Source organism: Loxodonta africana, chromosome 14 (assembly GCF_030014295.1).
Source record: "Loxodonta africana isolate mLoxAfr1 chromosome 14, mLoxAfr1.hap2, whole genome shotgun sequence".
In the NCBI taxonomy this organism is placed as follows: domain Eukaryota; kingdom Metazoa; phylum Chordata; class Mammalia; order Proboscidea; family Elephantidae; genus Loxodonta; species Loxodonta africana.
This window is the reverse complement of record NC_087355.1, coordinates 54,844,748-54,962,006: the sequence shown is the minus strand read 5'-3', so window position 1 is coordinate 54,962,006 and position 117,259 is coordinate 54,844,748. Positions and strand designations below refer to the sequence as shown.

At 40.8% G+C, this 117,259-nt stretch overlaps 1 protein-coding gene across 1 annotated transcript; it reads left to right on the top strand.

Annotated features, from left to right (window-relative positions):
• Positions 1-11,972: 11,972 nt before the first annotated feature.
• On the top strand, positions 11,973-117,037 carry DPYS (dihydropyrimidinase). Its single transcript, XM_003408268.2, has 9 exons — positions 11,973-12,236; positions 32,240-32,398; positions 40,537-40,716; positions 42,621-42,810; positions 58,176-58,332; positions 59,386-59,527; positions 62,760-62,902; positions 105,539-105,746; positions 116,432-117,037. The coding sequence occupies exons 1-9, from the start codon at positions 11,973-11,975 to the stop codon at positions 116,546-116,548; spliced, it is 1,560 nt and encodes a 519-aa protein (XP_003408316.1). The 3' UTR covers positions 116,549-117,037.
• The last annotated feature ends 222 nt before the right edge of the window (positions 117,038-117,259 follow it).

Below are 117,259 nucleotides of genomic sequence, written 5' to 3'. Positions count from 1 at the left end.
AGGCTTTTTTGATATATAAAAGAGACTAAACAAGAAGCAGATGATGGTGGAAGAGAGATGCCAAACCGCATGAAGATCACCCAGGAGCAGAATCTCAAGGAGAGAGAAAGACTTCTTCTAGGGCAACACCCTGAATTTGGATTTCTAGCCTCCTAAAGCTATGAGTCGGAATCGACTTGACAGCACTGGGTTGTTTTTTTTTTTAAACTGTAAGAAAATAAACTTCTGTATGTTAAAGCCACCGATTTATGGTATTTCTTTTATAGCAGCACTAGGTAACTAAAACAATGGTTGATATTACCGATTCGTTTTCAAAATGAAAAGAACCTCTTTGGAGAGCTTCCCTCTTTACCTTGTAGTATGCCTTTTGTATATTAGTAGAGCTTTCTGAAAGAACACATTTTTTTTGTAGGTACTGTCCTGTTTTCTTTTTAATTTTACTGTGTTTTAAGTGGAAGTTTACAGTACAAATTAGTTTTTCATTCAAAAATATATATACACAAACTGTTTTGTGACATTGATCCCCTCAATGTGTCAACACTCTCCACCTTCTTCTTCCCACCCTGGGTTCTCCGTGTCCATTTGTCCAGTTTTCCTGTCCCTTCCTGCCTATTTGTCTCTACTTTTGAGAAAGTGTTGCCCATTTGGACTCGTATACTTGATTGATCTAAGAAGCATATTACTCACGTGTGTTATTGTTTGTTTTACAGGCCTGTCTGATCTTTGGCTGAAAGCTGGTCTTTGGAAGTGGCTGCAGTTCTGAGCATGTAGGAGTCATAGTCTCGGGGGTTACTCCAGTCTCTACCAGATAAGTAAGCCTGGTCTTTTTTTGTGAATTTGAATTTTGTTCTACATTTTTCTCCTACTCTATCCAGGATCCTGTACTATGATCCCTGTCAGAGCAGTTGGTGGTAGCTGGGCATTGTCTAGATCTTCTGGGCTCAGGCTGGTGGAGGCTGTGGTTCATGTGGTCCATTTGTCCTTTGGACTAATATTTTCCTTGTGTCTTTGGGTTTTTATTATTATTATTATTATTATCCTTTGCTCTGGATGAAGTGGGACCAATAGATTTATTTTAAATGGCGACTCACAAGCTTTTGAGATGCCAAATGCTACTAACCGAAGTAGGATGTAGAACATTTTCTTTATGAACTATGTTATACCGATTGACATAGATGTCCCCTGAGACCATGATCCCTAGCCCTCAGCCCCAGTAACTAAGTCTCTCAAGGTGTTTGGATGTGTCTAGGAAGCTTCTATGACTTTGGCTTGGTCAAGTTGTGCTGACTTCCACTATAGTGTGTGTTGTCTTTCCCTTCACCAGTGCTAACACTTGTCTACTATCTAGTTAGTGATTTGTCCTCCCCTCCCTTGTAAACATCAAAGATTGTTTTTTTTTTTCTATGTGTAAGCCTTTTCTTGAGTTTTTATAATAGTGGTCTCACACAATATTTGTCCTTTTGTGATTGACTTATGTCATTCAGCATAATGCTTCCTGATTCATCCATGTTGCAAGATGTTTTGTGGACTCATCATTGCATTGTTGCATAGTACTCCATTGTGCGTATGTAGCACAGTTTACCAGTTCATCTGTTGAGGGGCACTTAGTTTGTTTCCATCTTTTTGCTATTGTGAATAAAGCTGCAGTGAACATGGGACTGCATATGTCTATTTGCATGTCAGCTCTTATTCTCTAGGACATATTCATAGGAGTGGGGTAGCTGAATCATATGGTATTTCTATTTCTCTAGCTTTTTAAGGAGGTGAAAATTATCGATATCATTTATATCATGTGAAAGTAAAAATTTGCTGAAAATGATTCAAAAGTGATTGCACCAGTACAGCGATAGGGAACTGCCAGAAATTCAAGCTGAATTCAGAAGAGGACATGGAATGAGGGATATCATTGCTGATGTCAGATAGGTCCTAGCTGAAAGTACAAAATATCAGAAAAATGTTTACCTGTTTTATTGACTATGCAAAGGTATTTGTGTGTATGGGTCATAACAAATTATGGATTAACGTTGGTAAGAATGGGAATTCCAAAGCACTTAATTGTGCTCATGAGGAACCTGTAAATAGATCAAGAAGCAGTTGTTCAAACAGAACAAGGGGATACTGCGTGGATTAAAGTCAGGAAAAGTGTGTGTCAAGGTTGTATTCTTTCACCATACTTATTCAGCCTGTATGCTGAGCAAATAATCTGAGAAGCTGGGCTATATAAAGAGGAACGTGGCATCAGGATTGGAGGAAGACTCATTAACAACCTGAGATATGCATGTAACACAACTTTGCTTGCTGAAACTGAAGAGGACTTGAAGCACTTAATGACGAAGATCAAAGAACACAGCCTTCACTATGGATTACACCTCAATATAAAAAAAAAAAATCCTCAACACTGGACCAAAAAACAGAGAAAATATTGAAGTTAAGGATTTCATTTTACATGGATCCACAATCAACACCCATGAAAGCGGCAGTCAAGAAATCAAAGGACAGATTGCATTGGACAAACCTGTTGCAAAAGTATTAAAAAGTATTAAAGTATTAAAAAGCAAAGATGCCCCTTTGAGGACAAAGGTGTGTCTGACCCAAGCCATGATATTTTCAATTACCTCATACGCACATGAAAGCTGTACAATGAATAAGGAAGATCAAACAATTGATGCCTTTGAATTACAGTGTTGGTTAAAAAAAATTGAATATACCACAGACTGTCCAAAGAATGAACACATCTATCTTGGAAAAAAGTACAGCCAGAATGCTCCTTAGAGATGAGGATGATGAGACTTTATCCCGCTTACTTTGGACATGTTATCAGGAGGAACCAGTCCCTGCAGAAGGACATCATGCTTGGTAAAGTAGAGGGTCAGTGAAAAAGGGGAAGACCTTCAACAAGAAGAATTGATACACTGGCTGCAACAATGAGTTCAAACATAGTAATGGTTGTAGCGACGGTGCAGGATCAGACATTTCATTCTGTTGTACATACGGTCACTATGAGTCAGAGCCAACTTGATGGCACCTAACAACAGGGCTAAGGAAGGAGTAGGGAATGGCTGTGACTGCTGACAGGTAGGTACAGATTTCTTTTGGGGATGATGAAAAAGTTCTAAAATTAGATTCTGTGAAAATTGTACAACTGTCAGTAGACCGAAAACCATTGAACTGCACAGTTTAAATGGGTGAACTTTGTCATACATAAATCTCGAGAAAATCTGTTTAAAAAGATTAGAGAACAAAAACACAAATAATATCCTCTCCCCCCCGCCCCATTTGTTTGCTTTTGGATTTGAATCTAAGTTATTCCTCTATAAATAACTTGGCTATTCTGCAGGAAAAGATGTTTTATCACTTTAAATACAAAATACTGCACATCTTCGTTTACTTATTACAGTGTGGTGCTTGTGGATACCGTTGGCCTTGAAATCTGATCAAGTAAGCATGTTACTCAGGCAATTTACTTAACCTCTCTGACCATAGTTCTTACATCTGTTGAATGGAGTTATTGTATAGATGAGACAGTGTATGTAATGGCCTTAGCCCAATGCCTAGCATATTCAAAACTAATTATTCCACAGATATTTATGACAGGACTACTAAGTGCAGGTAGTGTTCTAGCTAATGCCCATTCGTGACCTGAACTACCTGAGCTTCCTGCTTTAGAAAGCCTCCGTCCAGCCTCCCTGTGGGGCAAGGAATTCACAGTCCCAAAGACGTGCCTGCCTCCCCCGTCACTGCTAGATCACACTGCTGGTACCAAGAGCCCTAGAATGCCCTGTCCAGATGGCCTGAACCCTCATCCAGGATCTGTCTGTTTTCTTTCCTGGATCTCTTTTCCTAGGATTGGACTAAGCCACCAGCGTGCACACACCAAGGGTGGACCTGCAGCCTGGGGTACCCACACACACAAGCACACAAGGCCTCTCACAGTGCAGGACAGCACCTCAGGTGGGAAGTTCTCAGGTGTGGGTTCTCCATGTATCCTTCTTCCCTGGGCATTGCAAATGCTAGCACTGGGGATAAAACAGTATGCAAAATAAAGATGAATCAAAAGGAACGCTGGGTGGCTCAACGTTTAAGTGCTCTGCTGCTAACTAAAAGGCAGGCAGTCAGAACCCACCCAGTGGCTCCCTGGGAGAAAGCCTGGTGACCTGCTTCTGTTAAATTATAACCACAAAAACCCAAGGGGACAGTTCTCTGTCACGTGGGGTTGCTGTGAGTTGAAAATCCACTGGACTGTACCTGACAATGACACCCTTCCACCCTAGGCCTGAACCACAGATGATGCATTAGAGATGAATCAGATTAAAAACACTGAACTCTTTCTGCTAACTGGAAAAACACTTATGGTCCATTTCACTTTTTTCTTTGCCCTTGAATGAGAAGCCAAAATCCATTTCGCTTTTAACTACACAACTGTGTTTCCAATAGTTCGTCTTTCCACTTGAAAGCTGTTTGGTTTTAACTATAATAAATGAGGAATTACTGACTTGAGTAATGGTGTATTCTGTGTCCTAGAACTATATAAGTGTTTTCTCGTGACTGTTTCATTTACATTTCTAATTAACATTTTTTCTTGTTCTTCTGAAAGTCCCATTGCAAAGGGAATCCAAGTTTTTATATTGTGACAATAAAAAAAAATGCCTTACTTTAAAAAAAAGTCATTTATATCAATTTTCTATGTACCAGATAGTATTTTCCCAGATAAAAAATATAAAAAGGAATAAATATATCTCAAGGACATGAGGGAAAATACTAGAAATCAGAAAAGAATTTTAATGGTATTTCAAAATTCGATACTGTTGGAATAACTTTAATATCATATTCTTTTTCTCCATCGCTCTCTCTTAAAAAAAAAAAGTGGTTACTTATTTCCTTATTGAATGTGTGACTAGGGTTTTGGTATTTCTGTGAGTGTTCTAGTATACATGAACGATTCGAGTGTAGTTGATGAGAGGCTACATACCTGAAAAGGACTGTGTAAATCTGATGTATGTGAACTACATGATCTTGGAAATGCAAGGTGGAAGCTCAGGATTTAAAGAACTCTCGTTATTTTTTAAAAAGTGAATAATCATGATCAAACTATATACTCTTTAAATCACAATGTGAAAACTTTGCTTAATGTAAAAAGGACATTTTATAAATCTAGTAAGCTGTCATTTTATAACATGAAACCGGACTTGTACCTTATAGATGTTCACAAAAGGATGCATTAATCATATTTAAGGGAACAAATAAACAAGGTATTTCCCTTCCCAATTTTGAATAAAGGATAACAACTATGTCAACATAGACATAAGGTCACCAGGAGTGATTTACCATTTTTTGATGACAAATTGCTGGGCAAACCAAAAGAATCATTCTTCCAAGAAGCCATCTAGTGGCTCATTTCAGCATTGCAATTAACATATTTTGCAACAATACTTGCTTTTCCTAACGCTCAAATGAACTTCCTTGAAGACAAAAGTGTGAATTAAGAAGTAAATGAGGCTGAAACTGAGTTTGAAGCTCCAAAGAAATCTAAGGGAGACTCCAACTGTGTTTTTGTTAATATGACCCAAACACTAAAGTCCCTCTCAGAGCACAACACCGTAACGTTCACAAGGTGAAAATGAAAACAGCGAGCCCTTGCCGTGTACTGCTGTGCTCTGTGATGGGCCTTTGAATACAAAGGTCAATATGATCCAGTTTTTGTTTTCCAGAAGTTCACAGATTAGTGTCCTTAAGCACACGATTATATAACAGATGGGTAGTTAGGCATCATCCTTGACCTACAAACAATATTTTCACTCTGTTTACCATGTCTGGTACTAAATAAATACCTCTTACAATGAAATAGTAGTTCTCTCCCAAGAAGTAATTGTTTAAGGTGAACAGCATTTTTAAGGAAGAAGGAAGGTATACAACTCCACCACCTCCCGTTTCCGTTAGAGGGATAAAGGCAAAGGAAAACTGGATGACGTAAACAGTGCAGAGGTAGCCAGTAACCAGCTGCCATCCAGGCAATTCCGACTCATGGTGATTCCATGTGTGTCAGAATAGAACTGTGCTGCATGGGGTTTTCAGTGACTGATTTTTTGGAAGTAGATTGCCAGGCCTTTCTTTTGGGGCACTTCTGGGTAGACTTGAACCTCCAACATTTTGTTTAGCAGCTGAGCGTATTAACCGTTTGCACCACCCAGGCACTGCAAGTGCAGAGGTAGCAAGGTTCGAAGTTTCTAACTTCAGAGGGAATGGGCCTTGGTGAGGCAAACCAAAAAAGAACAAAACCCGTTGCTGTCGAGTCAATTCCAACTCATAGTGACCCTATAGAACAGACTAGGACTGCCCCATAGGGTTTCTAAACAACAACTGGTGGATTCAAACTGCCTACCTTTTGGATAGCAGGCAAGCTCTTAACCACTGTGCCACCAGGGAACAAGCACCTATAAAAGGGAATACATGTTGAGTGTCCTCAATCTGTACTTTGTAGTCTTGCTTTTTCCCTCTAACATCTGGCTCATGAGAGTCTTAAGACCGTTACGTCTACATAACTTTAAAAAAGTGTTGTGAAGGCTCCAAGGAGCACCTGCTCCCCTGCTCTGGACCTGGCTGTGGTTCTGGCCTAGGCCCTCCCTGAATTCCCAAAAAGCTTGGAGTGAATCCCAGTAGGGTCTGCCACTGAGTCCCTTTTTCTTTAGACAGCATCAAGGGTTTTAGTTTTATTTCCTGGATGTAGGGGACTAGAACAGTACTGCAAGGTTGCAGGTGACTTTTAGAAAGGAAGTCGGTAAATTTTTCTGGTTTGAAGACACCCTGCAGTTTACTTTGTATTCAAGCTTAAAGCCAAATGTGCTTCTTTTAAAAAACAAAATAAAACACGCATGATAGAGAAGAGATCAGTGATTGCCAGGGATGATGAAAACGTTCTCTCTCTTCATTGTGGTGGTGGTTACATGACTGTGTTTGTCAAAATTCATAGAACTGTACACTGAAAAAGGTGAATTTTACTCTATTTCTTATTTTTAAAAGTATAGAATACAATATTAAATCCTATTTGGTCTATGTAGCAAAACTACAAACAGTTTTTTTTTTTTTCAAAGATTTGCTCTTCTTAAAAAACTTTATTTTCAAAACTGGTGGAAGCATTTCATGAGCTTGTGAATCTGACATTAAAAAATTAACACAAAGAAGAAAGTTGTTGGCATGTAGAATAAAACAGTTGATTTTTCTATTAATTTCTAGCAAACGCTGTGCTTTAATGAATTCTTTTAAGTTTGCAGTCACGATATTAATTGGTACCACTGTTAGTGAGAAACAGTGCTTTAGAACAGTTACTAAGCTTAGAAAAGAATTCATAGATGTTGTTGTTGTTAGGTGCCATCGAATCAGTTCTGACTCATAGCAACCCTACATACAACAGAACAAAACACTGCCCGGTCCTGTGCCATCCTCATAATCATTGCTGTGTTTGAGCCCGTTGTTGCAGCCACTGTGTCAATCCGCCTTCTTGAGGGTCTCGCTCTTTTTCCCTGACTCTCTACCAACAGGTGCTAAAATCAGAACTCAAATCCAGGTCAATTTGGCTTCCAAGTGCAAGCTTACAATCAATTTACTATACTCTTTCTAATCAAGTGAACAGTTTATTTTCCTAAGCATTATTACATTGCTGGAATTTATACTGTTAAGAATTCTCAAAATCATTTGGAAATAATAAGACACAGTATAAGTGAGTCAAAGGAGAATGATAGTTTCTAGAATCACAAGTTAGTGCTGCTGGCAGGATGGGCAGAACAGACTTTCAATGTGAGCCTGGTGTTCTATCCCAGCATTTAAGAAGGCAGGGTCTTGGGTCAGCCACCTAAGTGGCACTATGACAGGCTGAATTATGGTTCTCAAAGACACCCAGGTCCTAATCGCTAGAGCCTGTGAATGCATCTTATATGACAAAAGGGACTTTGCAGATGTGAATAAGTTAGGGATCTTGAGATGGGGAGGTTTTCATGGGTTATCTGGGTGTGCCCTAAATGCAACCACAATTGTCCACATAACAGGGAGGCAGAGGGAGATTTGATACAGAAGAGGAGAAAGTGATGAGCTCAATGAAGCAGAGATTGGAGTGATGTGGCCACAAGCCAAGGAATGCTGACAGTCACCAGAATCTGGAAGAGGCAAGAAAACAGATTTTTCCCTCCAGACTCTGGAAGGAATCAGCCCTGCCAACACCTTGACTTTTAACCAGTGAAACTGATTTCAGGCTTCTGGACTCCATAACCGTAAGAGTATAAATTTATGTTTTTTTAAGCCACCAAGTTTGTGTAATTTGTTTCAGCAGCCATAGCACACTGCTATAGTCAAATTTTCCAGGATGTGCTTAAAACTGCCAGTGTAGGTATTCCTTCCCAGTTGCACCTGGGTGGTGCATACAGTTAAGTGTTCAACTACTAGCCAAAAAGTTGGCAATTCAAACCCACCCGCCTTGGAAGACAGGCTAAGTGATCTGCTCCCAAAAGGTCACAGCCTTGAAAACCCTACGGAGCAATTCTATTCTGCACACATGCGGTAGTCATGAGTCGGAACCGACTCCATGGCAAATGATGACAATAACAACCCACTTGAAGCAGATGTGTTCCTGTGGATTATGCATCAACAATCTTTGCAACCTTCCCTTCACATGAAAATACTCCTCTGAGGAGCAATGCTTCTAAACTGATTCCTTCCCCAGCAGGAAGCATGTAAACCAGCAGGAATCCTCCTCCCACCTCCTCAGCAGTGCCTACCTTGAGTCTCAGTAATCCTTGTTTACTGCTAATGGGGGCACTGAGTGTCCGGGGAATGAAGTGGCTGAATGGGGCAAAGAAAAGGGAGCTGAGGGTGTACTGAAGACAGTGTTCCACCTCTAAGCATACTTGCTTGCCCTGGCTCAGCTTCAACCTGCACAGTGGTGTGAGGAATACCCCTTTAGCAAGCCAGCATTTCATGCTTAAACATATCCTCCTCTGTCTTCTGCTGCTGTCCTGTGACTTTCAATGAGCCATTTTTCCTGCTTCAGTGACATTCTACAATCTCCTTTCCTGATAAAAGTTTGTAGTAATTAGATGTGAGGAGAGTGTTTTGTGTTGTATTGCAGGGCATTTCATAATATAAAGTGTCTAAGATAAAGAAACCTTTGAAATCCTTAATCTCTGGAGTTCTAGAAAAGATGTCACAACCATGCTGACATCCAATCTTAATTTCCTAGTATGGTGCTTACTTGTACAGCTTGTAGGGGTATTATTATATTTCACCTTTACATAATGGTCTTTTGACAATAATTACACAATTTTCTTGGGTTTCTTTTTCCTGGCTTGACAGCCAAATCTGTGGAACTTTAAATTGTTGATGCTTTCTAATTTTTCACCATTTGAGGTTTGTGTAATTTGAGGCTTGAAGAAATTTGGCAAAAATAATACCTTGCATCACACTACCGAAACCGTCTTTAAGGTCACGCATGGCCACCAAACCCACAGGTATCTTCCTAGTTTCTGCCAATTGACTGTTGAAAGTAACAGAAGACCCAAAGTAAACCACTTTAAATGAAAAATCTAGACAAGGAGAGCTTCAGGCATGGTTGGCTTCAGGAGCTCAATGTCATGAGAACCCAGTCTCTCTTCATTTTTACCCCCTGTTCTCTGTGTTGGCTTAGTTCACAGAAAGACTATTTTCCTGTGTTGTCTAGATGGTTCCCAGAAGCCTCTTGTTTACATCACCCCGGATTCAAGACAAGGAGTCCTGAGGCAGTGGTTAAGAGCTCTGCTGCCAGTCTGAAGGTTGGCACTTTGAACCCGCCAGCTGCTCCACAGGAGAAAGATGAGGTAGTCTGCTTCTGCGAAGATTGCAGCCTTGGAAACCATAAGGGGCAGTTCTACTCTGTCCTGTAGGGTTGCTATGAGTCAGAATCAACTTGATGGCAATGTTTTTTGTTTTTCATAATTGGGGGTGGCGGGAGCAGTTCAAGGCGGGCAAGAAAGACAAATCTCTTGTCTGTTCAACCCAACAAAAGTTGGGGATCAGTTGTCATTGGGTGCATGTCTAGTGTGCCTGGAACATGTGCCCATCACTGAGCCCACCGCAGTGGCCGGGAGGATGCCCTACCATGACTTGCAGAGCCAAGGCAAGCAGCTCAGTCTCAGAGCTGCAGGTACCATTGGTTTCACCACAGCAAGTTCATTGAGAATGTGGGTAGGCAGTTCCCCTTCAAAGAAATTTACCAGAATAAGGAAGAGAATGTATGCTGGAACAATTGTTCACCACACTCTCCCACCCTTCCGCAGCATCTGATCCTGTGGCCCTTCTTAAAATTCTGCATTCTTGCCTTCTCTCACAGTGCCCTCTTCTATCTGTTCGTTCTTTGACCTCTCTTCCTCTTCCGACCTGTGAGTAAATGTGTGGCCATGGTTCAGTCTGACTAGCTTAATCAAATAGAGCTCAGACTCCTAGACTTCCCATCTCCTCCTCTGTGCCTCTACCCACCCTGTTTCCACTATCCAGAATGCCATCTCCTCTTCCCAGCCCTCATGTCTACACATTCCTATCTTCTGTATCCTGGTTCAAATATCTCTTTGTGAATATTTACATCTAGTTTCCTTCAAGCCATAAATAAGCCTTCCCTTTCATCTAAACTCTTTACCCTCTCTCAAAGATAGAATTTTCTTTTCTATACATTGAAATACGTAGGTGGTCGCGGTTGGCTCTTAGCGCCTTGAGGGTAGAAATGTTTGTCTTCACCACTTAGCTGTCTTTCCAATACCCCACCATGATCTGTCCTTAAATCTGGTAGCTGTTGAGTGAATTTGTATAGCATTTTCTGTGCCATTCACAGCCATCATCATATTTGCTTCTCAAAGCAAATCTGGAGGGAAGGTCCGAACCAGTATTATCTCAGCTTTTTATGAGAAAACTAAGGAACCAAGAGGATAAAAGATTTAACTGAGGACCTCTATGCTAGTTTTGTGGAAAAGCTGGGACTAGAAACCTAGATCTTTAGAGTTACAGTGTGTTATTTTCCAAGAAAAACTTACTCATATGCTGCATCATTAAAACCTGGAGAACAGTTGATCAGATAACAACAACAACAAAAGACCCATTGCCATCAAGTGGATTCTGACTCAGAGTGACCCTATAGGACAGAGAGGAACTGCCCCACAGGATTTCCAAGGCTGTAAATCTTTATGGAAGCAGACTGCCATATCTTTCTCCCCCATGGTGGGTTTCAACCGCCAACCTTTAGGTTAGCAGCCAAGTGCTTAACAGGTGCTCCACCAGGGCTCCTTGAACAGCTGATACCAAGTTGTTTTGGTTTAAATACATTTTACTCAGAGCTTTCACACTCGGCCTACAAATTAGTGAAATTGAAGATTTATTCCTCATATAGTCAAAGAATATTTAAAAGGAAGTCCAGATCAAGTGGTTCCGTTCTGGTTAGGGTCGGTGCGGGTGTTTCTGTTGTTGTGGCAGGTGGTGGTCGGCCTCCTCCCCTTCCCTGCCCCGCCCCACGTCCGTTCTGTCTTTTGGTACACACTCACCAACAGAAGGGATCAAGTGGATTTCTTTCCCCCAAAGCGTCTTTTCTCATGATGGAAAACACATGTCCCTCACTTAAAACTCCAAGATCTTTTCCTTCCAGTGACTTAGGGTCCTGGGTACCTAACACCTAGACTCAGAGCAAGAGAAACTCTGTGGCCCGAGCTTGTCTGGAAGAACTGACTGCGCAGATCTCCTGTTCGGCCCGGCCTTTCGTCCCCAGCCCAGCCCACCCAGGGGTGGAGCCCCACCAGCCGCAGGTTCATAAACCCCGGCCTGGGCTCCCGACTCGGGTCGTGCGTGACGTTTGCAGTGCAGCGCGGAATTGGGGATTCCCCAAGGACACTTAAGGAGTGCGGCCCCGCTGGCTCAGGCCAGCTCCCGCTGCAGCGCGCAGTCGGGAAGGACCCCGCGCGCCCCTCGCCATGGCGGCGCTGTCGCGGCTTCTGATCCGCGGGGGTCGCGTGGTCAACGACGACTTCTCGCAGGTGGCCGACGTGCTGGTGGAGGATGGCGTGGTGCGGGCGCTCGGCCCAGACCTGTTGCCGCCCGGGGATGCGCCCGCAGGGCTGCGGGTCCTCGACGCCCGCGGCAGGCTGGTCCTGCCCGGCGGCATCGACACGCACACGCACATGCAGTTCCCCTTCATGGGCTCGCGGTCCATCGACGACTTCCACCAGGGCACCAAGGTACCCACCCGCGCCGCGCGCTCCACCCCCGGTGATCTCTAGCTGCCCAAGGCGTCACGAGTAAGGCCACCTCGCGCCTCGGCAGCGCGAGAAGAATGCATGGGCAGAAGCGAGCCGTAGAGTCCCAAGCGGTTGTAGAGCTGGGATTTAGATTCTCCTTGCCGAGGCCCCTTCTTCCAGGCGCCCCTCTTTGGTGACTTCAGCCCGGTCTTGGCTAAGCTAGATGTCCTCTACACTGATTAGGGAATTTGACAAGTTTAAGGCAACCCACACCCTTACTCTCATCTCTATGCTGTGTACCTCAAGAATCTCCTATTTTCTCTGGTGTTCTGAGAAACCCGGCAATTTCACAATTCTTCCATGAGATCTATGGAGTCTTTTTTCTTAGGTCTGTACTCCCAGCCATTTCTCCCCCATCTTCCACTCCCAGACAGAATCAAATGAAAAATCCATCCACCCAGCACTTAACCACTGCACCACCAGGGCCCCACTGGGTGGTCTGGAAAGCCCAAAACGGCCCTAACCTTTGCCCCCACACCTCCAGGCCTGACTGGGGTTTAGAAGGGAAAGTGTTCCAGAAATGACCTCTCACTCAGTACCTAAAATCTTAGCCTTCACGGCCACACCAGGGTCACCTCGGCACATCTCTCCTCCTACATCTTCCTCCAGGGACTTCAGATAGGAACTTTGATGGTGTGGGAGGATCGCTGAGTCCCCAGATGAGGGAGATGCTTCCAAAAACCCAAACCCACCCTGTAGGACAGAGTAGAACTGCCCCATAGGGTTTCCAAGGCTGTAAATCTTTACAGAAGCAGACTGCCACATCTTTGTCCTCAGGGGAGCCTGGTGGGTTCCAACTCCAAGCTTTCGGTTAGCGCCCAGCCCTTAACCATGGCTCCACCAGGACCTCTTTCCCTTGGCACAAAGGCCTAGAAATTGTGGTCAATGAAAGGAACCTTTAACGTTCCTCCCACCCAAAAACGTTCCTCCAAAGCTCCTAAAAACAGTATCAGGAGATAGACAGGACAGCTTCACAGGAAAATCACAAAATTAAAACACCGCTCTCAGCACCGTGGCCAAAGCCAAAGCCACATGCTCCTTGAGTCTTGCATTTTGTGCTGCATTGAGAGAAATGGGCAAAGGTGTGTTGATGTTACTGAAGTCAAGGCTCTTGGCTCAGGGGTGTCTCGGAGGTTTGCCCAAGGGTCAGGCCTTGATGTACGGAACCTGTGAGACTATGAGTTCATGTATAGCCTCTGCAGTCTTTGAAAGCAGCTTTGGCAATAGTTACTTCATCTACTATCCTGGTTTCTAACAGTTTTACTCTCTTTACACTCCCCACCACCCCCGGTCCCCAATCCTTTATGACTGACCAGCATGTTTACAGGAAAAAAGAAAAGCAAGCAGATTTGACCCAGAGAGAAGGGTCTTGGTAAGGCTGCTGACATCAGTATTTGGAAGGCTTCTTCTTAGTTACTAATTATCGACCTTTACGCCACCCAGGTCAATGATCAAAGTCCGTCGTAGCATAGGCCATTATCTATTTGAAATTTGGCAAACTTTGTTTTGAATATTCATTTTTCCCTTTGCTAAAAAATGGAATATACTAAATTTTAACTAATGTATTTTTATATTTTAAATATTAATTAAAATGTTTGATAACATGATTATTATAGAAAATTGGAAAAAATACTAGAAAAACAAAAGAAGGAAAATATTATCCATGACCTCTCAGTCAATGACAAGCAATGATTGGTGTGTTGTATTTATATTTTGAATATGCTTTATTGTGCACAGTTGAAATCATACTAGGCTTATGTGTATGAGTGTGTGGGTGTATATATATATATAATTTTGTAACCTGTTTTTGGTTACAGTACAAGCACTTTCTGTTATCACAGACTCGTTAACGAAGTGCTTTGATGATGGCAGGGCATTCCACTGACACCCCCATGTGCCAGGTGTGGACCTGGGATTTCTAACCTTCAGTTGCCTGGCTCACTAGCATCATTTGCTCTCTTGCAGCTGTGCAGTAGCTTTCATTTCTCTCACTCCCCTTAGGGTTCTGGATGGAGCTGGAAGAGCAGGAGGATGGAAAGCTGTGGGTGGGACATGCCCCAGGGCCCTGGGAGATGCTTCTTTCTCTCTTCCTTGAGCGTTCTGGAATTCAGAGAGTGAAGAGATTTATACCTCTATATTGAGAAGTCAGGTCCTTATAGCATGTTGTAGTCTGTTGTCAATATCTGAAAGGATGTATCTACCATCTGATTCTCCAGCTGTTATTGTGCTTAAAAGCTGTCAAAACATTAAATAAAAACAGCCTGTTCTTCATGATTTTAAGATTTAAAGCAGACAATGTTATGGTCAGAGATGCCAAAGTCAAAGACTTAGCAAATACCAAATTCATGCTGAATACTAAACAGTACCCACAAAGGAGCTGAGTTCAAAAAATCAACTTCAAACTTGGTTGGTCAGATCCCAGGGGATAACCGCCCCACCCCCAGAAACAAATGAGGTGCCATAAAATAGACTCAGATGTATAAATATAGATAAATATGAACATTTAAGTATTGGCCTAAGTTCTGGAAGGAGGACATTATGGCGTTATTTTGCCCCTTCCCTAGAGTCTTCACAGTAATTTTCAAGACAATGTGAGTGGGGCCTGGAGCTAAGAAGCCTTTTGCAAATGCTAGTTGTATTATATATTAATCGTGAAAAATGCCTTCTTATTAATAATGATAAGTGTTATGGATTGAGTTGTGTCCTTCCCAAAAATATGTGTTATAAATCCTAACCCCTATACCTGTGGTTATAATCCCATTCAGAAGTGGGTTTTCTTTGTTATGACAGGCAGTATTAGTGTAGGGTGTGTTTTAAGTCAATCTCCTTTGAAGTATAAAAGAGCAGATTAGGCATAGAAGAACAGGCAGAGATGGAGGAAGATAGATGCCAAGCCACATGAAGATTGCCAGGGAACAAGGACCTTCCTCCAGAGCTGACAGAGAAACTTCCCCTAGAGTGGGCACCCTGAATTCAGACTTCTAGCCTCCACTAACTGTGAGGAAATAAATTTCCATTTGTTAAAGCCACCCACTTGTGGTATTTCTGTTATAGCAGCACTAGATAATGACTAAGACAATAAGTAACATTTATTTTACTTATTATTAATAATGACAAGTAACATTTATTTTTGGTCCCTGGGTAGTGCAAATGGGTGAGCGCTTGACTACTAGCTGAAAGGTTGGCTATTCGAACCCCTGCAGAGGTGCCTTGCAAGATAGGCCTAAGTGATCTGTTTCCACATGGTCACAGTCTTGAAAACCCTATGGAGCAGTTCTACTCCTTGCACACGGGCTGTCCATGAGTCTAAATTAACTCAACAGCAACTAACAGCAACAGTATTTATTTTATCAGGCATTTGCTATGTAGCAGGCACTGCGCTGAACTGTGCATTATCTTCCCACAGTCCCAGGTACCATCATCTACTTTTCACAGTTGAGGAAATTGACATTTAAGTTTGTGCAGCTAGGAGGTGGCAGAGTTACTCTTCAAACTCAGAACCTTCTGCCACCATTGCTAGAGCTCTTACCTTCTAGGTTCTATCCCTTTCTGAAGTAATGATTGAAAAAACATCTAGTGTTTAGGTTTGTCAGGGTGGCCAGTGACGGATGAGAAAGTTGTTTAAGACGCACGTTAATGTGAGATGGAGTTTCTCGAAAAATAGAAGAGCAGCGTCCTTAAGAAATGCAGTGACCTTTCACCATCCCCAAACTGGAGGCAGTTAAGGTTATCAAAGTAAACAGGCATCAGAAAGATTAGGTTTGTGAAACGTTCGTATGGGCATTTATAGCCACATCAGCTCTAAGGGCATGGAAATGGATACCTAAAGTACGGAAGCCACAAAGTAGAAATGCTACATCACGCTTTCAGGAGATGGACCGCGAAAGGTTAGAACAATAGCTGTGGGCTTTCTGCATTCACCAGGCTGATCATTTATAATATCTGGCAAATAAAGGGGATACTGTTTGTGGTATTCTATTTACTGATCACTAGATTGTGATCAATGAAATGTAGGTCATCCAAAGGGTACATATTTTGTAAATCTAATTCATGTCAGAGGTTGGTTTAAAACCTATAATTGATTTACTTAATTACAGGTAAAAGCTTTTCTCTCTGATGTAACTAATGGCAATAACGTTCTGCTTTAAAGAAATCCTATTTCATCCTGTTGATCTATACTAGGTGTACAGTAGGCTTCCAATAACTCAATATCCATGAGGAAGGACAATAGGATTTTTTATTTCAATGAATTTTGCAAATTAGATAAACTTGAAGGAATTATGACTTTGCCTTTACTACTTCCTATGATAAAAGAGAGTGAATTACAAGAGCCTGGCCAGTTTTCAAATACATATGGTTATAGTCAGACATTCAGGAAGAAGGACCTGGCAGTCTACTTCTGAAAAGCATTAGCCAGTGAAAACCTTATGAATAGCAGCAGAGCATTGTCTGATATAGTGCTGGAAGATGAGCCCCCCAGGTTGGAAGGCACTCAAAAGATGACTGGGGAAGAGCTGCCTCCTCAAAGTAGAGTCGACCTTAATGACGTGGATGGAGTAAAGTTTTCGGGACCTTCATTTGCTGATGTGGCATGACTTGAAATGAGAAGAAACAGCTGCAGACATCCATTAATAATCAGAACCTGGAATGTACGAAGTATGAATCTAGGAAAATTAGAAATCGTCAAAAATGAAATGGAATGCATAAACATTGATATCCTAGGCATTAGTGAACTGAAATGGGCTGGTATTGGCCATTTTGAATCAGATAGTCTACTATGCTGGGAATGACAACTTGAAGAGGAATGGTGTTGCATTCACCATCAAAAAGAACATTTCAAGATCTATCCTGAAGTACAACGCTGTCAGTGATAGGATAATATCCATATGCCTACAAGGAAGACCAGGTAATATGACTATTATTCAAATATACACACCAACCACTAGGGCCAAAATGAAGAAATAGAAGATTTTTATCAGCTGCTGCAGTCTGAAATTGACCAAACATGCAATCAAGATGCATTGATAATTACTGGTGATTTTAATGCGAAAGTTGGAAACGAAAAAGGATCGGTAGTTGGAAAATATGGCCTTGGTGATAGAAACAATGCTGGGGATCAAATGATAGAATTTTGCAAGACCAACAACTTCTTCATTGCAAATACCTTCTTTCACCAACATAAACGGCGACTATACACATGGACCTTGCCAGATGGAACACACAGAAATCAAATTGACTACATCTGTGGAAAGAGACAATGGAAAAGCTCAATATGATCAGTCAGAACAAGGCCAGGGGCCGACTGTGGAACAAACCATCAATTGCTCATATGCAAGTTCAAGCTGAAACTGAAGGAAATCAGAGCAAGTCCACGAGAGCCAAAATATGACCTTGAGTATATCCCACCTGAATTTAGAGACCATCTGAAGAATACATTTCATGCATTGAACACTGGTGACCGAAGACCGGACAAGTTGTGGAATGACATCAAGGACATCATACATGAAGAAAGCAAGAGGTCATTGAAAAGACAGGAAAGAAAGAAAAGACCAAGATGGATGTCAGAGGAGACTCTGAAACTTGCTCTCGAACATCAAGCAGCTAAAGTAAAAGGAAGAATAGATAAAGTAAAAGAACTGAACAGAAGATTTCACAGGGCGGCTCAAGAAGACAAAGTAAAGTATTATAATGACATGTGCAAAGAGCTGGAAGTGGAAAACCAAAGGGGAAGAACTCGCTCGGTGTTTTCTCAAGCTGAAAGAACTGAAGAAAAAATTCAAGCTTCGAGTTGCAATAGCGAAGGATTCTATGGGGAAAATATTAAATGACGCAGGAAGCATCAAAAGAAGATGGAAGGAATACACAGTCATTTTATCAAAAAGAATTAGGCAATGTTCAACCATTTCAAGAGGTGGCATATGATCAGGATCCGATGGTACTGAAGGAAGAAGTCCAAGCTGCTCTGAAAAAGAGCTTGGCAAAAAATAAGGCTCCAGGAATTGATGGAATATCAATTGAGATGTTTCAACAAACAGATGCAGTGCTGGAGGTGCTCGCTCGTCTATGCCAAGAAATATGGAAGACAGCTTCCTGGCCAGCTGACTGGAAGAGATCCATATTTATGCCTATTCCCAAGAAAGGCAATCCAACCAAATGTGGAAATTATAGAACATTATCATTAGTATCACACACAAGCAAAATCTTGCTGAAGATCATTCAAAAATGGCTGCAGCAGTATATTGACAGGGAACTGCCAGAAATTCAGGCTGGTTTCAGAAGAGGACATGGAACCAGGGATATCATTGCTGATGTCAGATGGATCCTGGCTGAAAGCAGAGAATACCAGAAGGATGTTTACCTGTGCTTTATTGACTATGCAAAGGCATTCGACTGTGTGGCTCATAACAAATTATGGATAACACTGTGAAGAATGGGAATTCCAGAACACTTAATTGTGCTCATGAGGAACCTGTACCTAGATCAAGAGGCAGTTGTTCAGGCAGAACAAGGGGATACTGATTGGTTTAAAGTCAGGAAAGGTGTGCGCCAGGGTTGTATTCTTTGACTATACCTATTCAACCTGTATGCTGAGCAAATAATCCGAGAAGCTGGACTATATGAAGAACAGGGCATCAGGATTGGTAGAAGACTCGTTAACAACCTGTGTTATGCAGATGACACAACCTTGCTTGCTGAAAGTGAAGAGGACTTGAAGTACTTGTTAATGAAGATCAAAGACCACAGCCTTCAGTATGGATTGCACCTCAACATAAAGAAAACAAAAAGCCTCACAACTGGACCAGTGAGCAACATCATGATAAATGGAGAAAAGATTGAAGTTGTCAAGGATTTCGTTTTACTTGGATCCACAATCAACAGCCATGGAAACAGCAGTCAAGAATCAAAAAGACGCATTGCATTAGGTAAATCTGCTGCAAAGGACCTCTTTAAAGTCTTGAAGAGCAAAGATGTCACCTTGAAGACTAAGGTGTGCCTGACCCAAGCCATGGTATTTTCAATTGCATCATATGCATGTGAAAGCTGGACAATGAATAAATAAGATCAAAGAAGAATTGACGCCTTTGAACTGTGGTGTTGGCAAAGGATATTGAATATACCATGGACTGCCAGAAGAAAGAATAAATCTGTCTTGGACGAAGTACAACCAGAATGCTCCTTAGAGGCAAGGATGGCGAGACTGCATCTTACATACTTTGGACATGTTGTCAGGAGGGATCAGTCCCTGGAGAAGGACATCATGCTTGGCATAGTATAGGGTCAACGGAAAAGGGGAAGACCCTCAATGAGGTGGATTGACACAGTGGCTGCAACAATGGGCTCAAGCGTAACAATGATTGTAAGGATGGCGCAGGACCAGGCAGTGTTTCATTCTGTTGTGCATAGGGTCACTGTAAGTTGGAGCTGACTGGGAAGCACCTAACAACAACAACATTCAGACATAATATGGAGTGGGTGGACTTGTATTAAAAGCCCAGCAGCATCAGTAGCTGGCAGAGGGAACAATTTAAAAAAAAAAAATTGGGAAAATACGCCACACTTTTTTTTTTTTTTTTGTAAACGACAAAAAGTCCTCAAAATTATTGAGAAAGGAAATTATGCTGTCTTTTGGAACTTTTTGGTAAGATGCCATGAATGTGATTACTTACAGTAAGGCCATGCAAGACTTGTGATTGAGTGTATATTTATGGTTGTATTTATAGAGCTTCCTCACCTTGGGGAAGAGCCGCTTCAGGGAACTTGGTTGTAAACCAGATTCCATTTTCAGTTGCTTACTGGAGCTATGGGCTGGGCTTCAGTTGTCATTCTAGCTCTATGGTTGACCGTGTCACCTTGGGCAAGTCACATACTCTTTCAGGATTGTCACCATTTCCTTACCTGTAAAATGAGGGGCTGATTAGAAAAACAACTATAATTAAAAATATATTTTTAACAGTTATAAAATAACATCTACTCATCATCCAACCCTTAGCAAAATGCTGGAGCATTAAAGCCACTCCTTTTTTTAAAAAATGTCTTTAAAAAAGGAAAATATAGAAGAGTATTTTTAAAAAATACTTAAATAACCTTTGTTAGCTTTTGTTAACTTTGTTAACATTTCGGGGCCTATATTTTCAGGAGCTGTTTTCTGTTTTTGGCATATACACATTTTTTTCTTTTACCAAATCATGCATACTGTTTACAGTCAGCCTTTTTTGTTAAATGTTTCCCGTGTTCTTAAATGTTGTTGGAGAATGTGATTTTTTTAAATTGTACTTTAGATGAAGGGTTACCGAGGAAATTACTTTCTCATTAAATAATTAATACACATATTGTTTTGTGACATTAGTTGCCAACCCCACGACATGTCAACACTCTTCCCTTCTCAACCTTGGGTTTCCCATGATGAGCTTTTCTGTCCCCTCCTGACTTCTCCTTGCCCCTGGGCTGGTGTGCCCATTTAGTCTCTTTTTGTTTTATGGTCCTGTCTAATCTTTGGCTGAAGGGTGAACCTCAGGAGTGACTTAATATAATGTCCTTCTTTTCTTTCATGGTAGATTTTGTTTTAAATTCTATTTTATATGAGATTAGTATTGCCACCCCTGCTCTTTTTTGTTTGCTGTTTGCTTGATACATTTTTTCCATCCTTTGATTTTTAATATATTTATGTCTTTGTTTCTGAGGTGTGTCTTAGACAGCATATTGGTGGATCTTGTTTTTTTAAAATCCATTCTGTTACTTTCTGTCTCTTTATGGGTGCATTTAAGCCATTTACATTCAATGTGATTATTGATAGGTATGAGTTTATTGCTGTCATTTTGTAGTGCTTTTTTTTTGTGTGGTGCTGATGTTTTCTTTGTTCCTCTTACTCTTCCATGCTGAATTCCTTTGTTTATGGATTTTTTTCCATTTCTTTCATTTTGTAGATTTTGTATATACTCAGACTTTATGTTTTTCTTCTTTATTTTGATGAGTAGGTTTGCTGACTTTCTTTGTGGTTACCTTGAAATTTATCCCTATCTTTGTAAATTTAAATCAGTCTTTTATTACTTGATATCACCTTGACTTCCTCTCCATTTGAAAGTTCTATACCTACACTGTTTATTCACTCCTTTATTGCTCTGATGTTGTTGTCATTTACAGATTGAACTCTCTGGTTACCTGTTGTAAGTTTTTTAGCTTTGTTTTATACTTGAGAGTTCATTATCTAGGTTGGTACCTGGCTGATGTTGTCTTATGTTCCAGATTCAGGTTGTTGTCTGATACTGGGCTCCCTTTAATAATTCTTATAAGTTTAGTTTGGTTTTTACACATTCCCTTAATTTCTGTTTATCTGGAAATGTCCTAATTTTGCCATCATAGTTGAATGAGAGTTTTGCAGGATATATTATTCTTGGTTGGCAGTTTTTTGTTTCAAGATTTTATGTGTCATCCCACTTCCTTTTTGCCTGCATGGTTTCTGCCAAGCAATCAGAGCTTAGTCTTATTGTTTCCCTTTGTATGTGACTGTTTTTCTCAGGCTGCTCTCAGGATTCTTTCCTTGTCTTTGGTTTTAGCAAGTGTGATTATGATATGTTTTGGTAATTTTATTTTGGGGTCTATCCTAGATGGGGTTCGTTGAGCTTCTCAGATGGTTAGCTTTTTGTCTTTCATGATATTAGGGAAGCTTTCTATCACAAAATCTTCAACGATCCTCTCTGTGTTTTCCATTTTCTTCCCCTGTTCTGGAACTCCAATCACACATAATTTTTTACTTTTGATTGTATCCCACATCATTCTCAGGGTTTTTTCATTTTTCTTCATTCTTTTCTCTGATTTTTCCTCAAAGTGTTATCCAAGGATTTGTCTTCAATTTCACTGATCCCGTTTTCCATTGTCTCAAATTTGCTCCTAGAACCTTTCATTGCACTGTCCATTTCTGAAATCTTGATTTTATCTTTTGGATTTCTAATTGCTGTTTTTATATGATTTCTAGTTGTTTATTTTGACATTCTGTTCCTGTATTATTTTCCTGAAATATTCCATTGCTTTGTCTGTGTTTTCCCTGATTTTATCTGTATTTCCCATGATTTTGCCTAGTTTTTCCTGCATTTTCCTTCATCTGTTGGAGGACCCTGAATATTGGAGTTTTGAATTCCTTATCAGGTAGTTCTAGTAACTTTTCTTCTACCAGAAGGTGTTTTATTTTGGTCACCTTCTGGAGCCATCATCTCCTGTTTTTTTTTGTTTGTACTGTACTAGGTGGGAGAAGATGAAGGTGGGACTGGTCAGTAAAGGTGAAGATGCAGGAAGTAGGTTATATAGGAGGTAGCCAGGCGAGCAAACCAGGGGGTTTGCTGATAAATTGAATTTGGGAATACAAGGAAGTGGAGGTAACTCAAGTCTCTGGTTTGCACAGTTGGATGGATGATGGCACAATTAGTAGTTTGAATTGGGGAGTGGTGGGCAAGAAGACGAGCGTGGAGAGGTCAATGTGGAGAGCATCTTTACAATGTGGAATGTGTTTCTGGAGTTGAAACATAAATTGGGATCACAAAGCTTGGTTTTTGTACATCTTAATGATGATAAGGAAACCCTGGTGGCATAGTGGTTAAGAGCTACAGCTACTAACCAAAAGGTTGGCAGCTCGAATCCACCAGGCGCTCCTTGGAAACCCTATGGGGCTGTTCTTCTCTGTCCAATAGAGTCACTGAGCCAGAATTGACTCAACAGCAACAGATTTGGTTTTGGTTTGTGTGAGGATGAGGAGGTTGAAAATTCAGCCAAGTGTTTTTTCCCATAAAGCTCAAAGGCCCTATCGGGTTTCTTTTTGTTTTACTTGGGTTGAGCAGATCCTGTGATGGATTTTAGTGAAGCAAAGTCACTTGTTCCAAGATCAGCTTAAAAATGAAAATTTGGTGACACTGTGCTTGAGATGCTTTCAATAATGACTTACAGCCTAATACATTCTTAAATAAAATCATATGTTATGTAAGATTCTGGCTCCCTGTTGGCTAGTTTATCTTGATTTCTGTTTTCATCACATTTGCACCTGAGATAGCACATGCTCTCCCCACCCCCAAGAATGTTTTAGATAAATTGGAAGATTTTCAAGGAGAACAGCCAAAATAATTAGGAGCTGAAGGAATTGATTTATGAGCCAAGATTAGGAAAGGTAAATGCATTTTGTTTGGCTAACTGACAAAAGTGTAGAGAAGTTAATCAGGACTAAAAAACAAAGGAAATAATTAAGTTTATAGGAATATGAAAGAAATTTTCACTCTGTACCAGTTCTTCCCCTAACCCCTCCCCACTCTTCAAATGTTAGGTAATACCTGGTGAATATTTGTGAAGTGAATCTAAAAGCATCTAATGCTAAGAGCAATTAAATGAATACTGGAAATGTCTAAACTAGGCTAGGGATGGGATGTTCTGACTAGTTGGTTTTCTGGAGAAAGGACACTATCCCATAAATAATAGATTTGTGAAAACAAAGAAGCATTGGCATAGGAACCTTCCTTGTAACTCTCTTTAAAAACAAAAACAAATGAACAAAAACCCAGTTGCCAGTTCCAATTCATGGTGACCCCATGTGGGCAGAGTAGAACTGCTCCATAGAGTTTTCAAGGCTCTGACCTTTTGGAAGCAGATCACCAGGCCTTTCTTCTGAGGTGCCTCTGGGTGAGTTTAAACCACCAACCTTTCGGTTAGTAGGTCAGTAGTCAAGCAATGAATCATTTGTGCCACCCAGAGACTCAACTGTTTTATTTATTTTTTATGTTTTTGAACATTGTATTGTTGTTTAGGTGAAAGTTTACAGACCAAATTAGTTTCCCATTCAATTTATACATGTGACATTGTCTGCAAACCCCTGAATGTGTCAGCACTCTCCGTGCTTTTTCCCCGGGTTCCCTGTGTCCATTTGCCCACCTTTCCTGCCCCTACTGTCCTTCTGAACTTTGCTTTTGGGCAAATGCTGCCCTTTAGATTATGTATAGCTGATTGTTCTAAGGTGTACATTCCTCACTGGTGTTATGTTCATTTTAAATAGTCCTCTCTATTATTGTATAGCTATGGAGCCATGGTGGCCCAAAGTTTTGTTTTTTTTTTTTTATGGAGCCATGGTGGCCCAGTAGTTAAGAGCTACCGCTGCTAACCAAAAGGTTGGCTGTTCAAATTATAATGTGATGCCCTGGAGTGATTTCAGTTCCAAGATTGAAGGATGTCTAAGAGCCATAGTCTTGGGAGTTCAACCAGTCCCTATCAGACCAGTAAGTCTGGTCTTATTTATGAGTTCGAATTTTGTCCTCCATTTCTCTCCAACTCGGCCCATGACCTAATATTGTGGTCCCGGTCAGAGCAATCAGTAGTGGTAGCTGGGCACCATCTAGTTCTTTCGGCTTCAGGGTAGTGGTCCATTAGTTTTTTGGACTAATTGTTTCCTTGAGTCTTTGGTTTTCTTCACTCTTCTTGGCTTTGGATGCAAAGAGACCAATTGTTGTGTCTTAGATGGCTGCTTGCAAGCTTTTAAGACCCTAGTCGCTACTCACCAAGGCAGGGTATAGAACATTTCCAACTCTCTTTCAGGGTTGCATAATTTCAATAGCGATTGTCACAATGGTGTACATCATATGAGCATAATAAAAATCATATTTTATTTGTGGATTTAGAATTCATAATTTTATGAGGTTTTTCTGTTTGCTTGTTTTGTATGGATTTTAGTTTCCTAAATGCTTGGATCATTTTAAGAACCTGTGCATTTCTCAAAGTAATTATTTACTGATTAGCCAAGAGCTATATGACGACTGACTGGAAATCAGATCGTGGTAATAGAGGATCAGATAACCCCCTTCATGGAGTTGAGGCCCAGAGTAGGACGAATGTGAGACCTACTGTTCAAAGTTGTATCGTCTTACATGTTACCAATAGAATTTACTGGCTCTGTGACCTTGGAAAGTCATTTATTAATCTCTGACCCCAGTGTCCTTAACTGTAAAATAAGAAAAACAAATCCTTCCTCACAAGACTGTTGTTGTTAGCTGCCTTTGAATGGTGACCCCCATGCACAACTGATCACCAGGCCTTTCTTCCTAGTCTGTCTTTGTCTGGAAGCTCTGCTGAAACCTGTTTAGCATCAGAGCAACACACAAGTCTCAACCGACAGATAGGTATTGGCTTGCATGAGGTACGTTGGCTGGAAATTGAACCTGGGTCTCCACATGAAAGGTGAGACTTCTACCACTGAACCAACAAGGCTGTAGCAAAGATTAATGAGCTGATGTGTATAAGCTTCATCTAGGACTGGGGACACTTTAACAAGTTCCTCTTTCTAAAGGCAAATACTTCCCAGGAGAAGCAGGTCTTACTCACATCTTGGGGGGTCCTATTCTAATCCAAATCACAGGTCTGCAGCTCTGGGGTAGGGCTCCCTTGATCCCGTGGAAGGAAGAAGGGCACATCTCAGAGCTTGAAATAATGTCTGGGGACTTGAGACAACTTTAGGCAGCCAGCGGACCCTGGGTGACCAGAGAGTCCAGAAGAGGCAGGAGGAAGAAAGCTGTCCAAAGAGAGAGTGGGGCACAGATGGTGACTGGTAGCTGTTCACCAGGTTGCAGAGTAGCAGCCAGTACCCCTGTGACAAGTGGCTTATGCCTCAGCGGTTTGGAAAAGATGGGTTTCTGTTTTTCATCCATTTTGCCCACGCTAACCCAGGCTGTCCTCTCCCATTCTCTATCCAGTAAACCAGTTGCCATGGAGTTCACTCTGACTCTTGTTGTGTCAGAGTAGAACTGTGCTTAGTAGGGGTTTTAGTGGTTAATTTTTCAGAAGTAGATCACGAGGCCTTTCTTCCAAGGCACCTCTGGGGAGACTTGAACCTCCAATCTTTGCATCAGCAGCTAGCACGGTAAGTTTCTCTAAATTTATTTTTGAGAGCGGTGGCAAGGGTTGGGGGTGGGGGGAGGAGAAACAGAACTCGAAAAAATAAAATAAGCATGTGTTCTTCTCCCCCTTTCCTGCTCCTAGTTACTTAGGAGGGTGAAACATTTGTGATAAATCCTTATTAGGGAGCCTTCAAATTATAGCTCCAGGAATCTTGATCTGCTGTATTTTTAGAAAAGTACCCCTTTGAGAATCACATCTTCAGTTTAGTAAGACAGCTACCAGCCTGTCTACTTAATCAATATGTACATGTATTTATATCACCAATATATAAAATCTTTTTTTTATTTTTATAAAAGCTATGCTTTCGTTATATAAAACTTATCAAACTGGAAAAATAAATTGAACCAAAGGAATATTAAAAACAACCTGTGAGCATGCCAGAAATAACCACTGTAAACATTTTTTCTTGGCTCGGTATTATTTTCTTGCTAAGTGTTGGCATTTTCTGGGGCATGTTATTGTGATTCACATTATCATGTCTTGCTTCTCTCTCCTGAGTCACTTCAGCCACCTCAGAACCCCTCTGGCATCCTTTACAAGGTAACTGCCACACCTTTCTCCTATCCTTGATTGCTCTTGAGCATCCAGTCTGCATTTCTTCCTGTCTGCAAATACAGGTAGTCCTCAACTTATGACGTATTCTAGTTACGACAAACCATACTTAAGACTGTCTGTTTTTTTGGTACATTTTATTGTTAGTAATGTGCACCACATACAATGTTGCACCGCGTGATTTGCTGATGTTATCATTTGCAGATATTCAAAGGCAAATAAAGGTCAGATTTATAAAGATACTGATGATAAAAGGCAATAATTATTAAAACTGAAAAAAAAAGAGAGATTTGGCTTATGTTAGAACCGACTTACAAGGGAGTCATCGGAATGGAACCCTGTGGTAAGTCGGGGACTACCTGTGCCACAAAGGGGATACATGCGCTGAGCACCCATCTCAATGTCAGACCCGCTCTCCTGCACTACCCCCTCATTTGTCATCCTCTCAATCACTCAAGACAAAACCTTGACTCATTTCTTACTTTCTTCGCTCCTGCAGACAACCCTGGCCCTGTCTGTGTCATCCTCTCAATCAGTCAAGACAAAACCCCAAATCACTTCTTACTTTCTTCGCTCCTGGAGACAACCCTGGCCCTGTCTTCCTCCTCTGGGAACCATCGTTTTATATCATCCCCAATCATCATAATCCTGCCCTTACCAGTTTCTGCGGAGCTGCTGACTCTTCTTCACACTCCCCATCGCCTTCCTCCACACACACACACTCTGCCTCGTCTGAGCTTCCCCCATGTCCCTTTTCCTGGAAGCACAGGGTCTGGTGCCTGACCACCCTGGTTCCAATCCTACCTTTTTTATTTGCTGGCTCTGTGACTTTGCGCAAGTTATTTAATGGTTCTGTTCTCGGTTTCTTCAACTATAAAGTTGGGCTAACAATAGCACCTACCACAGAGCTGCTGTGATAATTAAAACAGTTAAAACATGTGGGACATCAGAGTAGCTCCTAACACCTATCAAGTGCTCACTAACAGATATTATTATAATCACTAGCAACTTCTACATGTATGTCCTAATCCTAATTTAAATCCAGGCTTTCTCCGATCTCTGAATTCATCTTTCCCTCCTTTGAGTTCTTAATAGTCCTTTTTCTGTACTCCTTCGTTTTTTGTTTTTTTTTTTTTTTCTAGAGGGTTTAACAATTTTTACCTCTCTTTATCAATTTGGTGGCACAGTGATTAGGAAATTGACTGCTAACCAAAAGGTCAGCAGTTCGAATCTACCAGCTGCTCCTTGGAAACCCTGTGGGGCAGTTCTTCTCTGTCCTATAGGGTCGCAATGAGTCAGAATTGACTCCATGTAAACGGGTTTGGTTTTTTGGTATGCCACCTTTTATTATAGAAGTATGCTTTCTATACTTTACTTTAATTGTTCATCTGTCTTTTTTCTCTATCTCTAGACTGTAAGCACCTTGTGGGCAGAACCTTTGTCTGATTTATTTTTGTGTCCCAATCAGTCCCCTTGCTCCGTGTAATGGCTTGCATGTGGTTGACTTTTTTAGTAACAGCTATATTGAGATAGAAATCATGTACAACAAAATTTACCCGTTTTAAAAAAAAAAAATTTTTTTTAAGGGTAAAGTTTAATGGATTTTAGTGTAATCACAGAGTTGTGCAACTATCACCACAATCAAATTTGGAACATTTTCATCATCATACTCTAGCTGGCACCTCCCATCAACCCTATGCCCTTCAGCCCTAGGCAACCAGTAATCTACTTGCCATCTTTATGTATTTGCCTATTCTGGGTATTTCATATAAATGGGATGTGGTCTTTTGTGACTGGCATCTTTCACTTAGCCTAATGTTTTGAAGGTTCATTCACGTTGTAGCATGTATCAGTATTTCATTCCTTTTTATGGCTGAATAATATTCCCTTACATGGTGTCTTAGTCATCTAGTGCTGCTATAACAGAAATGCCGTGAGTGAATGGCTTTAACAAAGAACGTCTTATTCTCTCACAGCCTAGTAGGCTAGAAGTCTGAATTCAGGGTGCCAGCTCCAGGGAAAGGTTTTCTCTCTCTGTCGACTCTGGAGGAAGGTCCTTGTCATCAGTCTTCCTCTGGAGATTGTAATTCAATAGACACTAGAAAAATTCTTCTTAACATTTTGTAGTGAGTTTGAGGAACTCAACGGAGCCCTGGTCGTATAGTGGTTAAGTGCTGGGCTGCTAAAACCGAAACGTAGGCGGTTTGAACCTACCAGTCGCTGTGCGGGAGAAAGATGTGGCAGTCTGCTTCGGTAAAGATTTAGTCTTGGAAGCCCCATCGGACAGTTCTACTCTGTCCTCAATGGTTGCTATGAGTTGGAATCAACTCAGTGGCAATGAGTTTGATTTTTTTTTTTTTTTTTTTGGTTTTTGAGGAATTTGAGACCAATCAGGAAAAGTGATATGACCCGGAGTTAGTAGTGTTGCACGACAAGGTTTTATTAGGGCCAACACGTTGGTGGTCCCACACAGCAGAAGGTCTTCCAGAGGCAAGGGTGCTAGGAGCCACCAGAAGGGGAAGAAAGCGTGAAAGCCCCAGGGAAGGGGAGGAGGGAGCTTACTTGCACGTTATGTGATGCCTGCCTGCAGCAATGCGGGGAGTCTCTGAGTCAGAGAGCTGCAAAGGGAGTAGTAGCACCTTGTTGTTGGGGGCCGTCAAGTTGATTTTTAACTCATAGTGACCCCACGTGACAGAGTAGAACTGCCCATGGGGTTTTCTTGGCTGTGATTTTTCTGGAAGCAGATCACCAGGTCTTTCTCCCAGCAGCTAGTGGGTTCTAACTACCAGCCTTTCAAGTTAACAGCTGAGTGCTTAACCCTTGCACTACCAGGGCTCCTTAGTAACACTGTAGGTTCCTTACTAGCTACAGGGTTTTAGCTTATCTAGGGCTAGCAGATGTTGGACACAGTTTTGCAGGGTATGTAAAACAGGCAGGCCCTAAGTAGCTAAAAATTAGCTTATTTGGGTTATTTTCAAATCAACTGGATATGTACAAGGAGCTTTGGTGGCACAGTGGTTTAGCACTTGGCTGCTAACCAAAGGTCAGTGGTTCAAACCCACCAGCTGCTCAGTGAAAGAAAGATGTGATAGTCTGTTTCTGTAAAGATTACAGTGTAAGAAATCCTATGGGGCAGCTCTGCTCTGTCCTGTATTGACCCGATGGCAATGGATTTTCTTTTTTTAATAGGTAGAAAATTTGAATTTGGTGCCGGCAGGTTTTTTTGAACCAACCAGCCTCAGCTTGCTATGAAGAAATGAAACAACTTGGGGGCAATACACAGAGACCTTTTTGATTCATTTGTATAACACATTTTAATGACCAGTACTTCCTATTGGAAAAATGCCTTTCATCCTCAAGGTATGCCTCTGCAGTATTGGAAAGACATTTTAAGAAGGAAAAAGATGGGAAGATTAATTTGTATTCAAGTAAAAATTCAGAGCCTGAGGAATTTTTTTTTCTAGTATTGTCATTACAGGAGTCCCTAGGTGGTGCAAACGATTAAGCGCGGGACAACTAACCAAAGGGTTGGCTGTTCGAACCCATCCGGAGGTGCCTCAGAAGACAGTCTTGGCAGTCTGCTTCCGAAAGGTCGCAGCCTTGGAAACCCTATGCAACAATTCTACTCTGCACACATGGGGTCGCCATGAGTTGAAGTCAACTAACAATGATAACACTCATTATATCAGTAGGTAATAACAGCTGGAGCTCATAAAGCAATTGCTGTGAATCAAACGTTGTTCTAAGTAGTTTATAGACCTCGCCTCAGTTTAACCCTCCTAACTACCCTATGGTTTAGGTACAGCTGTTTTTCTCACTTTACAGATGAGGAAGCATGTTAAGGAACAGCCCAGGGTACCACAGCTAATAAGCTTTGGGTCCAAGCTTTGTACCCTGGAACTCACAACTGAGCCTCCAAGGTTCATGCTCTTAATCCCTGTGCAATTACAGCTCTTTGCCTGCGTTTGCTTCCTTCACCTACGTCGTTTGAATACAGCAGTTAAAAGCACGTTAACCACCTTGTGATTTTAGTTTACATGGAATCAACTTAAATAATTAGTCTAAGACACTTGATTTAGTAACTTAGCTTTTAAATTAGTCATAATGTAATACAATGTGCCGTGGGGGGTATTAAGAGTTGAGATCATGCAGGGCCTTGTAGACCATATGAAGAAGATGAGTTTTTGTGTGTCTGTGTGGTAGATGTACAATATATGTAACAAACCATTTGCTGTTTCAACACATTTCTTATGTACAGTTCAGTGACATTAATCACATTCATCTTGTTGTTCACCAGTCACCACTATCCCTTTCCAGATTTTTCCATCACCCTAACAGAAGCTTGGAAACACTGATGGCGTAGTAGTTAAGTGCTACGGCTGCTAACCAAAGGGTCGGCAGTTCGAATCCGCCAGGCGCTCGTTGGAAACTCTCCGGGGCAGTTCTGCTCTGTCCTATAGGGTCGTTATGAGTCGGATTCAATTCAATGGCACTGAGTTTTTTGTTTTTGAGCAGAAGCTCAGTGTCCCCTAAGAAATGAGTCTCCCTTTCCCCCAGAATATTAGATTTTATTCTGGAGGCAGTGAGAAGCATTCAGTTTTAAACTTTGGAGTCAAGTGGTTACTTATGTGCTTTGGAACTGTTCCTCTTGTTGCAGTGAGGCGTTTGGATTGGAGGGTCGTTGTTGTTGTTAGTTGTCATCGAGTCAGTTCCGTGATGTGCACAGTACAACTGCTGCCTAGGGTTTTCAAGGCCGTGATTTCACAGAAGCAGATCACCAGACCTTTCTTCAGAGGTGCTTCTGGGTGGGTTCGAACTGCCAGCCTTTCAGTTAACAGTCAATTGCTTAACCGTTCACACTACCCAGGAACGCCTTTGGATGGGGGGGAGGGCAGGGAACTGGACACATAAAGACCAGTCAAGACTTAGAATAGTCAAGGTGAAAGATGAGAAAAGCCTGAACTAAGACCCCAGCAGTGGGGATGGATTAGAGGAAACATGTAAATGAAGGAGAGATTAAGTTGGTCATGGGGGGTGAGGAAGAGGCAGGAATCATATAAATCTCCCAGGGTTCTGCACTGATCACAGGGCCATTGGAGATACAATCCTAGTTAACTGGAGCTTTACAATAATGAATATTGTTTCTTGAGAAGAAAATTTTTTGAATCTTGTCCACTTTGGTTTTTCTTCACAGTCGTCACTCTGTTTTCTTTGGGTAAAAGGCTTTTTCATTTCCTGAGACATGTCATTCTTTTTGTAGAAGCATTGGCAGCAGTTTTATATTTCAAACCTTTATATGGAAAGTGTACGCCTGTCCCTTTGGATCCTTTAAACAGGCAGCAGTTGTCTTGGTGCAGTATCCTGGACCGTCAAGCTTGCCGAAGTGCTTGCATATGTACATTGTTCAAGGTGATAAATGACTTGACGAGAAAATTGACAACTAACTTGTTGAAACCCTCTTGTGATTTCAGGCTGCTCTGGCAGGAGGCACCACGATGATCATTGATTTTGCCATTCCTCAGAAAGGTGGCTCCCTTGTTGAGGCCTTCGAGACCTGGAGAGGCTGGGCTGACCCCAAAGTCTGCTGCGACTACAGCCTTCATGTGGCAGTGACGTGGTGGAGTGACCAGGTGAACTACCTGGGGTGGGAATTAGTTTCCTTCGGCCCCATAGTCAGTGCTCTAGACACACCAAGGATTAGGTCTGACATACTTTACAATTTATATTGAGTTGTTGAGCATGGAAGTATAACAGAAGTTCTTCTGAATTCACTAATTTCTCCTTGCAGTTGGGATTTAAGTGCTAAGGTCAGACAACAAAATGAGAAAATATATTTGCACTTCGTATCACAAAGGATTATTGTTGTTGTTAGGTGCCATCAAGTTGATTTCAACTCACAGTGACCCCATATGACAGAATAGAACTGCTCCCATGTTGTTTTCTAGGGGTAATCTTTATGATCCCACCAGCAGCCCTAAGGAAGAAAAGACTTGGCAATCTACTTCCCTAAAGATTACAGCCTAGGAAACTTTATGGGGCTGTTCTACCCTGCCCTATAGGGTCTCTGTGAGTCGAAATCAACTGGACAACACACAGCAACGACAACAATAATCTTTACAGGAAGAGATCGCCAGGTCTTTCTCCCGTGGAGCTACTCGTTGGGTTCAAACCACAACGTTTTGGTTAGCAGGCAAGTGTTTAACTGTTGTGCCACCAGGGCTTCTTCCACAAAGGATTGATTTTCTCAATACATGAAAAGATCATGTGCTAAGTATAGCTTAACTAGTAAAGAATGTCCGCCTTGAGCATTGTGCTCTTTTAACATCTGGCTATGTGGAATCAAACTGACAAATCAATAAGAGAAAGGCAAACAATCCAAAAGAAAAATGAGCAAAGGGCACAAACATTCCATTCAAAGACCTAGAAATAAAAATACCCCTGAAAGTCTGAATTCCATGAGAATTTGAAATTCTATTCTGCATTTCCCCCTTTTGATCAGGATTCTTCTGCAGAATCTCTGATCAAAATGTTCGGTAATGGTAGCTGGGCACCATCTAGTTCTCCTGGTCTCACGGCAGAGGAGGCAGTTGATCATGGAGGCAATTAGCCACGCATTCCATTTCTTCCTCCTCTTCTTATACTTTCCTTCTTCCTCTGTTGCTGGATGAATCCCCAAAACTATTGCTCTGAGATAACCTTTAAACCTTAAACCAAAAATATCCCCTGAAGTCTTATTAACGCCAAACAATAGCTTAGCTTAACTAGGAGAGAATGTCTGCCTTGAGCATTGTGCTCTTTTAAGATCCGGCTATGTGGAATCAAACTGAGAACAGCAACTCCAAAGGTTAGATAAGAACCTGAGGGGCAGGGAGTTTATGTTAATGGGGAGGAACGACTCAGAAAAGGAGGGTGAGAATGGTTGCACAACTTGAAGAATGTAATCAATGTCACTGAACTGTACATGTAGAAACTGTTGAATTGGTGTGTGTTCTGCTGTGCATATCTTCAATAACAGCAAAAACTCAGATAAATTCTAAAGACAGTGGCTCTGAAACAAGTGCAATCTCACTCGTAAACAAAAAAATTAAAAGTACATTGAAAGAATGTTTTTCTCTTGTCAGATTGGCAAGAAGCGAAAAGTTTGATAACACATTATGACTAGGTCTGGAAATGTGAAGAATGTTATCTTAGCAACATGAAGAGTAATTGACAGTAGCCATCACAGTTACAGTATAGATACGTTTGACACAGAATTTCACTTCTAGGAATGTATCCTTGAAATACACTCACACGAGTGTGAAAGGTGTTAAATTGCAACATTATTTGTTAGAGTATAATACTGGACATAACCTAAATGTCCGTTAAAAATCGACCAACAAAATTACAGAAGACTTACTGTGGAATATTGTGTCTGGAGCTCTTTCGCACTGAGGTGGAATACTATCAAGATACACAAATCAGAAAAAGCAAAATGCAGAAGAAGCCATGGTATGGTACAAAGTTCTAGGCAGGGAAAATGCATTCTTTGCTTGTAGATACATAGAGTATCTTTGGAAGGAAACACAAGAATTTGGTAATGTCAAAATGCAAGAAACTGGTAATGTTGGTTGCTTCCTGGGAGCCTGGAGGACAAGTAGTTCAGGGAGACGTGTCATAGCATAGTCTCCTGTACCTTTTGAATTTTGAATCCTGTGAAAGAATTATCAATTTTATAAAACTAAAATTAAAAATACAAAGAGGCCAGAATAAATCCTTTATGCTCATTCCCAATAGCCTTTTCTAATATTCAATTCGTGAATTTTGGAAATATAATTTTAGCATTGTATGACAATGTATAAATACAATTTTAAAGATTTCTGAATAAAGTCCAGTGCAGAGGGGGGAAAATCGTCTTTTTCTCTACTTTATCATCTCCAGAATCTTTTAAATATTATTTTTCCACAGATTAGAACTTCAATTAGAGATGTTTAATTTCTGAAGGAAAAAAAATCGAGAAAGTTTGCCTTGAAAACTACATGTTTCCATTCCCACTCCTGACTCTTACTCTTCTGGAATGGAGAGAGGAAGGAACAGACCAGGCACGTTTCCAAGGCCATTTCCCATCATTTGCTGACGCAGATGCCCTTGCTGTACCGCTCTGCTAATACTACCACCTGCTCTAACCATTTCATAACAAAGCTCCAACTGTCTGCAAATTACTTAGGCCATGCCAGAAATAATAACATTATTCAAATAGAAAAGACAGCTTTGAGAGATGTTAAAATATGTTAGTTTCTCCCCCACATAAATTTATAAGTGTACTTAGGAATAAACTTTTACTTGTAATGTAAATCAACATCATGATTTTTTTCCCCCTCCATATTGGAGTTAATTCAGAAATCTTTTGACCAGAAAAAGTTCACAAGGGTGGTTTGATTTGATGATTACCGGCTAGCCTCTGCCCCACTCCCCACACCCCCCACCAAAAAAGTTGGACTTTAGACACCAAGTTAATGTAAAATAAGTAATCTTTAACAGACAGTTTAGCAAACATAATAGCAAGGTTCGTAGTTCATGACTAACGTTCATTATTCTCAAAAAAAACACCTTTCTAAGTGATGCGTCTCATCTTTTAGGCCTTTAGTCAGTCCTTCCTCCCTTCGTCTTTTCCTTTCTTCCTTCTTTCCTCCCTGCTTTTCAAACATCCTCGCTTCAGAACTACTTGGAAACTCGTTGCCGTCAAATCAGTTCTGACTCACGGCAACCACATAGAACAGAGTAGAACTGCCCCATAGGGTTTCCAAAGCTGTAAATCTTTAGGAAGCAGAATGCCAAATCTTTCTCCCATGTGGAGCCCCTGGTGGGTTCGAACCACTGACCTTTCAGGTAGCAGCTGAGCACTTAGCCACTATGCCAACATAGCTCCTAACTACTTGGAAGCGTATTTAGAGTCTAGATTAAAGAACCACCTCCAAAGATTCTGAAAAGTACGGATCAATACCATATCAATTCCGTTTTTGTTTTTTGTCTTTTTTACTTTTCCATGGATTTTAATAGCTTGAGAGCTGGTTTCCATAATTTAATTTTTCCCCAAATTTCAACCTATTGTTGCCTGCTTGTTTTTTCCTAAATGAGTTTTGACAAGTTTCAAACATTTTTTAAAAATTTTAATTGAAATGACATCAAACCCATGAATTAATCTAGGGGAAATAAACAATCCTGACTTAGTTTATTGTAACCTTTTGGTCAAGTCTCATCATTCACTCCTTCAATGCTGCCATGTGTCCTCATTCTGAGCGGGGATCTGCCTTCTTCCTCCATGATGGAAATAGAAACCACAGTATTACTGTGATCAGTTGTCAGTCACCAATGGGACACCCTGTGCCCATTCTTCCCTCCTTCCCTCCTGCTTCATGGAAGAGCTGTCTCTTCTTCGTCCAAGGCTAATCTGTTTGCACTTCTCCTCAGGGACCTTGTCCCCTCACCTCCCCCAAGACCACCCTCTCTCAATTCCCCGCTTTCTCTCCTGCAGCCTCATTTCTCCCTCTTTACTGGCTCCTTCCATCAGATGTTTAAAAAGCTCAAGTCTCTTTCATCTTAAGCATAAATCATTTCTTCAGCCTTATGTCTCACACCACAGTTAAATCTCAAGAAGGTTTCTATATTCTCGGTGTCTCTTGCAACTCATTTATCAACCCACTGAGATTAGCCCTCTGCCACCACTTCACTGAAACTCCTCTTGCAAATGTCACCCAAGCCCTTCTTCTGGGTAAATCCAGTGGTCTTTTTTAGCTTAATCTTGGTGTAGTGTTAATCACGAATATTCCCTTCACCTTAGAACGCTCTTTGCTTCTGTGACTTGATACTCTCAGCATCTCCTCCTTCGTCTTTGACCATGCCTCTGAAGTCTCTTTTGCATGCTGTTTTTTCCTTAATAATTATGTAGCATTCCTCAGGGGCTCTATCCTCTTCCCTTCTCTACACACTACCCCTGAGTGATCCCATGTACACTCGTATTTACACCATCTCTGTGCTCCTGATTTCAAATTTACACTCAGAGCCCAGAGCCTTCTCCTGAGCTTCAGATGCAGGTGCTCAGCTGCCTGCTGAAACTCCTATCCAGCACTGAATTCATTAGCCTTTTCTCAAAACCTGCTGTTCTTCCTCTTACTTTCACATTCTTCAGCTGAAAGTTCATCACTGCACCCCTAATGTCTAACAAAGTGGCGCATAATAGGTGCTGGGTAATGATTTGTTAAACAGAAGGTTTTCATTGGCTGTTTTTCAGAAGTAGATCACCAGGCCTTTCTTCCTAGTCTGTCTTGGTCTAGAAGCTTCACTGAAATGTGTCCACTGTGGGCAGTCCTGCTGGTATGTGAAATACCAGGGGCATAGCTTCCAACTCACAGCGACATGCAAGCAGGCACAGTACAACTAACTGACAGGTGGGTGGTGGCATTATTGCACTGCATTGGGCAAATCTGCTGCAAAAGACCTCTTTAAAGTTTTAAAAAGCAAAAATGTCACTTCAGTGACTAAGGTGTGCCTGACCCAAGCCATGGTCTTTTTTTTTTTTTTTAAATTAGTTTTCATTTTGTGGTCTTTGTTGAGAATATACACAGCAGAACATACACAAATTCAGAAATTTCTACGTGTAAAATTCATTGACACTGATTACATTCTTTGAGTTATGCAATCATTCTCACCCTACTTTTCTGAGTTGTTCCTCCCTCATATGTTAATGGCCCCTAAATTTCCTATCTAATCTTCTGTCTTAGTCATCTAGTGCTGCTACAACAGAAATACCACAATTGGATGGCTTCAACAAAGAGAAATTTATTCTCTCACGGTCTAGTAGGTTGTAAGTCCAAATTCAGGGTGTCAGCTCCAGGGGATGCCTTTCTCTTTCTGTCAGCTCTGGAGGAAGGTCCTTGTCATCAGTCTTCCCTTGGTCTGGGAGCTTCTCAGGAGCAGGGATCCTGGGTCCAAATGTCGTGCTCTGCTCCCGGTGTTGCTTCCTTGGTGGTATTAGGTCCCCAGGTCTCTGCTTGCTTCCCTTTCCTTTTTATCTCTTGAGAGATAAAAGGTGGTGCAAGCCACACCCCAGGGAAACTCCCTTTGCGTTGGATCAGGGTTATGACCTGGGTAAGGGTGGTGTTACAATCCCACCCTAATCCTTTTAACATAAAATTACAATTACAAAATGGAGGACAACCACACAATGCTGGAAATCATGGCCCAGCCAAATTGATACATTTTGGGGGGGACAGTTCAATCCATAACATCTTCCTAGTTGCTGTCATTAGTTTGATCCCATATAGCTAGATCTTAGAAGAGCACAGTGCTCAAGGCAGACATTCTTTACTAGTTAAGCTAGACTATTGTTTGATTTTAGGAAAGACTTTAGGGGGTATTTTTGGTTTAAGGTTCAAGGTTTAAAGATTCACATCTCTCTGATGGCTAATGCTGCTGAGCATCTTTTCATGTGTTTGGTGGCCATTTGAATGTCCTCTTTGGTGAAATGTCTATTCAAGTCTATTCAAGATAAGAAAACATCCCAGCTCTATGTAGTTCCCTAAGCAGTCCTTTGTCCATTTTATGATTGAGTTATTTGTCTTTTTGTTGTTAAGTTGTTGAAGTTTTATGTATATTTTGGCTATTAGATTCTTGTCCGATATTTGATTTCCAAAGACGTTCTCCCAGCCAATAGCTTGTCTTTTCACCTTTTTGGTGAAGTTTTTGATGAACATAAGTTTTGACTTTTTATGAGGTCCCATTAATTTATTTGTGTTTTGCTGTTTGTACTTTTTTAAATTAGATGATCCACTGTTGAAAACTAGGCCTGACAGCATTGCCCGTGCTTGTTCTTCTAAGAATTCTATGCTTTTAGTTTGCAAATTTAGGTCCTTAGTCCATATTGAATTTGTTTTTGTGTGTGGTATGAGGCATGGATCCTGTTTCATTTTTCTGCATGTGGAAATCCAGTTTTCCCAGGACCATTTATTGACGAGATTTTTCTTTTACCATTAAATGGACTCAGCACCCTTGTCGAAAATCAGTTGACCGTAGATCTGGGGGCTTAATTTCAGTACCTTCTGAAGGAATTCTGCAGATAAGAAAACATCCCAGCTCTATGTAGTTCCCTAAGCAGTCCTTGTTAGTTGCCATTGAGTTGATTCCAACTCATGGTGACCCGATGTGTGGAGAATAGAACTGCTCTGTAGGGTTTTCAAGGCTGTGACCTTTTGGAAGCAGATCACCAGGCCTGATTTCTGAGGCACCTCTGGATGGGCTCAAACTGCCAATCTTTTGGCTAGTAGTTGAGCACTTAAGTGTTTCTTAGATCAGACAAATATTTACCGAGTGCTTGCGTATTTCAGTCTGGTGGGCAGTTAGAGACATAGGCTCTTGGCTATTAGAATTGATTGCTTGCCTGCTCTATGGGTGATTTCAGTAAACACATCATGAAACTTTTCTTGTGCCTCAGAATTCAGTAATATATTCAGAAGTCACAGTAGATAGAGGAGATTATAATATCGTTGCTAACAATGGCAAAATTCCAAGGGATAGAAAATAGTTCTGTTGTTATTCCTTTCATGCCTGCAACTGTGTGGAGAAAATACATGTTATGGCATCTTGATTGTTTTCTCTATTAAGAATACTAAATAAAATAGATTGGGTGATAGATAGATTTGTTATTTTGATTATGGTGATGGCTTCATTGGTGTGTAGATTTGTCAAAACTTATCAAACTGTTCACTTTAAATATGTGCAGTTTATTCATGTCAATTATACCTTAATTAAGCTGTTAAAATTAAATAATACTAATAAGATAGATTGATGATCGTTTTTATATAAACAGCTATATCCTTCAATGCTTTAATTTCTGTAAAGATGAAAGAATAGCTTAATCTACAGAATAATCTTAGATCCTCAGGATATAAATTAAATTCTTGTTGCAATAATTTCAACACTGAAATTTTAGTCCTTACTGAGACCGGAATAGAACCTGCGAAGGCAGTTACTGAGCTGGCCTTGATCTCCACCTGGCTTCTAACCCACTGGTGACCTAGGCTCATGAGGCCTCAGACCTGGTCCACAGCCTTGTGAGTGGACAGCTCTCCTCCTAGAGTTGCTGGTGGGCCATAGGCCTGCCGCGGTTCCTCAGCTAAACACTGAGCATGTGGTTTGTCAGGCAAGCCTGGCTTCGTCTCGGTCTGCTACTTCTGCCTTCTGCGAATTCAACCTGTGGGTTCAGATTTGAGCCCAGGCCCTTACCTCACATTAGTTTTTATTCCTTCCAGAACCATGATTGTATCTGTTACTGCCAAATGGCTTCGTCTTCATTTTTCTAGAATGATTTCCTTTAATCTGGAGGTAGGTGCTGAGAATTTTATGCCCAATTATAGGAATAAAATACTTTGGGGAAAAGTGTGAACTCTCATGATTTAAAAGTATTATAGCAACAGCAGTATATCAGGTGAAATGGGGTATAACCTTGGGGGAAAGAAAGACCAAGGCCCAAATTGCATTTTTCTAGAATTAAACTCTTGTCCTTATCTTACTTAGTTTTGAGAAAGACCTGGCGATTTTCTGCCATGAAGACTACAGCCTATAAAACACCATTGGGCAGTTTTACTCTGTCACATGGTGTCGCTGTGAGTCGGAAATCAACTCAGTGGCACCGAAAAACAACAACAACAGCAACTTCGTAACGCAACATTTTGGAGGATGTTGAAATTATCGTTTAAATTAAAGTGACGTTTTGTTGTTGTTTTTCTTTTTTTAGGTTAAAAAAGAAATGAAAATTCTTACCCAAGATAAAGGTGTTAACTCTTTCAAGATGTTTATGGCCTATAAGGATCTGTATATGGTGAGAGACATCGAGCTCTATGCAGCCTTCTCTTGGTGCAAGGAAATTGGAGCGATTGCTCAGGTCCATGCAGAAAATGGGGACTTGATTGCAGAGGTGAGCATATGCGTCCCAAACCCTCTATAGAAAAAAAAACAGCAATAACTTTAGGTGAAGGTGATTGTCCTTAAGTAAAAAAACAAAAACAACCCAAACCCATTGCCATGGAGTCAGTTCCAGTTTATGGCAACCCCATGTGTTACAGAGTAGAACTCTATAGGGTTTTCTTGAGTGTAATCCCTGGAGAAGGACATCATGCTTGGCAGAGTACAGAGTCGGCAGAAAAGAGGAAGACCCTCAACCAGGTGGAATGACACAGTGGCTGCAACAATAAGCTCAAGCATAACAACGATTGTAAGGATGGCGCAGGATCGGGCAATGTTTCGTTCTGTTGTGCATAGGGTCACTATGAGTCAGAACTGACTCGGAGGCACCTAACAACAACAACCTTTACAGAAGTGGATCATCAGGCCATTCTTTGATGGTGCCACAGGGTGGGTTCGAGCTGCCAACCTTTAGGTTAGTAGCAGAGAGCAAAGCATTTGCGCCACCCAGGCCTTTAAGTAGATAAATTCATTTAATGCAATGATAAAACAGAAATCCAAAAACTGATGTTCTGTGGCTCAGAAACAATCTCCTTTTCTTGGGACATGCTCTACTTCTATTCAGGCGGCATATGAATTGGAATGAGGATTTCCTCTTTTCAAACTGGCTATTAGACCTCAAACATGTTTTATTACAGAAGAAACACGAATACTTTTCTTTCTGTCCCATAGCACCTGCTTTTTGTTTTTAGTAGCTCAGGTTGCTGGTTCAGAATACCAACCGTGGACAACATCAGCATAATCTGAGGATTTAAGCAGTGTACGTGTTAGGTAGCTGTAGAAAGCCCTACTCTCTTCAGAAGCTAAGTATTAAAATGCACTCTGGAGGAATCTAGAGGATGTTTATTTCCCATGTTAGTTCCATTATTAATGCCTGGAGGGGACACCATCCGCTAGATTCAAAGAGCTGTCTCTTACCTTTATATTAGCTGATTTTTTTTCCCCCTCTCCCTAAGCTCAATCCCCATTAAAGTCGGTGAGATTGAGGCTCTGTGGCCAACAGGCAGCGTGGAATAATAAGAGACCAGGGAGCTATAAAATCACACAGACCCCAGTTTAAATTTGACTCTTCACTTTCTAGCTGAGTGGCAGGGTGGGTGGATTCGAGCAGTCAGGTGACCACCCTGGGCTTGACTGCCTGCCTTTTTTGTGAGGAAGAAGTAACATTTTGGAGAGGTGAAGCAACTGGTTTGATACCATTTAGTCGGTTGGGGGGAGGGTGAAGACTATGATTTAGTGAAAAGTAGAACTATCTAACATAGTATCATGGGTCGCTTCATCTAGGATCTAATATTGGGAACTAGATTACTTGGCTTCATTTGGTTCTGAACCAATAATAAGTCTTAATATGCACACTGCTTTTCAGAGAATGTGGTTAGAACTACTTATCTTTTTCAGCTGTGCAATCAAAATAATTAATTGTGAAATATGCATATGGAAATTAACATATACCATCTGTTGTTTTTAGGTGCTGTGGAGTCAATTTTGACCCATAGCGACCCCAGGCGATGGAGTAGAACTTCACCCATAGGTTTTCTAGGCTATAATCTTTACAGGAGCAGATTGCCCGGCCTTTCTTCCATAGAGCCATTAGCTGGGTGGGTTTGACCTACCAACCTTCTGCTTAGCAACTGAGCCCTTAACCATTGCACTACCAGGGCTCCTCAACATATATCATTAGAGTATTAAAGTAATTTTTATTGGATACCGATGCTGTATTTGCATACACACAGACACATTCACATACTTACACACATACCTATACCTAACAGATCTAAAAACCTGGACAGTGTATTTAATACAAAATAAAATAATGGTTTTGTCTTTAGTAAACTTACCTTGCACGTGTCTTTGTAGGGGGCAAAGAAGATGTTGGCATTGGGGATAACTGGGCCTGAGGGCCATGAGCTGTGCCGCCCAGAAGCAGTGGAGGCAGAGGCCACGCTGAGAGCCATCACCATTGCCAGCGCAGTCAACTGCCCACTCTACATCGTGCATGTGATGAGCAAGTCCGCAGCAAAGGTGATAGCGGATGCAAGGAGAGATGGTAACTTCCTGAATATAACCTCACTTAGAACTCAGTGTTAGCTAAAAAGTAAGGGAAAATAGGTGTAACTTCTGCTTTTGCTTCTGAGAAGGTTGTAAATGAGTTCCCACTTTTCTTCCTTGCTTTTTATTAGTATCAGTTTTATTTTCTTTTATCTTTGTACCTGTCTATTTTTTCTTTTCCTTTTTGTTCATCCACTTGGCTGCTTCTAACTTCCTTGAGGTTATTTTTTCTCCATCCTCGGAACCTTACGCCACTTCCTTCAGCTGTATGTTCCCAACCCTTAACACTACTGTTGTGTGGTTGTTGTTAGGTGCCTTTGAGTCAATTCCGACTCATAGTGACCCTTTGTGACAGAGTAGAACTGCCCACATGATAAGACTAGAACTACTCCATAGGCTTTTCTAAGCTGTAGTCTTTAATGCCCCCGTGCTTCTGTCTGTTTGTCGTATTGTGGGGGCTTTTGTGTTGCTGTGATATTGGGAGCTATTCGAATACCAGCAGGATCATCCATGGGGGACAGGTTTCAGCTGAGTTTCCAGATTATGCCAGACTATTTTTTTTTTTTTAGGAAGAAGGACCCGGCAGTCTACTTCTGAAAAGAATTAGCCAGAGAAAACCATTAATAATCAGAAACATCCATCAATAATCAGAACCTAGAATGTATGAAGTGTGACTTTAGGAAAATTAGAAATTGTCAAAAATGAAATGGAATGCATAAACATTGATATCCTAGGCATTAGTGAACTGAAATGGACCAGTATTGGTCATTTTAAATTGGACAATCGTATGTCTTCTATGCCGGAAATGACAGCTTGAAGAGGAATGGTGTTGCGTTCATCATCAAAAAGAACATTTCAAGATCTATCCTGAAATACAATGCTGTCAGTGATAGGATAATATCCACACGCCTACAAGGAAGACCAATTAACAGGACTATTATTCAAATTTATGCACCAACCACTAGGCCAAAGATGAAGAAACTGAAGATTTTTACCAACTTCTGCAGTCTGAAACTGATCAAACATGCAATGAGGATGCGCTGATAATTACTGGTGATTGGAATACAAAAGTTGGAAACAAAGAAGAAGGATCAGTAGTTGGAAAATATGGCCTAGGTGATAGAAACAATGCTGGAGATCACATGATAGAATTTTGCAAGACTAACAACTTCTTTGGAGTCGACTCGACAGCACTGGGTTTTTAAGACTTCTTATTTTTTTCTTATTGCAAATACCTTTTTTTACCAACTTAAATAGCCACTATGCACATGGACCTCATCAGATGGAATACACAGGAATCAAATCAACTACATCTCTGGAAAGAGACAATGAAAAAGCTCAATATCATCAAGGCAGGGAGCCGACTGCAGATCAGACCATCAATTATTCATGCAAGTTCAAATTGAAACTGAAGAAGGTTGAACAAGTCCACGAGAGACAAAGTACGATCTTGAGTATATCCCACGTGAATTTAGAAACCATCTCAAGAGTAGATTTGATGCTTTGAACACTAATGACCGAAGATCAGAGGAGTTGTGGAATGATATCAAGGACGTCATACATGAAGAAAGCAAGAGATCATTAAATAGACAGGAGAGAAAGAAAAGACCTAGTTGTCAGAAGAGACTCCGCAACTTTCTCTTGAACATCGAGTAGCTAAAGCAAAAGGAAAAATGATGAAGTAAAAGAGTTGAACAGAAGATTTCAAAGGGCTGCTCGAGAAGACAAAGTAAAGTATTATAATGACATGTACAAAGACCTGGCAATGGAAAACCAAAAGGGAAGAACACACTCTGCATTTCTTAAGCTGAAAGAACTGAAGAAAAAATTCAAGCCTTGTGTTGCAACACTGAAGAATTCTACAGGGAAGATATTAAATGACATAAAAAAAAGTGACATAGGAACCATCAAAAGAAGATGGAAGGAATACAGAGTCACTATACCAAAAAGAATTGATCGACGTTCAAGCATTTCAAGAAATAACATATAATCAGGAATCGATGGTTCTGAAGAAGGAAGTCCAGGCTGCACTGAGGGCACTGGCAAAGAACAAGGTTCCAGGAATTGACAGAATACCAACTGAGATGTTTCAACAAATGGATGCAGTGCTGGAAGTGCTCACTCATCTGTCCCAAGAAATTTGGAAGACAGCTACCTGGCCAACCGACTGGAAGAGATCCATATTCCTAAGAAAGGTGATCCAACCAAATGGGGAAATTTTTGAATAATATCATTAATATCACATGCAAGCAAAATTTGCTGAAGATCTTTCAAAAGTGGTTGCAGCGGGGAACTGCCAGAAATTCAAGCTGGATTTAGAAGACGATGTGGAACCAGGGATATCATTGCTGATGTCAGATGGATCCTGGCTGAAATGTTTACCTGTGTTTTATTGGCTATTCTAAGGCATTTGACTGTGTGGATCATACCAAATTATGAATACGATTGTGGAGAATGGGAATTCCAGAACACTTAATTGTGCTCATGAGGAATCTGTACATGGATCAAGAGGCAGTTGTTCTAACAGAACAAGGGGATAGTGCATGGTTTAAAGTCAGAAAACCTGTACATCAGGGTTGTATCCTTCCACCATACCTATTCAATCTGTATGCTGAGCAAATAATATGATAAACTGGACTATATGAAAAAGAACGGGGCATCAGGATTGCAGGAAGACTCATTAACAACCTGCGTTATGCAGATGCACAACCTTGCTTGCTGAAAGTGAAGAGGACTTGAAGCACTTACTGATGATCAAAGACCACAACCTTCAGTATGGATTACACCTCAACATAAATAAAACAAAAATCCTCACAACTGGACCAATACAAAACATCGTGATAAACGGAGAGAAGATTGAGGCTGTCAAGGATTTTATTTTACTTGGATCCACAGTCAACACCCATGGAAGCAGTAGTCAAGAAATCAAAAGACACATTGCACTGGGCACATCTGCTGCAAAAGACCTCTTTAAAGTGTTGAAAAGCAAAGATGTTACCCTGAGGACTAAGATGTGCCTAACCCAAGCCGTGGTGTTTTAAATTGCCTCATACGTGTACAAAAGCTGAACAGTGAATAAGGAATACTGAAGAAGAATTGAAGTCTTTGAATTGTGGTATTGGAGAAGAATATTGAATATACCATGGACTGCGAAAAGAACAAACAAATCTGTCTTGGGAGAAGTACAACCAGAATGCTCCTTAGAAGCAAGGATGGCGAGACTACAACTCACATAATTTGGGCATGTTATCAGTAAGGATCAGTCCCTGGACAAGTACATCATGCTAGATAAAGTAGAGGGTCAGCAAAAAAGAAGAAGACCCTCAAAAAGATGGATTGACACAGTGGCTGCAACAATGGGTCCAAGCATAGCAACAATTGTGAGGATGGAGCAGGACCAGGCAGTGTTTTGTTGTGTACAGGGTCGCTATGAGTCCGAACCGACTCGATGGGACCTAAAAACAACAATCTTTATGGGAGCAGATCACCAGGTTTTTCTCCCACTGAGTGGCTGAATAGATTTGAGCAGTCAGCCTTTCAGTTAGCAGCCAAGCACTTAACTGTAGCACTACCAGGGCTCCTTTTAACACTTAGTCATCTGCTTTTTTAATTGGATAGATAAATACAAAGCTTTCCATTTAACCTTAAAGAAGCTTCCCTATCTCTTAGGCATCTTCATAATCCCTTCTAGTACCTGGATCATGCACGCAGTAGGGGGTTGTCATGAATTGAATTGTGTCCCCCAAAAATACGTGTCAACTTGGTTATGTCATGAGTCCCAGTATTGTATGACTGTCTACCATTTTGTCATCTGATGTGATTTCCCTGTGTGTTGTAAATCCAATCACTGTGGTGTAAGGAGATGGATTAGTGGCAGTTATATTGATGCGATCTTCAAGATAGACAGCGTCTTAAGCCAGTCTCTTTTGAGATAAATAAGAGAGAAGTAAGCAGAGACACTTGGGGACCCCAGACCACCAAGAAAGCGGTGCCAGGAGCAGAGCGTGTCCTCTGGATCTGAGGTTCCTGCACTGATACACTTCCAGACCAAGGAAACACTGATGACAAGGGCCCTCCTGCAGAACCAACAGAGAGAGAAAGCTTACCCCTGGAGCCAGCGCCCTGAATTCAGACTTCTGCTCTACTGGGCTGTGAGAGAATAAACTTCTCTATGTTAAAGCCATCCACTTGTGGTATTTGTTACAGCAGCACTAGATGACTAAGACAGGGGTCAACAAATTTCTTTTGAATTGATTTGTCTGACAGCAACTTGGGTGTAGGAACAATTGAAGCAACTCTTCAAGTAGTATTTTTATGATGATTATCTTAAAACTTTAAACCAAAGTTAATTTTACCCCAAATTGCCTGAGTAACTAATTGCCTGAGTTCTGTAGTTCAATTTAGTACGTAAATAGGCATTATCTTAAAAGAAAGAGAAAAATCTATTTTTGATAAAAAGTGGGCACAGAAATAGTTTTATTCTTTTGCCATTACTGGTAAACAAGGAGTGAATTTTATTCAGTGACGTTAGTTAGACCCTGTCACATTGTGCTAGTACTTTCTATCACCTCACCTTTAGGAACCCTGATCATCAAAACAGTCTATCGGTCATCTCAACATCCTGTTTTGTTTTGTTTTTTTTTAAACTGAAACTGGCTGTATTGTTTATAATATGAGTTATAAAAACCATGAAAATAAATTTGACGTGTCTATAATTGACACTAAAATAAATGTCAAAATTGCTTCTTGTATAAGGTTCAGTAAGGATTTTATGCAAGCTGGATACACTTTTAGATATTTAGTCCATCAATGTCTTGTGTTAAGAGTAGTTTTACTTCCACACAGAGTTTAATAAGGTCTTTCTACCAAACATTTATGAGGGTTTTCCCTCCACATGTAAGAGATTTTCAGTATAAAAGAGAAAGGTAATTTAAAAATTATAGTATTAGATTTTTCCCACCAGATGGTGCTGCTGCCAACTTTATGGAATTGGTGGTTCTTTAATTATTTGCTGTGGGACTCCTGCACTGTGTTCCTGTAGCCTGTCAGTCAGGTCCATAATGTCAGAATATGATTTAAAAAACAGTAAAATCAGCAGAAATGGTCAATCTTAACCTACCAGCAAGCTAAGATTTTGACAGTCCTGTCAGGAAGCAGTTTCTTCATCATTGAGTATTTTGCACTAGAGCAGAGTGAGAACCTGGGAAAGATTGTAGAATATAGGGCATAGGCAGAAAACTATTAAACTTAACTATGGACATTTTTATTTTGTTTTAAATTACTTTTAAATTTAATTTTATTTTTTATATATTTAAGACATGAAATGGTTCAAATGTCAAAATAGTATATAAAAAATGTCTTCTCAGAGAAGTCGTACCTCCTTCTCTACCTCCTGCATCCCACACCTCATACGTAACCATTTTTATTCATTTATTTTTGGCCTATCCTCACACAGTTTTTCTTTACAAAATAAAAATACAAAGGTCGCATATTATATGTAACGATGGCTTTTTCTTTTTTTTTTTTTCCACTTGAAAATATACCCTACAGGTCAGCCCATACTAGATTATAGAGGTTTTCCTCTTTCTTTTTTTACAGGGGCAAAGTTCCTTATTGATGGACATTTGGGTTGTTTCCAGCCTTAAACCAAAACCAAACTCACTGCCGTCGAGTCGATTCCAACTCATAGCGACCCTATAGGACAGAGTAGAACTGCCGCATAGAATTTCCAAGGAGCGCCTGGTGGATGTGAACTGCCAGCCTCTTGGTTAGCAGCTGTAGCACTTAACCACTACAGCACCAGGGTTTCCTTCCAGTCTTTAGCTACTTTAAGTAAAACTGCAGTGGTCGCCTTTTACATATGCTATTTCATATTTGTGGCTCCTGCTTCTGTAACAAATTACCACAAACTTAGTGCCTTAAAACAACACACGTTTATTTTCTTATACTTCTATGGGTTAGAAATCTGACAGGGTCTCAGTGGACTAAAATCAAGGTTTAGTCAGGACTGAGTTCCTTTTTGGAGGCTCTCGGGGAGAGGCCCTGGGTGCTCAGTGGTTAAGAGCTGGTCTGGTAACCAAAAGATCAGGCAGCTCGAATCCACTAGCCACTCCTTGGAAATTTTATGGGCCAGTTCTACTCTGTCCTATAGAGTCGCTATGAGCGACTTGATGGCAGTGGGTTTTTTTTTCTTTTTTCTTTTTTTTGTTTTAGGGGAGAATTTGTTTTCCTTGCCTTTTCTAGCTTCTAGAGGCTGCCCACATTCTTTGGCTTATGACCCTATTCTTCCATTTTCAGAGGCAGCAACAGACGGTCAAGCCTTCTTATATGGCGTCACTCTGACCTCTTTTGCCTCTCTCTTCCATTTTTAAGTACCCATATAGTTACATTGGACCCACCCAAATAATCCAGAACAATCTCCCCATCTTAAGGTCCTTAACTTAAACACACCCATAAAGCCCTTTCGCCATGTAAGGTAACATAATCACAGCTGGGAACACCTTTATTCTGCCTACCATAGAAAAAGGTCTTCAGGGTAGAGTCCTAGAAATGGGATTGCTGATTCCAAGGGTAAATACATACTTTTTTTTTTTCCTGGGTATGGATAAATTCCTTTCCAAAGGGATTGTAAATATGGAATATTTAAAATAGCCCAGGGATCCTAGTTGAGTCAGATTTACTGTAGTAATACCTGTGAAAATACACTCATATGCAATTGTAAAAGAGGCAGCAGAGCTCCAGAAGAAATGAGCCTGAGAGATAACCAGCCCTGCCTTTGTGACCAAGCAGGAGCCCAAAGGGACAAGGCAGAGTGGACATGTCATGTTGTTAGGTGGTACTGTCAAGACAATTTCGACTCGTAACAATCCCACGTAACAGAGTAGAGCGGCCCCACAGGGATTTCTAGCCTGCAGTCTTTACAGGAGCAGATCACCAGGTCTCTCTCCTGCAGAGCCACTGAGTGGGTTTGAACTGCCAAATTTAGGTTAGCAGCCAAGTGCATAACTGTTGCACCACCAGGGATACTTGGAGTGGACATAGACAGTGCCAAACTGTTGCCATTGTGATTGCATCAGCCAATCCACAGACAGATTACTGGGGAAGTAGAATGACCAGGGCTGGTGGCCACACTGAGCTTCCAGGGAGAATTCATTTGCCCCTTCTGTACTCACATATTATCGACCATAACTCCCGAATATAGAATACAGACTTATTCTGGGGCTGGGTGTTTAAATAAGAAACTATTTAGCCTTACAGATTTAGACTATGAACATTTCTCATCGGTAAATTCTTTGGGCAGCTCAGTCTATCTTCTAGAGCCTTGCCACTCAAAGTGTGGCCCCTAGAATGCAGCATCAACATCAGCTGGGAGCCTATTAAAAAGTCAGAACCTTGGACCTCATCGCAGAACCATGGAAGAAGGATCTGCACTGATAACTAGAACTCATATGCATATGAAAGGTACCACTCCAGAAGGCACAAAGGATATGCAATTATTGATTGCCTCTTAAAAAAAAAAAATTGCAATACAATGGTATTAAATTTGATTTTACTGTTGAATTGCTAACCATACACCCAGAAGAGAGCAATGTGAGGGATAGTGATTACAGCCACCAACAGTACTTACTGAGGCCTTACTATGTGCCCAGCACATAGTAGTATTCTAATGTATCTTATTTCAGGTTTTGCTATATATTATCTCATCAATTTATTCTAATAAACATTATTCCTTTTAGTTGCTATACCCTTGCTTTAAGCTAAATTTTATCTCTGTTTTGTGATTGATGAAACTGAGACTTGGGAAGCAATTGGTAAATTAAGTACAAGAATGCTAAACCCCTTGTAGAGTTGATTCTGACTCATAGTGACCCTATAGGACAGAGTAGAACTGCCCCACAGGGTTTCCAAGGCTGTAAATCTTTATAGAAGCAGACTCCCACATCTTTCTCCCACAGAGTGTCTGGTGGGTTCAAGCTACCGACCTTTTGGTTAGCCCCCTCATGCTTAACCACTGCGCCACCAGGGCTCCTTGCAAGATCACTAGCTTTTTTTTTAAACGTAAGGCCAAGAGACAAAGCTGTTTAAATATAAACTTGACACCCAGGTTCCCTCAACTCTGTTAACCAATTTCTCCTTTAACAAAGTGCAGAGTAATGGGAAAACTTGGGGCTTTGGCATCAGATAGACTTGAGTTTGAACTCCAGGTTACACGGACAGGGTTTACAGCATTGCATTTGTCTCTGTAACTATAATTAGGTCTTCCACGCTTTGTCTATAGGTTAGTCTAAAATTTAGAATAGTTACAATATTTTTGTTGTTAAAAAAAAAAAACCTACCTGTTCCTATCAAGTCGATTCTGACTCATAGCGATCCTGTAGGACAGAGCAGAAAACCCCATAGAGTTTCCAAGGAGTGCCTGGTGGATTTGAACTACAGACCTTTTGGTTAGCAGCTGTAGCACCTAAGCGCTACGCCAACAGTTTCCTCAAATTGACCCCCGACTGATGGAGGTCACCATACACAATGGGATTGGAGCTTTGTGATCTCTAGGGTTTTCACTGTCTGGTTTTGGAAGTGTATTGTCAGGCCTTTATTCCTGATTTGTCGTAGTCTAGAAGCTCCCCTGAATCTGTTGAGCATCATGGCAACGTGCCAGCCTCCACTGACAGACAGGTGGTGGTTGTATGTGAAGTGCCTCGGCCAGGAATCAAACCTGCGTTTCCTGCATGGAAGGCAACAACTCTCCCACTGAATCACCACTACCTCACAGCTACAGTATTAAGACTGTGTAACTGTTATTCTGTGTAGAAGCAATTACCGAGAAGAGAGCCTCAAAGAAAGCTGTATCACTAACTTGGAGTGAAAGTGTTGTTCAAATTAACTCTATGAGAAGCAATTTCCAAGCGTCAGGGTCAAGTGGGTTTTCTTTTCTTACTCTCCAGTAACACTCAAAATCATACCTTGTTTTAGTTTGCTACGTACTTGGGTCATTATTGTCTGGTACTGCTTTTTGTTTTTCCAATTAGCTCTTTTTAAAATTGCTTGAGAAAAGAAACATATTCCAATCTGCAGCCATAGAACTTTTTTATTCCTTGCAGTCTAGTCTTCGTCCAAAGAGCATAGATGTCAATATATGTAATTGGCTTCAGTGACACTTTTCAGGTTTGAGGAGCTTTGGTTATACGTGTTTCTTTTCCACTGCAGTATTGGCATATGAAATTATTAATGATAATTAAGAAGTATTGTTCACTTTTTCCCCACCCCCCAATAAAATTTGGATTCACTGTTTTTCTGGTGCCTTCCTTAGAAAGGTGATGATTTCTCTTAGCTATTTACTTGATGCTGCTGAGTGCCGCTGAGTTGGTTCTGACTCACAATGACCCTACGTACAACAGAACGAAGCCGTCCTGTACCATCCTCACAGTCGTTGCTATGTCTGAGCCCATTGTTGCAGCCACTGTGTCAGTCCATCTCATTGAAGGTCTTCCTCTTTTTCACTGGCCCTCTACTTTACCAAGCATGATTTCCTCTCCAGGAACTGGTCCCTCCTGATAACATGTCCAAAGTACATAAGACGAAATCTCACCATTCTCCCTTCTAAAGAGCCTTCTGGCTGTACTTCTTCCAAGACAGATTTGTTTGTTCCTCTGGCAGTCCATGGTATATTCAGTATTTACCACCAATACCATAATTCAAAGACATTAGTTCTTCTTTGGTCTTCCTTATTCATTGTCCAGTTTTCACATGCATATGAGGTGATTGAAAATACCATGGCTTGGGTCAGGTACACTTTAGTCCTCAAAGTGACGTCTTTGCTTTTTAACACTTTCAAGAGGTCTTTTGCAGCAGATGTGCCCAATGCAATACATCATTTGATTTCTTGACTGCTGCTTCCATGGGCGTTGATTGTGGATCCAAGTAAAATGAAATCTTTGACAACTTTAATCTTTTCTCCATTTATCATGATGTTGTGTATTGGCCCAGTTGTGAGGATTTTTATTTTCTTCATGTTAAGGTATAATCCATACTGAAGTCTGTAGTCTGTGATCTTCATCAGTAAGTGCTTCAAGTTCTCTTTGCTTTCTGCATGCAAGGTTGTGTCATTTGCATATTGCAGGTTGTTAATAAGTCTTCCTCCAATCCTGATGCTTCATTTTTTTCTTCATCTACTTTCTGTATATCTATTATACCAATACAACAATTGGCATATAAATACATATATATATACACACAGATATATATATATATATATATATATATATATATATATATATATATACACCAAACCAAGCCTGTTGCTGTTGAGTCAATTCCAACTCATAGCGACCCTATAGGACAGAGTAGAACTGCTCCATAGGGTTTCCCAGGACCAGCTGGTGGATTTGAGCTGCCGACCTTTTGGTTAACAGCTGAGCTTTCAGTCACTCTGCCACCCTATGTATGTGTGTGTGTGTGTTAACATATTTTGGTATATATTTATACATACACACACACACACATACCAATTACCAAAATACCAGTGCAGTATATACCAACAATAATTATGACTGAAATTTTCAATGCATTTTTGCTTTTTTAGCTTCCAATTTAACTTGTGTTTATAAAGTTCAACTCTTAATTTTATAGCCATGTTCCTGTCTTTAGGGTATAAATGTGACTCTCATTTGAACTTAGTAATAAAGTCTTTTTCTTATACTTTATACTTTTCACAAAAAAAATCAAGTTGTTGAACACCAAGTACATGCTAGGCACTGTGGTCTGGGCATTGAATTTGCAAAGGTTATTAAGATAATTTTAGTTTTCTAGGAGCTCACAGTGAACTGGGCTCCATTGTGGTCTGTGTTTTGTTTGCTTGGTTTGGTTTTAGTTTTTCCTTTTAGTAGAAAGCCTTACTTTCCAGGCTTATTATTGTAAAATGTAACTTCTCTCATGGAGGATTTGGATTTCCTATTTTCTGTTTTATTCAAACCCTCTTCCCCATATCTCCCTCTTGTGTTTCAAAAGATGGGAGAAAGGACCATACAGTGGCCACTGTCTTCCCATGTGATCTTGCTGCCCATCGCTTGTGGGTGCTGGAGAAGAATAAATCATGTCTCGTTTACACAAGTGCCATTAACTGGTGTTAGTAACCAGTGCTGTAGAAGGGTGAACGCATGGGCTGCCAGGGTGGGTTTGAATCTCAGTCTTTCTTTTTCCTTTCTTGCACGTGAACACCCATCGCCCTTTAAATTTAGAGCAAAGTGATTTACCTACCACGTGCTCAATTGCAAAGAAGTTGAAAACTGGCTATTTTAAAAGATTTTTAAAACTAGAATTGTGTATTATTAGGAAACCAACATTTGTTCAATGACCCAGGGTTCTAGGAAGATGCTAGGTACTTACATATACATTAATGTATTTGACTATTGCCACAGTAGAGTGACACTGAGATCCCATTTCACAGATGAGAAAACAGACTGAGCGTGAGAGTCATCTTTTCAAGCATAAAAAAAAAAAAAAACATACCTACTCTAAATTAGCAAATCAGGACTTGAATCCTAATCTTTGTGATCCACTTTACCATGCTGCCTCTAGGTATTTTTCTTCCTAAATATTGTCTTCCTTTATAAATGTAATATTCTGATTCCAAACATAGTTCAGAAAGGTTCCACTGAATATACTTTTAAGTAGGAAAAAAGTTATTTTTATTAAGCGTGTTTGGCTTTCTGTTTTGTAGCCGATGCTTCCACCCCGGATGCGTACGCCAGCTTCTCTGCGTCTTCCAGCCTTCTCTGACAAATCTTGTGACTCGATTAAGTGCTGCTCCCAAATTCAGATGAGGCGTTAACATCCACTATATCACCTTCATCTGATAAACAGCTTGTCTGGTTAAGGGGGAGGTGGGATCGGTCTGACATGCTTCTTCATTGTTTGGAAATCGTTAGAATCTCCCAGAGGGCAGAGCGCCTTTAAGTGGGAGATTGCATCTTAAGCGCGGAGTCTTTTCTTCATTGGTTGTGAGCCAGAGGATAGAGAAGGGAGAGAAAGTATATGGGTGGAGAGGATACAACATAATGTGAAGCTTGCTGAGGCAGCGAGGGAGATTAATGATGATGTATCCATCTCCCCAGAGTTGTTGAAACCATCTGGTCGCCAGTGTAATCAGGAGAGTCCCAGATGAAGAACAGATAAAGCACTTCTCATAAAGTGTGGTAAATGAAACCAGTAAGTGAGATTGGAAAATTGCTCAGCCACCCACACAGAGCTGGTGGTTGCTTTAAACACTTAAAAATGCATGCTCTTTACCAAGGAAGTGAAAAGTGACAATTTTCCTAGCAACATAGTATATATGATATGATATCGGAATACTAGGGTTCTAATTCTGACTACCACATACGACTGTGTGTTTTGGGCAGATGAGTTAGTCTCATTGAGCATCAGTTTCTTCATCTGTCAAGCCAGCCTAAGAGTTGCCGTGCAGGTCCAATTAGATTCCATGTGAGAGCTTTGCAGATTATACCAGTACCAGTTGTCACTGAGTTGATTCTAACTCGTGGCCACCCCATGTGTGCCAGAGTAGAACTTGCTCCATAGGTTTTCAACGGCTGATTTTTCAGAAGTAGATCGCCAGGCCTTTCTTCTAAGGTATCTCTGGGCGAACTTGGGCTTCCAACCTTTCAGTTATAGCAGCTAAGTGCATTATCCATTTGCAAAGTATAGAGTTGTCTGTTTTTATTATTGCTTCATTTTTAGCTCCCTGTAGAAGAACTCACAATTATGCCGAGTGGTCCAGTTTGATTACCCAGTTTATGAATTATTTAGTGCCCCCGTTTCCCTTTCACTTTGGACTTCTATCATTTTTTTTTTTTTTTTTTGTCCTTTGAAAGTGTCCTGGAATCATCATGAAACAGAGGGAAAGAGCAGTTAGGAATTTTTTACTTTATTTTTAAATTTCTTGATGTTTACAGAAGCTTATCAAGGAGAAAGTTGAAAATAGCACAGTTAATGAAAACCTCATTGTATGTACCAAAAAAGTGGCCTGTCACATTTTAAAGGCATTGAGCCTTTCTGAGGAAATTACCTATCATCTGGTTTCAGAACTGTCTTGGCCGACTCCTGGTAGATGCTGACACTTTTAATTTTTCCTGAGAGCTATTAAAATTGTAGAACTTAGGGAACAGTATTGCCGAATCACCTTGATGGCCGACGTGATTGAATAGAACATGTGATAAGGATCTTTCGTCTACGATGAAGTGCCAGGGAAAATCCTGAGTTGGCAACTCGTGAAGTGATTGTAGATCAAGCCTCTGAGTCTCTCGTCGTCTGAGCATCTGTAAAGAGCTCTCTTGGAAGGGAAAGATGTCTTTGTACCAGCAGATAAAACATTGTGTTCATCCAGCTGCCTTCCCGGTAGGTAGTACATTACCTCTTACCAGTACCTGTTGCCGTAGAGTCGATTCCGACTCATGGCGACCCCATGTGTTGCAGAGTAGAACTGTGCTCCATAGGGTTTTCAAGGAAACGTCACCAGGCCTTTTTTTCAAGGCACCTCTGGGTGGGTTTGAACCTCCAGTCTTTGGGTTAGCACTTAAGCGCTTAACCATTTGCACCCCCCAGGGCCTCCTACAGTGCCGTTAGGTCACATTAAAAATGATTGCTGCTTATTCTGTACTCCAGAGAGGTGCCAATGGTTTCCTCTTTTCTGGGAAAAAGACAATAAGAAACAGGAGGGAAATGGAATTCACCTCGTGTGTGTGTGTGTGTGTGTGCGCGCGCGCGCACGCACGCACATCATGACAATGAAGGATCTTAGCAATTGCAGCCTTGAGTCCCTGGGGGATAGCTTGGTTACTTCAGAAGTCACGTGTCCTAGGCTTCAATGAACCTTAGTTCATGGGCTTTCAAATTCCTAGTTTAGCTACAGGAAAATGGCTAGTTTGGGGGAAAAATTGTCCGTGAGATAACAGGGTGCTACATTCCATTTTAATGTGACTCAGGCAGCTGGTGGCCATACACTTTCAGTACTCTCTGAGGAAATCGGTTAATTTCAGTTACAGATTGGGATTTTAACTGAAATTTGGCGTTTGATTAACCAAAGTGAACTAATTTGGTATGCTGGCCTCTGTTTACTGCGCACCCTCCTTCATGACTGCTGGATCTGATCAGGTTGATGCCAGTGAATCTATTATTCTGACAAATGCTAATTAGAGATAGGATTCTGATTTTAAATTCAAATGCACTATTAACTTTTCTGACATTGTGTGCTTTTAATGGCCTCATTTACATGATTTTTTAAATATGCACTTCTAGCTACAATTCTGTTATCTGAATGTTCTTTTATTTAATGTAAGTTTTTCAAGGAGGGCTTTTTTTTAAAGGATATGGAAAGATCATCAGTCTATTTGCAGCAGAGAGGTGCAGTGGTTGAACTCCATATGACCTTTATTAATAGTTATCTTTCATCAGGGTAGTATAGGATGGAGTTAGGACCACTAGTGTCAAAATGCCTGGGTTCAAATCCTGTCTCCTCCACTCTACTTATGTGGAGTGTATATAATGTAACTGTAGGGATACACGAAGGACACGTGTATCAGCCAGTTTTGCTAGGTTATGCTGCAATAACAAATGCATATAAAATGTGAGATGCATTTTATAAAGATTCGTTTTGTTTTATTTCATAAAGATTTCTTTATTTTATAAAGATTCATTTTTCATTCATGTTCATGTCCAATTGGGTTGACTCTGACTCTGCTCTATATCCTCTTCATTCGGGGACACAACTGCAGAAGCAGCCCCTCTCTGGGGCACCAGGTCTCATAACACAGGGAAAATGGTGATGGCAGAATCCCATGATGGCTTTTACAGCTTCTGATTGGAAGCTGCAATGTCACTTCCATTCATATTTAATTGGACAAAGTAAGTCAAGTGGCTAAGCCTAGCATCAATGGGTTGGGTAGTATAATCTTCTATAACATGCAGTTCACATTGACTGGAACATAGTAAATGCTCAGTAAACCCTGTTGTTGTTGTCGGGTGCCTTTGAGTCAATTCCAACCCCAATGTGACAGAATAGAACTACCCCATAGGGTTTTTTTTTTGGCTGTAAAGAGATTTTTTGTGTAAAGACAGAAGCAGATCACCAGGTCTGTCCCCCACAGAGCTGCTGGGTGGGTTTGAACCACCAGCCTTTCAGTGAGCAGTTGAACACTAAACCGTTGTGCCACCAGGGCTCATTCAACAAACACTAGGTCACAAGACTACGTTATGGTTTGGGATTCATATCATCCTCTGGTACGACAGAAAAAACTAATGTTTAGGTCTTCTTTATCAGATGGTTCTCTTAAGTGCAAATTAAGGTGCCGAGTGCTTCCTTTGAATTTCCAGGGAAGGTGGTCTATGGAGAACCCATAGCAGCAAGTCTCGGCACAGATGGCACTCACTACTGGAATAAAGAATGGCACCATGCAGCCCACCATGTCATGGGTCCACCCCTGCGGCCAGACCCCTCAACGCCTGATTTCCTCATGAAACTATTGGCTAAGTAATTATTTTCCAGATGATTGTGAAGTATTTTGTCAAAGTCAGGTCCTTTATGAGTCTCAGGTCTGAGTGAGGAGATCTTGTCCTATCATCTGGAGCTTTCATTGGCCTCCCAGAATTCCCTTCTACTTGGAGAGTCATTCATCTGGAGACCAAAATGGATTGGCTTAATATGCTATGTTGTCAAAACCTCCACTGGACACATGTACTCTCTTCTGTTTTTTTTCTTTCTCTTTTTCTAATTGTTCTTGCCCAGAACCTGGGCTCTTCATTATGCCTATTTTTATCAAAATACTCTTAATTTTTTTTTTCTATGCTAATGTAACCTGGACCCAGATGTGCCTATTGTATAGGAAACTGTGTTATTATCTGGGAGACTGTGACAGTTTTTCTTGAGAATTCTACCATTCATGGGTATCCTGACACTCTTTTACAGGTACTCAGATTCAGGTTTACAAAGGGCTTTTCACTACAGACTGTACAAGCGTTAACTTGCCCCTCCTTTCAGCCTCCTTCCTCCTTCACACTTCTGCCTCTCCAAGACTATTCACAAGGATTACTATCCCTGGAGACATCAACACTGTCTGCCAATCACACATCTCTGGTCGTCACAGCATTGCCATTTGGCCAGAGGGTTGCCCTGGTGAACTGGTCTCTCTTCACCTGGATCACCATGGTGCTACCTTTGTACAGTACTCCACTCACACGAAACTTTCATGTATATTATTGCTAGTGATCCTGATAAGGGTCATCAAGTAAGTATAATCGTCAATTAATAGATGAGAAACTGAACATGAATACAGAACTGGTAAGTGATGGAATTGGGCCTAGAACCCAGGTTCTTCTAATTATGTCTAACAGTACTTCTTAAGCAGAGAAAGAAAACAAATCCCACAATAAAAATGAGAATGGGGTGAAATATGTATTTCAAAAAGCTACTTGCTCTACATCGTCTTTTTCTGACTTTCAACTGAGAAGGGCAGTCAGGAGATTGGGGAAGTGTATTGAAGTTCCCGCCCATCCCCATCACACTCGTGTGTCCTCCTCTTTACAGCGATGACCTAACCACCACCGGGACTGACCACTGTACCTTCAACACCTGCCAGAAAGCTCTTGGGAAGGATGATTTTACTAAGATCCCCAATGGGGTGAATGGTGTTGAGGACCGGATGTCAGTAATATGGGAAAAAGGCGTGGTAAGTTTCATAGAATCCAGCCCATCTTGCCTAATTTTTCAGCCAGGATCTGACCTATTTTGTCACCAGAGTGACATAAACCTTTATACAAAACAAAACAAAGAAAACTCATTGCTATCTAGTTGATTCCAACTCACAGTGACTCCATGTGTTACAGAGTAGAACTCCTCCATAGGTTTTCTTGACTGTAATCTTTACGGAAGCAGATTGCCAGGTCTTTTTTTCTGCAGCTCCACTGCGTGGATTTAAACCACCAACCATTAGGTTAGTAGTTGAAGGTAAATCATTTGGACCGCCAAGGGACCCTCAATCCTTTATAGAGAAGCTTCTTGATAGTTTTTACTAGGGTGGAGGCTGGGAATTGAACACTGTCTTCCCTTCTCCCCCAGGATAATATCAGCAAAGAAATAATTTTCTTCTTCGTTTAGTTTAGATGATGCTTTGCAACATTTTGCAGAGACATTAGGGGACGAATTTAGATTGGACCCAAAAAGGGTTCTTCTTCAAGGCTTAAATTTTATAGTGCTTCTGCTTGATTTGTCGTGTCCTTGAATCCCAAAGTCTCATGTGTCACTGGGGCAAATAGTTGAAATCATAGGAAATACTTGAAGAATTTTTATTATGTTCAGACCCCTTTTCATGGACTCTTTATAGGTGTCCCTTTTAAGAACCTTGGATATCATATTTTAAAAAACTGCTGTATGAGGTCACATAAATAATAATTTAACATCTAGAAAGAGAAATTTTTTAAATTCCTATGATTTAAACTTTTCTCCCTGAGGATGGAGAAAAATCCAATGGCTAAATGTCCATATGTTCTCCTGTCCAGCCAGTTGACAGGCCTTTCTCACTGATTTCCCCAAATTCGCTCTTGGATGGCACATAATCGTGTCTCAGACCTCGGAATCCTCTTTGATTACTTTTCCTCTGCACATACCACCTGCCCTAAATTTAGTTAATTTCATTTCCAGAATGCCTCCTTATTTCCATCTTCATGGCAACCACTCTAGTTGAGGCCCATATTTTGTTTAACTGTTGCAGTAGTCTCATAACTGGTCCCTGCCTCCAGTCCCTCATTGCTGCAATCTACTCTATCCTCCAGTACCAGAGTGGCCTTTTATGTACGATGTTCTGTTCATGCAACTTTCTTCTCTAAAACCTTTTAATTTTCTTCATTACTTACAGGATAATATTTGAATAATTCATTTACATATAAGAATTTTCAAAACATCTTTCTAGCCCTGTCTTCTGCTAACATCCTCTTCACCCCTCCTCCTCCTCCATCCTAACTCTAACTGTCCCAGACCACTTCTCTTCTCTTTGCTTAGATTTCTTGGTAACAGTTCAGCCTTTCTCTTTGAACTTGGGTTGTTACAGTGAGTATCTTCATTACTGTAGATCATAATCTATTACAGTTCCCCGGTATATAAACTGCTTCAAAGTGATTGAATATTTCTTAATAGCATACAGGGAACTGTGTTACTTTCTGAAACATTCAGACAATTTACTTATGGGAGTATTCCTTTCAGGCCATGGTTTGTAATCATTTTTGAGACAGGAGACCTTTGAAAATTGAATAAACCTTAAGGATGCTCTTACCAGATAGATTTACATAGGTGTAAACTTTCAACCTTTTATCATTTTAGAGGGGTCACATGCTCTCAAAGTCTATCCATATTAGAACCTCTTGCAATAGACCGTCCATGATTGTTGATTCATGTAAATTTCAGGTGCACAAAATCAAACTTCTCGAGTTGTTTTTTCGTCTTTCTAAAAGTGTTGTCACCTGACTTAAAGGTCAATCTAATTTTAACTCTAATATTCTGTTTAATGTCTATGTAATTATTTCATAAATCTTAGGTCTGCAATTAATAAGCCAGGTCATACATGTAGTAGGTGGTAGTGGTAAAATTTAAATAAGAATTGAAAACACAGTTGCCATCATTCAGCTGTCACCCATTGCAATCTCCCGTGATTCTGGGAAGGATGGCAGAAATTAGTGGGAGTGCCTTTTCAAGCTGATAGGATTTTGAAGTCATCATCAGGCTTCCGTGTGTTACCACATCATCAACGTCATTGTCATCGTTACGATCGTTTAAGACTTCTCAGCATCCACAGATCCGTTTGCCTCAGTGGTATAAGGGTAGGTGTAGATCTGTTTGGTTCTAAGAGATGCGAGTCTTATACTTTTATTAATAGGAGATTTTTTTTTAAGTGTTTGATCATTAGAACAAATGCATTTTCTTCCTTGAATTGTGTTATGGATTGAATTGTGCCCCCCCCCCCCCCCCCCGCCAAATACATGTTGTAAGTTCTAACCTCTGTAGGGTGGCTATGAGTTAGAGTCTACTCTATGGTTTGGATGCCTGTGGTTGTAATTCCATTTGGAAATGGGTTGTTTCTTAAGTTAATGAGCAGGATTAGCGTAGGATGTATCTTGAGTCTTTCTCTTTTGAGATATAAAGAGATTAAACAAGCAAGCTAGAAGCAGAGATGTGAGAAGATAGATGCCGTACCACATGAGGATCACCAAAGAGTCAGGGAATAAGGACTTTCCCCAGAGCCAACAGAGAGAAAGCTTTCCTCTAGAGCCAGTGCCCTGAATTTGGACTTCTAGCCTCTTAAACTGTGAGAGAATATACTTCTGTTTGTTAAAGCCATCCATTTGTAGACCAGTGAGGGTGGGTCCTGCCTGGTGCAACCCCTCGAGTCAATTGAGAGACACCAGGCCTTTGAAAAAGAGAAAGTAGACTTTATTGCAAGCTGGTCAAGCAAGGAGCTTGGAGACTAAGTCTCAGATCAAGCTCCCTGAGGTTGGGGATGCTTCGGTAGTTATAGGGTTCGGGATAGGGAACTTATGCATAATTTATGAGGCTTCTGGGAATAGGTGGGCAATTCCAGGAACTAATTAACATGTATGGGGGTGCAGTAGGGGTGTAATATGGCAGCTAGGGGGCGTGTGTGTTTTGGGAGGTATGACGCATGGAATTTATCTAAGGACAGCTTTGTAGCTTATTGCTCATGTCTAAATGGGGGAAGGGAGGCAGTTAGTGAAGTGGCCTTGCGCAGAGAAGCAGTAAGACGGCCTTGAGCTGTTATACAGAATGCCTGTCAGGAACTCACAGAACCTGGTTGTGATGGGAGGAGGGGGACCAGTTGAACCCTGTCAGTTACACACTTGTGGTATTTCTGTTATAGCAGCACTAGATAACTAAAACAAATTGTCTTACAGCACAGCGGTAAAATGGATGAAAACCGATTTGTGGCAGTTACCAGCACAAATGCAGCTAAAATCTTTAATCTCTATCCAAGAAAAGGAAGAATAGCTGTAGGATCAGATGCTGACATTGTGATTTGGGATCCAAAAGCCACAAGGTAAGTCTGAGGTCTTGTATTCCTTGGCTTCAACGTGGAGAAAAAGCACTACCTTGCAAAGGGTTTATGCGTTAGTCTTAATCAGCCATTCCTTCTTAGAGGATTTACTTAGCACTGCTCAGGCATTTTGAGCCTGTGCACAAGAAAAAGGTTTGGATGTACAAATATTTCTTTGTTTTTCTTGGCACAGAGGATGCAAAAGTTGTGTTGTTTACCATTCCCTGGAAATTGATAGGTGTATAAAACCAATATGAATTTATCACTTCAGTGCTTGGCCGATGCCCGGATTCACGTGGAAGAAAGGTACAGAGCAATGAAGAAGATAAAGGGCTTAGCTTGAAAAAGGCTGAATTGAAAACCTGAAATAATGACAGCCTTTTTTTTTAAAGCTTTCAGAGAGAAAAATTCCAGCACCAAGGATGTCACTTTAAGTTAGCCAAATTTTCCAGCTGAGTTCATCTTGAGCCTCTCATTCCCGGTAGACTCCAGCTTTTTGTTTCCAATTTCCATAATTCTGTTAATATTGCAGGTCTGGCAAATTCCACCAACTCAGGAAGGCATTCAGTAGAGGTTGAAGCTGTGCTAATTTCTCCTCATAGGATGTTAGCATAGGCAAGACCTGTATCCTGATGTGTGTTTTCTATAAACTGCAATTGTGATGGATAAAATTCCATTTACTTTAACATTTATGTGTGTGTGTAAACAGGAATACTATGTGACCTTCTGCCTTTATTGTAAGACATTTATTAAGTCTCTTAGGCATTTCACTGTAGTATACCTTGGGGGTGATATTGTTACAAAGACCCCATTTCTATTGTAGTACTTCTGGGCTCCCCGCAAGGAAAAGAAGACCACTCAAGAAGCACTAGACTACCATCAGTGTGATCCTAACAACAAGCCCCAGATACTCTCACAGAACACAGCTGTCTTTTTGTGGTTGACACTCTCCTCTGGGCGCTCATTGTTGCAACCTAGGAATCAGTTCCCACAGCAGATGGGCTGCGATCATGACAGCCTTTAGCAGACACTTCAGCGTATCACTTCATTGCCAGTTTACAATCCGTGCAATGCAGTAAATCATGGTCTGACCATCCGATTCATATAAACATCCTAAGATACCAACTAGACACAATTCAGGGTCTCTGTTAATGCGTTAACAAGTAACTGTTGCCCACTGAGGGACTAAATACCTGCTTGTCAGGTGGTCTATGTTGCTTCTCCTCTTCCTTGTTTACCCCTCTCTGCGTGAGAGATGAAGCCGAGTGAAACTAAATGTGGGCAACTTGTCTGCTTGGTTAGAAAAAAGGGTGCTTGGGAAGACAGTGGAAAAAATTGCTCGGGCTTGGGTGTGTCAGTGGATGAATTGAACAGGCCATATTTGCAGAGCTCCTGATATTTTCAATAGCACTCTGCAGAAGGCCGTTGTATGGCCAGCAGAGGCCCGCCCAGGGTCATCTCTGCTGATACTCAAACAGCTTAGGCTGCTTTAAGTAATAGGACCAGACTGGCTTTTGAAATGACTTGTAATTTATATGGAGATAATGAGATTGTCTTAGAAAACCTAAAAATGTTTAAAAGGCAGAAAACTATCATATGGAAAAATATTTGTGAAAAATGACTTCTTTGAAGCATGTAATCTGGGAAGATCATAATAATGATAATAATTGCATTTTGCACAGCTCTCAAACCAAAAGCCAAACCCATTACCAATGAGTTGATGCCAACTCATAGCGACCCTACAGGACAGAGTAGAACTGCCCCACAGGGTTTCCACGGAGCCACTGGTAGATTGAAACTGCTGGCCCTTTGGTTAGCAGCCTAGCTCTTAACCACTGCGCCACCAGGGCTGCACACTGTCAGGGGTATTTAAAAATGCTTTGGCATCTAAAATGTGATTTACAGGGTAAGACAAATATCTTCATTTTAAGACAATGAGGAAGCTAAAACACAACAGTTTGAGTAACAGATCTGGTACAGATATCCCCACTGTAATCTTGTATGGCTTTCATCAGATTCAGTACCAGGATATCTCCTGATAATCAAAGCAAAAACCAAACCAAACCCCTTGCCGTCAAGTCGATTCTGACACGTAGCGACCCTATAGGGCAGAGTAGAATTGCCCCCTAGGGTTCCCAAGGAGTACCTGGTGGATTTGAACTGCCGACCTTTTGGTTAGCAGCTGAACTCTTAACCACTATGCCTCCTGGGTTATAATAATCAAAGCAGAACACCTTTATTTATACTTGATCGTTCACGGTCCACTTCAGCATTTGTTTGTTCTTGCCATCAGGTAGGCCAGTAACTAAACTTTATTTTTTATTTTTTGGCTTTGAGGCTGCTCTCTATTATTCCTTATCAGAGATGAAGGAGAAATGAAAATACTGTGTGGGTGATGTGACTGTGCAGTCAGATTCCAAATGACATGCAGAGTCCAAGGAGACCATTCCCTGTGGTTCTTCTGTACTCTTCAGCTTGAAGAGTAACCTTGGCTGTTTTAATTTCTGAGCATGGTATCCGCGTAGGTCTGTAGCATTGTTTTGCTTGGACAACTGGACAAAGAGAAATGACCTGAACCTGAGGTTGTGAATAATTCACTTACTTTATTTGCCACGTGTTGCTGCTTGGAGGATATTTTTAGGCTGTGATTATGTCTCTTTGAGTCACGTTTTAGGTGATACAAATTTAGACTACCCCGTTCTCACAAGTTTCAGCTCCCGATTTCTGTAACATTGTTTTGTACTTCCTTTGCTCTTTAGCTATTTCAGAACAGAAGAGAATGATCCAGATGTGTAGTTTGGGTTTGTTTTTTTTTTAAAGATCTATATATTGCCTGCTTAACTTCCCTCATTTCTAGTCTAAGAATTACTAACTTAAGGTCAAACTAAAAAGCTCATATACTTTTAAGTTTCTTTCTCTCTCTTTCTCTCATGAATACTTTAGTATTTCTAACATAGTAACCATCCTTCACTTTATACAGTGGTGATAACAGAAAATTGAATAGGTAAATTTTCATATATATGCCTTCTGGGATAGAGATAAATATTTGGCATTTAATCATTAGCACTAAGTTGTCTTTATCTACGTCTGCTGACCGCTTACATTAGACACTGTGCATACTGAAAACAAGTGCAGGTCCAAGAGCTTGAAAGTGCAGGTTCTGGTCCCAGCTCCACTGCTGCTGAGCTGGAGACCCCGGCAGGCCGTTTGAGGTCTCTGATAGCCACTATCTCATATATAAAATGAGATTATTAATAATTGTTCTGCCTACCTCACAGGGTTTTTGTTAGAATTGTATGAAATAACACATGGGAAAATAAATGCCTTGTAAATTAAGAAAGTACTACCTAAGATATGTATTATTATTTTGTGTTCATCCAGTTTGCCTGGTGCCACTATTTGCAGTATATTCTAATTTTTAAGGAGTCCCTGGCTGGTGTAAATGGTTAAGCACTCAACTGCTAATCGAAAGGCTGATGGTCCACCCAGAGGTGCCTTGGAAGAAAGTCCTGCTTATCACCTTCCAAAAGTTCACAGCCACTGAAAACCCCGTGGGCCACAGTTCTGCTTGGAAACACACGGAGTTGCCATGAGTCAGAATTGACTGGACAGCAAATGGGTTTTTGTTTTTTTTTTTTCCCTTTCTTTCTCACTTTTAGGTATTCTCAGCTATTTTGCCTGTGATGACAACAGAGGCAGATGAACCCTAGGTTTCTATTCCTCTGACCCCCACGTCCTTATAAAAACTGGAAACATTTTCTTAAATGTCTTCTTGAAAAATGGAGAAATGTTATCTTTACATGGCAGGATATACTGAAATAACCTACCACTTTTGGATTTCTTTGACTTATTTATATCTTGCTTCTCCAGTCCTTTTATTTAAGAATTTTCCCTCAGTGCTGGCATAACTGGATATCCATTTGCAAAAAAATGAAACAGAACCCATACCTCACACCATGCACAAAAACTAACTCCAAGTGGATCAAAGACCTAAACATAAAGACTAAAACGATAAAGATCATGGAAGAAAAAATAGGGACAACGTTAAGAGCCCTAATACAAGGCATAAACAGAATACAAAACATTACCAAAAATGACGAAGAGAAACCAGATAACTGGGAGCTCCTAAAAATCAAACACCTATGCTCATCTAAAGACTTCACCAAAAGAGTAAAAAGACCACCTACAGACTGGGAAAGAATTTTCAGCTATGACATCTCCAACCGGTGCCTGATCTCTAAAATCTATATGATCCTGTTAAAACTCAACCACAAAAAGACAAACAACCCAATCAAAAAGTGGGCGAAGGATATGAACACACATTTCACTAAAGAAGATATTCAGGCAGCTAACAGATACATGAGAAAATGCTCTCGATCATTAGCCATTAAAAAAAAAAAAAGCCATTAGAGAAACGCAAATTAAAACTACGATGAGATTCCATCTCACTCCAACAAGGCTGGCATTAATCCAAAAAACACAAAATAATAAATGTTGGAGAGGCCGCGGAGAGATTGGAACTCTTATACACTGCTGGTGGGAATGTAAAATGGTACAACCACTTCGGAAATCTATCTGGCGTTTTCTTAAAAAGTTAGAACTACCATACAACCCAGAAATCCCACTCCTCGGAATATACCCTAGAGAATAAAAGCCTTTACACAAACAGATATATGCACACCCATGTTTATTGCAGCTCTGTTTATAATAGCAAAAAGCTGGAAGCAACCAAGGTGTCCATCAACGGATGAATGGTTAAATAAATTATGGTATATTCACACAATGGAATACTACGCATCAATAAAGAACAGTGACGAATCTGTGAAACATTTCATAACATGGAGGAACCTGGAAGGCATTACGCTGAGTGAAATTAGTCAGTTGCAAAAGGACAAATATTCTATAAGACCACTATTATAAGATCTTGAGAAATAGTATATAAGCTGAGAAGAACACATACTTTTGCGGTTACGAGGAGGGGAGGGAGGGAGGGTGGGAGAGGGTTATTTACTGATTAGTTAGTAGATAAGAACTAGTTTAGGTGAAGGGAAGAACAATACTCAGTACACGGAAGGTCAGCTCAACTGGACTGGACCAAAAGCAGAGAAGTTTCCGGGATAAACTGAATGCTTCGAAGGCCAGCGGAGCAAGGGCGGGGGTTTGGGGACTATGGCTTAAGGGGACTTCTAAGTCAATTGGCAAAATAATTCTATTATGAAAACATTCTGCATCCCACTTTGAAGTGTGGCGTCTGGGGTCTTAAATGCTGACAAGCAGCCATCTAAGATGCATCAATTGGTCTCAACCCACCTGGATCAAAGGAGAATGAAGAACACCAAGGTCACACGATAACTATGAGCCCAAGAGACAGAAAGGGCCACATGAACCAGAGATTTACATCATCCTGAGACCAGAAGAACTAGATGGTGCCCAGCCACAACCGATGACTGCCCTGACAGGGAACACAACAGAGAACACCTGAGGGAGCAGGAGAACAGTGGGATGCAGACCCCAAATTCTCATAAAAAGACCAGACTTAATGGTCTGACTGAGACTAGAGGAATCCCGGCGGTCATGGTCCCCAAACCTTCTGTTGGCCCAGGACAGGAACCATTCCCGAAGATAACTCATCAGACATGGAGGGGACTGGGCAATGGGTTGCAGAGAGATGCTGACGAAGAGTGAGCTACTTGTATCAGGTGGACACTTGAGACTGTGTTGGCATCTCCTGTCTGGAGGGGAGATGGGAGGGTAGAGAGGGTTAGAAACTGGCAAAATCGTCATGAAAGGAGAGACTGGAAGGAGGGAGCGGGCTAACTCATTAGGGGGAGAGTAAGTGGGAGTATGGAGTAAGGTGTATATAAGCTTATATGTGACAGACTGACTTGATTTGTAAACTTTCACTTAAAGCACAATAAAAATTATTAAAAAAAAAAAAGAATTTTCCCTCAGCCGAACATCAGGATTTTATGAATTTCATTATTAATCTTTTTCAAAGTGAAAATTGCAGAATGTGGGAACCAGGAGACAAGAGGAGGGTTCATAGACTACTGAGTCTTGAGAATTATTTGAACAAAGAGAAAGTGCATTTATCATGGTTTATATTAAAATAGAGAGATTGTTCCAGAAACTGTGTGTTGATTCCTTATCTGGGTCAATCATGGCACCAGCTTTCTCTATTCTTGGCCTGGTTGCTATGAGAAAGTTGCTCATCCAGCGTGGCTGTTCCTGGTCAAAATTTATGCTGATGACCTCAGCTAGGACCTTTCTGATGTGCGGCAATGTTTTTAGCCTTCTCTAACTGTCCACACATTGTCCACAACTTTCCACTATTCTTAGGCACCACCCCTACCAGTGTGATGCCTGCCTCTTCTCAGCCTGTAGTCTGACTCCTATTGAATCCTGTGCACCCAACTTATAGTAAGTACCACCATCTTTAGTCACTTGTCTTTCTCCCTCATTGACATCCTTGAAGCCTAGTTCCAGTTTTCTTATAGAAACCTTTTATTATAGAACAGTTCTGGATTTACAGAAAACTTGTGAAGATAGTACAGAGAGTCCTTTGGACTAATCTTTTCTTCGCGTCTTTGGTTTTCTTCATTCTCCTTTGCTGCAGCCAAAATGAAACCAGTAGATACATCTTAGGTGGCTGCTTGCAGGCTTTTAAGACCCCCAGACTCTACTCACCACAGTTGGATATAGACCATTTTCTTCATAGCCCATGCCATTTGAGCTAGATGTCCCCTGACACCGTGGCCCCCAGCCCTCAGCCCAGTGGCTTGGTCCTTCGGGGCGTTTGGATGTGTCTGTGCAGCTTCTGTGACTTTGCCCTCGTCAAGTTGTGCTGACTTCCCCAGTACTGCCTACTGCCCCTCACCAAAGTTACCACCTATCTACTATCTAGTTGTTTTTCCCTCCCTACCCCTCCCCTCCGTCGTAACCATCAAAAATTGTTTCTTTCTGTGGAAATAGTGTGTATAAGAGTGGTCTCATTTTGCTTAGCTTTTACTTAATTTTACCTAGTGTCTTTTTTTCTGTTCCAGGACCCCATCTAGAATAAATATCACATTATATGTAGAAGTCATATCTCCTTAGGCTTCCTTTGGGTGTGACGATTTCTTACATATTCCTTGTTTTTGATGACCTTGATGATTTAATGAGTACTGGTCAGATATTTTGTAGAATCAGACAGTTTGGGTTTGTCTGATGTCCTTCTCATGATTAGCCTGGGATAATGGATTTTTGAAGCATTGGTGATTCAGTGGTAGAATTTTTTGCGTTCCACGCGGGATACCTAGGTTCAATTCCCGGCCAGTGCACCTCACGTGTAGCCACCACCCACCTGTCAGTGGAGGCTTGTGTGTTGCTATGATACTGAACAGGTTTCAGCAGAGCTTCTAGACAGACTAGGAAGAAAGGCCTGGTGATCTAGTTCTGAAAATCAGCCAGTGAAAGCCCTGTGGATCACAGTGGTTCGATATGCAGTCATTCATGGGGATGACACAGCACTGAGCAGTGTTTTGTTGGTTGTGCATGGGGTCTACATGAGCTGGGTGCTGACTTGATGGCAGCTAACAACAACAATGATGGGAGGAAGACCATAGAGCTAAAGGGCCATTCTCATGACAGTTTATCAAGGGTACATACTGTCAACCTGACTTTTCCCTGTTGATGTTGACCTTGATCACCTGGCAGAAGTAGTGTTTGTCAGGTTTCTCCACTGAGTAGTTCCCCCCGACTCCAGCATTTTTAGAAGGAAGTCAGTATGTGCAGCCCACACTTCAGAAGTGTGGGGTTATGCTCTAGCTCCATGTTTAAACTGATCCTATATCCCTGGGCCTGGCCCAGTTCAACACATAGTAGGAGTAGAGTAAGCACTGTTGAATGGGTGAGCGTGAAGCATATAGCGTCCCACACTGCATGGAAGATGGATGCAATTAAGAAATGGTATAGAGGAAAATTAGAACAATTTTATTCAACCACAGTTGTGGTGAGAGGAAAAGTCAGAAGAATAGCATTCCCTCACTTCATGCTTTTAATTTATTGTAAGTGATCGATAAATGATTGTCAAAAGAATGAATGAAGATGGAGTTAAGTAGAAAGGATTTTCTAAGGAGAGGAGGAAGAGCTGTGGAAGGTCTCATTGCCTTTAAGTACCCCTTCATTGTTGAGCTTGGGGAGCAATAAGTTTGTTCAACAGAAACCTTAGGAGAAATGAACTCCTAAAAGAGACTTGCCATCGTGTGCTCCTTTACTCATGTATTCACTCAGCGTGGGAGCACCTCTGTGAATCAGGCCCTAGATTGTCCAAGGCTGTACAAGAGCCAGGCCTTGCCTTTAGGAAGCTCACCATCCTAGGGAGAGGACACAAGATATAAAGTAAAATATTTGCAGTCTAAGTGGAAATGCGTTAAGACTATCACATGAGAGGAAGAAACAAGACACCATAGAAGTTCAAAGAAGAAGGATCATTCTTGCCTTAGAGTAGTCACTGGTGTAAGACCGCATCAGAGAGGAGAATAAATGAAACGTCTGGCCCTGAGAGTCAAGACTAAAACCGAAGCACTGATGGAAGGGCAGGGGTGGGGTAGGGGGTGGGAGGGGGAGACAGTTAAGATGGTTACAGGAGAGAGACAGCAGGTTCGATTGAGGGAGGGAGTGGGAAGGTGAGGAGGAAGTGGGCTGCCTCTTTCAAGTTTTCTTTTTCTTACAGAGGGAGCCAATTTTAAAGGGACCTCACCTAATGGAGAAGCATTATTTAATCAAGAGAACAAATGGATGTAGCTACAGTGTTTTTTTCTTCCGGAAAAAAAAAAAATCCCCTTTTATTTTTCCTATCTGATTTTAATGTTAACTGAAGGCTGGTGGTGTGCAGCCTTCCTGTCTGACCACACCGTTAGAGGTTGGCCAAAAGTTCCCTAAGAAGTTTCATTAAACAGTTTTAGCAGAAGCGATTGCAAAGGAGAACAACACGCATTTCACCCCAGACCCTGAAGGGGGCGCCCACGACCTGCACTGAGCTCGGGGGCTCCAACCAGGGCCTTTGAGCTGCTGGTTATGCAAGCCCTGGGGAAGGGATGCATCTGCTAATGATTTTCGGCTTCATGTTACATAGATGCTTTCATTTCATTTTTATTCTTGTTGCTTATTAATGGCCCATAGAAGTAAGCATGCTGGCACCACCATCTCTTACCTTAATAATGGACTGCATTAAAGTTGCCGAGGGGAATCAGGGCAAAGAGAAGCAGTGCCGCCATGCTTTCTTCCTCCTTTTAAACCGGTAAAAAGCCGGGTGGTTCCAGGTGAGGAATTCGACACGTGGTGATGGATGGTGAGCGAGAACTGGGAGTGGGAGTCTGTAGGGAAGGTTTGGACACCATGATGAAAGATTACCTAAGACCTTATTAGCCTGTAAAAAGTCTCTGCAAAAATCAACTGCAGTAACTCTTCTGTGTCATTGCACAATAAAAACAAACTGCATTTGGTATATATGAAGCATTCACCTTTTTTGGAAGTAAAAAGAGTCTGCTGTGTTCAGTGTGATAGATCATTGAGCTAGTGTCTGTTGCTTATGACAGAGGACCATGTCCTAATGCTTCGCTACTGGGGTCAAAGCTTTAAATTTAAGGACACATTCCCTATCTAAATGTCTGATCCATTTTAATATAGTACCTTGGTACTTTGAGTCGGGCGAAGAAATCAGGAGTGTGATTTTCATGTGGCATTCAAGGGTCCTTTCATGGACAGAGCCAAGAAGCCTGTTGTCAAGGCAGAGACGGGTCAAATCTGCCAAGTCGTTGAAAATTTTATTAGCGAGAATGGCATGTGTGTTACTTGCAAGCGCATAGCAGTAGCAGTAACTTATGTTCTGGCAATTTCAGACTATCTTATGAGCTTTAGTTCTTCGGTATTCATTAAATAGCACTTAGTTACTATGGTAACTGTCCCTTTTCAGTATTTATGAACCGCAGGACATCTCATAGAATTGCAAGCACACAAACACACAGCTAACACATTGTGTGCACTGTAACATTAAATGAAGACTTCTAGCTGGAATGTATTCTGCAGAGCAGGTATATTTTGCTCACAGTTATTTTAGTTTATTACTTTTTAACTCAATTATTTCAGGCTTTGACCTTGAATACAATATTCTTGAAGCCATTATGCCTTCTTTCTTGCTTAATTTCCTTTCGTTTTTCATTTCAGATAGAGATAGATGGATTTAACTTTATAATTCATTGAAGAGTAATGACTTGAAGCTTATGAATGTGGACCTCTGGATTCTGGAGGGGACCTGGCATATGAAATAAAGCAAGGGGAGAATGACTGGTTTATCCTTGGGTAGGGGGGATTCTGGGGAGTGAGGAAAGATAAGAACTAACGAGTAAGGTGCGCTTTGGCAAATAATGATGATTCTGGCTTATTATTATTGTTATAATTTAGCCGTGGTCTCTGATTCATGAAGCTGCTAAGGCGTCCTCCCTGGAAGTTGCACATTGTGTATCACCTGACCTCTCTGTACACTACCTGTCCCCATTGCCATTAAGTCGATTCTGACTCATAGGGACCTTATAGGACACAGTAGAACTGCCCCATAGGGTTTCCAAGACTGTAATCTTTATGGAAGCAGACTACCACATCTTTTTCCCGTGGAGCTGCTGGTGGGTTCGAACTGCTAACCTGTCAATTAGCAGCTGAGTGCTTAACCAGTGCACCATCAGTGCTCTATCCATACACTACACTACAGTTCTTCTCAAAAGATGAACATGCATAACACTCTCAAGCACATGCATGCACACAGACACACACACACACACACACACACACACAGCAACCCTCAATTTTGCTTATAAAAGTTGCTCAACCTGAAGACTCTGCTTTTAATGCCTGTTTCTAAGAGTGCATACAACTAACTCCTCCATTCCCCAGACTCAAAACCATCCAGTGCACATTGTGTGGGAGGAAGTGGTGGGAAACAGGTGTTGTCCCAGTGCTGGGATGGAAAAGAAGATGGTTTATGCCATGATTTTTCACTGTGTTGTCTACGTTCACAGAGGCAACCTGGCATAAAGTTGTACAGGCTTCTCCCTTACACTGCTACAGGACTGCCCTTCACATGGTAGTTACCATAGACTTGTAATTACAAGTTTCTGGCAAATGATAGTGAAGTGTCTTGAGGAATAAATGTGTCTAGCTAATCCACACAAAATCCAACCAGCTACTGCTGGTGGTGGGAGCAGTACCATATGTAAAGAGAAAGGCCTCTGAGTTAAATTCCTACTCTGCCACTTACTAGCTGAGTGTGACTTTGGGACTGTTACTAATTTCTCTGAATTTCAAATTCTTTATTTGTAAAGTAGGGATGGTAATATTTATTTCGTAGCCTTGTTGTATTTAAGATAATGTACATAGAATACATGGTATGTAATTAGTATTCAGTGTGGGCAGGTAGTAGAAGTAGGTGGTCAGTAGCAGTTGGTCGTCCATTGGTCCAATGAGTGGGAGCTATTATTGGCTGTAGTTGAGATTCAGAAGTCCTTACATTAAAGACATTTTCAGATGGGACCAACAGGTTCTAGAATTCTGTTTTCGTCCAAAAATTCCATCTACCATGTTTCTTGAACACCTCCACTTTTCAACAAGAATAACTAAAATTGAGAAACTTGGATTTCTTTTGGCTAAGGTAACCTGCATAAATCAGAATTCTTAAGTGTGCCATTGCTGACATCTTTTAAAAGTTATTTGCGGTGAAACTGTTCAGACAAACCACCTAAGATTCATTTTGTAGCTTTCAGATTCATTTTGTAGCTTTCAGAAGACATTTGCTTTTAAAAAACAAGTTTGGACTATGCATGAGAAAGCTATTTTTGCTGATGACAAATAGGTAAAATTTCAACCACTGTTTATTCCAGGTTGTTTATGTAATCACATTCTTATGCAACTGAACCTTTCAAGCCAACTAGATTTCCAGGGACTTCACTACTAACAGCTGCATTTTTTTTTTTTTCAAATTATAAAAGAAAAGCAGCTTAGGAACAGACCACAGCAACCCATTCTATCATTGATCGTTTACCTGTGCCAAAAGTAAGCACGGTGTATTTTAAGCATCAGAATTTGTGCAAAAGACAAGCACCAAGAAGAGGTGGTTCTGTGACAAGCTTTTCTAACTCAGCACTGGCTGTTTTTCTTCCTACCTGACATATGTATTTGGGGGGAGGTAGCATTTGCCATCTTACCCACAGCTGTATCCCTAGGTTTCGGAACAGTGTCAAGCACAGATAGGAGCTCAGTCATTATTTGTTGAATGAATAATCCAAATCCTAATGGTCATGGGCTAGTGAACAAACATGTGATGTAAACATTTTGCTTGGGCTTTGCTTATCTGTTTCTGGAACTGGTTTAAGATCTAAGTTTTACCATTTTTCCCTTTGAGTTAAAAAAAAAATTCTCTGGCTCTTCTCCCTTCTCTTTCCCTAAAACAGTGCTTGAAAAAGATGCATTCCATGGTCAGTGGGCAGTTAACATCCGCAGACCTGGCCGTCAATGTGTTGGATTCCTTCATGGGTCAAACAACTCTGCTTTGCGGTCCCAAACTCATCCTTATTTCTGGACAGTGATCTTAAAAACATGGGCCCTCGGTTATGAAGGGAGCAGAAAACAGAGTGAAAATGAATCAAAGAAACGTTAATGTCAGTACCTGAAAAAAATTTCAGGGTGCTTACATTCTTAATGCCCAACAAAGAGCCATGGCTTCTTACAAAGGCCTATGGAGAAAGGGTCCAAAAAAATGCAGTCTTTTCCTTTAAAAGAGTATCACACTGGAAGCGTATCTGGAGGCAGTGAACAATTCAGGGGATTTCTTGCCCCAAACAAAATGGCAAGAAACTTAATTTAAGCTGATTTACCTTGTATTTAGAGCAGAGGTTCTCAAAGTATGATACCTGGATCAGCAGCATTAACATCGTCTGGGAATTTGTTAGAAATGAAGATTCCCAGGCCCTGCCCCAGACTTACTGCATCACATACCCTGGGGTTGGGGTCCAGCAGTCTGTGTTTTAACCCTCTCTCCAGGTGATTCTGCTGGATGCTCAAGTTTGAAAAGCACTTGTTTAGGGTCATAGAGTTGGTTGAGACTTTGGAGGTCATAAAGTCCAACTAACTCCCCCAAACAGGGTCCCCCTCCATACTTCTTCTTGATTCCCACTAGTGTTAGGGAACTTACTAAACCAAACAATTCAGTCCATTCTGGGATTGCTGTAATTATTAGGACGTTCTTCCTTTGGTTGAATTAAAAATCATCTCCTTTCAGATCTTAACATATTCAGCCCCTAGGATGATGCAAAGTATAATCCCTCTCTCATATCACAGTCCTTTCATTCATTCTTTAACTCGGAAACATTTCGAATAAAGATATTGTCTCCAGACAGCTTCCCATCACCAGGGTATGCGTTCCCAGATCCCTCAGCCAGTCCTCTGGACCATGATTAGCCAATTCCCAATGCCGCAACCACCTCTTCCTCTCCCTTCTCTTGGCAACACTTGTTCATGCCCTAATAACAAATGAATCCCCAAATTGGACACGACTCCATCTGTGAGACCATCAGTGCAGGAACATGTGAGGCTGATGTGTTTTCTAACTGAATGTAGAACTTTGCTTCTCTCTGTTGTATTTTATTAGGATGCACCTTATGAAATCACCAAAAACAGTGAAATGTTTTGGATGAGGTTCTAGCTCTTTATCACATTTATTCAGTCAGTAATTTAAAAACACATATTGGATCCTGTCTTCTTTGGTGTTTATGTAAAGATAACAAAGATTATAGTAAATGGTTGTTTTTCTACATCACACTTTTAAGTCCCCTTGAGCGGATAGTTTTTCACAATATCCATATCCATAATTTAAAAAAATACAATACTTAATATGAACAAAAGGTATAAAGAATAATGCAGTTAATACTCGAGTTCTAACCTTCCCGGCCCCCACCAACTACCCCGGATTCAGTGTTTATTATTCTCATGCATTTGTTTGTATTCGTACTATATACAAACACATGCTTAAGCTATCCATATAGCATTTTTATTTATTTTTAGCTTTATGTCAATTGTACTACACATATTATTGTACAACTTTCTCAATATTATGTCTGTGGGACTTATCCATGTTGAAATATGTAGGCTTGTTTCATTCATTTTCACTTCTGTGTATATTCTATTTAATTGTACTTTAGATGAAGGTTTACAGAACAAACTAGTTTCTCATTAAACAGTTAGTACACATATCGTTTTATGACATCGGTTAACAACCCCACGACATATCGACACTCTCCCTTCTCAACCTTGGGTTCCCTATTGTCAGCTTTCCTGCCCCCTCTTGCCTTCTAGTCCTTGCCCCAGGGCTGGTAGGCCAGTTTAGTCTCATTTTGTTTTATGGGCATGTCCAATCTTTGGCTGAAGGGTGAACCTCAGAAGTGACTTCATTACTAAGCTGAAAGGGTGTCCAGTGGCCATACTCTCAGGATTTCTCCAGTCTCTTATCAGGCTAGCAAGTCTGGTCTTTCTTTTTGAGTTAGAATTTTGTTTTACATTTTTATCGAGCTCTGTTCAGGACCGTGTATTTTGGTCCCTGTCAGAGCAGTCATCGGTGGTAGCCGGGTACCATTTAGTTGTACTGGACTCAGTCTGGTAGAGGCCATGGTAGATGTGGTCCATTAGTCCTTTGGACTAATCATCTGCTTGTATCTTTAGTTTTCTACATTCTTCTTTGCTCTCGAAGGGGTGAGACCAGTGGAGTATCCTAGATGGCCGCTCACAGGCTTTTAAGACTCCAGATACTACTCACCACAGTAGGATGTAGAGCATGTTCTTTATAAACTCTGTTATGCCAGTTGAGCTAGATGTTCCCTGAGACCATAGTCCCCACAGCCTTCAGCCCAGCAATTCGGTCCCTCAGGAAGTTTGGGTATGTCTGTGGAGCTTCCATGACCTTGCCTTGTACAGGTTGTGCTGGCTTCCCTAGTCTTACCCTGTCTTACCCTTCACCAAAGTTACCACTTATCTATTGCCTATTTAGTGTTTTTCCATCCCCACCCCTCTCCTCCCTCATAACCACCAAGGATTGTTTCTTTTTGTATGCAAACCTTTTCAGTACAGTAGTGGTCTCATACAATATCTGTCCTTTTGTGATTGACTTATTTCACTCAGCATAATTCCTTCCAGATTCATCCATGTTATGAGATGCTTCACAGATTATCATTGTTCTTTATCCTTGTGTGATACTCCGTTGTGTGTATGTACCACAGTTTGTTTATCCATTCATCTGTTGATGGACATATAGGTTGTTTCCATCTTTTTGCTGGTGTGAACAATGCTGCAGTGAACATGGGTACGCATATGTCTATTCGTGTGACAACTCTTATTTTTCTAGGATATATTCCTAGGAGTGGGATTGCTGGATCAAATGGTATTTCTATTTCTAGCTTTCTAGGGAAGCGCCATATTGTTTTCCAAAATAGTTGTACCATGTTGCAATCCCAGCAGCAGAGTGTAAGTGTTCTGATCTCCCGACATTTGTTATTTCCTGTTTTTTTGATTCGTGCCAGTAATGCCGGGGTGAGATGGTCTCTCATTGTGGTTTGGGTATCCATTTCTCTAATGGCCAGTGATCGTGAGCATTTCCTCACATGTCTGTTGCCTGCTTAAATGTCTTCTTTGGTGAAGTGTCCTTCGTTCCTTTGCCCATTTTTCAAATTGGATTATTTGTCTTTCTGTTGTAGAAAAATTGCTTGATTTTTTAATGAACTGCAGGGTATTTTGGGGGGGGGGTCTCTGTTACCTTTTATCTTGTCCCACATTGATTTATTCACTAATTGAAAACCATATACTGGACCTCTGCCATGTACAGAAACCGTGGTAAATTGCTGCTGAAGACAAAAGCGAATGAGGCATAACCCCAGTGCTGGCCCAGGCTGGCATGGGCAGGGCCTATTGAGGTGTGGTGGTTTTTGCTTATGGCTCCAGCCATTGTATTTTGTGTTGTGATTTTGACAGTCCATGTATTAGCTTTCAGTTACAGAGTGAGGCCACCACTCCTAAGAGAATCTGGCCACACAGGCCAAAACAGAGCCAGAGAAACAAAGCCTACTGGCCCAGCCACCACAGCATGGGTACGCTTGGAGCTGGGATGTTGGTGGGGGAGGAAGTGGACTTAGCTCACATTCAGACTCTCTCTTCCCCTCAGGTGATGCAGCCAAATGCTCACAGTTAGACTTGAGTCTGTACTGATTTGTTGTTCCCACTGCACACCCAGTCCTTGAAATAGAGAATTTTGGCACGTACCCATATACTCACCCAATGCATATGCAGAGACATGTACCTGTTCCCTATGTATATATATATATATATTTCCACATATATTTTGTGCAAACATATGCATTGGCTCTTGATTTCCATATTAAGCAGAGATTAAAGAAAATAATTTACATATGTACTATATATACGTATACATATACTATATGTGTATGTAATATATGTATACACACATATGTATATGATTTGTAGAACCCAGAAACACTTCCTCTTTAGATTTTATGGCAGGGAAAATAAATTTGCGCTTCCGAAGCATAAGTGATATTCTACACCAGGTTTTTGTGTTCAGTCAGAACCCTTATTAGTCACTCATTATGTGATTATCTTTCAGAATTCTTTTTTTTTAAATAATTTTTATTGTGCTTCAAGTGAAAGTTTACAAATCAAGTTAGTCTCTCACACAAAAACCCATATACACCTTGCTGCGCACTCCCACTTACTTTCCCCCTAATGAGTCAGCCCGCTCCCTCCTCCAGCCTCTCCTTTCGTGACGGTTTTGCCAGTTTCTAACCCTCTCTACCATCCCATCTCCCCTCCAGACAGGAGATGCCAAAGCAGTCTCAAGTGTCCACCTGATACAAGTAGCTCACTCTTCATCAGCATCTCTATCCAACCCATTGTCCAGTCCCTTCCATGTCTGAAGAGTTGGCTTTGGGAATCGTTCCTGTCCTGGACCAACAGAAGGTCTGGGGGCCATGACCACCAGGGTCCCTCTAGTCTCAGTCAGACCATTAAGTCTAATCTTATGAGAATTTGGGGTCTGCATCCCGCTGCTCTCCTGCTCCCTCAGGGGTTCTCTGTTGTGTTCCCTGTCAGGGCAGTCATCAGTTGTACCCGGACACCATCTAGTTCTTCTGGTCTCAGGATGATGTAAGTCTCTGGTTCATGTGGCTCTTTCTGTCTCTTGGGCTCATAGTTATCGTGTGACCTTGATGTTCTTCATTCTCCTTTGATCCAGGTGGGTTGAGACCAATTGATGCATCTTAGATGCTTGTTAGCATTTAAGACCCCAGACGCCACACTTCAAAGTGGGGTGCAGAATGTTTTCATAATAGAATTATTTTGCCAATTGACTTAGAAATCCCCTTAAGCCATAGTCCCCAACCCCCCGCCCTTGCTCCGCTGACCTTCGAAACATTCAGTTTATTCCGGAAACTTCTTTGCTTTTGGTCCAGTCCAGTTGAGCTGACCTTCCATGTATTGAGTATTGTCCTTGCCTTCACCTAAAGTAGATCTTATCTACTAACTAATCAGTAAATAACCCTCTCCCACTCTCCCTCCCTCCCCTCCTCGGTAACCGCAAAAGTATGTGTTCTTCTCAGCTTATACTATTTCTCAAGATCTTATGATAGTGGTCTTATACAATATTTGTCCTTTTGCAACTTACTAATTTCACTCAGCGTAATGCCTTCCAGGTTCCTCCATGTTATGAAATGTTTCACAGATTCGTCACTGTTCTTTATTGATGCGTAGTATTCCATTGTGTGAATATACCATAATTTATTTAACCATTCATCCGTTGATGGACACCTTGGTTGCTTCCAGCTTTTTGCTATTGTAAACAGAGCTGCAATAAACATGGGTGTGCATATATCTGTTTATGTAAAGGCTTTTATTCTCTAGGGTATATCCCGAGGAGTGGGATTTCTGGGTTGTATGGTAGTTCTAACTTTTTAAGAAAACGCCAGATAGATTTCCGAAGTGGTTGTACCATTTTACATTCCCACCAGCAGTGTATAAGAGTTCCAATCTCTCCGCGGCCTCTCCAACATTTATTATTTTGTGTTTTTTGGATTAATGCCAGCCTTGTTGGAGTGAGATGGAATCTCATCGTAGTTTTAATTTGCGTTTCTCTAATGGCTTTTTTTTTTTTAATGGCTAATGATCGAGAGCATTTTCTCATGTATCTGTTAGCTGCCTGAATATCTTCTTTAGTGAAGTGTGTGTTCATATCCTTTGCCCACTTCTTGATTGGGTTGTTTGTCTTTTTGTGGTTGAGTTTTGACAGAATCATGTCGATTTTAGAGATCAGGCACTGGTTGGAGATATCATAGCTGAAAATTCTTTCCCAGTCTGTAGGTGGTCTTTTTACTCTTTTGGTGAAGTCTTTAGATGAGCATAGGTGTTTGATTTTTAGGAGCTCCCAGTTATCTGGTTTCTCTTCGTCATTTTTGGTAATGTTTTGTATTCTGTTTATGCCTTGTATTAGGGCTCTTAACGTTGTCCCTATTTTTTCTTCCATGATCTTTATCGTTTTAGTCTTTATGTTTAGGTCTTTGATCCACTTGGAGTTAGTTTTTGTGCATGGTGTGAGGTATGGGTTCTGTTTCATTTTTTTGCAAATGGATATCCAGTTGTGCCAGCACCGTTTGTTAAAAAGACTATCTTTTCCCCAATTAACTGACATTGGGCCTTTGTCAAATATCAGCTGCTCATATGTGGATGGATTTATATCTGGGTTCTCAATTCTGTTCCATTGGTCTATGTGCCTGTTATTGTACGAGTACCAGGCTGTTTTGACTACTATGGCTGTATAATATGTTCTAAAATCAGGTAGAGTGAGGCCTCCCACTTTGTTCTTCTTTTTCAGTAATGCTTTACTTATCCAGGGCTTCTTTCCCTTCCGTATGAAGTTGGTGGTTTGTTTCTCCATCACATTAAAAAATGTCATTGGAATTTGGATCAGAAGTGCATTGTATGTATAGATGGCTTTTGGTAGAATAGACATTTTTACTATGCTAAGTCTTCCTATCCATGAGCAAGGTAAGTTTTTCCACTTATGTAGGTCCTTTTCAGTTTCTTGCACTAGTACTTTGTAGTTTTCTTTGTATAAGTCTTTTACATCTTTGGTAAGATTTATTCCTAAGTATTTTATCTTCTTGGGGGCTACTGTGAATGGTATTGATTTGGTGATTTCCTCTTCAATGTTCTTTTTGTTGATGTAGGGAAATCCAAGTGATTTTTGTATGTTTATCTTATAACCTGAGACTCTGCCAAACTCTTCTATTAGTTTCAGTAGTTTTCTGGAGGATTCCTTAGGGTTTTCTGTGTATAAGATCATGTCATCTGCAAATAGAGATAATTTTACTTCTTCCTTGCCAATCCGGATGCCCTTTATTTCTTTGTCTAGCCTAACTGCTCTGGATAGGACCTCTAGCACAATGTTGAATAAGATCGGTGATAAAGGGCATCCTTGTCTGGTTCCCGTTTTCAAGGGAAATGCTTTCAGGCTCTCTCCATTTAGAGTGATGTTGGCTGTTGGCTTTGTATAGATGCCCTTTATTATGTTGAGGAATTTTCCTTCTATTCCTATTTTGCTGGGAGTTTTTATCATGAATGAGTGTTGAACCTTATCAAATGCCTTTTCTGCATCAATTGATAAAATCATGTGATTCTTGGCTTTTGTTTTATTTATGTGGTGGATTACATTAATTGTTCTTCTTAATGTTGAACCATCCTTGCATACCTGGTATGAATCCCACTTGGTCATGGTGAATTAGTTTTTTAATATGTTGTTGAATTCTATTGGCTAGAATTTTGTTGAGGATTTTTGCATCTACATTGATGAGGGATATAGGTCTATAATTTTCTTTTCTTGTGGTATCTTTACCTGGTTTTGGTATCAGGGATATGGTGGCTTCATAGAATGAGTTTGGTGGTATTCCATCCTTTTCTATGCTCTGAAATACCTTTAGTAGTAGTGGTGTTAACTCTTCTCTGAAAGTTTGGTAGAACTCTGCAGTGAAGCCGTCTGGACCAGGGCTTTTTTTTGTTGGGAGTTTTTTGATTACCTTTTCAATCTCTTCTTTTGTTATGGGTCTATTTAGTTGTTCTACCTCTGTTTGTGTTAGTTTATGTAGGTAGTGTGTTTCTAGGAATTCATCTATTTCTTCTACGTTTTCAAATTTGTTTGAGTATAGTTTTTCATAGTAATCTGATATGATTCTTTTAATTTCAGTTGGGTCTGTTGTAATATTGCCCATCTCATTTCCTATTCGGGTTATTTGGTTCCTCTCCTGTTTTTCTTTTGTCAGTTTGGCCAGTGGTTTATCAATTTTGTTGATTTTTTCAAAAAACCAGCTTTTGGTCTTGTTAATTCTTTTAGTTGTTTTTCTGTTGTCTATTTCATTTAGTTCAGCTCTAATTTTTATTATTTGTTTTCTTCTGGTGCCTGAGGATTTCTTTTGTTGCTGTCTTTCTATTTGTTAAAGTTGTAGGGATAATTCTTTGATTTGGGCCCTTTCTTCTTTTTGGATGTGTGCATTTATTGATATAATTTGGCCTCTGAGCACTTTTGCTGTGTCCCAAAGGTTCTGATAGGAGGTGTTTTCATTCTCATTGGATTCTATGAATTTCCTTATTCCATCATTAATGTCTTCTATAATCCAGTCTTTTTTGAGCAGGGTGTTGTTCATTTTCCAAGTGTTTGATTTCTTTTCCTGTTTTTGATTTCCACTTTTATGGCCTTATGGTCAGAGAAGATGCTTTGTAATATTTCAGTGTTTTGGATTCTGCTAAGGCTTGCTTTATGACCTAATATGTGGTCTATTCTAGAGAATGTTCCTTGTGCACTAGAAAAGAAAGTATACTTGGTTGCTGTTGGGTGGAGTGTTCTGTATATGTCTACGAGGTCAAGTTGGTTGTGGCATTTAGATCTTCCATGTCTTTATTCAGCTTCTTTCTGGATGTCCTGTCCTTCACCGAAAGTGGTGTGTTGAAGTCTCCTGCTATTATTGTGGAGCTGTCTATCTCACTTTTCAATGCTGATAGAGTTTGTTTTATATATCTTGCAGCCCTGTCATTGGGTACATAAATATTTAATATGGTTATATCCTCTTGGTATATTGTCCCTTTAATCATTATATAGTGTCCTTACTTATCCTTTCTGATGGATTTAACTTTAAAGTCTATTTTTTTAGAATTTAATATCGCCACCCCTGCTTTTTTTGATTGTTGTTTGCTTCATGTATTTTTTTCCATCCTTTGAGTTTTAGTTTGTTTGTGTCTCTAAGTCTAAGGTGTGTCTCTTGTAGGCAGCATTTAGATGGATCTTAATTTTTAATCCGTTCTGCTGCTCTCTGTCTCTTTATTGGTGCACTTAGTCCATGTACATTCAGGGTAATTATGGATAGGTATGAATTTAGTGCTATCATTTTGATGTCTTTTTTTGTGTGTTGACAGTTTCTTTTTCCCACTTGATTTTATGTGCTGAGTAGATTTTTCTTTATATATTGTCCTTTCCTCATATTTGTTGTTGTCGATTTTGTTTCTGCTGAGTCTGTATTTTTCCCTTGTATCAGAATTCTTTTTTATAGTTACTTTTTACTAATACTGACAGTGTTTCAAAAGCCACGAAACTACATGGTTTTCACTGTCCTTTAAGTATGTTCTCTATTACCTTGGGCAAAAAGAAAGGACCAGTTTTGGCCCCTTAGCCTGTTAGCTTTGAGGAAGGCCAGAAGTCGAGCCTTGGGGCGAGCAGTGGTTTCCTGTGGAGCGGTGAGCTGAGTGGGCTGAGCACACTGCCTGCCCGTTAGTCCAAGGTCAGTGCTTCCTCACTGTGACCCAGGGCAACAGCTTACACTTTCCATCCTCAGTTATAGGAGTGCATTCGGCTGGTGTGCAGGCCAGGTACCAGCAAAGCTGCCAGAGCTCCTGGACATCAGTTCTCAGCGTAACCTGCTGGCCGTCAGACAAGACACCAGAGGGCAGCTGGTTTTTCAGTCTAAAAGGTTTCACCTACCTGCAGAGAACACCCACTCGGTGCCCTCCCCAGAAGAGTGGCCTGTGAAAACCAGAGAGAGAGCTTGTGAAGGAGAGTCAGGGAATATTAGGCTTATTTTGCAGCAGCAGCTGGAGTCACATTAAGCCTATTGCCTAATTCCCTTTGTCTAACTTGATTTCTCTTTGACTGGGAGGCAAATGGATCAATATTGTTTTTTTACACTGAGATTATGTTGCCTGAAGAAAATTTTCCATCCGTTCTCTGAGCTTGCCTTCAGTCCTGTAATTGGGCCTGCGTGCTCTCTGGGCGATGAAGGGCCTCCCCAGACATACTTGTGAGACCGGCTGTGAACGTGGAGCCGCTGAGGGCGTCATTCTCAAGTGGGTCAAACTGGCTGCCCTCAGGGCAGAACTTGGCATTTGTACTGGGGCTTTTTGTACGTTTTTCCTCTGGCCATATGCTAATATAGATAGCTTCATTTTATCTTTTCTCTTTCCTGTGAAACACTTTTCTCCCTCCTTGCCTCTGTGTCTTTTTCTATTTTCGGAATGTTCTCTGCTTCTTCAAAAATGTCTTAAAGGTGTTCTTTAAATTTCTGTTATAATAATTTCTTCATGTCTTTTTTTCCCCCACTGTGATTCTGTCCTCTCTTTATCACCAGAGAGGAAAATGTTCATACTTTGCCCTTAACTCTATTCTCCTACCAGTCATTTAAGGAAAACTAAAATTCTGGAGGCAGGATAATGAGTAGGCAGTTTACCCACAAGGAAAAACAAACAAACAAACATTTATCTGTGGGGGAGAGTATCGTATTTTTTTGTAATTAACATGCCCACGTAAATAGCATGCCCACACATACAACATGCATAGCACTCGTAGGGAAAGAATGCATAGGAAGGATAGCACAGTTGGAAAAAAACATATAACACGTGTGTATTATTTTCATAAAAATACGGTAACGGAATTCTTTCTAAGGTGAAGGAAAAAAATCAATCATCTATAAGCAAATATTAATTGTGTGTTCACAATGTATAAGAAATTGCTGGATGCCGTTAATATAAGATATGCTACTTGCCATCCAAGAGCTTGTTTCTGGTTGGACAGACAAGATATACATGTGGGAAAGGATAACTAACTCTAAGAGAAAAATAACAGTTCAGCCCATCAGTGCAAGAGGTGGAGACGGCCTCATGTGCTTGACTCCTTGACAAACGAGTGGTTCAAATAAATGTCCTGAGTTGGGGTCATCTAAAGACTGGGTTGAGTTTGGGAAAGATAGTTGACTTTGAGCTAACCTAATTCTGAAGGATGCATGGGCTCTGGATAAGTGGATGGGGTAGTAAACCCTTCCATATCAGAGAAGGTGATAGAAAATAGGAGAGATCCATGCAAGGGATAATGAAGAGACTGGGGAACCTGGAATGGAGTGGTTGGGATGGTGAGCAGTTGAAGATACGCCAAGGGCTTTGAATGTTAGATTAAGTATAGAGGATCTTCTGTTAGGCAGCACGAGGTATTAAAAGTCTTTGAGTGAGGGATTAAGTTGATCTGAATCTCTGCTTCCCAACCTTTACATGCACATGTAGAAAATAGCATTATTTGTAGAGTACATGATGACAAAGAGAAAGGAATTTGGAAACTGGGTAGAGAATATAGGGCAGCCAACTCATCCAGGTTTTCCCAGAACCTTCCCAGTTTTAGCACTGAAGGTCCCATGTGCTGGAAACCTCCTCAGTCTAAGTTTGAAGCAGGACTGCTTGTCACGATAGAAGGATGCTTCTGGCCAAAATCTGGGAACTCTGGTCACCCTGGGATCTGAGAACTTCAATCTTGGCATCTGGGGTCATCAGTTGGGAAGCTGATTAAATAAAATTTAGGGTGATGAGTGTGTAGGATGGTTTGGAGTCAGAAAGAAAGGTCAGGAGGCATCTGGATAGAGGGGATAAGGACTCAGACAGGGTGATGGAATTGAAAATGGGGAAAAAAGGATTGATTTAAGAGATTTTTCCTGGGAGGAAAATCCCAGGATTTAACTCTAACAACTTGGCATTGTTTGACTGTTGTTTTGCTAACACTGCACTAAAAGTTGTGTAAAAATTTTGTACCCTAAAAGAACTTAGGATCTAACTGGACAGATAAGAAACATGGAAAATAACTGTAATATAAACTAAAATGTTAGATTGTGTGGCCCAGGGGTTAAGCGGTGTTAGTTTAGAGCAGAATTGGGTATCTATAAATAAATTCCAACTGTGCCAATCCTAGTTGCATGACCCGGAACAAGTTACTCACCTATGTGAGGCTCAGTTTCCTCCTCAGTAAAATGTGTTGTTGTTAGGTGTCATCGAGTTGCTTCTGACGAAACACTGCCTGGTCCTCTGCCATCCTCACAACTATTGCTATGTTTGAGCCCATTGTTGCAGCCACCATGTCAGTCCATCTCATTGAGGGTCTTCCTCTTTTTCACTGACCCTCTACGTTACTAAGCATGATGTCCTTCTCCAGGAGCTGGTCCCTCCTGATAACATGCCCAAAGTACATGAGACAAAGTCTTGCCACCCTTGCTTCTAGGGAGCACTCTGGCTTTACTTCTTCCAAGACATATTTGTTAGTATTTTTGACAGTTCAGGGTATATTCAGTATTCTTCGCCATAATTCAAAGACATCAATTCTTCTTCCATCTTACTTATTCATTGTCCAGCTTTTGCATGCATAAAGGCGATTGAAAATACCGTGGCTTGGGTCAGGTGCACCTTGGTCCTCATGATAATAATGTCTTTGTTTTTCAACACTTCAAAGAGGTCTTTTGCAGCAGATTTGCCCAACACAATACCTTGTTTGATTTCTTGATTGCTGCTTCCATGGGTGTTGATTGTGGATCCAAGTAAAATGAAACACATGACCATTTGAATATTCTATCCATTTATCATGATGTTGCTTATCGGTCCAGTTGTGAGGATTTTTTTTTTTTTTATGTTGAGGTGTAGTCCATATTGAAGGCTGTAGTCTTTGATCTTCATCAGTAAGTGCTTCAAGTTCTCTTTGCTTTCAGCGAGCAAGGTTGAGTCATCTGCATATCACAGGTTGTTAATGAGTCTTTCTCCAATGTTGATGCCACGTTCTTCTTCATATAGTCTAGCTTCTTAATTATTTGCTTAGCATTCAGATTGGATAAGTATGGTGAAAGGATACAACTCTGATGCACACCTTTCCTCATTTTAAACCACACGGTATCCCCTTGTTCTGTTCAAATGACTGCTTCATGGTCTACGTACAGTTCCCTCATGAGCACAATTAAGTGTTCTGGAATTCCCATTCTTCGCAATGTTATCCATAGTTTGTTATGATCCACATAGTCGAATGCCTTTGCATAGTCCATAAAACACAGGTAAACATCTCTGTGGTATTCTCTGCTTTCAGTTGAGATCCATCTGACATCAGCAATGATATCCTTCATTCTAAGTCCTCTTCTGAATCCAGCTTAAATTTTTGGCAGTTCCCCCTCAATGTACAACTGTAACCACCTTTGAATGATCTTCAGCAAAATTTTACTTGCACATGATATTAACGATATCGCTTGATAATTTCCACATTCTGTTGGATCAACTTTCTTTGGAATGGGCACAAATATGGATCTCTTCCAGTTGGTTGGCCAGGTAGCTGTCTTCCAGATTTCTTGGCGTAGAGAAGTGAGTGCCTCCAGCATTGCATCTGTTTGTTGAAACATCTAAGTTGGTATCCCATCAGTTCCTGGAGCCTTGTTTTTCACCAGTGCCTTCGGTGCAGCTTGGACCTCTTCCTTCAATACCATCAGTTCTTGATCACATGCTGCTTCCTGAAATGGTTGGACTTCGGCTAATTCTTTTTGGTACAGTTACTCTGTGTATTCCTTCCATCTGCTTTTGATGCTTCTTGTGTTGTTCAATATTTTGCCCATAGAATCCTTCAAAATTGCAACTTGAGGCTTGAATTTTTTCTTCAATTCTTTCAGCTTGAGAAAGCCAAGCATTTTCTTCCTTTTTGGTTTTCTAACTCCAGTTCTTTGCACATTTCATTATAATACTATGTCTTCTCAGGATGCCCTTTGAAATCTTCTGTTCAGCTCTTTTACTTTATAATTTGTTCTATTTGTTTTAGCTACTCTCCATTCAAGAGCAAGTTTCAGAGTTTTTTCTGACATCAATTTTGATCTTTTCTTTCTTTCCTGTCTTTTTAACGACCTCTTGCTTTCTCCATGAATGATGTCCTTGATGTCATTCCACAACTTGTCTGGTCTTCGGTCATTAGTGTTCAGTGCATCACATCTGTTCTTGAGATGGTCTCTAAATACTCAGGGTCGAACTTTGGCACTCATGGACTTGTTTTAATTGTGTTCAGCTTCAACTCGAACTTGCATATGAGCAATTGATGGTCTGTTCCACAGTTGGCCCCGGCCTTGTTCTGACTGATGATATTGAGCTTTTCCATCGTATCTTTCCACAGCTGTAGTCGATTTGATTCTCTTGTATTCCACCTGGTGATGTCCACATGTATAGTCACCGTTTATGTTGTTGAAAAAAGGTATTTACAATGAATAAATCACTGGTCTTGCAAAATTCTATAATGCGATCACCTGTGTCATTTCTGTCACCAAGGCCATATTTTCCAACTACTGATCCTTCTTTGTTTCCAGCTTTTACATTCCAACGGCCAGTAATTATCAATGCATCTTGATTGCATGTTTGATCAATTTAGGGCTGCGGAAGTGGGTAAAAATCTTCAATTTCTTCATTTTTGGCTTTAGTCGTTGGTACGTAAATTTGAATAATAGACATATTAACTGGTCTTCCCTTGTAGGCATATGAATATTATCCTATTGCTAACAGCATTGCACTTCAGGATTGATCTTGAAATGTTCTTTTTGACTATGAATGTGACACCATTCCTCTTCAATTTGTCATTCCCCCCCATGATAGACCATACAATTGTTCAATTCAAAATAGCCAATACCTGTTCATTTCAGCTCACTTGTGCCTAGGACATCTATCTTTATGTGTTCGATTTCATTTTTGACAACTTTCAATTACTATCCAATTATTAATGGATGTTTGTAGTTGTTTATTCTCATTTTGAGTCCTGCCACCCCAGCAAATGAAGGTCCTGAAAGCTTGACTACATCCACATCATTAAACTTGACTCTGCTTTGAGGAGGCAGCTGTTTCCCAGTAAAATTTTGAGTGCCTTCTGATCTGAGGGAAACCCTGGTGGTGTAGTGGTTAAAAGCTATGGCTGCTAACCAAAAGGTCAGCAGTTCGAATCCACCAGCCGCTCCTTGGAAACTCTAGGGGCAGTCCTACCCTGCCCTATAGGGTTGCTGTGAGTCAGAGCTGACTCGACAGCAGTGGGTTTTTTTGGGTTTTCAGATCTGAGGGGCTCATCTTCCAACACTATATTAGATAATGTCCTGCTGCTATTCATAAGGTTTTTAGTGGGCAATTTTTCCAGAAGTAGACTGCCAGGTCCTTCTTCCTAGTCTGTCTTAGTCTGGAAGCTCAGCTGAAACCTGTCCACTATGGGTGACCTGGCTGGTATTTGAAATACTGGTGGCATAGCTTCTAGCATCCCAGCAACACACATGTCACCGCAGTATGACAAACTGACAGACAAGTGGTGGCAGTAAAATGTAGATATAATAATAATAGTAACAAGCTCTGAGGAGATAATGCCCTCAACATGGTACATGACATATAAAGAACTTAAGAGATGTTAATAAATATGGTAATTATGATTATCATGTATAAAATGATAAGACATTAGAGATTTACAAACTAGCAGAGAGGTAGCAAAGTTATATTTTATATAATTACAAAAAAAAAAACCATTAGCATCAAGTTGATTCTGATTCATAGCGACTCTTTAGAGAGTAGACTTTTACAGAGTAGAAGTGCCCCATAGGGTTTCCAGGTCAGTAAATCTTTAAGGAAGCAGACTGCCACATCTTTCTCCCAAGGAGCAGCTGGTGGGTTCTAACCGCCAACCTTTAAGTTAGGAGCTGAGCGCTTTAACCACTGTACCGTGAGGACTCCTTAGTTTATATAATATAGGCTTATATTTTATAATATAGGACCCTAGAGAACAAAGTTTAGATAAATCAACAATAGTCCCAGCATTCTATTTGGTTTTGCCAATCATAGTTTCACCCTGTTTCTGAGTACCCTCTTCTGCACACTTGGCTTATAGTTGGCGTGTCAGTGAGGCACATTGGAACTGCCATTTCAGGAGATCACCCCTCAGATATTACCTTGCACAAGCCGTTAATCATTTTTGGAAGATCTCAATATCTTTTAGAACCTTTTATTCTCATGTGCTCTGTCTGACAGCAATGCAGTGTGGTCTTAGCATTTCTATATAATTTCTTTGTATTAGGTCCCTCACCTAGCTTTTATAGTTATCGTGTAACTTTTTTTTTTTTAACATTTCATTGTGGTTTGGGTGAACGTTTACAAAGCAAATTCGTTTCTCATTCAACAATTTATACATATTTTATTTTGTGACATAAATTGCAAACCCCTCAATGTGACAGCTGTCTACCCACTTTCTCCCTGGGTTCCCCATTTCCATTCGCCCATCCTTCCTGCCCCTTCCTGCCTTCTGAACTTATTTTTGGGCAAATTCTGCCCTTTTGGTCTAGTATGGTTGATGATTCTGAGGAGCACGTACCTCCCGGTTGTTGTTATTCACTTTAAAGGCATGTCTATTGTTTGGCTAAAAGGTGATCTCCTTCAGTTCCAGGTTTGAAGAGAGTCTAAGGGACATAGTTTTAGGGGTCCCACCAGGCTTTATCAGACCAATATTTCTGGTCTTTTTATGAATTTGAATTTTTTTTCTACATTTTTCTCCCACTCTGTCCAGGACCTTTTATTGTGATCCCAATCAAAGCAGTCAGTAGTGGTGGCTGGGCACCGCCTGGTTCTTCTGGTCTCAGGCTAGCAGAGGCTGTGTTCGTGTGGTCCATTCATGGGGTAACTTTTGAAGTGTTTAACTTTTTTGCCATAGGTCTTAGGCTGGGTCTCTAGAGAAACAAAACCAGCCAAGTGTCTATATATAGAGAGAGAAAGAGAGATGCATGTCAAGGAAATGGCTCACACGGTTGTCCATATGTCAGGCTAGATAGAGGCTTCTCCTGAATCATATAGCTTCAGGTGAACTCAAGATCAGCAGGTCAGACGACAGGCCTCTGGCTCACAGGTAGTGGAGGCTGACTAATTCTGAGACTGGCAGATAATATGCTAGCTCAAGTTCCAAAAACCAGTGGTCAGATGAACAGGAGCCAACTGCAGGATCCAGAGTGCACAAAAGCCCACAAGCCTTACTAGAAAGTCCACCTATATTGGATGCAGGCCACACCCCTAAGGAAACTCCCTTTCAGCTAATTGGCTACTCACACCAGATCCCATCATGGAGGTGATCATATCGTATTAGATCTCATTAGGGAGGTGATTACATCATTGTACAACTGCCAAACTACATCATAACTGCCAAACCACTAAGAATCACGGCCTAGCCAAGTTGACATACGGTCTTAAGGATCACACTATTTTAAATCCAAATATCTGATTATTGTCATTGGATGAATTCCTAAAAGCAGGATTACTGTATCAACAGCTATGTGGATTTAAAGGCAGTCTGTGTACATGACAGAGAGCTGTTTACCACCTCAGGATTCCCTCGCGTGGTTTGGGTACAATCTTTTTTTTTTCCTTCTTTGATTTTTTTCCTACTTTTGCAGGTAAGAATTATTACTTTACAAGTGTAAATTTCCTTTGAGCACTAAGGAGGTTGGATGCTTTTTCATGTTCATTAGCCATTGGCCATTGGCTTTTTTTTTTTTTTGCTTTTTGTTCATTTTTCTTTTAACAACAATATTATTTGTATCTTTATTTAAATGGTTTGTCATATTCCTTGCAAACTCCGCAGGGTTTTTTTGAGAAATAAATGCTGTAGTTGTATGAAAATATCTTACATAAACTATAAAGCACTACAGGTATGCTATTATTAATGAAAAATTGTCTTTGTTTATTAAGATACATTAGAATTGACTTTATAGCAAGGTGGCCCTTGCCAATTCAGTAATGGGAATGACTACAGAGTATGTGCTTCAAGAAGGTAGGAATTTTGTCCCTTTTGTTTGTTGCTACGTCCCTAGTACCTAGAACAGTGCTTGGTGTGGAGTAAATATATTTTAAATGAAGAGGTGTATGATAAACCTATAGATAAATAGGGATTTCCTATGTTGTTCCACCAAGGTGACATCTACATTTCATTTTCTTTTTGGCTTCATTAGGAGTGAATAGTGTTGTATACAGCTGGTAGGCCAGAGCTGTGGAATCAGAGTCTTAGAACTCTGTACTCCTGAGCCTTATTTCTTAGAACCTAACTTTTTCTTATGGTACAATTGTAAGCCTATTTAGTAACCTTACCTCATTTATTTAGCTGAGACACCAGAGACAAGAAGAGTTTAATGATGTGGACATGGCTTTCAGCAGTATGATAAAGGATACAAGTTGTTGCTTCTACTACCTAAATATATAACAAACAGACTAGTCATTTATTGTTTTCTGCCATCTATGAAAATAAGCTGTATGAAAGGTCTAAGAGAAAACTTGACAACGTGCCTTAAAATCGATTCCTTCTTTGGTTGCTTGTTTTAGAGGGAACTTTAGTTTTGGATAGAAGTTTATGCTACTGAGCGTAATCTTCCTGCTTAGATCCAAATTCAACCATAGGTGCCTGATACCATCTTTGTTTCTAAAGTTTTTCTTTCTACTCTTATCCTTAATTACCCTATTTTGTATTAAGGTTTCCTTTTAAAGCTCCTTAGTATTTCAGGAAGAAGATGGGGTAGGAAAAAATCATACCATTATCAATGTTCTTATCCATTTTAAGGATGAAGATACTGAGGTTCGGAGGGGTTAAGTCACCTGGCCCAAATCACACAGCTGGAATAGGCTGAGCCGGGATTCAGAGCAGGCCTGGATGACTCCAGTGTCTAATCTCTTAAACACTGCAAAGCATTCAGCCTCCCAAAAAGGCAGGGAAATCAGGGATGCCAGCAGCACAGTGGTTAAGACTTGTTCTCTGGAGCCAGACTCCCTGGGTTTATAATCCTGCCCCTCCGTTAACTCAGAATGTCACCTGGGATGAGTTACTTAGACTTTCTTTGCCTCAATTTCCTCATCTGTCAAATGGGGATAATTGTAATACCTATATCAAAGGCTCCTGTGTAGAGTCAGTAAGTTTATATACGTGAATTCTTTGCAACAGCACCCAGCACTTTAAGCATCCCATGAGTGTTGGCTGATATTAGCCTAGTTTGCTCGAGTCAGCAGTTTGAGTGTCTGGCTCTGGCAGAATCGTCTGTCATGCCCTTTTCACCGCCTCCATTATAGATGACTTTGCCCTTAGGCATGCTGGGTGGAGAAGCTGAGTCCTTTGCCGGCTGCATTTCTGCAGGTTCTCTGCATCACCACCTTGGATTCTGCCTTCTGCCTGGCTTGAAGTGGAGGTGAGATTGCAGTAACTACATTAATAGCCTCAGTGCCTTGTGGCCCGACAAGGTGATTGTGCTTCCTAGAAGTGGGTAGGATCAGGCTCCAACTCTACAATGTCATTGCTAATTGGGACTCTGGAGCTGTGTTCCTAACTCTGACAGAGTCTCCCAAATGCTCTATTTTAGGAGGATCGATGAAATGCTAGACTGCACCATGGCTGAAGTAGATGATTAGCTGTCACTGGGTTTTCATCCAGGTGGAAAGCAGATAATTACATTAAAATTCCAAGAGTTCTGGTAATCTTTGTATTAAGTAAGGAACATTTATAGTGCTTTTGGAAACCCTAGTGGCATAGTGGTTAAGTGCTACAGTAGCTGCTAACCAAAGGGACGGCAGTTTGAATCCGCCAGGTGCTCATTGGAAACTCTATGGGGCAGTTCTACTCTGTCCTATAGGGTTGCTATGAGTCGGAATCCAACTCGACGGCACTGGGTTTGGTTTGGGTTATACTGCTTTCATCCTCTGAGCAGAGCGAAGGCCACCGATGGCTGCGGTGTGGTGGGGAGGAGGATGGATGGGGCCAGCCTGCCTGTGTTTGAGTTCTGACTCTGCCACTTCCTTACTGGGTGGCCCGGGGCAAGTTACTCAGCCTCCATTTCCTCATCTGTTAAATGGAGATAATAATAATATTGGTTGTTGAGAGACTAAATGAGACAGTGTAGATGAAAGTACCTGAAATACAGCTGATGTTTAAAGAACAGTGGCCACCTCTGGAACTTGTTGAAACAGCCATTGGTGTCCCCTGCCCCTCCTAACTCTTTGGTCACCTTTCCATTTATTGATTCATTCATTCATTCATTCATTTACTTATTTTTCCATTCAACAGTTTTTACATGTATAGTTCAATGACAAAGTTTACATACTTCACCATCTCTGCCCATATTTTTTCACCTCAATTAATGTAGACTCTCTGCCCCTTAAAGTTAGGTTACCTTCCTTGTCTACCTTTGTGTGCCTTTTATAATTCCTTTGCTTTTCTTTATCCCTCCGCTTCTCTCTCTCACTTTCTCTCTTTCCCTACCATTTTGTCTTTTGGTAGCTTCCCCTCCTGCCAAGTTTTTAGGTCTTTCAGTCAGTCCCTCAAAAGCTTTGTGTTTTCCCTTCAGGAGGCAGTTAGAGCAGGGGTCAGCAAACTTTTCGTAAAGAACCTGATGGTAAATACTTTAGGCCTTGTGAACCACAGTGTTGCTACTATTCAACTCTGCCACTGTGGTGCAAAAGCAGCCATAGACAATATGTAACAAATATGTAAATAAACTAGTGTGGCCATGTGCTAATAAAACTTTATTTACTAAAGCAAGCTGTGGGCCAGATTTGGCCTGCAGGATGTAGTTTGCCAATGCTTGATTTAGAGTTTTGGAGATTAAAGACTCTGCATTGAACATCTGATATCAGCTCCTCTTAGGGATATCCTGAATGACAAGTTCAAACCAAGCTACTGGGGGAGCTTTGGCACCTTGAATCTTGGTCTGTATTTTTCCACAGCTCAGTGTGTAGACACTGGATCAAGTAGTGATGGGAAAAGTTTTGTCACAACTGAATGCCATACAAGTTTAGAAGATTCTAAAGCAACCATGTAAATGGTTCCATCAATTCAGAACTGTCTGATGGATTTTGAGCAGTCAACATTAGGTAAAACTTCCTAGCCATGGCAGAAATATATAAGCTTAGTGCTGGTACTGTGCACCATGCATAGTTACTGACTGGTTGTCTCAGGCCGCTTCCAAAAGAGTGAGCAGATCCTGCACTGTGATTAAAACAAGCTGCTTCTCATCATTAAAGAGAAGGCTTTTGACCTCACAGACCTATGTTCAAGACAGCACAGGCCAAGCAGTCCACAAGTATTTTTTATGGTTACTTTAAGAAAATGTTTTCAATGAGTTTGGGATTTCTGAGAATCCTTTTAAGTTGTGACTTGGCAACAGAATTCTGCAGTGTTATATTTGCCTTGCCACCTTCTCAGGAATGTTGGAGACTAGGCCTGAATTCTTAGGATTGGAGAGCTAGATGCTCTCTCTAACTTTCGAAGGGTGCCTGCAGCCCATATCTGTGGATTTCACACGTTTCTCTAGGGTTCTGGGTTTCATGGTGGTCTAACCTGGCCACAGACTTTTCTTCCCTCCCCCTAACATACCTAGTTGCCTGGTTGTCAAGAAGTTATTTTCCCATGTCAAACTGCATTTCATCTGCCAGAATTTATGCTTACTAGCTCTTTTTTTTCCCCTCAGTAGTGATGGAGGGAAAATAGGTCATCTTCCTTTCAAAAAAAGAGTAAAATTTAAAAGTCCCCCGATATTTCTCTTATCTATTTTCTCTTTCCCATCCCTTTAGTTGAGAGCTCTACTGTTTTCTTTTCATATTCCAGTCATTCCTTTTTCTTCCTAAAATATCGAGTTAAAACTGAACACAATAATAAACACCTGGCCTATTCTGAACTTTCAGGAAGGATATTATGTGGATTTTACCCAGTGTATACCTATATTAAAAAAACTACTTTTTTTGCCCAAGTTGCACCCATAGGTAGAAAGTCTGTCAAGCAATGTCATCTTGCCAAGGGCAAAGCAGCTCCCAGCAAGGGTGACAAAAAAATAATAAGACCAAGTCCACATACCACCGGAAATGTTATTTCTGACTCTTACCAATATGTCAAGCCAATAGCCTAACCTTCCAAAAGCTAATAATCATACCTCACCTATAAACACTTATCTGTTTAATATTCATAGGACATACATCCTGATATCATGCTACCTTCTGCTGATTACATTCACTTCCTGTTCCTTCGAGACACTGAATTATTTTTAGTTCCCCAATTTCCAAAAACTAGTATACAGAACATGCAATATTTATGTTAAGTAGTAATCCAGAAATTTACTTATAACTTATTTTCATATTAAATGCCTTCTATTTTCTCACTACTGTGTGAGGCATAGGAGGTAAAGGACATGGTACCTACTTCCAAGGTTATCTTTCTAGTGTCTAAATCCAATTTATCTAACCATGATCTACACCACCATCAATGACCTGTGTGACGCAGACCCAAGGACAGGAGAGCAGGATTACCTCATCAGTTTATTCTTTTAAGTCAGTGTTTGGGCAGCATGTTTATGAACCTGCATTAAATGTTTGTTTTGTCATCCATTGAACACCAGTAGAATTCCAAGCGATGGTCTAATTTAGACTTAATAACGTGGCTGAAGCAATTCCCATTTTCTGTCAGAGGTGATTATAGACATCTGAATAGAGAGTGGAAGATTGATGGGTGCAGTGAGCAGCAACTTTGCTCAATAATGGCAATGTACTTGAAGTAATGCAGTTTATCATTTCCAGAGATGTGGCTGCTCTGCTCCGCATTTACATAACTTGTCATGTCCAAGAAATTGACAAAAGAGGTAGTCGGAAACAGACAGTGGGAACACACCCGTCAAAAAAATATCTTCTCTCATGATCACATTGAGAATGACCAGTCAGTTTTGGCTTAAGGAATTTTTAATAGCAACCTAAAGCCCTTGCAGCTAAATAGACTATGAAAAATGAGGAAGTATGGAATGAGCTGTTTGCCATTTGTTTTTGGTGGATGAAGAATGTTTTCATCAGTCGAAAGTTTTCAAGGTAGCTTCCCAAAGAGCTTTCAACGGGCAGTATTGCCTAATGGTTAGGAACCCAGCTCTGAAGTCTCAGGGCCCAGGTTCATATCTGACCTCAGCTACATGAACTTACGAGCTGTGCAGCATGGGATGAGCTATTAACTTTTTTGTACCCCATCTTTCTCATCTCTTAAAGGGATAATAATAGTGCCTACCTCATAGGCTTGTTGAGAAGATTTAATGAATCCTTATGTTTTTGTTTTATTTTATGTCTAAATCCAGTTTATCTAACCATGATCTACACCAACATCCATGAGCTGCATTACATAGCTCAAAGGAAAGCACAGGATTGTTGTTAGTTGCCGTCAACTCCATTCTGACTCACGGCCACGAGTTTATTTTCTTGAGTCCATGTTTGGCCAGCATGTTTATGAACCTGCATTAAATGCTTTGTCATCCATTGAGAACCAATAGAATTCTTATGCTGAATATGCAAGCTGTCATATAACACGACATAGAGAGACAAGATATATTTTTAAAGATGCCACTAATAGCAAAAACATGATTCTGATAACTTTTTGCAGTTCTCATGACAATCTGGTAAGAATTGATTTGTGCCATGGACACAATGACTGAGTTGGAGAAAACCTAGCAAAATACCTACAAAGTCATTTCTCCGGGGTCAGGAAGACACACAGTACTCTAAGAAATTCTCTTCCTCTCCAAAGTGTTCTCTCTGAACGCACTCGGGGCAGTGTTGCAGTCTCCTGCAGGCTTTGCTTCAGTGATTTTCTCATCTGTAAGAGCGCGCACCTCTTTGATGGAAAGCTATTTGCACAGGGACAGAATGTTTTCCTGTAGCTATGATGTAAGTGGTATCAAAGTTATTGGCTAAGTTGGAAAATAGCTTAAGTTATCTTCAGGGCTTCTGCCTCCCTGTCTGCTTCAGCCTGGAGGTGTGTATAATTGGGACTCAGCAAGACAACCTTGACACCCTTCTGCAGAGAGATGAGCCTGTTTGATGATACAGGCTCATAGCTTGACAAAGAGCAGCTTTCCCCTGGGGGGCAGCATGGCCATAGGGAACACCCTGTGAATCTGTTAATGAAAAGTCAGTGGCCCAGGACCTCCAACCTGACTCACTGAGTGGGAAGGCTTTAATCCATCCCATTACTTGCTGTCACTACCAGCGCAGGCCAACACCCTAGCCATCCAGTCAGTAATGAGAGATATGGTATTTCTCATAAACGTTACTCTTCTGAGCTGATTTGCATATTGTTAAATTTGGTCTTTGGCTGCAAAACATAGTAACCAACTCGAGCTCACTGGAGCAAAAAACACTTAATGGGAAGGCCATTGCAGAACTCACAGTTGGAAGGAACATCTGGCGCACCAGACTTTGAAAGGGCAGGGACCAAGGGAACCCTGGGCAGGCTGTAGCAGGAGATGGTGGTCTGCATTCGGGGAGCCACTCTGCAGTCCCTTTAGTTTCTTTGTCATTCGTCCAAAGACTCAAATTTCTGCGAAAGAGAATGCAATTGCTCATCTCCTGGTTGGAGAAGAGGAGGATGCTATGTCTAACAGTCTTGCCAGGTTATCTCCAATGGGGACAGATGTTTCTTAAAGAAAAAATTGAGCACTGACACCAGAAGAAGCGAGAATGGTGGCAAAGGGGAAAACTACAGTGCTTGCTACTTTGCCTCTCTCAGGATGGGATCATGTGTGTAGATCACTTAAGAGCTGAAATACACTGCAAAGATCTATGATACCTGGACCAATTTATCTCACAGTGTCACTGAACCTTACGCTGTCTTACTGCCTTGATTGAATCTTTCTTTTAGGCAGAGCCTTGGCATGTGCATTCTTGCCTTCTTCCGAGAAGGTCTCCTAGTGTTCAAAGCTCTCCTCACTCACCAGAAAACATGAGGCCCACCAGCTCCGCAGGGAGGTTACTGTTATCTGAGTCTGACTTTGGCATTCACACCCAGACCTGTGTTGCATCAGAGAGAGCCCCTTTGGGCAACTTAGAAGGATGGGGGGGGCGGGGGGTTCATTATAGTGAAATAAAGGCACAGGGAGAGTTTTTCCTTGAAGGTCTGCAAAGGCTGTTTCGCTCCTGTGAGACGCTGTACGCACAGTGACAAAGGCTGTAGACTGCCTAATGCCCCCTCTGTCTAGGGCCTATCACAGGGACAGGGTCTGCAGGGTAGTTGGGCTCAGGCTTCACACTCAAGAAGGGCTTCAGATTTATGCTTCTGAGATTATCACAAAAGCAAGTTTTTCTCAAAGTCCCAGAAATACACAGCGAGGTTTCAAAGGAAATGATGTATGAGGTAGGGTTCTCAGCTACAACCAAGAGAAACCCACTCCAGGTAGTTAAACAAAAAGGAATATGTTAAAGGATACTGGTAACTCGTAGAGTCCCCAGGACAGCCAGAGGACCAGGCTGAGAGGCTACACAGCCAGGACTAACCGCAAGTATCAAACAGAGCAACTCCAGTGGACAGTCTGATGCTGCCACTGGGCACAGGTATCACAGTCATATTGTTGTGGCTGGGACCACTGGTAGACCTTCTGTCACAGTTGGGCCTGGAAGTGGGATTTGTCTGTCTCCTCCCTCTCAAAATAGATTCCTAGGGTACCTGTCTCCTCAGTCATTATCTTACCAAGTCGAGTCTGGTGCTGGGGCACCAATTTGGAAGAGCCGAGGGCATGTGCCTGGGCCCCAGCTCCAAAGGAGGCTGAGAAAGCATGTTTTTGACTTTTGCCATGGGGAGAGTTCCCTGGAGGGAGAATGTTCCAAGAAACAACAAACCAACAACAAAAAACCTGTTGGCCATCGTTGAGTGGATTCCAACTCATAGCGACCCTATTGGACAGAGTAGAACTGTCCCATAAGGTTTCCAAGGAGTGCCAAGCTTTTGGTTAGTAGCCCAATGCTTAACCACTGTGCCACCAGAGCTTCCAAAGAAACAACAGTGCCCATTTTAAAGGCTAATTGTATAACTTTCAATTTGCATTTCATTAATGAACCACCTCTCCCATGTTACGCTATGAATTAATAGGTTAAAAAATGTAATTATTTTATAAATTGTGCAGTGGTATTGCCTTCTATCTTTATGTTTAAAAGTGTTGGTTTACAAAAACATTGAAGACTACCACAATTTTTGTAACTTTATGGCAGGGTAGCAAATATACCGAGATTCTCAAAAAATAGATTCTGGCCTCTCAGAGGTTCATTTGGTAATTAAGTATGTGAACCTTGGGTGAACACCTACACAACTCTAGTTTGGCATTGTTATGTAAAGCAGGGCAGTAATACTTATCTGCATACTTAATAGGGTTGATAAGTCTGGGTATCGTTAAGTACTGATAGGTATTGAAGAACAAGTATTTCTTGTAACGTGATAGGATGCAACTAGGAATAATAATTGTAACAGTTTTACTTACTTTATTTGTTTCTTTGGTTTAATAAATTTATTTCTAATTAACTTGTGCAGCTTACTAGAAATGTTAAGTACCAAACAGAACCTTGAAACTGAATACTTACACCCCATTTACTTCAGTATCTCTTTCCAAAACACAGTCATGTCCCAAAGGACAGTGGAGTCAGAAAATAAAACCAACAGGAGAATTGTGCAGTTCTTTTACTTGTTTATTTCATAAACATTTAGCATGCACCTACTGTATGTCTCAGATAAAACAGAGTGATCTTCATCTTATATGGTGCACCAGGTAGGGAAGAGGGATTTGTTACAAGAGCATTACAGTCTACTGAGACAATGATAAACCAGAGAAGAAACATGCTTAGTTCTGCCCTGAGTCGTCAGGGCCTGCTCCCAGGGATGAGGACTGGAGAAGGGAGAGGAACCGAAGTGAGGAGGGCATTCTGGGTAAAGAGAGCTGCCTCTGCTGTTCAGACGTGTGAAAGCTCCTGAGGAATTGGAGAATTACACCTCTGGCTGGAAGGAAAAAGCTGGGTGAGGGATGACACCCTGTCAGACACCTTCAGATGTGAAACTGGAAGCACATTCCTTTTGCTGTTGGTGATAATGCCTACGATTTACATTTTGTGTTAATTTGACCTCGTTTACATAATGCCTTATTATAAAGAATCACTTAGATGTTGCCTAATTGTCACCTTTCTCTTGCTCAACCCAAAGCTCCGAAGGTCAAAGTAACAACTTTTATTTGGCACAAGGCAGAGAAATATAATTTGGTATTTTACTGTGTCAACCACATTTTAAAACCACAATGTACATCATAAAAGCTGTCTAAAAAGAAGTCTGAAGGTAATTCTCCATATTCATTTCTCTCTAACCACAAAATCTTTGCTTTGTATATTGCCTTTCGTCTTTGTCCGAATGCATATGTATTTTGCTTGTAGACATAGTGTACACACTTCGTATAGCCTGCTTTTTCCATTTAATGTACATCATTATCATTTTTTTCCTTCCCCAGAATATTCTTAATTCTTATCTTTCATAGATGACTAGTATCTCATTGAGTAGTCACTGGAAGATGCTCATGCTTCAAGTGTTCAATAATTTTGGCAATAATGCAATGACAGTCATTGTGTATAGAGCTTAGTTCTTAGATAATTTTCTGACGTAGAGCCTTCTGATTTAGAGTTTTCCCTTTTCTCTATCCTAATCTGAACCTTCTTCATGTAACAGCCTTACTAGTGCACCAATCCAGACATACAAACCCAAAGGTTTAACCATAATGCTGTTCATGTAACTGTAATGTGTAGAAAAGCAGCAGCCCAGACTATGGAAATACGGCAGAGAGATTGTGATAGCCGTAAAAGTTACTTTAGCCTGAAAGTCTGAAACCCCTCTGTACTGATCCCTAGATTTATATTCTTTGGATTTGTGTCTTTCATTACCAACTCATAACTAATTCTATACTTAGTGTCCTTTCAAAATGTTTCTTCATTTTTCTTCTTTATTGATATTACTTACTATTTGATCAATACCCTTCCCTTCTCAAGCGTTTAAAATTGGAGTTGTACCGGTCTCTGATTCATTAGTGATGTTTTAAACTTTGCATCAGTGAGATGGTTCCTGTGGCCATAGAAAGCTTTTTTTGTTGCAGCATACACTTACCATAAAAAAATATGACCCAGGAATTCCACTCCTGGGTATTTACACTAGGGAAATGTTCTCACAAAAGTATGTACACAAACGTTTATACAGCTTATTCATACTTATTAAAACCTGGGAACAACCCCAATGTGTTTCAACGGGTAAATGGGTAAACACACAGTGGTATATTTGTACCATGGAATACTACTGAGCAATAAAAAGGAATGAACTATTGATACACACAACTTGGATGAATCTCAAAGACATCATGCTGAATAAAAGAAACCAGTCTTAAAATATTACATACTGTATGATTCCATTTATATAACATTCTTGAAAAGGCAAAACTATAGTGACGGAGAACAGATCAGTGGTTGCTAGGAGTTGAGGTGAGGAAGGGAGCGACTACAAAGAGATAGTATGAAAGCGTTTTGGGGGGTGATCAAACTGTTCTACGTCTCATTGTGGTGATGGTAACAGGACTGTACACATGTGCCAAAATTCATAAAACCGCATGTGAGGAAACGATCATTTTAATTATATGTTGATTTAAAAAGTAATAAAAAATCCAGTTACGTCAAACTAGTTTTATGTCCTTTGACAAGTTCCTTAACCTCTCTAAATCCTAGTTTATTTGCCTGTAAAATGTGAAAAATACTGTCTACCTTGACGAGGTGTAATAAAGATGAAATATGATGTTAGAAAGTATCAACATACAGGAGGCTCCTTTCTTGTCCATAGTGAATATTTCTCATTGGGGGCAACTTCTGTTTTTTATTATTTCCCGTGCTTTTTTTAAAGTGATTTGGCTAACTCTTGGGAAACAAACTGGAGCCACTGAAGGTTTTAAACAAAAAAGTGATGTGATCTGATTTGCATTTTGAAAAGCTCATTTGGATATGTTTGAGGAGAATAGATGGTAGGCACGTTAAGAGTGGAAACAGAGACCAGTGAAGAGGTATTGGGGTAGTGCAAGTGATAGACAATGGTGGAGTGGTAACTGGTGAGAGCAGCAGAGACAAGAGAAGTAGGCAGGTTTGGATTTATTTCTTTGAAGGTAGAGCCAACAAGGCTTGATGATTGCTGGAGAGGGTAGGGAAAGGAAAAAAATCCAAGTCGATTGCTAGACTGTGGACTTGAGCTACTTAGATAGACGGTAGTGTCATTTCCTGAGATGAGAACTCAGAGAAGGAGCAAATCTGAGTGGGTGGGTTGTGGTAGGCATTGACAATCAAGAATTCTGTTTGGGCGTGTTAAGACTGAAGTCAAGTAGGCAGTTGGCAGTTGGATGGAGGAGTCTGGAGCCTACAACTGCAGGACCTCCAGGACAGCAGGTGGCGTTTTGAGTCTCCCAGCAGTGGCCCTTCCAGACTAGGATTGAGGGACCCTTCAGCTGCACTTCCTTTGACCCATCCTCGAGGTTTTTAGCTGAGTATTTCTCTTTAATCTAATTCCGAGGGAGATAATAGAAACTTCCACCAGAATCCAGATTGTGCTGATATTATTTGCTGTGATCTGTTGCTTTTTTTTATCTTTTCTTTTCCATTTTATGAGGTTTAAGGAAAGCAGGTACCCAGCATTTCCAAATACCCAGCCATCTATCTGGAAGTCACCGATCATATTGTGTTAAGATCAAAAAGTGTTAATGAACTGCTGAGAGTGATGATGAATATGCACAAGCATGACACTGAATATACTAAGAGATTCTATTCTAACCTATTTGGTTATTTCTATTATCCTCAAATTTCCAGACAATGGAAAAAAAAAAACTCAAGATATATTTTTCCTTGATGACTACCCAATTCAGGATAGTGATAACCTCTGGAAGGGAATGATGGGAATAGGATTTGGGGAGGGGCATAGTGGAAGCCTCAACTGAATCTGTGAAAAGTTAGAATGCTATAGAGTTGGATATTGGGTTTCAGTGTGTGTTCATCCAACTCACCTGTATTTGAAATGTCTTGTAGTTACAAATTGAAAAATAATATTTTGTTCTTTAATAACATAAATAAAATAGTTTAAAAATTTAAACAAGAGAGAATGCTCTTCTACCCCATCCTCATTAATCACCTTAAAGAGTTGTTTCTTGGTTCTTTGTCTCAGAAAATGTAGTTACTTTGTAATGAAATGTTAATGCCAATTTCTATTCTTCAAGTCACTTGTTACAGTGATAAAGCTATGGTTTAATAGAGTTGCTAAATTTTCTTCTAAGTCATTCTCCTTTTAATATTTTATGTTCATCAAATGAGCTGGTGATGACCTGGAGAATTTTTGTTTTTTTACAAACACAGGACCATCTCTGCAAAAACCCATCATCAGGCTGTGAACTTCAACATCTTTGAGGGCATGGTTTGCCATGGGGTGCCTCTTGTGACTATCTCAAGAGGCAAAGTGGTGTATGAAGCTGGAGTTTTCAATGTCACAGCAGGAGATGGGAAGTTTATTCCTCGCAAACCATTTGCTGAATATATTTACAAACGAATCAAGCAGAGAGACCAGGTGAGTGTGTGCAGGGCACTGTTACTCGGGGCTGGACTGGGCCGTCAGTGGATCGTTATTGCCTGGTTTGTTTCTGTTGTCATTGTTGTTTTGTCACACTCTAACTTATTCTGGATGTCAGGACTGATACGGGATATTATAGACAAATACTAGTTTTTGAAGAAAGAATCACTGGATAGATGCATTTTTCTGTGCAGACTGGTGTCTACTCACAGTTTCCTGATGGACCAAGTCAGGGTTTCCCAGGCAAGTTCACAGCCTTAGGGAGCCGTTTGGCAAAAGCCGGGGTCATCCAAGAAGTAGACATCCAGATGGAAGGATAAAGGGGCAAGGTTTTTATTACAGGAAACATCTGTGAGAAAAACTGGAGAGGGAGCTGGGAAGGCTTGGAGAGCCCTCAGACTTCAATGCAAGTCAGAAGGTGAGAGGGAGAGAGGGCAAAAATGTTGGATGGAAGCTTCCTAGATGTTCTCTGTAGAGTTCGTGAGGCAAGTCTCCTTTCTCTCTGAAATAGGCCCCTCTTAGAAGTCCCTGGGTGGGGTGGTGCAAATGGTTACTCCCCCTTCGCTGCTAACCAAAAGGTTGGAGGATCAAATCCACCCAGAAGCACCTTGGAAGAAAGGCCTGGTGATGTACTTCTAAAAAATCAGCCATTGAAAACCCTGTGGAGTGCAGTTCCACTCTGATACACACGGGGTCGCCATTACTCAGAGTAGCAGCTGGTGGTGGTGGTGATGAAGGTGGTATGGCTACAAGCTCAGTTCTTGGTTGGAAGCAGCAATGGGAGGCATGGTCTCAGTGCAAACACAGTAATGGAGTTCAGAGCACAGTTGGGCCCTTGGAAAATTACACTCTCTGCAGTTGGAGTTTTGGAAGGCACTTTCTCAAGGCCTCCACAGCAGTGGTAGAGTTTGGGGGTCAGATGGATCTAATTATAAAGTCTCCTCTGTCCTCTTATTTCCTAGCTGTGTGACCATGAGCAAGTTTCTCTATCATCCTTGGGCTGTTTCCTCTAGAAAATTAGGGCAATGTTTCCTTTGCAACAAATTCTTGTGTGACTCAAATGAGACTTGAAAATGTTTAAGATACACAGTAGGAAGTCATTATGTTCTGTCTCTTTGCTTTCCCCTTTCGATGACCGAATCTATTCCAAAGGCCCCATTCTTTATTTATAATATCTGTGTTATTATAAATGTTATTTATTCTTAATATATTTGGGGCTCTCACACACATTTTGTTTAGCTCGCACAGTGTTTTAAGCAGTTTCAAAAAATCATTTCGTAAGCTAAAGTAACAAAAGGTTTCAGATTAAAAATCTAGATTTCTGGAATCTTGAGCAGCATAAGGTTGCTGTGAGTCAAAATCCACTCGACGGCAGTGGGTTTTTATAGGGTTGTCATGAGCTGGAATTGACTTAAACGGCATGCAACAACAAAAAACAACAGGAGGGGGACGAAACCCATCGCCCTCAGTCCCACATGGCAAGAATTGCCAGCCAGAGCCCCTACAGAGGGTCCACTCTCTGGTTTTCAGCCGGCAGGCTTCACTCATTTATGTTACTTGTCTGGCCTTGTAGGCATTAGAGCTTTTAACCCTTGGATTAGTTCTAAGGCTCTTGTCTTCTTTTCATTTTCAAACATACCTCTCTTTTTTCAAAGTTCCCTAGCTTTTTTTTTTTTTTTAATTCATTTTACTTGAGCCTTATAGTCTCTTTGATTTCTTCTCTGATGTTTTGTGAAAATTTTTTACTTGTGGATTCTCAGAGTCTGTTACACAAGATTCGTCCATTTTTAGATACTTTCTAAAGCTTTGATTAAGTGTATAAGTGCTGTAGAACATTTTACATTCTCAGAAATGCTACAATTCTTTATATACTGTATTTCAGTCAGAATAGATGTTTAGGTTACAGTTCATTTTAATTTGTAGCTGTTGACACTGAAAAGTGACAGGCAAATAGTGATAAGAATTGTATGTGTTTCTGAACATTTATGTAGCCAAGTACAGCAATACTAACGTTTACTGAGGGCTTACTGAATGTAAGGCATGGTGCTAACAGCTCTCTCACTGCAACGACCCTTTGAGAGAGGGAGATATTTTTTCCCCACTTTAAAGATCAGGAAACTGAGGCTTCAAAAAATTAAGAAATATACCCAAGTCACACAGCTAGTATATGGCAGGACCAGAATGTAAATCCTGGTTATCTGACTCCAAAAAGTGTCTACTTAAGCAATTAAATATACTGCAAGTTGTACAGACTGAGTTAAACGACGTCATTAGTGATAAATTGCACAGCACTATGTTTGGAAAGTAATACCAAAAACCCAACTCATCACCATCGAGTAGATTCCGACTCCAACCCTATGGGGCAGTCCTATAGGGTTGCTATGAGTCAGAATCGACTGAACGGCAACCGGTTTGGTTTTTTGGTTTTGGGAAGGAGGTAGAATCAACAGAACTGGGTGGTAGATTATGTGACACTCGAAGTGAATACAAGATGGGGCTGTTCCTGGCAATCAGTTCCAGTTACCACCAGCAGGGATGCTAGACTAACAGGGAACACCTGATCAATTGTATTGAAATGACTTGCCTGAGTCTTCCTCTTGTGGGGAAAATGTTTTGGGCAGCAGAGATCATCAAATGATTGGCTGTATCAGTTTTCCTTTTTAAATTGTTTTGGTTTTCTTTTTCTGTTGGCAGAATTAATGTAAGTTTTATTTTTTATGAGTTGAGTATCAATTCTATGAATTATTTTAGTTTTTTAGTATTTTCTTCTGGTATAAGGAGCCCTGATGGCACAATGGTTAAGAGCTCAGCTGCTAACCGAAAGGTTGGCAGTTCAAACCCACACAGTGGTTTCTTGAGAGAAGGACCTGATGATGCTTCCATAAAGATTACAGCCTAGGAAACCCTATGCGGCAGTTCTACTTTGCATATAGGGTTGCTTTGAGTCAAAATCCACTCAACAGCACCTAACAACAACAACATCAACTTTTTAGGCATTCTAGTGCATTATTTTTTTTATAATAATAATCCTGAATACTTACTATCTGCCAGGCACCGTAATAGGTGATTTATAGTCATCATTTCACTTAATCTGCATATCGTTAGATATTCGCTATTAGATATTACTAGATATTTTCCCTGTTTTATAGAGTAGAAAGCTGAGTCTCAGCAAGATTAAGTAACTTTCCTTGAGCTAAGTAGTAAGTAAACACAAGAGATGAGAGCCAGGATTTGCGATTAAGGCCTTTCTGATTTCTACTATACCATGTGATCTCTGTAGAGGTAGAAAAGAGAAGGAAATGATTCTGAAACTCAAATCATAGAGAAATACATTATTAAAAAATATATTTTTTTGAAATCTAAGTAAAGTTTATTGTTAAAAAATATTTGATGTGGAAAATGTATCAGATAAAATGGGGGAAATAAGGTTTGGGGATTGTCCAGAGACAAAGGTAACTTCTAAAATAAAAATATCACACTAAAGCTCAGTAAAAGTGTTATTAGGAACTCTAAATTTTAAAGTCATTAAGAGTTTTTAGAGGTTTTGCTTTTGGTTTGCACTTACAATAGTCGTATTTCCTTGTGAGTGGAGACAAGGGTTTAAGGGCAGGCAGGAATGTCCTATTTCTTCTGCTCGCCTATTATCCTCACCAAGAAAATTAATCACTTCCCATTCAGGACTCCCAAAGCACAGATAATAGAGACATGTCAGTGTTTGTCAGCTTCAGAATTTTTGGTCTTCTGGCTAGAGTGTTAATTCCTTAAGGGCAGGGTCTTATACTTTTTATGTCCAGCACTTGGTACGTAGTAGGCGTTCGTTAAATGCATAAGCTGCAAAAGAAAGGAGCAAAGGCTATATTTTCAGAGCTACATAGGAGGGAATTTAAATAAATATACCTAGAAGTTTGCCTCCTGCCACATGCATCCCAAATAGTGAGATTATCTGTGAGTTTGATTCTTGTCCATGATTTTATTACTTAATAAAATTTATCAGCCTGAGGCTATGCAGCTATCACTGTATCCAATGTTGTGAGGCATTTCAAAAGCAAGAAAAGACATTTGTATTCAGTTTCACAGCTTTGGGGAATTGTTAATTAGTTAATCTTAAAATTTAAAGAATTGATCCCTAAGGGAAAAAATTTAATCACAAGATGAGATAGAAAATTTTATTTAATAAGTAAACCGGAACCAGAAATAGAACATGATAAAACATAGATTTCAATTTTATATAAAAATCACTTAAGAGAGAGTGTTGGGAGACATGGGAAAGAGATGGGGGGGGTGGTAATAGCAGCTTATATGGTCAAGAAAGTCCTAAAAGAACAAAATCAACTTATATACTAAATTCTTTACCAAAAATATAGCTCTTTAAATACAAATGGATTAACATTTTTAGAATTTGTGTGTGTGTTTACAGTGTTATAATCTCTACCAAAATTTGGAAGTGCAGATACTCTTCAAGTCATCTCTTTTTCTCTTCTTTTAATAATAAGCAACCCCAACCTATTCTGGAAAACGCAGGTCACGTTGAATTTTATAGAGAAACAGGAGTAGCTTCATGGAGCAATGTACGCTTTCAGGATACTACTGCCAGAGCTTTAGACTGGTCTATATCTTGCAACTGTAAGCATAATTTGCCTTCCAGATAAGGTAAAATTGAGTGGATGGCTGATATGGTCCTTGAAATGCATGTTGTCCATTTCTGAAGTAACAGTTTGTCAATGTCTTTCTCAATGTGGTAGCTCAGAGAAAATAATTTAAGACACGTCATCAACTGTCATATAATCCTAGTTTTCACAGATTCATTGCTAGTAATAATAAAATGTAATACATGTGCTGAAATTGGCTCATACTGGCCTGTGGAAGTCACTTTCCAACTCTGCATTCAGTGATGTCACTTTGGTAGCTTGAAATCAGCCATGGTGGAAGTATTTGCACCACAGAAATAGGCAGGTGCTACAAATCAGGGCTTTGGTGGTTGGAAGGAAGAAGGTGGGTGGGGCCGCTTGTTACCTTTACCAGTGCACCTCTGTCTACAGAGCACTTTCCAAATACTCCCTTTTCGTGCATTCCCTAATCATTCAATGTATATTTAGTGAACACTAGTTATGTGCCATGTACAGTTTAATCCTTACAACAACCTTCTGAGCTAAATAGTGGTATATCTCTCTTAGGAAATTGAGGCCCAGGGAGGTCACGTAGCTACTGAGTGGCAGAGTTAGAACTCAAACCTGGTTTGTCTACCTCCAAAGCCAATCCCTTGAAATTCCACCACTGCAATATAATAATCATACAGTTTAGTCCTTATTCAAACACATAGCCACCCACCCCCATGCTCAGGAGTATCACACCCCCACTCTCCCCTCCTGCACATAGGGTTCAGCTACCCCCAGACTGGCATGTTTACCAGAGGAACCAGCCCCGAAATGAGAGGGCCCAGCTTTAATGCCATGTCCTTGAGAAATAGCTTGCGAAATAGGGTATTTTGAGGCTTAAATGGAAACACTAGATGAATTGTAAAACGTTTACCAAATTCTTACTGTTATAAAATAGATCACCAATATTAAGCCTAGGGCTTTACTCCTGTTCTGGTGGCTGGCAGTCCTCTGAACAGTGCAGTTCAGTGTATATCCAGTTTCCTCTAAGTTCACCGGGCCAGGCATGAATTTCATGCCCAGGGACTTGCTGTCATATTCATTTGGATTCTTTGGTGTTGGGCCAGGTACGCTATCTTAACCGTTGATACTAGTATCTTAGCCTCATGGGCGCCATCATATCAGTAACTCTTTTAGGGTCCCGGGATTCTTCTCTATTGGTCTTGCTAGTCTCAGAAAATCTGGCTTCTGACCACTCCACTTTCTGCAGACAACATTGTCAAATTTTCTGTCACCTTACGACTTCCTCTTCCCCCTGTTCAGTTAACCAAAAAACATTTCTGCAATTATCTGGGTGTAACGGTGACTGCAATTAATGTTTATTCCCCAGTACTGCATATTTGTGATATAATTCTCATTTTTGTCTTTCCATTAACTCATCACCATGACAATCACTATGAACTCAAATTCAACTCTTACCTACCAAAGTAAACCACCAGTGTCTTGATAGGCGAGAGGCCATTTATGTCTCCTATATTAGTGTCAGGAAACCCTGGTGGCGTAGTGGTTAAGTGCTACGGCTGCTAACCAGAGGGTCAGCAGTTCAAATTCTCCAGGTGCTCCTTGGAAACTCTGTGGGGCAGTTCTACTCTGTCCTATAGGGTCGTTCTGAGTCAGAATCGACTCGACGGCACTGGGTTTGGTTTTTTGGTTTTTATATTGGTGTCACGGATTGAATTATGTCCCCCCAGAAATGTGTGTATCAATTGGACTGTGCCATGATTCCCAGTATTGTGTGATTTCCCTATCTGTTGCAAATCCTGCCTCTTTGATGCTAACGAGGGAGGATGGGCTGCAGTTGGGTTAGTGAGGCAGGACTCAAATTACAAGATTGTGTCTTGAGGCAGTCTCTTGAGATATAAAAGAAGGAAGCAAGCAGAGAGACAGGGGAACCTCATACCACCAAGAAAGCGGTGCTGGGAGCAGAGTGTGTCTTTTGGACCAGGGGTCCCTGCAATAGCAAACTCCTAGTCTGGGGGAAGATTGATGAGAAGGCCATCAGAGACAGAAAGCTTTCCCCTGGAGCTGACAACCTGAATTTAGACTTTTAGCCTATTTTACTGTGAAGAAATAAATTTCTCTTTGTTAAAGCCATCCACTTGTGTTATTTCTGTTATAGCAGCACTAGATGACTAAGACAATTAGCTAGGACAGTTTTTCTCACACAGTTTACTCTCAGGTTATTCTGTTTGATTGTGATACCATCTAAATGGAAGGAACCACTGGTTGCTCATTCAGTTTTGTCCAGCCTGTACTAGAAAAAAGCATGCTACAACCCAGATCAACCTTTTTGAAGGTGTGTTTCTCAGGACACTAGTCTCTTCAGGTGCTCCTTGAGAAAGCCATCAAATAATTTTGGATAATGTTACCTTCAGGTGATGATATCACACAGCATCACATTGAAGAGTCTGAGAAGTCTTACAGTAAAGAAATCTTCCTTCATTTAACAAGCATGTGTTGAACACCAGGCACTATCCTAGGTGCTGGGATACAGGAGTAAATAAGGCAGAAGTCTCTGTTCTCAAAGAGCTTAAATTCTGCTTCCGTTTCAACCGCAGCTTGTAGCACTTAAGTTCTAGCTCTGTTTAGGATGCTTATTACACTTCCTTATGAAGAGGTCAAGGAGCCAGTTGGATAAAGGAGTCAGGAGACCTGGGCAGAGATAAGAGTTAAAGATTAGAGTTTGGCAGTCATGGCCATGATTGTATTTAAAACCATGAGGCTGAGGCCACTGTTGTGGATTGAATTATGTCCCCCCAAAATATCTGTCAACTTGGCTAGGTCATGATTCCCAGTATTGTGTGATTGTTTACCATCTTGTCATTTGATGTGATTTCCCTATATGTTGTAAATCCTATCACTGTGATGTAATGAGATGGATTAGTGCAAGTTACATTAAATGAGATCTATAAGATTAGATAGTGGTTTAAGCCAATCTCTTTTGAGATATAAAAGAGAAGCAAGCAGAGAGACATGGGAACCTCGTACCACCAAGAAAGCAGTGCCGGGAACAGAGTGCATCCTTTGGACCTGAGGTTCCTGTGAGGAGAAGCTCCTAGTCCAGGGGAAGATTGATGACAAGGATCTTCCTCCAAAGTCGACAGAGAGAGAAAGCCTTCCTCTGGGGCCAGTGCCCTGAATTTGAACTTCTAGCTTACTGGACTGTGAGACAATAAAACTTCTCTTTGGTAAAGCCATCCGCTTGTGTTATTTCTGTTGTAGCAGCACTAGATGACTAAAACAGCCACCAAAGAGACTGGGTAGATAGGAAAGAAAGAGCAATGGAGATAGAGCTCAGGAGCCTCCAATATCCAGAGGCTGAGGAGAAGAGAAATCAGCAAAGTACCTGAGAAGCCTGAGCACTGAGGTAGGAGGAAAAACCAAGAGAACCTGGAGTCCTGGGAGCCAAGAGAAGAAATCTGCTTACTTTGTTCAACCCAGAACCCTGTGATCCTTTATCCCGATCTTTCTGTGTTTTAAGCTGCATAAATATCCTTTGGAGTTTAGATAGGAGAACCAGGATGGAGTCCGTGTTATCACTACACTCATCTAGGGTACCAGGGAAAGAAGCACGCTTTGTTTCAGGCCCAACAAGGATAGCCTCCCAGCACCAAGCACTGGTCCCACCAGATGCTGGAGCCCATGTCAGGGCTGGGTGCTTCACATGTCAGATGGAGATTTGCCACTGTCTCTAGAGAGAAGGAACAAGGCTAGTTTTCCTAAGAGTGGTAAGTTAGTTCTACTTAGAAGACAAATATGTAATGGAACTTCTGAACGACAGCAGGGACGGTTTAAGATTCTGCCGTAAGAGCTATCATCACCTTTCCATTTGTCACAGTGAAGACCTGTGGAGGCTCTAAAGTGTACATAGAGTACAGTGCCAGGAGTGATGGAGAGTACAAAGATGAACAAGACATGAGTCTAGCCATTAAAGGATAAGAAAATATTAAAAGGTTAAAAGTGCTGGGAGGCTTGAGACTAGAACTTAAATTGTCTTCGAGTCCTGCCAACTTATCTGTCAAAGGAGATTTTGACATATGAGGCAGAGACTCCTGACGGAAGATTGGTTCATTTCTGAGGTGGCAGTGTGGGCAGGAGTGGTTACCTTTTCATGGCTATTCTGGCAGGACACCAGTCTCTGCCCACCCAGAGCCTAGGAGGAGGCTAGAGTTAGAAGGTGTACAGATTAGACCTAGATGGTCAGGTCAGAGACATATGATGGTCAATGTGACCAGAGTGACCAGAGAGGGTAAAAGCTGCCCAGTAGCATTGCTGGTGCAGTGACTGAGCAGCCAGAGGGGCTCTTAGACAGCCAGGTGACCTGAGACCAGCCACAGGAGACAGCTAGCCAAAGAGAAAATGCAACCCGGAGAACAGATAAATGGGGAAGCTCTGCAAGGAGTATGAGGGAAATTGAGTCAGTCCAGGTTTAAGTGATATATCATGCAGTTCCTGGATGGCACAAATGGTTTGTGCTGGACTACTATCTGAAAGGTTGGTGGTTCAAACCCACCCAGTGGCATTGCAGAAGAAAGGCCTGGCTATCTGTTTCCATAAAGATTACAGCCAAGAAAACTCTATGAAGCAGTTCTATTCTGTGAAATACGATGTCACTGTGAGTCAGAATCGACTACATGGCAGTGGCATAGGGTTTGGCTTTTAGGTTTTGTTTGTTTGTTCTTAATCGTGCAGACTGACTTAGAAAATAAAACCAGGAGAGGAAAAAACACAGGGACCAAACATCTGAAGTGCTGATGTGCTCAGGGGTGAGACCAGAAGGATGGGAAGATGTGGCCAGGGGATGGGACACTAAGTGAGTTTAAGGTTTCAGATGTAGAATGGCTCCAGGTAACATCAATGTCCAGGGGCAGAGTAGCAGAAATGGAAGGCTGGCACTTCATTTCCCAGTGTCAGTGTTCCTCAGCAGCATGGTGAGAAGACCTAGGGTGAAGAAAAGGACTGTGTAGATAGTGAGTCAAGGTGAAGTCCATGAGACCATCTAACCAGACACGGAAAGTGGACAGAGGCTTGGACTAGTGACAAGAGGGCAGAGGCCCTCTCATTTATTGGTGCCTAGTGTGTGCCAGACTCTATGCTTCAAATGTGTCCACGGCTGTGGGGACTGTGTCATCTTGTTCAATGGTTTGTCCTCAGCTGGCATGGCAAACACCTGAGGCCATGTGTGTCCAACAAATATCTGTTAAATCAATGGAGGAAATGCTTTGGTCTGCAAAATCTCATGTATCTAGGAGATGGGCTTTATTCCTCCCATTTCATAGATAAGGAAGTAGGCTTGAGGGTATTAATTAACTTGCCAGTTTCCTACAACTAGTAAATAGCAGAATTCAAACCCAGATGTGTCTTATGGTATTTTTATGCAAATAATGCACCTTTGTTTGCCAACTTTACCCTCCTCCTCCTCTTCCTCCTCCATTAGGTATTTTCATAAGCACTATGCTAATTTTTTATAGCAACTTGTAAAAAAAATTAACATACCGCGTTTACAGAAAATACCTCTCGGAGGAGGGCGAGTTTGGCAAATAAATGTAGAACTCATTGCCATGGAGTCAATTCTGACTCACAGCAACCCTGTAGGACAGAGTGGAACTGCCCCATGGGGTTTCCAAGGAGCTCCTGGTGGATTTGAACTGCCAACCTTTTGGTTAGTAGATGAACTCTTAACCACTATGTCACCAGGGTTTCCTAACAAATGTAGAAGGTATGTGTTATTTCCATAAAAATACAGGACTCCAAAGGCCACGTTGTTAATCACTACAATATATTAGTTTTGGTTGTCAAAATAAGACCCAAAATTATTTATTATTTGTCTTTGTGTGTATGTGTGTGTATACATATATAGATATTGTTATGGAGATTAAATGTTGAGAGAATTAAATATATGTAAAGCATTTAGGACAAGGCCTAGCAAGATCCCTTTTTGCTCTCAATTCATAAAGGGAGCCACATTTAGCTTTAAATGTAAGAAGCCAATAAACCACAAGAGAGAAACGAAATGTTCTGTTTCAGACTTGCACACCTACCCCTGTGGAGCGCGCACCCTATGAGGGAGAAGTCATCACCCTGAAATCCAAAGGGACAAAAGAAGAATCCACAGATGGGACCAGGAAACAGGCTCACGCCTGAGCTGAGTACTGTCAGGTAAGGGACGAGGACGGAAAAAAAGCGTTCCTGCTTGATAGCGTATGAGTTAGCATTTCTTTCTTCATACGCATTTGAATAGTCCAAGGCTAAAAGCTTCAAAGTGAGATAGGCTGAAGGACATTTGAGTCAAGGGAACACTGATAAAAGACCTCATGACACAGAAAGTTTAGATGAGCCTCCCAGATTCAGAAGAGTCTAACAATTCATTCTCTGAGATGTAAGCAAAACATTAACAGAGAATCAAGCATGAGCAAGAGGCAGTAGGCTGGCACCATACAGAGGGACTTGTTATTGAGGAAAATTGGCATTACTTAAAACAGGGAGTACAGTTTCAGGTCAGACAATTTATAAACTATTTGATTAGGACTTTATCTGAAAACAATGAATCTTTGTTTTGTCATTGCAATTATGTTCTAGAACTTTGGATGAATGAGAAATGACTCACATGTTTTCAGGAAAATTATTTGATAATATTTGATATACTGTATTTCACACTTCAAATTGGAATAATATTATAGAGATGGTCATTTTTGCAAAAATATTTGAGTACTTCATCAATTCTCTCTTAGTCCTTTGACATTTTTATCTTCATTTTTGGACGCACCTATTGTCATCATCCTTTTCAATTTCTTTTCTTCAGTTGCTTTCGGGTCCAGCTCAGGCAGATCCCTATTTGTGAGTGGTTTTGCTGAT

Bases quoted from the DNA above. Each gene is read 5' to 3' on its own strand.
- DPYS (XM_003408268.2), top strand. From the start codon at position 11,973: ATGGCGGCGCTGTCGCGGCTTCTGATCCGCGGGGGTCGCGTGGTCAAC. The intron at 40,717-42,620 runs GTGAGCATATGC...GTGTCTTTGTAG, and splicing joins ATGGGGACTTGATTGCAGAG to GGGGCAAAGAAGATGTTGGC. The intron at 58,333-59,385 runs GTAATTATTTTC...TCCTCTTTACAG, and splicing joins CTCATGAAACTATTGGCTAA to CGATGACCTAACCACCACCG.